The sequence below is a fragment of the Ursus arctos genome, unplaced genomic scaffold (genome assembly GCF_023065955.2).
Source record: "Ursus arctos isolate Adak ecotype North America unplaced genomic scaffold, UrsArc2.0 scaffold_8, whole genome shotgun sequence".
In the NCBI taxonomy this organism is placed as follows: domain Eukaryota; kingdom Metazoa; phylum Chordata; class Mammalia; order Carnivora; family Ursidae; genus Ursus; species Ursus arctos.
In genome coordinates this window covers 39572243-39716421 of record NW_026623100.1, presented here as the reverse complement: position 1 = coordinate 39716421, position 144179 = coordinate 39572243, and the positions used below count along the sequence as shown (strand labels likewise).

The following is a 144179-nucleotide window of genomic DNA, read 5'->3' as shown; positions in this document are numbered from 1 at the left end:
TAATTATATGCAAATATAATTATATACAAATTTAATTATATGAAAGTTTAAGTTCTCAGAAAGTAAAATTCCTGAGAAAATATCAATAGTCTGACTTTCACTCACAAGGACCCAGACCAGCTCTAGTCTCTTAGAATGCTTGCTCTTTGGATGCTTCCCCTGAGAACTTAGCTACCATACTGAGAGAAGCCCAAAGACCATGGGGTGGGGGTGGGGGTGGGTGTCATGGAGAGGTGCTCCAGTCCACAGCCCCACATCAGCTTTCAGCTGGGTGCTCAGCGGCAACCAAGAGCAACTGCCAGCCACCTAAGTGAGCCATGTCGGACGTTGGCACAGACAAGGTGTCAGAAGACCAGAGTCTCAGACAAGATCTGACAGTAGATGTGAGAAACCCAAAGCAAGAACTGTCCAGTTGAAACCAGTCCAATCACTGAACTGTGATAGATAAGAGATTGTTGTCTTAAGCCACTACCTTTCGGAGTTGTTTTTTGTGCAGAAATAAGTCACTGGAAGAGTCCCTATGACTAGGATTTGGTCCTGATTTATCCCCTTCAGTTCCTTGCTGCTGGATCTAGAGATAGTCTCTGAATCTGCTTGTTTAAGGTCTACACAATTTTCTGATCTCTAGCCCCATCTACTTCCCTGTCCCCCAGTCCTCCTTGCCCCACAGCTGAAACACTGGACTTACACTACAACTCAATCTACCTTATATTCTGAAACCAAGTCATCTTTCAGGATGTCTTAAATCCGAACTCCTTGTCCTGATGGCTCTCTATCAACAAAGCTTCTACCAATGGTTCTCAACCTGGGCTGCACATTGGGATTATTTGGGAAGTATTAAAAAATACGTGGTTACTAGTTCCCACCCTGAGAGAGGCTCATCTAATTGGTCTAGAACATGGTTTCTCTACACTGGCAGTATGATATTTGGGGCCAGATAATACTTTGTTTTGAGGGGCTGTCGCCATGTCGTAGGGTACTTGGCAGTATCCTGACCTGTATCACTGGATGTCAGGAGCACACTTATAGTAGTATTAACCACGAGAAATGTCTCCAAATATTGTTGCTAGATGTTTTCTGGGGGACAAAGTCACTCCTGGCTGAGAATCACTAATGTCAAGTTTAGCCTTGGCATCGAGAGATTACCAAATTCCCCAGCTGATTCTAACGTCCAGTCAAGGTTGAGCAGTACTGATACAAGTAGCGCTGCTTTTTCACACTTAAATATGTATATGAATCACCTGGGGATCTTGTTAAAGTGCAGATTCGGATACAGTAGGTCTAGGGTGGGCCCAAGATTCTGTACTTCCAACAAACTCCAAGGTGATTTCGATGTGGTTCTCAACCCATTGAATAACAAGAAAGTAGATATTGCAATGTGCCTGAGGGCTGTACTTACACTTAGCACCTTCACCTGAATACCCCAGGACCCTTCTCCTAACTGCTCCCAGAGAAAAATGGTTGATTGTCGAAACACAGTAGCTATACTCTCCGCAGTAAGCAAAGATGCCTGAAAACATGGTAGCAGAGAAATGACTTCAAGTGAATTATCGCTTCCTCAGGATCAGTGTGCAGACTACGTACGTATAGCATTTCACCAGGGTACAAGGTGCCAGTAGATTAGGGGAAAACTTCCCTACAGTTTGTTGCCTGTTGTTGCCAAGGAAGAAAGCCAAACAATGCCTTGAGCTGCCAGCCTTTTTCAATAATACACTCCACGTTGCCAGCAGGGAGAAAGACTCCATGTGGGACGGAGATTCCCCCCCAACCCCAACCTGCTGCCGGAGCCCACCTTCAGCACTCCTTTGCAAGTCTGAAGCTTTAATGTTATATCTCAGGGGTTAAACAAATGAGTCAAGAGAGCAGATTTTTAGTTTGAAAAGGGATTTCAGGAAGTCAATTCCAGCCCCTACAGGACAGAGGTCAAGCTACAATCGAGTCAAGACAGACTAGCCTCCTGGAATTTACACAGAACTGTGGAAAGGTTACGTCTCCCTGCACTCAGGATACAGGTACGCAGAGGCTTGTATGACTCTGTTCTGCTTTGGCTTTTGTCCAAGAGAAGTGCTCTCATTTCATTCTGGTGGTATTTATTTGCACTAAAATTACTTTAGAAGTATATACACTCTCACCTGTAAATTTAGCTAGGAACTTGACAGTGCTAGTGGCGAAGGAGTCTTCCAGGCGTATTATTTAAATCCTACTGGCTCCAAAGGCAGAAAAGGCATCTCACTGTCTGGGAATCTAGAGTGAAGTACCAACTTCTATAGACTCTCTCTCGATGCATACTATGTATACCACTATACTTGTCACCTAGAAAACCTTGGGGTGGGTGAATTGGCTGTCCAAGGAAATAATTCTAGTTAATTTTAGAGCATGCGTCGAGTGTACAAACTGTAAGATTTCTTCTCTTCTACTTTCCATCATGTTGCAAGAAACAATTCTAAACAAACTTCCAGTAGATGAACACTACTAAATTCTGAATAGATGTTGTCCTCTGGAACCCATATTTACTTTCTTATTATGAAGAAAGGGAATGACAGTGAAAGGAAGTTCAAGTTCCTGTTGACCTCCCTTTTTCTGAAAGCCTTAGACCCAATCAGGCTATTAACGTGCTCCTGCCTGTGTCTCCCCTTGACCGTATCCTAGCTCCTCTTAGGTAGAGAATAATAACCTATTGGCAGGGCGATTAAAGCCTCCGAGGACATTCAGCAATATCTGGAAACATTATTGGTTGCCCTGTAATGACAGAGGGTTGCTACAGGTGGCTCATGAATAGAGGCCCCAGAGGCTGCTGGGTGTCCGGGCTCCCACAAGACAATCCCCACAACAAAGAATTATCCGGGGGCACCTGGGTGGCTCAGTCAGTTAAGCCTCTGCCTTGGTCTCAGGTCATGATCTCAGGGTCTTAGGATTGAGTCCCCCATAGGGCTCCCCGCTCAGCAGGGAGCCTGCTTCTCCGTCTCCCTCTGCCTGCTGCTCCCTGCTTGTGCTCTCTCTCTCATTGTGTGTCAAATAAGTAAATAAATAAATCTTTAAGAAAAACAAAGAATTATCAGATCCAAAGTACCAACTTGCTACAGTTGAAAACCCTGTCTTAGATTTTTAGCAGCTCAAAAGACTCTCAAGTAAAGGTTGCTAAAGACTGCAGGCCTCACTCACCGTAACACCCAAATTCTACTCCTAGAAGACAAGGAAAGAGGACAAGAAAAGACTCTTACAGGGAATTCCTGTCCTTCTCCACAAGGATGGAGATCTTCCCACGCTGCACCTCTCTGCTCCCCCAGAGGGGAACAGTGCCTGATAGTAGCAGGTGCTTAGTAAATATTTGTCAAAGAAATAAATCAATCCCACCCCTAAGTTCAAGGATTTCCTCATAGAGGAAAGGAAGAAAAGGAGAAGTCACAGCGGGGACTTTTCCAGGGAGTGTGTACAGCACGGTGGTGTTCCTCAAGCTTTAATGTGTGCGTGAAGCACCTGCGCTCTCTTTAAAAATGCTGACTCTGATTCACTAGGTGGAGGACGCAGCCCCAGAGTCTGAATTTCCCCCAGGCTTCCAAGTGGAGCTGGTACGGTACAGGTCAGGCTTTGAGCAGCAAGCGTAGACCTTCTCAGCTCCCTGTTCTGTTGCAGAAAACAGGGAAGATAATATAATCTCTGCTATGCCCACTTGAAAAACTTACTGTGATAACTAAATTTAAAAAACATGTAGATGCCCTGACATGATCTAGAAACTTTACAAGGGACTTCAGAAATTACAAACACTGAACTCTCATTTTTCAGTGAGGAAACAGAGGCCCCAATTCACCTTCACTTGCCAAAGGTCACAGTGCTGATTGGCTGTCGGGTCTGAACCCATCCCTCGCTCCAACTCCCCATCCAGCCGTCCTTCCCCTCTCTGCGGGCTGGCCGCACACACTGCCTGGGGCCTAACACTGGCTGTTGTTTACTTGTCTCTGCTTTTCCCCTTCTGGTGCTGGCTGCCTTGGCTAAAAATGAAGCCGCACCCCTCCTCCCCGTGCACCTGCCACTCCCTCCGTATCCGATCGCCACAGCCAGAGAGGTTGGTCGGCTGGAGCCAAGTCCCTGAAATCAACGGTTCTACTCCGCTGCTCCTTTTAGTGCTTCGCAATGTCCTTATCCTGGGTTTTCCTCCCCTGATGTATGAGAGAAGCACAAACCAAATTAACTACAGGCAGAAAGAGCAGTTAGCCCAGTGCCAAACAACAGAGCAGGCACCGAGCTGGGAGGAAAACCCCACATTTTGATTCCCGGTGCGTTCTCCACACCTCTTCAGAAAGAACACGGCGGCTCACTGTTTACACCAAACCCTCATTAGTCCAACAGCCTGTTGTCTTAATACTAAAAACCTACTCATCAATAGCAATTTAGGTGAGGGAAAATTATATTTAAAGAGAAACATTCTATCATTTATATATTCGCTTTAAGAATCCTACCCTCCAATTGTCTCGAAATAATCTTGAGTCTGCTTTTCTTCTCCTGCAAAGGAGATAACGCTGTTCTGAGAACTGAAGTTGTATTCCTGTCCTGTGTCTTTTCTTGCCGCCCAGTTGAAGCATCCCTCTGAGTCTCATGGATTTCAAGTGCCATCTAGTGGTGAATCTTCAGATGTTCAGAATAATGCAACAAGGTTTCATTTAGCCAGCTTAGCCAGGTCTCCAGATGATTGTTGGATCATCTCTTTACCGGAGAGTCATCAGATCTGCCATATGTGAATTACCAGTATTCAACAATTTTAAACACATTTTTTTCAAATAATTCTGCATGTTAATTTGAGCATCACTTTTTTAAAAACTCGCTTCTCAATCCGAAAGCTTTTGAAAGATCCTTTTAATTAGTTTTTCTATTATATATTAGGAACAAATGGGAGAATTCTGCATGTATTTTTAATTTGAAGACAGGCAGCAGTTTAGTCCTTCTGAGTACCTTTCATTGGTATTTTCTATTTATTTTGACAACTCTATCCACTTCTTCCATTATAGAGAACTGCAACAACTAGGGATTTCATTCTACAGAGAGACCAAAAAAAGTCTTTCCTTGCTTCCTCTTCTTGGGAGTAGAGGGAGCCTGGAAAGACTGAGTGTCTCTTCTCTTCCTCCACCCACATGAGCCCTCAGCACCTGCTCCGTCCCAGCTTTGGAGACTCCTGACCCACCACCCGCACTTAGGTGAATCTGGCTTAGTGCTCTATGATTTGGTCCCTTTTCTGTACAAACTAGGGGAAGCAGACATTAAGGAATGTGTCTACAGACTTACTACTAGATCATAACAGAGTTAAAGTTATGATTTAGATTTTCAGCTCCTGGTCTAAGGCTTCCTCTTCAAGATCAAAAGGAGTTATGGCAGAAATGCACTTACAAAAGTAGACCCCAGGTCCTCAGAGTAAATATGTACAGATAAAACACAGCCAGAGAGATATGAAAACAGAGGTCCCTCCAGTAGTACAAATGGAAAGTTCAAAAGGAGTTTTTATTAAAAAATCATTATATATCTTTGAACAGCAACTACTATTAAATGCTAGCTCACTACAATTTATTTCACTTCGTTTCTGATAACATTTGTTTTTCTGAATAAAAATGTTAACTGTAGAAGATGCAGACAAAAGCATAAAGTAAAATATAAACTATCCCTCATATATCCTGTAGACATAGCCCTATTAAATTCCCTTGGGTTGTTGTCCTATAGATGTCTAGGTATAGAGATTGGGATTATATATGTACAAGGTTTTGTCCAGTGGGAAGTTTTTTTTTTCATTTAATCATATATTATGAGCATTTTCCCATGTCATTAAATATATTCACAACACCAAAATATTCTCTTATGCATGCATGATATTTAACTTAACCAGTACTTATTGAAAGACATTACATTGTTTCTAAATTCTTGCTCTTACAGTTAAATAATTCTCAAACTATCCTGCCGACAAATAAGACAAATGGAAATATTTATCACAAATTGACTTCTAGAGACTGAATTGCGGATCAAAGGATGTGACTGTGTTTACGTTTTGTGATACACAACAACTGTTCCCTAGAAATGTGACCATCAATTAACACTCTGACCAGGACCTAATAAGTATACACCGGTGACATTTTCTTGGAGAAGTAAAGCCCCTGTCTCACCAGGGTGTCTCCTTGAGCATCCAATACGCCAATTAAACATCTTAACCTTTTACTATCTCTGTGCATGTGTGCAGGCCTTCTGATCTTGAACCTTTAATCACCTCCACAATTAGCTCAGGGCCTCTCACAAAGTGTATCTTATACGTAAGACCATCGCAAGCGCATCCCTGGTCTCTCAAGGAGATGAGAGAAGTTTTAGTTGTTCTGTCTTTTATTTTTCTGTATAAATGTGTGTAAAATTCTGTCCAGACTTTGTAGTCACTTTTTTTTTTCATGTAGAGCTCCTCGACATGCACGGAGTTCTGATAATTACCAGTATTAAACTAACCTTCTCTTTCCCTTGTCTAGATTGTCTTTGGTTCGTGAGACTGTTTTATTTTCCTAACAACCCTGTGAGAAGACCTATGTCCCACAAGTCAGAGTTTCTGTGGACATGACTGCCTGGTAACAATAGTAAAGGCAGAAATAGATAATGTAATTCTGGGACATTCCATATGAATTCACTTAATAGAATATTTTAAATAACTAGAATATTTTACAATTCACAAATTTTAAAAACTGTTATCAGGTTTCCTTGACTTTTTTATACATTATTATTTTCTGGGTAACTGGTAGCATTCCTCAATTCTTTTTAATAAAAAACTTAGAAATATTTTTAAATATGTACCAAAGCCATTACTCAAATTAATAAATTCTACTCTAAATTTTAAAAAACTCTCATTTTTTTATGATTCTATTTATTTATTTGACAGAGAGAGAGAGAGAGCAAGCACAAGCAGGCAGAGGGGCAGACAGAGGGAGAAGCAGGCTCCCCGTTGCGCAGAGAATCCGACATGGGGCTTGATCCCAGGACCCTGAGATCATGACTTGAGCCAAAGGCAGAGGCTTAACTGACTGAGCCACCCCCCCCCCCAAAAAAAAAGAAAAAGAAAAAAAAACACTTCTCATTGAAAGTTTGCTTTCTCATTCCTGCTTAAGCTCCCTTCCATAATCAGGGGAAGCTCATCAGTTTTGCCTGATTATTAAACTAGGGCAGTAGTCAGGACTTTGGCTGAACACTCCCAATTTCTCTCTTCTCCAAAACTGTCAGGGAGGGTTTTCAACTCCGAACACAAACAAAATGACAGAATGTATTGTTCTGGTTGAGACTGACTAAATCAACATTGTAATTAGGCTTGCCACTATAAGATTGACAATATTTGACTATTTGGTTTAGGAAAAAATGGCAATTTCATATGGCACAAGCTAAAAGAACAATAAATTACCAAATCATGGGTAATAGATCACTAGGAGCAAACATTCAGAGGTGTCACTAGAATGGATTCTAGAGTTTGCTACCAGTCCCTCGTTGAAGATGCGTTGCTGACCACTGAGCCAGGATTGGCTGCAGGAATGGTATCTGTAAGACTATGGACCCAGCATTCTTTAACTGGCATCATCTTCTGGTCTGGTTCTGCACAGATCCCAGTTTATGGCCCATGCTGACCTGGACTATTCCATGTCTTGCCGGTCATTTCCTAACATAACATGTCGTTAAGTAGAGATGAAGACAAAGTAAGGATCCCATCCATCAATCATGTAAGAAAGGAAAACCACCAGAGCTGGACACACATCCTCAGGCAGACCAAGAGACAGCCACACTGACCCCATCTATGCTCCACCTCCCATCCTCATTTCCTGTGTCTATTAGCAAATGACTAGGTTAGGATCCAAACAAATCATCAGAGTAAGGGAGCAGACAAATTCAGCTTTTCCTCTTGATCCCATTGAATGAGAGAGGAAGATGCCTCCTTTCCAAGCTAACAGAGGAGGCACCAGAGACTCACTCATTGAGATGCAGAGGCCTGCAAGAAAAGGAGATACATCTCTCCACGAAGCTGGCTTTTGAAACAGACTCACTGATAGGTCCCCCTGTGCTCGAATATGAGCTGGAAGAGATGAGAATCAGTGAGAGGTAGCACAGGAGGAAAGCCTGCAGTCTCATCCACTGTCATGGCAAAGATGTGTCAGTTCCATTGGGTCAGGTGGCCATAAAGGCAAGGTAGCCGGACCTGCGCTGCCTTATTATTATTCAGTTTGAATCCAGGAACAAGAGACTGGATGGGGTGGGGGGAGACAGATGGAAGGCAGGAACAGGGAAATGGGATAGAAAAGCAGAAGCCAAAGTCTCAGCTCATATAGAGGCAACTGTGAAGTCTGGAGCCCTTCCTTCTAGGGCCTCAGAAGAACCTATCCATAAGTTCCAAGAGAGAATAGCACCTCCATCCTTACGCAGGGAGGGGGTCGCCCCTCCATCATTGTTGGCTGGAGAAGCTGCAGTATGCAAGAAAGGACTACAGTGGCAAGCCAGTAAGTACAAGGGCCTCTGCCCTTTTACCCTGTTCCCTCCCACTGCCCCAACCCAGAGTAGCTGCAAGAAGAGCAAGAGCCTCGGTACCACCTTCCCACTGTAAATCCATCTGGCCACGGACCAGGCAACAACTGAGAATTAGACAGATGAGATTGGAGTTGGGCTGAATTGAGTTTTAATATCCACAAGTGTCCAAAACGTAGTTAAGAGGCAAGAAGGGGAGATGCAACAGAGCGTGATTAAAAGTAATGAGCAGAGACACCTATTTTCATGCTCGTATGTCACCAAGTCCATATTATTCAAGAGCCAGTTACGCTAGTATCTGGACTGATGAATTAATTGAAATTTCTGAGTCTCTGTGGCTTCATTTGCTAAAAGTTCAGCTTTTACAGGAAAATTGAGTTCAAAGACAAGGAATAGCCAGTATCACTCAAAAAGGAGATGAACTTTCACTTAGAAAGAAACTCCATCAAATTAAGCTAAATATAATGTGTAGTTTTATGTCAACTCACTCCTGCCACATACAATGCCAAAGAGGCAGAAATAATCCAATCCAGTAGTATTATCAATGGCACATGAAAAAAAAAATGAAAACTGAATTTGGTTTATTTAATTGGTGGAATGTAAAGAAAGGAATAAAGCTAGTTGGTTCTTGTATTCAAAAAATATGTTAAATGAATTTTTCACTTTTCAGTTGTCTCAAAGATTCTAATTTATAATCCGCAGATCATAGTGATACATTTATTCTAACAGGGCTGCCTCTTGGAATTTGATTCCGTAAAATTTGAGAAATTGAAGCCAGATATAATGAGGCGTCTTCACACAGTGCTTTTCCAAGGTTATAAAAGATGTTAACTACTTTACTTTTCACCATAGCTTAGCCCACCAAAAGGTAAAAATCAAATGGACATTATTTACTCATTATTAGAGACATGTCTTTTGTTAGAATCATTAAACCCAAATATTATTCTCTCTAGGTCGTTAATTTGGAAATTTTCTTATGAATGATAATAATCTACTTAGCTTCCTGTGAGACCTTGTAACTATATTAGTTATTTTACTTTCTTTGCCTTGGGCATTTAGGATCTTAGCGTTTAATATCTCCAGAAATTTACGAACCTTGTCTAAAGAGATGGCCAGGAGTGGTTTAACTTCTATGTTAAATAGCAACTAGCTTATGGTTAATTCCTCATCTGTCCAGAACTTCTTGAACTTGAAATTGTCGTATTTCTACCACTTTTCTTAAGACAAATCTCTGTTCTTCAGACAATTGAGACAAGTCTGTTTCTTCAAAGCACTTTTAAAGTTCAAATATAGCACTTTTATAACCATCTGCTTCTAGAAAACTTCAATGGATATTTCAAACATTAGCAAGTTTTCTGTCTCTTGTAGCCAGAAGCAATGTCTGCATGTCCTTTCAGTAGGAAACAGGTAAGGCTTCTATTTACTCAGCAACATGTAAGTAATGGATAGGCGATTCAGGCATGGAATTACAAACGATACTGTTCATGGCATGAAATTTATAATTCTTTTCTTCACTTCCTCAAGGTTATCATTGTATTTCGTAATTTGCTAAAACTCTATTTCACTTTCAAGAAGCAGGAAACATTTATGTTGCTGCCCTCCGGGTACGACCAGCTCTCCAAGTCCACACCCAGCATTTTGAGCTCTTGATCACATTCTGCCGAAAAGTGGCGTAGACTGTGCACTGATTTTGCCATTTATTATGAGAGCCTCCAATTAATGAGATGGTGTTTTTCTATAAATGATCTATAATTACAGTCTTTCACTAATCTAATTCAAATCGGTTTATCCTATAGAAAGTACAAAATTGCTGCATTATACTCTCCATGACAAACAAAGCAAGGTCCCATATCTTTTCCAGCTAAGCCACAGCCCAGGTTGTAAGACTAGACTAACATCAATGTACTTCAATGGCCTGAGGTTGTAGGGCAAGAAACTTAGGGCTCTATTCGGGGCAAATTTAAAAGCCAAGTAGAGAGTCTATTTGAGAGATCGATCCAAAAACAACAACAACAACACTTGGCAGAGAACTAGAATCCAGCAACATGGCAACAGAGACACCCAACAAGAATAAGAAAGTACCCAGGGGGTTGTTGAAGGGGGAGCCTAGATAAACCTCCAGGCACTGTGCCGTATGTACAGGCACTTTTCCACAGCACTTACGGCCTTAATGCAAAATTCAGAAGCCTCACCAAAATATGTTGGCATTCTTTTTTAAAGATAAGGCTCAAAAGTTCGAGGTAAATCTCAGCCTAGATTCTCTGGAGATGGCTCTAACCCCGAAATCTTTGGAGTTCACTTTTCTCACGTGGCGAGTTTCTCTGCTGTTATGCATTGAACTATGCCCCCCAAAATTCATATATTAAAATGCTATCCCCCAATGTGACTGCATTTGGAGACAGGGCTTTTAAAAAGGTAATTAAACTTAGGGGACACCTAGGTGGCTCAGTCGGCTAAGCATCTGCCTTCCTTCCGCTCAGGTCATGATCCCAGGGTCCTGGGATCGAGCCCCGCGACTGGGTTCCTTGCTCAGCTGGGAGCCTGCTTCTCCCTCTGCCTGCCATTCCCCCCGCTGTGCTCTCTCTCTCTCTCTCTGACAAATAAATAAATAAATTCTTTAAAAATAAATAAATAAAATAAAGTTAGGTTAAGCCATAAAGGTAAGGCCCCAATTCAGTGTGGCTGGTATCCTCAGAAGAGGATGTGATGCCAGGGATGCAGGCACACGGACAAAAGGCCATGTAAGGACACAGTGAGAAGGTGGCCACGGCAAGCCAAGGAGAGAGGACTCAGGGGAAACCAAATCGACCAACACCTTGATCTTGAATTTCCATTCTTCAGAATTGCAAGAAAATAAATGTCTGTTAAGCCACCCTGTCTTCAATATTTCTGAAACATCTGGAATTACCATATAGTCTGTCCATTTCCATGTATTCTAAGACAGACATGACTGTATTTTTTATTTCGCATGGTGACATCTTTTTTTTTCATTTATTATTGAAGTATGGTTGATGTACAATGTTATATTAGTATCAGGTGTATGTGTACAATGTAGTGATTCAACATTTCTGTATATTATCAGTCCATTTCAAGGGACTAACATTCTTAGAGATTCTTTTTTAAACAGTAAGAAATTATACAAGCAAAGAGTACCGTGATTATTCAGTTGTTTCCACATCCTGCATAACCACTTATACTGATACAGGATTTAGTCTCTCTGGCTGTTAACATCATTTTTAGTGGTCTGCAAACTAAGGAATGGGTCATCTTCACCTCCAGAGCTCACACCTAACTCCTCAAGCTTCTACTCTTGAGGGTAGATGGGTGATAGCTATTGTCTTTGTATGGTTTTTTATTTATTTGGTTTTGTTCTATATTAGTTTCAGGTGTACAACATACTGATTTGACAGTTCTATACATTACTCAGTGCTTACCATAATAAGTGTAGTCACCATCTGTCATCAAGTAACAGTATTAAATATTATTGGCTATATTCCCTGTACTGTCCTTTTTATCTCCATGACTTATTTATTTTATAACTGGAAGTTTGTACCCCTTAATCCCCTTCATCTATTTCACCCATCCCCTGTACCCTCCTGTCTGGCAACCACCAGTTTTTTCTCTGTGTTTAAGAATCCGGTTTTTTGTTGATATGTTTGCTTTGTTCTTTGTCCACATATAAGTGAAATCATATGGTATTTGTCCTTCTCTGTCTGACTTATCTCACTTACGTCCATCCATGTTGTCACAAATGGCAAGATTTCATTCCTTTCATTCCTAAGTATTATTCCATTGTGCACACACACACACACACACACACACACACATATATATATATATACCACTATATATATATATATACCACTTCTTCATCTATTCGTCTGTTGATGAACACTTGGGTTGTTTCCATATGTTGGCTATTGTAAATAATGCTGCAGTGAACATGGGGGTGCCTATCTATTTTCAACTTAGTGCTGTCATTTTCTTTGGGAAAATAGCCAGTAGTGGAATTATGGGATCATATGGTATTTCTACTGTTAATTTTTTGAAGAAACTCCATACTGTTTTCCACAGTTGCACAAATTTTCATTCCCACAAACAGAGCACAAGTGTTGCCTTATTCCTCATCCTTGCCATCATTTGTTTATTTTTGGTTTTTTTGATACTGGCCATTCTGACTGGTATGAGGTGATATCTCATTGTGGCTTTGATTTGAATTTCCCTGGTGATTTTCATGTATCTGTAGGCCATCTGTACATCTCCTTTAGAAAGATGACCTATTCAGGTCATCTGCCCATTTTTTAATCAGATCATCTGGGGTTTTTTTGGTGGTGGCTTGTGTACGTTCTTTATGCACTGGGGGTATTAACCTTTTATTGGACATATCATCTGCAAAAATCTTCTCCCATCACCAGGTTGTATTTTTGCTTTGTTGATGGTTTCTTCTGCTGTGCAAAAGCTTTTTATTTCAGCATAGACTCAATAGTTTATTTTTGGTTTTGTTTCCCTTACCTCATGAGACATATTCATAAATATGTTGCTAAGGCCAGTGTCCAAGAGATTACTGCCTATGTTTTCTTTCAGGAATTTTATAGTTTCAGGTCACGCATTTAGGTCTTTAATCCATTTTGAATTTATTTTTATGTATGGTAAAGAAAGTGGTCCAGTTTCATTCTTTTGCATGTAGCTGTCCAGTTTTTCCAACACCATTTATTGAAAAAAACTGTCTTTTCCCCATTGTGTATTTTTGCCTCCTTTGCCATAGATTAATTGACCATATAAGTGTGGGTTTAATTCTTGGTGCTCTATCCTATTTCATTGCTTTATATGTCTCTTTTTGTGCCAGTATCATACTGTTTTGATTACTGTAGCTTTGTAGTATTTCCTTAATCTGGGATTGTGATACCTCCAGCTTTGTTCTTTTTTCTGAAGATTGCTTTGGCTGTTCAAGGTCTTTTATGTTTCCACACAACTTTTAGGATTAGTTGTTCTAGTTCAGTGACAAATGCTATTGGTATTTTGATAAAGATTGTATTAAATATGTAGATTGCTTTGAGTAGTATGAACATTTTAACAACATTAATTCTTCCTATCTGTGAGCATGGTGCATCTTTCCATTTGTTTGTGTCTTCCTCAATTTCTTTCATCAATGTCTTACAGGTTTCAGAGTATAAATCTTTCATCTGCTTGGTTAAATTTATTCCTAGGTATTTTCTTCTTTTTGGTGCAATTGTAAATGGGATTGTTTTCTTAATTTTTCTTTCTGCTACTTCATTATTAGTATATAGAAACACAACAGATTTCTGTATATTAATTTTGTATCCTGCAACTTTAATGAATTCATTTATCAGTTCTAATCGTTTTTTGGTGGAGCCTTTAGCATTTTCTAGATATAGTATCATAGCATCTGGGAATAGTGAAAGTTTTACTTCTTCCTTACTGATTTGGATGGCTTTTATTTCTTTTTCTTATCTGATTGGTGCAGCCAGAACTTCCAGTACTGTGCTGAATGACAGTGGTAAAAGTGGACATCTTTGTTTTTTTCTGGAACTTAGAGGAAACTCTTTCCCTTTTTTACCATCGCGTACAATGCTAGCTACGGGTTTTTCATATGGCCTTCATTATGTTGAGGTATGCTCCCTTTAAACCCACTTTGTTGAGAGTTTTTGTCATGAATAGATACTGTATTTTGGCAAATGGTTTTTTCTGCATATCGTCAGATGATTATATTTTTTATCCTTTCTCTTTTTAATGTGATATATCACATTGATTGATTTGCAAATGAATCACTCTGCATCCCTGGAATAAATCCCACTTGATTGTCATGAATAATCCTTTTAACATTATTGTTGAATTCCGTTTGCTAACATTTTTTTGAGGATTTTTGCTCAATCTAAGTTCATCAGACATATTGGTCTGTAGTTTTCTTTTTTGGGGGTGGGAGGTAGGCGGAATGTCATTTTCCAGTTTTGGTATCAGGGTAACACTGGCCTTGTAGAATGAATTTGGAAAGTTTTCCTTCCTCTTCTATTTTTTGGAATAATTTAAGAAGAATAGATATTAACTCTTCTTTAAGTGCTTGGTCAAATTTACCTACAAAGCCCTCTGGTCTTAGACTTTTGTTTGTTGGAAGTTTTTTGTTACTATTTTTGGTCTGTTTAAATTTTCTATTTCTTCCTGATTCAGTTTTTGAAGAATGGATGTTTCTAGGAATTTATCCATTTTTCTAGGTTGTCCAATTTGTTAACATAAAAGTTTTTACAATAGTCTCTTATAATTCTTTGTATTTCTGTGGTATTGGTTCTTATTTCTCCTCCTTCGTTTCTGATTTTATTTATTTGAGCCCTGTCTTTTTTTCTTGATGAATCTGACTAAAGGTTTATCAATTTTGTTTAACTTACTTTTTAAAGAACCAGCTCTTGGTTTCACTGATCTTTTCTTTTCCTTTTCCTTTGTTTTGTTGTTGTTGTTTGTTTGTTTGTTTGTTCTTTCATTTATTTCTGCTCTAATCTCTGTTATTTCCTTCCTTTTACTAGCTTTGGGCTTTGTCTTCTTTTACTAGCTCCTTTAGGTGTAAGCTTAGGTTGTTTGAGATTTTTCTCATTTCTTGAGATAGGTCTATATTGCTATAAACTTCCCTCTTAGAACAAATTTTGCTGCATCCTAAATATTTTGGACTGTTGTGTTTTCATTTTCATTTGTCTCCATGTATTTTTGATATTGACTTTGATTTCCTGGCTGGCCCATTCACTATTTAGTAGCATGTTATATAGTCTCCATGTATTTGTGTTCTTACCAGATTTTTTTTTTCTTGTGATTGATTTCTAGTTTCATGGTATTATGGTCAGAAAAGATGCCTGGTATGATGTCAATCTTTTTGAATTTGTTGAGACTTGTTTTGTGGCCTAATACGTGATCTATTCTGGAGAATGTTCCATATGCTCTTGACAAGAATGTGTATTCTATAGTTTTAGAATAGAATGTTCTGAATATAGATGTTAGATCCATCTGGTCCAATGTGTCATTCAAAGCCACTGTTTCCTTGTTGATTTTCTGTTTGAATGATCTATCCATTGATGTAAGTGGGGTGTTAAAGTCCCCTTCTATTATTGTATTACTGTCAATTTCTCCCTTTATGTCTGTTAATATTTGCTTTATGTATTTAGGGGCTTCTGTGTTGGGTGCATAGATATTTTAAATGGTTACATCCTCTTGTTGGATTGATCCCTTTATCATTATATAATGCCCTTCTTTATCTCTTACATTCTTTGTTTTAAAGTATATTTTGGGGACACCTGGGTGGCTCAATCAGTTAAATGTCTGACTCTTGGTTTCAGTTCAGGTCAGGATTGCAGGGTCCTGGGATCAAGCCCCATGTCAGGCTCTGTGCTCAACAAACGTTCTGTTTGTCCCTCTCCCTCCCCTGGTACTCTCTCTCTCTCTCAATCATTCAAATAAATAAATAAATAAAACCTTAAAAAATAATAAAGCATATTTTGTCAATATAAGTACTGTTACTCTAGCTTTTTATCACTTCCCTTTGCATGGAATGTCTTTTTCCATCCCTTCACTTTTAGTCTGACGTGAGTCTCTCGTAGGCAATATATAGCTTGGTCTTGTTCTTTTATCCATTCAGTCACCCTATGTCTTTTGATCAGAGCGTTTAGTTTAGTCTATTTGCATTTAAAGTAATGATTGATATGTAAGTACTTATTACCATTTTCTTAATTGTTTTCTGGTTGTTTCTGTAGTTCTTTATTCCTTCTTTTCTTGCTCTCTTCTCTTGCGGTTTGATGACTTCTTTAGTGTTATGCTTTAATTCCTTTCTCTTTTTTATGCATCGTCTATAGGTTTTTAATCTGTGGTTACCATTGGATTCATATATAACACCCTATGTGGAAAACAGTCTGTATTAAGTTGCTTAAGTTTGAACACATTCTAAAAACATGAAATTTTTACTCCCTCCTCCATGTTTAATGTATATGATGTCATATTTTACATCTTTTTATTTTGTGTATCCCTTGACTATTTTTGTAGATATAATTGATTTTACTACTTCTGTGTTTTAACCTCCATACTGACTTTACAAGTGATTATTCTAGTACCTGTGCAATTTTTTCCTTTCATAGTTTTCTTACCTCTAACTATGGCCTTTTCTTTCCACTTAAGGAATTCTGTTTAACATTACTTATATGGCTGGTTTAGAAATGTTGAACTCCTTTAACTGTTGTTTGTCTAGGAAATTCTTTACCTTTCCTTTTATCTGTCCTTCTATTCTAAATGATAACCTTGCTGGGTAGAGTATTCTTGGTCATGGTTTGTTTTTTTTTTTTCTTTTAGCACTTTGAATATATCATATTACTTAATTCTAGCCTGCAAAATTTCTGCTGAAAAATAAGCTCATAGCTGTATGGGATTTCCCTTGTATGTCACTGTTTTGGTTTTTTTCACTGCTTTTAAAATTCTCTATCATTATTTTTTGCCATTTTAAATATTATGTGTCTTGGCTTCATTTTGCTAGTGGCTCTCTTTAATTCCTGAAGATAGAAAAAAGTCTGTTTTCTTCCATAGATTAGAAAAGTTTTAAGCTGTTATTTCTTTAGTAATTTTTCTGCCCCCTTCTCTATCTTCTCCTTCTGGGATCCTTATAGTATGGAATGTTTCTATGCTTGATGATGTCTCAGAGTTCCCTTAACCTATTATTATTTTGTATGTATGTATGTATGTATGTATGTATTAGCTATTTAGCTTGGGTACTTTCCAATACCCTGTCTTCCAGATCACTGATCCATTCCTCTGCATCCTCTAATCTGTTGTTGATTCCTTTTACTGTATTTTCATTTTGGTTATTGAATTCTTCAGCTCTGACTGATTCGTCTTTATATTTTCTATCTCTTTGTTGAAATTCTCACTGGGTTCATCCAGTTTTTGCTCAAGTCCAATGATTATCTTTATGACCATTATTTTGAACACTTTATCAGGCATATTGCTACCCTCCATTTCATTTAGCTCTTTCATTGTGATTTTTGCCTCTTCTTTCATTTGGGACATATTTCTTTATCTCCTCATTTTGTCTAACTCTATGTGTTTGTTTCTGTATTAGGTAGGTTGGCTATATCTCCTGGTCTTGAAAGTAGTGGCCATGTGTAGAAGAGGTTTGTGGGGCCCTGTGGTGCAATCCCCCTCCCTGGTCACTAGAACCTCACACTACAAGGGTGTCCCCAGTATGGTCTGTGTGCACCCTCTGTTGTGACTGAGCCATGATTGCTTTCAGCCCAGCTGGCTGCGATGACCAGCTTTGTCTGCTGTGAGCACACGGGGGAGGGTTTGTTCCCTGTGCTATTGAGAGGCCTGGCTATAGCTGCTGTAGGCTATTGGGCAGAACTGGCAGTCAGCCTAGCTAATTAGCCTCTCCACCACAACCGCAGGTGTATTGAAAGGCAGCCAGTTAAGAGGCCCAGCTACAAGAACTGCAAGCACACTGGTGTGTGACAGTTATCTGCCCCACTTTCCAGGGCAGGAGTCACTTTGGAGGGATGCCACCAAGGAGGGAAGGTTGGCTAGAATAGTCTGCAGGGGAATGCCAGCGTGGGCACATTATGCTCACAAAGTAGATAGAAAGTGTTGGCATTGGCCCCTGTAAGCATGGGCTATCTAGGATGGAGTAAGAGAAGAAAAATGGAGCCTACCAGCACTTTTGTTCCCGGAGAAATATTCTGCAGATCCAGACCCCTCCAGCAAATACGCTAAGATTAGTCAGTAAATCTCATTCATGTGTACTCCAGGTGCTTTTCAAATTGCTTCTTCTATGCCATGTCTCAGGATGAGTTATTCAGTATGCTGTCTCTATAAGGGCGGGGACTCCATTTCTTATTACCTTCTGGCTGTCCTGGAGTTACTCCCACTAATTTTTAAATTTCCCAGTTAAACTCCACTGGTTTTCAAAGCCAGATGTCATGGGACTCATCATTCTACTGTGAGTCCCCAGTTCTAGGGGTGCCCAGTGTGAGATCTGATCCTCTTGCTTCTCCATGCTTGTAATGTCTCTCCCATTTGTGGTTAGCCATACTGGGGGTTTGGTTCCCAGCCACATCTCTGTCCCTTCTACCATTTTCAATGTAGCCTTCTCTCTATGACTAGCTGTGGAAGGTCTGTTCTGCTGGCCTTCAGATTGTTTTCAGAGTTAGTCATATAAATGTAGTAGTTACCTCAGTGTGTCCATGGGACACAGGGAGCTCAGGATCCTCTTACTCCACCATCTTCCCTAGATGAGCACCATTTTGTACCTTTTTTAGCTTTACCACAACTTTCACCTTTTCTTCTATTCTATCCTTTATTACTTCATGCTACTGATATTTATTGAGTGCCTATTAATGTTCCAGGCACTATGTTAGATACAGGATATACATACTTCTCCTGCCCACACAGAAAGTATAACCTAGTAAGGGAGATAGAAGAGGAGAATTAACATAAACAAATATAGAAGTAAAATTTGCCATATGTGCTGTAAAGAAAATGCATTAGATGCACTGATAGAAAATAATGAGGGATTGAGGGGAGAGTGGACATGCCTACTTAGTGTTTAGGGAAAGCCTCTGGTCTAATTTAAGGTCATACTAGCAGCTGCTATAACAGGTAAACTACAAAATATCTGTGGTTTAACACAATAGATTTTTATTTCTCACTCATATATAATCCGATCAGTTGTTAAATAGGCAGCCTTCCATGTAGTGTTTCAGAGACCCAGGTTCCCTTCAGCCCCTGTCTCTGTCATTTCCTAGGACCTCAGAATCCTTTTTTTTTAATCCAATGGATGGAAACAGAGACGATAGAGAAGCCAAGGGCACTTCTTAAGTCCTTTAGCACAGAAATGGCCACATCGCTTCTGCACACATTCTATCAGTGAAAAGTGGTCATATGTCCCCATCCAGATGCAAGGGGAAATGGAAAATGTAGTCTGTAACTGATCAGCCACTTTCCTGAGACAACTACACACAATGGAGGAGAACACAGACGTTGGCATCTCTGCCCTCACTTCCCTCTGAGGAAAAGATACTAAAGAAGAAATCTGAGGCATCTGGGTGGTTCAGTCAGTGAAGTGTCTGCCTTTGGCTCAGGTCATGATCTCAGGGTCCTGGGATCGAGCCCCACATTGGCTCCCTGCTTCACAGGGAGTCTGCTTCTCCTTCTCCCTCTGCCGGCCACTCCCCCTGCTTGTGCATGCTCTCTCTCTCTGTCAAATAAATAAATAAAATCCTTTTAAAAAATGAAGAAAAAAGGAAGAGATCTAAAGGATATAAGAAGTCAGACTTGTGGAAAGCTGTGGGAGGGTGTGTTGAGCCAGAAGGAACTGAATATGGGAAAGCCAACCTCCAGACAGAAAGAGCCTTTTGTGTTCCAAGGTCAGAAAGAAGAGACTGAAGTGAAGTGGGCAAGGAAAACAGAGGAATTCACTGATGTTAAGGCAGAAAAGGAGACAGATCTGTGGGCTAGTGTAGGCCACACTAAGGAGTTTGGGGTTTTTTATCATCAAGATGTCAAAATATTTTTATAATATTTGGTTAATAATCTTACCCAAGTTATTTTTCAAAATTATTTATCTACAAGTCATGAGAAGATTGGCAAGAGGTGAGAGGTGAGGTTGAGAGATTAGAAATGACTCCTTTATTGTCTAAGCCAAAGGTTGTTGTGGATGGAGCAAGCGTAGTGACCATGAAGTCAGAAAGAATAGAATCTGGCAACCCCAAGAAGCAGTAGTTCATTTGCTTGACCAAACGTGCTTGTCTCACTCATCTGATATGAGGCATACGGTATATGGGTAGCTGCCAGACCTTGCATTTTGGCAATAGTCAGACGTGCATAGTGGTCCTGGGACTCAGGTGGCTAGAAAGAGAGGCCCCCAAGAAGAGACACATAAATGATGGAAGAGAAACAGCATCCTAGCACTCACATTTAGGAAGAAATTCTAGATCATAGGGAGTTTAGCACATAAATATTGACAAACTAGGATGACAAAATAGATTTGACTCCCTCGTGACCATGGACATGAACACAAGCAAGTAATAATAATCTGTGTTTCCAGATCAGCCGTGTTTATTTGGTATTTATTGGGCTTAGGCAGTAGAATGCTTTCCCTTCATCTAGACTCTCAGTCTGCTGCTGTGGGTGAGAATTTAAAATGTTAAGGGATGTGTAGCCTTTATTTGATCTAAGACTTTGGTTTTGAAAAGTGAAAATGTTAGGGTTCCTTTCACACATCAAAATACCACGTTAGACAAATCTGTGTATCAAAGGATCTGAGAAAACAAGGTGAGCATGATTCCAAATTTGAGGCATCAGTGGAAGAGGCTCACTTCACAGAATCTGGTGTGTTGTCCTCCCAACTTACCTAGAGAATCATCTACAAGCTTAGCTGCCTCTGATGAACTTTCTGAGGAAAGACACCAACCCCTAGCCTATTTCAGAAACCCACAGATAAGGGGTTTGTTAGTGCTCCAATATATTTCTGGTGTGTGTTTTTGTTTTTTTAAAGATTTTATTTATTTATTTGATGGACAGAGAGATAGCCAGCGAGAGAGGGAACACAAGCAGGGGGAGTGGGAGAGGAAGAAGCAGGCTCCCAACGGAGGAGCCCGATGTGGGGCTCTATCCCAGGACCCTGGGATCACGCCCTGAGCTGAAGGCAGACGCTTAACGACTGAGACACCCAGGCGCCCCCTGGTGTGTTTTAAATAACCCAGGATTCTACAGGCTGTGTGCACAGTGTTTTGCAAGAACACAGAAGATTCGTTTCTGCCTTAAAGGGCTAAGATACAGGTGATTTGTCAAAAGAGCTGCTTACTTGACACGGGGTTAGTATAAATGGTATGAGTGAAAATAAGACGATTGGAGGGTTTTACCCAAAGCAGGCAGCCCATTGTCTGACATAGAAGGCAAGAGGTGAGAGGATTCCATTCATAGAATTAGGTATAATGACAGGAAGAGGAGCCCAACACGAAATTACACTAATAAGGAAAGAAAAATCATCATAATTTCTGAAAACCCAGCTCACGGCAAAGTGAGGCTTGATAAGCCCTTTTGTGGAAATTCTGGATAATTCTACTAGACTTCCTCACTTAAATAGTATTAATGATATGAATACTTAAAGGACTACTTTGGCAATTTTCATTAAAACTTTCGAAGAGGATCAAAGCCACCAGTGGGTGGACACAGGCAGACTCTGATGAAAAGGAATGTTTAATCAGTTTTTATCCAGCTTCTTGGCTACATGGAACTCAGTCATTTTGCAAGAACCTTTGTTGAGCTGTTTTGGGAACAGACTGACTTGCCAAGTACAATTAACAACTGCGAAGGGTTGTAAAACATAGGCATTCCTCTCTGCAGGTTCCAAACTCCAAGCATGAAGAAAAGATGTTTTTAAAAATAAGAGGAAAGGACAACCCCTTTGCCTTCAATTGCAAAGACGGTGTTGTGTACTAGTACTTTTCCCAGGAACCAGATGATCTAGATTGTCTTGCCAGCACCGCCACGTCCCAGCGGGATGACTCCGGTGGGGTGTTTAGCCCCTCCGAGCCACACCTTTCATTTCTGCAAAACGAAGGTGTTGGAATCAATGACCTCTAAATTGCCTCTCTTCTGTTCTAACGTGGAGCTGTTCAGACACAGTAATGGATTGGAAGCTTCACGTTGAGTGGGCAAAGACAACAGAAAGCACCAGTTAGGAAGGTCACTGGAGACACTGACAGATTTGCAGGCTTTGCCTGTGTCTCTCTGGATGGGGAAGCCACATGCCAAGTGCTGAGCTTCCACCCACAGATCTAAGCTTGTTCTACACTCAGAGCTCCAATCAACATTAATGGGACCTGTACGCACACATCAATGCTGGAAGCAGGGGCTGTGCTGCAGAAACCCCCAGAATGGAACCAAAAGGAAAACTATGGCTGTAATTTAAAGCTTGCCTTTTGAGCAGACGGAATTTGATTTTCAAAGGAATAAAATGTCTTGATGTTTATGGCCTCCCGGAGAACACTTAGCTTTACCTTATGGGGGGAAATAGAATTAGAATCATTGTTTTTAGTGAATTAACTCTTTTAAAATGATGGTCTCAAAGAACAAAAGAGTCTCCCTAGGTCTCCCCGTATTTCTGTTTTCACCATGTGGCTTGTCTCATCACATGATAATCATCTGGGTGCAGTGCAACAGAAGAGAATGCAGAGCCATTTTAAATCATCACTTTTGTTTGTTTTCGGTAGGTAGCATTTACAGAATTAGCAGCACCCTGGCACAGAGCTTTGCCAATCTGTCAAGAAATCATTTCGGTTGCCTTTACAGTTTTTGATAAAAATTCATTTGATTATCAACTGGATATCATCAGCACGCAAGATGCTCGGTGTATAGAACACGATAGGAGAAGCTGAGGCAGAACACTACAGCATTTCAGAGCATTGTGGGGTGAGGTACAATTTTTAAATGGATAGTGGGGTAGAGAGAAGACATATCATACAGAATAAAGTTATGCTAAAAAACGTTCCTAATTTACCTGAACATCCAAAATAGGCCATTTTCAATCTAGTGCTTTTTAAATGCCCTGAATTTTTTCCTTTGACCACAGCAGCAACGGCAAATAACATGACTTAGTAAGCGCTTCTGTTTGGGGATACTGTTTTAAATATTCCATTTAGTCATTCAACAAATGGTTACCGAGCACTGACTCCTTGCCCTGCACAGTATAAGGTGCTAGGCAGTGAGTGGTAAACTCCTACCCCACCTGGAAGGGGTGGCAGAAACTGAATAAACACACTCATCCATACATGATTATACACTCATCCATATATGATTACAGACTGTGAACAGTGTGATTTTTTTTTTTTTTTTTTTTTTTTTTTTAGATTTTATCTATTTATTTGACAGAGAGTGAGAAAGAGAGCACAAGCACGGGGAGCAGCAGGTTAGAGGGAGAGGGAGCAGCAGGCTCCCCACGGAGCAGGGAGCCCAACACTGGGCTCAACCCCAGGACCCTGGGATCATGACCTGAGCCGAAGGCAGACACTTCACCGACTGAGCCACCCAGACGCCCCCAGTGTGAGGTTTTTTGTTTTTTTTTAATTAAGATGCTCAAGGAGAATGTAACTGAGAGAAAGAGAAGGGAAATCCTCACTGTGAAAATGTCATTTGAGTCCACACCTGAACGGCATCCGTCTGACAACTAGTGGGAGGACAAGCACTGCAGAGAGAAGATCTCGGGCAGAAGCTTTTGGGAGTAAATACCATCGCTATCCCCATTTAACAAAGGGGTCAAGGAAACTTAGGGAAATTAACTAACTTTGCCTGAGGCAATGCAGCTAGTAAGCCACAAGCAAGGAGTCAAAGGCTCCAGTAATAGCAGAACTCTAATAACAAAGGCGCCTGTGGAAATTAACAACAATTCATTCCCTATTATTACACGGGTGAATTCATCACATCTCAGGCTTCAGATCAAATGTGTCTTCGCTAAAAGTATCGGAAACAAAACTTCTTCCTTCGTGTACAGCATCCTACAATGCCTGGGCAAATCATTATTGTCATTATTATTATTTGGCTCCCTCAGAAGCTCCAGGCGTTGGAGCGCTGCCAATGACAGGAGATACGAGGTTCACTGAACCAGAAGAATCGTACCATAAATCCCGATGCCATTTTGAGAACAGTAAAAAGCAAACAACCCATAACATTATAGAGCAAGAAGATGAAAAAATATCACCTTCCCCCTGAATATCAGAATAAAGTGCATTAGATAAATAGAAGGCTGACCATCCGATGCAAAGGGCACAGAGAGCTACTGATAGAAAACAGGTGAACAAAATTAATCCCACTCTCTTGACTGGATAACCCAGGTTACCCAGTAGTTATCTCTGGAGCTGTCAGAGGCATCTGCCCAGGTTCCACTCCCGATCAGCATCCGTTTCTACTATTTTTTCCTAAGTAGCATCTCAAAAGTAAATAAGTCATTAACTCAAGAGTCTCTCCAAAATCATACAGCCAAGTTTAGAGCAGAGAACGGAACTCAGAGGTGCTGATAAGACTGGATCTGTGCCAGGTCCCCTTCAGGGTGATTTTCAAAAAAGGTAAACTCCTGACTCTCATACAGATATAAAACAAACATACATTAAAGATTTTATTTAACTCATTACTCAAAGCAAAGTGGAAAAACTGGTTCAAATGAGAAGCCAAAGAAGAGACATATCTATAGATCAGAAATATTAAAATTAATGTGCAAATGGAGGCAAAACTGTTCCCTTCCACAGTAGAGAACAGTCAGCTGAACTTCTACTGGATAGGACAGAAATCGCATGTGTATATGTTACCAGGTAGACTAGGGAGACCTCCAGCCCCAGAGACCTCCTTTCAGCCTGTCCCCTGAAGCTTGCCAGAGGGTTTTCATCTTGTCACAAGGAAAGAATACAAGGCCAGGCCATACAGTGGTTGAGAGGTGCAAGTGGAGAGTTTATTGAATGAGAGAGAGCTCACTCTTTAGATGTGAGAAGGGCGAGCTATACACCCTAGGGTTTGGGTCTCTATCTTTTATTGGCAGCTGTTAACTATGGGGGAAAATACTTATTATTCGGGGAGGGGATGTTTTTGGGAGCAGGGTTTTGCACCTTTTCTCTAATACTTGGTCAGGGTCTCCGGCCTTCTTTGTCTTAGACCCGTCTGGTTTGTTCTGGCTTTCTTGTGGCTTTGTTTTTGGATTGCTGCCAGGACAGGAATCTGGACTTTCCCAATGGCTGACCCTGACTCCCTCTTTGCTGGCCTCCAAGCATCCTGTTCAAGCCTAGCTAGCTGCTTACTCTAACATATAGGCAGAAAATATTTTGCATTGCCTTCTGTTATCTATATAGAATGGCAAAAGAGCACAAAGACAATGGAAGTCTAGAATTAGGTAACCCTCGGGGGTAACCCTGGGATGTACTCTAGAAAGCGCATGGTTTTCCATTGAAGCACAAGTCTTCCACACAGAGATAAAATAACCGCCATGGCAGAACTGGTCCTTGCTGTTGGATCCCTGCATAATGTAAGGATAAAGAAAACTTTAGAAAAAGAGACTTAATTCTCCCTGTTAGGTGGGGGGGAGGAGTCTCTCTCCTTTTTCTTAGAGCATTGACTTTAGAAAACTTACAATTGTTAAGTACTTTCTTCTCTCTTTGAGATCTATGTAAATCTTCTTGAAAACTAGATAGGCCTTTTGCAGCTTTATATCCCAGGAATGTCTTTCTTAAGGACCAAGGGACCACATTTTTGAAATGCAAACACAAGGGAGACAGCACTCCCATTTCTGTGAGAGACTAGGAACCCAACTTTGGTGGGTGCCTTGCTCCAAGTTGCAAAACTACCTCTTGTCATAAAGATACTCGTTTTTCCTCCAGATAAAGCCAGCTTAGCGAACATAGGTGATCACCCCAATTACAAAATAAAGTTGAGATGAACTGTGTGTGACCAAAGCTACTATCAAGTCCTCTCACTTGAGGACTAGCTACTTTTTACCTTGAGACCATGTATGGAATAGGTCGTGTCTGCTTGGCTATATTAGAGGGTGAGTTTCCTTTCTGTCTTCGCAGTCTCTTAGCAGAATGCATGATGTACAACACATTCTGGCTTAACACTTACTCAATAATAAATCCATTTTCTTTCTCTACTACTTTTGTGAAGAGGTTTTCTTGGTCGGAAAAAGATTTTGTTTTTAATTCTATTTCCCCAGCAGTAATCGACCTGTCCAGGTATACCATGAATCCCAGAGGCATTCAGCCAGATAAGAATCCTATGAACTAAACCGCTTGCTTCTGCTGGTCATTACCTCCTTGCCTCTAGACACAGTGCGGACCTTTTGCATTCAACAAAAGAGCACTGAACAAATTGCACCCATGCCAAGCATCCAGTAGGCCATCAGTAATGCGTGTGGGTTGATGTATGCAATCAGGGGGGCTGCAGACACAAGGAGGCCCAAGAAAAGGGGAAATGTTGGGAACAAACATGGCATCCCTTGATTGTTGTTACTGTCATCTCCAGCATGGAAAGTTGGCTCCCCAGATATCACCAACACAACCTGTTGACAGACAAAGCTGAGTTTATTGCTTACCACAATTAAGGGAGAGAACCATCTAGCAGTGCTTTGGCAGCATCTGACAGGTGGGAAGGTAAGGTCAGAATGTATTAAAAATTGAAAGTTTGAGTTAAGGCAGGTTTTTCAAGGGAGATTGAAGGGAAAACTTGGGGGTCTGATGAGGATTGTGTAAGGATTCCAGTACAATAGTCCAGGATTGGTGGAAACAGTAAGGATTTTGAGGAGAGGGATTTAAAAACTCTTAAGGCTTAAACTGTCTGTTGATGTTTTCCATTGAAGAGTTGCTGGGTCTTTGGGGAAGATCCTATAATGAACAATCAAACCATTTGCCCAAATAGTAAAGTTCTGCTAATGAAGACAGAGGGATAGCATAAAGCAACATTAATGTAGACAGTAAGGCATGGCCTTAATTCTCAGTCTGATTGTGGGGGTAGATGCTTTCGATTATTAGGAGTTCAGGCCAAAACTCAGATGTGCAGGGAATATTCTTCTAATTTTTCTCTAACTCGGCTTATTTTCTATTTTAGATCCTGTTAAGTTCTTAATATCCATATTTATTAATATTATCCTGAATACACACACGAGGTTTCTGGAGCAGAGCAGATTATCCATGAACAAAGAAAAATATAGGAAGATTTATTTTCCCACAGGCCCTGATTATACTGGAAAATTCATCTCAGCCCATTAGGGTCCATCATGCCTCTCTTCTCAGGGCGTAGCTAGGTTTCAGGGGCTCTCAAAGTACAAGGCAAGGGGAGGGAGCCCTTTCTGGTTCTCTGAGCCATCTGTTCTCCAAGGAACCTTCCTATTTGGCTCTGGTCATCAGTCCATCGTTTCCCCCTGAGTTATCCCTTCTCCCTCTCGCCTGGTATGTTCATGTGGCAGCAACTCTGTCTGTCACCTCTGCTTTGGGCAAAGGGACAAACGCAGCTTTGGATGGTCATCTCTGAGGCTGTCCAACAGTCCCTCTGGATCTGGACTCAACTCCCCCTCTATGTCTTCTGTCTCCCCACAGGTCTACCCAGGGAAGATGGTACAAGGCCCCTGTGTATGAGGAGATAGCCCACGTACGTCTCTGCCCTCATCTCTTTCCCTCCGTCCAGCTCCTGCAACCCAGGACATCTTAAAAGACGGGGAAAGCCCTTGCTGCTCTCAAACATCCCATCTACTTCTGTCTACTCTTCCGTACTAGGATTTCTCAACCACCCCCCATTAACATGATAATTCTTTCCAGCAGGGGGCTTGTCCTGTGGATTGTAGGCTGTTCAGCAGTATCCTACACATACCCACTAGGTACCCCCTGGCTCTGACAACCAGAAACGCAAAATGTTTCTTGCAGGGAGAAAAACAGCCCCTTGTCAAAAATCACTACCTTAAAATCTTGAATTTTCATGAAACAAACACCAGGAGCAAAGTCCCTGAGTGTTTCCCTCCTGTTTGCCTCATGTCTCCCCTGAGATCCTGAACTCAGGACAGCCTCCCTGTGTGATGGAGCAAGGCAAAACGGAAGGAAATTTGGTGGAGGGAGAACACGGGTTAATATTTCATGATAGTATCCCTTCACCAGAACACTCCATCTCAGCGCTCCTCAGAGTCATCTGGTGGCTCATTAAAAATGCAGAATCTTCGGCCGCACCCCATACTTGCTAAATGAGAGTCTTGGTTGTATTTCAGCAAGCTCTCTGGTGATTCTTACGCCATGTAGAAATAAAGGAAGACCACCCAAACGAGCGCAAGCAGAGGCTACTATTCAGAGCTGGCTATCGCAAAGGAATGTGCCGCCCGTTGGCAAAGACTCGAAGGCAGGCAGAGGTATGGGAAAGCTGTGTAGTGGGAGAAAGGGAAGGCTTCAGGTGCGCCCTGATTGGAAGTTCTTGCTGTAAGGAAGCTGAAGGAGGCTAACTAGAAGTGGAACATCCTATGAGGTTGGTTTGGGAACATATTTCACCTTCTCTGGTTGGTACTGAGTTGAGAGTGAGGATAAAAATTAGCAAAGCTGACAGTTATCAACCAAGACCTGACTGTTCTGTGCAAATGGCTGTAAAGGTTGTAGTTTGGCTTCCCAGGCTGGCTGCTGCAGAGGCTGTGGGTCAGGTTCTATTGTCATATATAGTCTGGCAATTGTCTGTTTGTATATAGTCCATCTCTCAGCCACTAAAGCTTGAGAACCATCGCCCTTTCCAAAACATCTGGCTGACCAAGTGCTAAAGATTTGAAGGAGGTGCCCTTCTGCAGGTAAACTGTAGCTGACAGTTTAGCAGAGGAGAATAACATGAAAACTACCTGTCACACCAACCACACTGGGGCAGAGGGCCACGAGGGTGGCCAGAACACACTGTCCTGAGAGCAGGGAGAAGGGAGTAATTGCCCCTGACAGGGAGCTGAGGGAAGGCTCCCAGAAGGTGCAGTATGTGTGGTGAACCTTGAAGGAGCAGAGGGATTTCAAAACAAAAAAGTGAAAGAAGAGGAACTTGCTACTTCTGAAAACAATAAAATACTTTTAGTCAAGGGAGAGAATCTATAGGGTTCAGCGCTAAAATGTGGTCTCTTTAGATTACAGGGAAGGGATTGTTCCTACAATTCTCCTAGCAGTCCACGTATTAGTTTTTGCTGTATCTGTCTCTTTGTACTAGAAAAGACATAAAGGCCAGGGCCAGTTACAGACTGACGTGTGTCCAGAAGCAAATGGCCTTGCCTCCTGGCCGGGAGCATCTCTGTCCCTGCCAGCCCTTAAAGACTAAAGACACTCAAATAGCAGCCCTGGTGTGGCAGGAGGAAGCTTGGGAAAGCGCCAATCCTGGAAGGGGAAAGAAGGTGGGCGGTCATGTAAGTAACTTGTGCAGAGTGGAGAGGGAACAAAGAGGAGGGGTCAGGATGAAGAACTGAGCCAGCCCAGGGACAAAAAGAAGATGCAAAATGTGCAAGGTTGAATGAGGAAGGAAGGGCCAGAGAGGACGAGCCTTTCTAGAGAGGCCATTGTGAGCCCAGGAAGAAGAAGGGGGCAAAGTGTCCAGAGGGATAAGGAAGGGGCAATGAACTACTTTGTACCACTGGGATTACAGTGGAAGAGCAGAGTGATCATGTCTCCAGTGTTATATTCCCTCATGTGTGGGAGAGTCTATTAACTGCCCCCCCCCCACTGTGGGGAGCCCAATGGTTGGAGCTGCCCAGTGAGTCCCAGAGCAGGGGAGAAGGGGGAGGAGCACAGGACCATCAGCACAGGGATGTGCCCAGGGCTTGCTTTCTTCCCAAGGAACAAGGAGCCTGTCTGTGCTCACCTGCCTTCCAGATCCAATAGTTCCTCTACCTTTCCCCCTTTCATTCCTGGTGCTCAACTCTTATCTTTATGTTACGAGGAAGGCAAGCAGGGATACAGCTAATCTTCTAAGCTCTCCTGTCCTCCAAGAGATATGTTAAAGACACATCCTCCTAGATTTTAGTCAAGTCCAAATATGAATATTCCCTCAAATCTACAACATTTTCCCCTAATTCCTTTCTCAACAGAAAAATTATGTTTCCAATTAATTTTCCCAGTGAGTCTATCCTGAGGGAAAGAACCAGTGCACATTGGTCAGGCAGGCACAACTGTCTCTGAGAGAACCAGCCCTCAGCTCAAGGGTAAATTAAGTGCAGTTAGTCCTTCTGTGAGGGAAAACTAAGGAAGGAAATTAATACTTGATGGCAGCTGTTATGTGCCAGGCATTGAGATAAGTACCTTTATATAAATTCATACTTAGTTTGAATAACAACACTGGGAAGCTGGCACTATGATCCATGATTGACAGTTAAAATACTGAGGCTAAGGGGTTAGCAAACAAGTCACTCCTTCAGAAAGCAGAGAAACTGAGGCCCGAACTCTGCTATGCGGAATCTCAGTTTTCTGTTCCCTTTGCCTTCATGACAACCTATCTCCACCCACCTAGGAGCTTAGCTTCACGATGTCTCCTCGATTCCCATGGAACCTTACTTTTTGGAAAGAATTTGTTGCCAATCATTTAACACTGAGTCTATTTTCTAGAGAACATCGGTACTATGGATTGTGGGTTCCATAGGCAGATAAATGTGGAAAGCACTGGACTAAACACATGTAAACATTTATGTTTACGCAGGACTTTCTCAGAGCCTTGATTGTGGTTATGTACACTGTGAAATAAGAGGCGGATATGGTGATAGGGTGGAGTGGGGTATTGAGAAGGTGCATTATGATTCTCCAAAAGGGGGTATTGTGAGGCAAGATAATGCAGTGGGGGACGCTCCCAGTGTCTGGGCCAGGCTGATTAGGTTCCAGTCCCAGATCTGGGCAAGTTACCGGGCTTCCTATGCTTTATAAAATGGAGATAATAATAGAATTTACCTCTTTCATGGGTTTGTTATAAAGGTTAAGTGAAATAATACATACTAACTACCTTTAGATTAAAACCTGGGTGGCAGCCATGAAAGGTGGCAGCCTCTCAGACGTCCTGCTGGGGGTGGCGCGGAGGGGGGCAAAGTTGGCTGCCCCAGCTGCCAGCCCTCTGGATCCACCACTGCATTTGTGTGGATGCCACATTGTCCCTCTGGCAGTGCACTGTGTGGGTCCCAGAGCTAGCCCGTTCCGGTGGGGCAGGGGACTCCTCCAGCAGGTGACGAGCGCGAGAGCTCCCGGGCTCGCTGAAACTTTCCTAACACTGCGTCGTAGCCTGAGATTCCTCCTGCCTTATTCTCTTTCTTGTTCCCTCTGCTTTCCTGCCTGCAACTGCTTCTTCCCTTTCATTCTTCAGGTGCTTTCCTAATAAACCTCCTGCGTGTCTAATCCCATTTTGGCATCCATTTCCTGGAAGACCTGAACCGACATGGGCTGGTACAGTCGGGCATAGCCCCCAAAGTGAGTTTGCCCGTGGAGTCCCTTACTCGGGAAGCTACTCATGGGACACATCCCGTGCAATGCGTTTGGGGAAATTAGTGACTATATCTATCTGTCCAGTTTGCCTGGAGGGAGAGACATTTCAGGCATTTGTTACCAGGGAGGGGAGAGAAGGGACACAAGAGCAGAAAGGTCCTCAAATTAACCTGAAATCAAATTGCATACCAACTAACGACCCAACTTAGCACATATTACTGGCTCTAGTTGGCATAGCAAATAGACTCTGCTGGGATTTGCAGACACAAAATAGTCCGTGAAACTCTAAATTCCCTTCCCGCCATAGGACACCGTGAATGTGAATTTAGCTCTGTGACAACCCAGTTTGCCCTGGAGAGGGCCAGGGGAGCAAGGACTGGAGAACAGCAGTGCCCTCCTTCATTTCACAAAGAAGTACGGGGTGGTCGGTTCACACTGGTTCCGTTCCTAGGTGCCAAGAGTAAAGTGACACAACACTCAGATATGGAAACAACTTCAACAAATGTGATAAAGGCTGTAAGGGAGTGCTAAATGCTGCAGGAACATAGAGGAGAAAGAACTTGACTTTGCCTAACACTGGAAGATTCTTTCAGGGTGACAAAGAGTAAAGGTCATTCCAGGTGGAGGGAACACCGTGAGAAAGAAAGAACATGCCTTGCTTGGAAAGCTGGCTCTAGTCTTAGTGTCTAGAATTAGAGTCTGGGGTGGGAGGAGACTGTAAAGACAGGCAGAGGCCAGAGCCCGGGAGGAATCCCCAGCACACTGAGGACTGTGAGCAACCCTAGGGTCCCTAGCGGGACAGAGTGAAACAATCGATGAGGCGCCTGAAGATGGCGTCGGTGAGGATGTGCAGACACCGCCACTTGGGGAATTTGTTGGAAAAAAATGTAAAAACCTGTTGTCAGTATTTTTTTTCTTTTCTTTTCTTTTTTTTTTTTTTAAGTAAGCTCCATGCCAAGTGCGGAGCCCAGTGCGGGGTTTGAACTCACGACCCTGAGATCAAGACCTGAGCTGAGAGCAAGAGTTGGGTGCTTAGCTGACTGAGCCACCCAGGTGCCCCTGTGGCTGGTATTTCTTAAATTTGTGCATATGCATGGTCTGGAACACAACAGCAATGCATTCACCTGTGTATCAAAATAAAAATAAAAGTTTCTCATGTGAAAAAAAACAAAACAAAACAAAATAAAAACAAAAACGAAGCAAGATTGTGCCCTTGCCCATGCAGAATAGACAAAGAGCCATGCAGTCCGGCTTGGAATCAAGCCCCAAACACTCAATATGAGGGGCTGGAAACCTCCCTTGAGTGAGTTGGACCCAAGCGGGTACCTGCAAGGCCCTATTAGTTCACGATGTGGGTGTAATAAAGCAGGAATGGAGCATGTGAGAATTTGCACAGGAACACACATGCATTATTGCTTTGTGCCCAGAAGAAAGTAAGCCCATTCTGTTGAAAATCATCAATATAGAATTGATCTGAAGCACTAACAAGTAATAGAAATGCCCACGTTTTCTATCATAACAATAAAATAAATACTAATGGAATATGATTTGGGAAGAATTGCGATTTCAGAGAGCCCCGTGAGTTTTTCTAACAAGTGGCAGGGTAAACTGTAGTTAACCAAAAGAACAGAAAATTTCTAAATTTGAAAAAATACAGTTCCAGCATCCTTATATCATGTGACTCTTCTTTGTGCCCTCATTCTACTCTGTGCTCAAAATTTTTTTAATCCCCATTTTAAAAACCCATGCATATTTTATGAACTGAGCCTAAATGTACCATCATCACAAATTCCTAGGACTCTTTCTGCTCAAGAACTGATCATTAGCGAATTCATTTTGCATTCTAGTGGTTGTCAAAGGCAGTTCTGAAGGTGTTACATTGAGTTGTGACATTAATTGATGAACACTTAAACTCATCATAACTCTGCTGGGATTCAGAACAGCAGAAATTAGAAAGATGAATTTCAGGAGATGGATCCATTGAAAAGAAATGTGACTTCAGAGTCATTACTGTTGAACACTCAGAGTTCCGTGACATCCACACAGAATGCAATAAGGGCTCTGGTGCAGTTGAGCACGGGGCTCCGGTGGGAAAAGGGGGTTATTCTGCATGTGTCAAGCAAAGCTGGACCCAATCACAGTTCTCTGTCCTGGGCGTACATGAGAACTAGGTTTGCCTTCTTCTGTTAACTAGCGAAAGACAAGCATCTCCACAAGGTGGGGAGAAAACTCTTTAGGTGGAAATCATAAAGAGTTCTTATTTCTATTACTACCAAAGGATTTGATGAAATAGAAAATGTCAGTCTTGGGCTAGCAGTCAGGAGTCAGGGCCATGGAATCCCATCTACTCTGACAAGCAAGTATTAAATAAAGTCATAGAGCTGAGAGGGAAAGAGAGCAGTTTTCCTTGGTGACAATGGGTACCTCCCTAGCAATGCCATTTGAATGGCTCTGTTGGGAGCTCAGTGTGTTGCTCGATATTACAAAGCTTTCTGGAAACAGGAAGCAATGATGAAATGATTATTACACAGGTTAAAATCAGAAAATATTCAAATTCCTTAACTGCTGTTCCAGTGGGCGTCTAAACCCTCTGGGGTCACGTTCTTGGAATTCAAAATCCTATCAATACAAATGACTTCCTTTCTATTCGCTTTACTCTTCAAAGCTCCACAAGAGAGTTTGCTTCGTTTTGTTTACTTTGACTCCAACCTACAGGCTTTCAACTAGCCATGAGAAAAACTATGTGCCAAGAGGTATGGAGGAACATAGAGGGCTTTATGAAGACCCTATCTCAGTGAGGGCAAGAAAGTAATTAACTAAGCTTTTAGGAAATATTGAATTCATTAAAATAATTAATAGCTGCATCTCCTTTGGCCCTGGCATAATGCTAGCCTCCATATACTTCTACTTCTCATGCATGAGGAAAGGGATACAATTATCTCTAATTTACAAACGAATAACTTCAATCTTTAAAAAGGCCATTGAATTTTCACTCATATGGCTGGTAAATTTTGTACCCACATTTCAATCCCAGGCACCTTAACCTCAGAGCCCAACATACCATTTTATCTCCCAACTCCTGGCTGAGCTGACTTATTCATCGTGAATGTAGAGTGAGACATTCCAGCTGAAGGCAGAAAAGAACAATTCTCACTGGGACCAGGGTTCTGTGCAGCCAGCCAACTGACTGAAGCCCTGTATTTGATTACACATAGATTACAGTGGTGTTACTAGTGATCATAGAATTATCAAAGAGCCTTCTTGTGAACACTGCATTCAATCTTGCCCCTCCAGGGGTGCCTGGGTGGCTCATTCGGGGTTATGCATCTGCCTTCCGCTCAGGTCATGATCTCAGGGTCCTGGGATCGAGTCCCACATCGGGGTCCCTGCTCAGCAGGGAGTCTGCTTCTCCCTATGCCCCTCCTCCTTGCTTGTGCTCTCTCTCTCTCTCTTTCTCTCTCAATCTCAAATAAATAAATAAAATCTTTAAAAAAAAAATCTTGCCCCTCCAAGCTATTTATAGATTTGGAAGCCAAGTAATAAATAAGTCATCCCAGTGATTATATTTTCTTGAATCTAGCATGCACCTCATGTTCTTATGAGTTTTGTAACCTCTTTTGTGTTCTTTAAACACTTTTTCTTGTAGTGAATATAATATGAGCTAACACAAAGGATCGTATCCTCAAATAAGATTCACAAGAACCAGAGATCTTATTCAGTTTTCAGATCTTATTCATATACTTGATAATAACTTGATAATAATTTGATAATAACGTCACAAATTCAAGTAATCAGAAGGCATAGACAGAGCGTGGAAAAGTCCAAAACTCACATGGCCAAGGTTCTTTCTTGTTCTGGTCCAGATTAAACATACAGGGCTTCACGTAAAGGGTACAGGTAGCATTTACACTTATAGTATAGTCAGAAAACATCTCTATTTTATACTTTGAGAAGTATACATGGCTTTTGTGATATCTTCCAGTAACTCATGCTCCAGAAACCCATAGATTCCAGGTTTATTTAGTATAAGCAATTCTAGACAGACTACGTACCTCTTGCTAAAAGTGTGTCACAGATTCCCTACTGTTAAATACTTCTAATCTGTTGCTAGTAGGTCTGCCATTAGCACATTCACAAAGGGACTTAAACAAGCCATCTTTCTCTGTTTCCCCAATCTTCCCTCCATTAAGTGAAAGAATGAATTCAGGGCTCCTGCTAATCCTTTCCTTCCCAAATAATACTCATTGGCGACATCTTTGAAAATATAGAAAACTGCCAGGTAAAATTAGAAATCACCTGTAATTACTAATTGACAAATATTTACTATTAAAAATATTTTGTTGTGTTTCGCCCTAATCATTTCTCTATACAGATTGTATTTCTATGCAAATTGATTACTGAGAATCATATACTCTGTAACTGATACACTGTAAACCACTCATTATTCTAGAGAATACATTGAGACTGTATTCCTTTATTTCAACATAATCTTCCAAAATACTATTTTTAGTGATTACATATTATTATAGCATTTGGATTCAACATTCATATTTAATAAATAACCATTATTTTGTATTTAGATTGCTATATGCGAGTGGAGTTTTCCTCCCATTAAATTTGTAATTTAGTACTATACTCCCAATGATGTATTCAAACACCAGAACTAAGCTATTTCCCAAAGCTAGATTTTAATAACATATTTTTAAACTTTGTTAATTACATAGGAACCTACACCAGTCTGGATCTCAGTGGCTACAATTGGTAGAACCCTCTTATTGCTCCAAACTGGTCATATTACATGACCAAAAAGTACACTGTTGTGTTAAATTCTTGATATTTGGGGACTGTTTATTACTTCAGCATAACCTAGTCTATTCCTACTGATACACTTGCAAATATTTTTCCAATTTTTTTCCCTCTAACTTAAATTTAGTTAATTTTTTTTACTTTATAGAAATTGTTATAATGGCAAATATCTCTGGTTTTGAAAATTGTATGTTCTTCCTTTGTGTCTAGTCACTGAAAGCTCTTTGCTAGTGATGAGATAAATATTCACCTGTGTTTCCTTCTACTTCTTTCATGGTTTTGTTTTTCACATTTAATTATTCTTTTCTAAATAGCATTCACTATATATTTTTCTAATTATGGGATTAATACATACTTGAAGCAAAAAAATCTTAAAAAATATAACAATCAACAAATGAAATAAAGACAAAAATCTTATATTATGTCACCACCCAAAGTTAACCAGTGCTAAATATTAATTTACATATGTTGTCAGGAAATCTTTTAGAGACATATATCTAGGTGAATAAATGAAATGATACTTTCTGTAAGATTTGAAGCCCATTTTTCAATGACATAAAATATCATAAATATTTTCTTAGATAAATACTTTTTTAAATTCCTGATTAATATTTTGCCATGAGCAGATACCAAATGCAAATTTTCTAATTCATTATTTTGGGTTCTTGAAATTGTTTCCAGTTTTTCACTTTGATAAATAATAGTGTGACTGCTATCCTTATAAATGTAGCAGATAGCAATAAGAAGGGCAACTGGGGACCCACTTGATCCTGGTGTTAGCAAAGAATGATTGCTCCTTTGAGCAATCCCCGGATCTTATGGTCTCCTGTCCGTGCATCCCTCCTGTCTTTATATTCCCCCTCATGCCCCTCTCCCTGCCTGTGGCATCTTTTCCCTACTCTGCATGTAGAAAAAGTAGGATTTCTGCCTACCTGATTGATTTCTCTTTGGTCTTGTTTTTATTTTATTCCAGAAATATTATTATGACTTGTGTTCATCATTTCAGAAGGCCTCATTTGTGTAAATTTTCAGTCTCCCAATCTTGTTCCAGTAACATATCTCATGTCTAATTAGTTCTATATATTTCAATAGCAGCTGATAGTCTGGCTCCGACTAATTACAGCTATTAATGCAAGATGATGATATAGTGGTAATAAAAAGACCACATCTCTTTTCATATTTTGGAATTTACTATAAGCTCCTCTGTAGCTCAAAGAAGATCATGTTTTCATTGCTCAGCTCGGGACTAAAAGAAATGTCAGAAATCACATTTCAGTACACAATTAATATTTCTTTGCCCAGCTGGCTGTGTGGGCTTTGAGATTGCAATCTAATCTGTTTTGCAAGCTTTCCTACCTAATTCTTGGCTTTATCCCCACATTAGATATTGAACACTGTTTTAGCTGCTAATTTCCTTGGACAGGCCATCAGTACTACAAAACAGAGGCAACATTTGCGGTCATTTCTCAAGTCACAGAGATAACTGATATAGTTTGCCATAAAGCAGCTAGGGAAATATATCAACTAATATCCCACTGTTCATAGATCTCTTCAAGGTCCAGGGACAGATAAAGGTGAATAATAAAGAGATTGACAACTGCCTTATAAGAACATTGGGAATTCTCTTATGTTTGTTTTTAATTTAACACAAAGTCAGACAAGATAATATAATTAAAATCTCTAAAGTCAGAAACTCCATGAATACAGAGGCCAGGGAATTGTTCTAGAAATTCCAACATTCAGTAACATCCATATCAAAAAAAGGTGAATGAAGAGGAATAGAGGTCACCAGTAAACCCAGATTAAACTTGTCAAAGTACAGTCCGAGATGGACTTAACATGCACTTATCCTATAGATGATATGCAAATGTGGCTTTTTTTAAGTTACAAAAGATTAAAATAGTCTGTTGTTATGGTTTCTTATGAGAATTAAAGACTGAGAAATGAGATCCGAATTTAGAAAACTAAACAGGGAAAATGACTAAAATGACAAAAAAGCAAGACCTAGCTCCCACCGCCACACACAGCTCTGGGAGAAAAAAACCTAAAACCGTAGTCTCTCATGTTTCATTCCCCCTTCTGATTACCCCCCCCTTTCTTTATCCCTTTCTTCCCCTACTGATCATCCTAGTTCTTATGTTCCATAGATGAGAGAAATCATATGATAGTTGTCTTTCTCTGCTTGACTTATTTCACTTAGCATTATCTCCTCCAGTGCCGTCCATGTTGCAGCAAATGTTGAGAATTCGTTCTTTCTGATAGCTGAGTAATATTCCATTGTATATAGGGCCTCAGAGGGGAGGGGGGTGGGGGAATGGGATAGACCGGTGATGGGTAGTAAGGAGGGCACGTATTGCATGGTGCACTGGGTGTTATACGCAACTAATGAATCATCAAGCCTTACATCGGAAACCGGGGATGTACTGTATGGTGACTAACATAATATAATAAAAAATCATTTAAAAAAATTTAAAAAATAAATAAATAAATAAAAATAAAAAACCTAAAACTGTAAAAGTTCTCATGAACAAACTGCTTGAAAACCCCATTCTATGCCCCAGAAACAATTGAAAGTGACTGCAACCTACTGTCCTCACCTAATCCCAAATTGTTAAATTCCATCCTCAAATCACCCAAGCTCTAAACCTAATTCCAGTCCTAAACTGATAAAAACCATTCTGTAAATTCTCTTTCAAACCCGCGTTGAGCCTTTGTTCTTAGCAGTTCTCTCCCTTGTCTGGAAGAACATGAATTATAGCCTGTATGGCTGACATGTGTTTCTCCAATGACCTCGGAGAGGTCTACAACATGTGTGAGCTTTTTTTTGTTTTTGTTTTTCTTTTCTTTTCTTTTCTTTTCTTTTTCTTTTTCTTTTTTTTTTTTTTTTTTTGGTTTTGTCTTCCTCTGTTTGCTTGTTGGGGTTTTAATTTATTCTTTTTATTATGGTGAGAACACAACATGAAATCTACCCTCTTAACAAATTTCATTTTATTTTATTTTATTTTTTAAAAGATTTTATTTATTTATTTGACAGAGAGAGGCAGCCAGCGAGAGAAGGAACACAAGCAGGGGGAGTGGGAGAGGAAGCAGGCTCCCAGCGGGGGAACCTGATGTGGGACTCGATCCCAGGACTCTGGGATCACGCCCTGGGCCAAAGGCAGACGCTTAACGACTGAGCCACCCAGCGCCCCATCTTAACAAATTTTAAGTACTTAATACCATTCTGTTAACCCTAGGCACAATGTTGTACAGATCTAGAACTTCTTTAACTTTCAAAACTCAAACCCTGTACCAACTGAGCAACAACTCCCCAATTTCCCCTGAATCCAGCCCCTGGTCACCACCATTCCATTCTCCGTTTCTATGAGTTTGACTACTTTAGATATCTCCTATAAATGAAAACGTGCAGTATTTGTCCTTCTGTGACTGGCTTATTTCACTTAGCGGAATGTCTTCAAGGTTCTTTGTTGTTACCACATACGGCAGCAGGATTTCCTTCTTTCTTAAGGCGAAATAAGAGAAAACTAAGTCTCATTAATAAAGGTTGTACCATAATTTATATAAAATATGCAATACCATGGATGAATCTCAAAAACATTATGCTGAGAGAAAGAAACCGAACACCAAAGATTACATGCTGTATGATTCCCTTCCCATGAAATCCTAGAAATAACAAAAGTACAGGGACAGAAAACAGATTAATGGTTGCCTCAGGCTGGGGACCTGGGGAGAGGATTGAGCGCACAGAGGCACAAGGGAACGTTCAGAATGATGGAAATGTTCTAAATATTGATTGTGCTGGTGGTTTCATAGATGTGAAAAGTGCCAAAGTGCCAAAACTCACTAAACTGTACACTTAAAAATGAGTGAATCCACCACATGTAAATTATGAGTCAGTAAATCAAGGGAAATGTACATCTGTACATAAAATGAAATGTCTCCAAAAAAAAAAGGTTCCGTTTAAATTCAACCAGTAGATTCTGCCCACTTTTCCACTGATGTTAAAAAAGTTTTCTTAATTGTTTTTGTTTTTTGGTTTTTTGTTTTGTTTTGTTTTGTTTTGTTTGTCTTCCACCACATGTGCAAAAGGACAACTACCCAAGCTATATTACACAAAATCTGTGTCTGATTTCATGAAAGTGAGTGAGACTCATTCTCCTCTCGCTGGCTCAGGTTCACAGGAGTCTACAGAATTTTATTTGTGAACCAATGAGCACTGACTACAGTAGCTTTAGTTTGCATATGCTTTACCCTATGAAGAAAACGTAAACAAAGTTCAGCAAAACAAGCAGTGTGATTCAGGGCAGATCTTCACAAATCTTTCTCTGTGGCAATGCTTGGGGTGGTTCTTTCTTTTCTATCTCCCAGAGGAATAATTACACAAGTTCTGCTTTCTGCTCACCTGCCTCCTCATGTCAGATTTGGCATCTCTATTGCAAGATAATTGGCTGCCTGGAATATTCAATTAGCTTTTAATTAAATATTGCTCATTAATATAACTGCAAGACAATAAAACATATGTCATTTGATTAGCCAAAAATTCAAATATAAATTACATTCATTTTTATGCCAATATGCACTTTACCTAATGAGACATTTGTCACCCTGCTATAAAAAGATTGTGTGTGATCTTATTTTCTGTTAGAGATTTTTTTAATGCCTGCAAGCAAAGTTTATAAATTATACACAACTCCTATTCTTTTCCTTATCTCCACCTTAACTATGTAGAACAGAAAGTTACATACAGTTACACACAATGAAATTTCATAACAGCAGGTGTTTGCATAGTAGCTTAGCCCCCAATTTTTGGCTCTGCCACTTTATATATCAAAATGTATCATCTGTTAAGGGACAGATGTCTTTTAATATAACAATGAATTTTTATGATTGTAAAAGTAATATATTTTTATATAAGAAACTTCTGAAAATACAGAAGAGAAACTTATTAATACATTGAGTATTTGCTATGTTTCTTATTCTGCTTTTAAAATTTTAAATTATAGGGGCTCCTGAGTGGCTCAGTCAGTTAAGTGTCTGACTCTCGGTTTTGACTCAGGTCATGATCTCAGGGTCTTGAGATGGAGCCCTGCCTCGGGCTCCATGCTCAGTGGGGAGTCTGCTTCTCTCTCTCTTCCCCTCCCCCTGCTCATGCGCCCACCCTTTTTCTCTCTCTAAGATAAATAAATAAATCTTTTTTTAAAATGTAAACTACAGCATGTATTGTTACATTTAATTATGCTTTTTCCATTTAGTATTATGCTGTGAACATGCACCATGCCACTAACTATCCTGCACATAAAAGCTATATAATGTTCTAGCATATAAATGAACTATAACTTTTGGATATTAGGGTTTTTTCCCTAATTTTTTTACTGTTACAGATAAAAGTTAAGGCAAACATATTTATGCATAAATCGATCACATCTCTGATTATTTTCTTCAGATTGATTTCCAGAAATAGAATTACTGGATTAGAAGTATTAAAAGAATACTGTATTTTCAGCTCCTCATGTCTTTTTTTTTATTATTATTTTATTTATGTATTTGAGAGAGAGAGTACAAGCAGGGGGCCAGGCAGGGGGAGAGGGAGAAGCAGACATCCCACAGAGCAGGGAGCCCACCATGGTCTCGATCCCAGGACCTCGAGATTATGACCTGAGCCGAAGGCAGGCACTTAACCGACTGAGCCACCCAGGTGCCCCCAGCTCCCGTGTCTTTACAGGGCATGGACAGGCCAGGTACAAACACTTCTAGACCCCATGTAGACACTGAACTTGGCCTTCCCATAGGAAGGAAGAGTGACTAATATGGTTGCAGAATTGGAGAGAGTGAGCCTCTGGTTTGGTTTGGTTACTGTGTAGGATACCCTGTCTCTTGACATCTTGGCTCACTTAGCTCTTGAAGTAAGATCACCAGACGGGGACCCACCACCACCACCCCAGTAAGGGGTGACTGCTCTTTTAAGCTTCATGACCTGTAAGTGAGATGGGTGGGGTGTGCAGTAGGAACTCAGAATTAGCAGATCTCAGGGTCTAGGATGGGAGGTGCCACCAGTTCTCCAATCCACTTTGCTCAACAGGCCTATAGTCTAGAACACTTTCTACTCCTTAACTCAATTTGGGAGTCTGAGTTTGGTAAACGATCTGCACTTCATGAAAGCAGGCTAAAGAAAACTCATATCCACTCTGCCTCAGACTGTAGATTGTAAGAGCCATGGGAAGCCAAAGACATAGATAAAATAAAATTCCAAATAACATGATGATATCTAGTGCTAAGAAAGACGTTTAACAAACTTAATATAATAAGCTCGAATTTATCCCAAGTGAAATTAATTTTATAGAACAGTCTAAATGACTTTTAAATAAACATTTTAGGCCCTCCAATTACATTAGTAAAAGAAATACAGCCATTAAAAAGAAAAGGAAACTATAGAATAAAAGCAAGCAGAATTTTTTAAAATACAGATGGATATAAAAAAAGATTGCTAGAAATATAAAAATATGAAAATATCAAATTTTTTAAGTCAATGAATGAGACCAACTATAGCAAAGATATAGCTGAAGAGAGAATTGTTAATCAGAAAATAGTCTGGGGATTCACCAAAAGCACAACAGTGAAGACAGGAAAAATTACACATACACACATACATATATGTGCATATGCACATATATGTACACACGCACATATGTGCATATGTAGAAAGCAGTAAGAGACTTCAAGGGAAAAAAATTGAGAGATGTCAACATATGTCTCATAGGAATCCCACAGACTAGAGGGAAGAATAGAAAAGCAATTTTTGACAAAGTAGTAGCTGAAATTTTTCCAGAATCGAAAACATATGTCCTCAAGTTAAACACAGACTCCAACTACTGAGTAAGATAAATAAAAACAAACCCAAACTTAACCAGAGAGAGGAATTATAGAACATAAAAAAAGAAAGAAAATCTTAAAAGCTACTAGAGAGAAAAGATACATTATTTAAAAGACACACTACGATTGATAGCAGATTTGTTTTCCAGAAAAACATTTTGGAAAATAATGAGAGATAACTGTGTGTCTTGCATTTATGTATGTAAGTATGTGTGTATGTATGTTCTTCACAATCTGTCCAACATCTAAATGCTGGGATATTCCAGGGTTCAATCTTTGGATCTTTTCCTCTTATCTCCTCTCACACCCTCATGAGCTCATCTGGCCTCATAGCTCTATGCCATCTGTATGTCAAAGAATTCTGTTTCAGTTATCTATTGTTGCATAAGAAACTTCCCTAAAACTTAATAGCTTAAAATAACTATTTATTATTATCTCTCACTTCTGGCGGTTGAGAGGCTCAGCTGGACAGTCTGAGGCAGGAGGCACAGAAAGCATATTTTTTTACAGGTTTGATACCTAGGCTAGGATGATTCTAGAGTTAAGGGCCAGTTAGGCATCTCTATCTCTATGAAGGGTTCTAACTTCCTCACAGCATCGTAGTCTTAGAGTAATAGGTCTTCTTACATGGTGTCTATTGCCTAGAGTAAATATTTAAGAGACCCAGGCAGAAACTGCAAGGGTTCCCATCACTCAGTCTTGAACGTCTTAGAACATCCCTGCTGCCACATTCCATTGGTTAAGCTAAGGTTTAGAGTCTATTTTTACACCTGCTAGAGTGGTTGTTTTCCATCAATGTGAGATCATGGTATTTCTTTGACCAAAACCCCCCAATGGCTTCCCACAACATTCAGAATAAAAAGCAAAGCCCTTATACTAAATGACATTGCCTTATCCAATCTGATTTTTTTGTTCTTCTTAGACTTCATCTCCAAGTATTCTTCTTCCACCACCTCTCAGCTCCATCTCACTCCAGGCACGATAGACAACTTGATGTTATTTGAACACAGCAGACGTCCTGTGCCTTCCTGCCTCAGGGCCTGGCGCTTATTTGCTCTATTCAGGCCACTCTCCCGGCAGATGTCTGTAGACCTCGCTCCCTCACCTCCTCTGAGCTTGCCAGGTATTATCTGCCCTCATAGCTCAGGGAGTCTTCCCTTGCAAATCTGCCTACTACCCAACTCTCCTTATCCCCTCTTACACTTTATATTTTCACCACAGCAGTTACGATCATTAGGAATACTACTTATCTATTTATTTAATCAATTATTGCTATCTCTGCCCACTAGAGTATAAATTCCCCAAGGCCAGGATTTTTATCTATTTTGTTTCCTGTTGGATCACACAACTAAAACAGGGCCTGGCATACTGTAGGTGCTCAATGTATAGTACTGTGCTGGTAAATGTTCAGTGACCAGCTCTCAAAAACAACAACAATGACAAAACAAAAAACACCTCTGATTTATGGCATTTGCCCATGTCCATGGCGTATATACCATCCAATTTCAAGTTCTGTGTCACTAAACATGGAATTGAGAAGCAAGAGGAACAATTGGTTCTCATGAGCCAATATGAGTTGGCTCCAGCACACCACTGTTTTTTGTTAAAGGAATGGAAAAGAAAAAAAGGAAGGAAGGGAGGAAAATATTTCTGTACTATAATCCAAAATGGAAGGAAATAAAGACTTTTTCAGATAAACAAAGATTATGGCAGTTTACCATGAACAAACCCTCATTGAAGGAACTACTAAAAAATACTTTATTAGAAGAAGGGCAAGACCAGAGAGGTTGCAGGGAACACAAAAAAATAATGGTACTACAGCAATTGATAAAATGTATTGATAAATGTAATTAACTATCAACTGTAAACATTTTTTCTTCTTTTTTTTAAGATTTTTTTTTTTTTTTTTGAGAGAAGGGGAGAGACAGAGAACGCATGAGCAGGGGAAAGGGGCAGAGGGAGGAGCAGACCCCCTGCTGAGCAGGGAGCCCGATGTGGGGCTGATCCCAGGACCCTGAGGTCGCGACCTGAGCCAAAGGCAGACACTTAACTAACTGAGCCACCCAGGTGCCCCAACTGCAAACATTTTTTAAAATAAGAACTAATTCTGTATGTTTAAAAACGTGCCCACTAAAACTCTAGACAAAAAAGGAGGGTTCAATGATAAAGAGACTACGGGTGTGGTCCTTCTCCTGTTTTGGAGCTGACTAGAGATACTGAACAACACTATGGTAAATATGTAAGGAAAACTACCAAAAGTCTAAAAATTACAATGTATAGCTTCCAAACCTCTTTGGGGAAAAAAATAGGGAGAAAATATGGAAAGCTTCACCTTCTGTTATATCGGAGGAAATAAAGCAAGGGAAAAGGTTAATAAAGAGAAAACACAAAGTAAAAATAGTAGAAATAGTCCACAATACATATAAAGAGATTAAATACCTCTATTAACCCACAAGTATTTTTTATTCTAATTTTATATCTAAGACATGTACCTAAATGAAAACAATACAGAAAGGTTGAAAATGAATGGATAGAAAGCTGTACCAGACTTGCAGGTAAAAAATGGCAGATGAAACACATGAATTTATTTATAATCCCGTCTGAAATCCCACTAGAAATGGCTGTAAGTGTTTTCAAGGCCTACACTTACAAAAACAAAGACAATGGTAAAAGAGACATTAGCCATATCATTTTGGAAGCTGTAAAGCAAATGGATTCTTGGTAATTGACTTAGCTGGTAGTGAAAATCAAGAAAGCAACCTGATTTACACTGCAGACTCAAATGCTTACGATCTGGTAGCACCAGAGATCTCTGGAATGGGAAAAATAATGAAAATTATCCTGCAAATAGAAAGACTGGCCGAAAGTGTTTAAGCAGCAGTTCTCCAGATCCTGTCATAGGGCTGCTTGAGGGTTATAGGAGTCATACATGTAAAGCACATAGCGTAGTGTCTAGACAGAACAAGTGTGCTGTTATTACTCCATCGTGAGAAACAAATAGATAAATTTACAAAACATGGAGGAGGAGCAATATTAGCAAGCTACAGAGGTAGAGGGAAGTACTAAAAGACTCATCTGAAAGAATTTAAAGGTGGGGCACCTGGGTGGCTCAGTCGGTTCAGCAATTGACTATTGGTTTCAGCTCAGGTCCTGATCTCAGGGTCCCTATCTCAGGATCCTGAGATCCAGCCTCTAGGGGAGCCCCTGCATCAGGCTCAACACTCAGCAGAGAGTCTGCTTAAGATTCTTTCCCCCTCCTTTTTCCTCCCCTTCTGCCCCCCCCCAACTCGTACACGGGCACACGCTCTCTCTCTCTCTCTCCTAAATAAATAAAATCTTTTAAAAAAGCAAATAAATAGGGGCACCGGGTGGCTCAGTCATTATGCGTCTGCCTTCGGCTCAGGTCATGATCCCAGCGTTCTGGGATCGAGCCCCGGATTGGGCTCCCTGCTTGGGGGGAAGACTGCTTCTCCCTCTCCCACTCCCCCTGCTTGTGTTCCCTCTCGCTGCCTCTCTCTCTGTCAAATAAATAAATAGAATCTTTTAAAAATAATAAATAAATAAATAAATAAATAAATAAATGGTATTTCATCTGGGGGAGAGAAATAAGGTGTCCTAGGTTTTTTTACAATAAGCCTCACAGATTATTTGACTGTATAATTGTGTTTAAAAAAAAAAACAGTAAAAGAAAATGAGAAATAAAAAGACAGGGAAGCTGGCAGGCACAATCGCAAACATTAACCAGAAGAAAGCTGGTGTAACAATATTCATACCAGATAAAATAGAATTCAATTATTTCAGAGGGATAAAGAGGAACATTACACAATTACGTAAGTATAATACTTTTGAACTTGTGTGTACTAGTAGCAAAGCTTTACACTAGATAAAGCAAAAATTGACAGGATTATAAGAAGAAATGTTTTTAAAAACATAAATAATCATACTACCACAGTCAGAAGTTAGTGTATGAAGCAAAGGAATAAATAGTATATGGATTATTTGAGCAATTAAATATATAAACTAAAAAGTCTCAACAAATAAAATAAAATTTAAAAATCCAGATTATGCAGACCTCATTCTATGTCCACAATGAAACTGAATTACGTATCAGTAGTAAAAAGAACCTTTTTTAAAAGATACCCATATGTATGTTTAAAAACTTAGAAAAAATGGTCTCTTAACTCATAGGTTAAAACAAAATAATAATAGAAATTACTGAATAAAGAGAAGGATAATGATGAAAGTTCTGGCGGCAAAACTAGTAGATAGTAGGACGCCTTGCTGGCTCAGTTGGTAGGGCATGCAACAGTTGATCTTGGGGTTGTGAGTTCTTGGGGTTAGGTATAGAGATTACTTAAAAAAATAAAATCTTAAAAAAAAAAACTAGTGGATACAGCTAAAGCAATGCTTAGTGTTACACTTATGTCTTTAAATGCATGTATAAAAAACCAAAAAGATAAAAATTAAATGAGATAACTGTTCATCTCAAAAGTAAAAAACTGAAAGAAAATAAAACCTAAAAAAAGTAGACTCAAAATTAATTCATTAATTAGAAAAAAACAATAGAGACAATAACACAAAAGGCAGTTTCTTTGAAACTCTGAATAAGATTTACAAATCTCTGGCAATAATGATCAAGAAAAAAGATTAATGGGTGTTATACACAACCAATGAATCATGGACCACTACAACAAAAACTAATGATGTACTGTATGGTGACTAACATAACATAATAAAAAACCTTTTTAAAAAATATTAAGAAGTATTAAGAACAAAAGATATATTAAGCAAAGGGTTTTCTATGCCTCATTAAATAAATTGGACATAGAATTGAAATTTTTCCATAATAGAGTAGTATTAAAAAAAAATCTGCCACCCCAAAAACTATAAACTTGAATAAAATGGACAATTTCCTAGAGAAATATATTAGCAAAATTGACTCAAGATGAAATAAAAACCAAAGTGAACCAATAACTATTAAATAAATGGTCAGGGTTGAATGGGTGATAGGTATTAAGGAGGGCACTTGTGATGAGCACTGGGTGTTACATGTAAGTGAGGAACCACTAAATTCTACTCCTGAAACTAAAATTACACTATATGTTAACTAAATGGAATTTAAATAAAAATTTGAAACTAACTAAATCAATCAATCAAAAGTTCTCCTCCCTCTCCCAATCACTGACAACAATCCTAGTTTTATAGGGGAGACTGCTAAACCTTAAAGGAGCTTCTAATCTGGTGTTTTCCCATAGAAATATTATGCAAACCCCCATGTAATTTTATATTTTCTAGTAGCCACACTAAAAAGGTTATATTCATTTTAATAATATTTTTATTTACAATAATGAAAATATTTCATTTTGATAAATAATAATGGAAAGTTTGTTTTTCAAGTATTAGTGAAATAATTTACATACCTCTTTCCATACTAAGTCTTTGAAATCCACTAAGTATTTTATATTCAATTAATAGTAGCCCCATTGCAAGTGCTCACTAACCACATGTAGCCATTGATTACCATATTATACAGCATAGCTATAACCTCTATTTTAGACATACTGTTTCATATAATAGAAGAGGAAGAGCTGTCCAATTTATTCAATGAGGCATAGAAAAACCCTAATACCCAAACCAGACAAGAACAGCATAAGAAAAAATTTATAGACCAATCTCACTTAAAGCGTAATAAATAAATTCTTTTAAAAAATGATATAAAATTCATATGAAAAAATTACGGTCAAGAATATTCAAGATGATTTGGAAACAACGACAGAGTACAATTTGCCCCACCAGATATTAAAACTTATTTTAAAGCCATGGTAAAGGATTGTGTGATATTGGTGTGGGATCAGACAAATAGGCCAAAGGAACAATGCGGAGAGCAAGGTATGTGACCACAAGGAACACTGCAAAGCAGAATGTCCTGTTCAGTCTATGGCACTAGGACAATTTACCCACAATTTTAAAAAAAGAAAAAGAAAAGAAAATTGAATGAGATCCCTACTTTCCATCCTATACAAAAGTATGTGTTAAGTGATTTAAAGACCTAAATATAAGAAATGAAACTATATAACTTCAAAAGCAAATATGACTTTGTAGTAGGGTTTCTTCTTTTTTTTTTTTTTTTAAGATTTTATTTATTTATTTGACAGAGATAGAGACAGCCAGCGAAAGAGGGAACACAAGCAGGGGGAGTGGGAGAGGAAGAAGCAGGCTCATAGTGGAGGAGCCTGATGTGGGGCTCCATCCCGTAACGCAGGGATCACACCCTGAGCTGAAGGCAGACGCTTAACCACTGTGCCACCCAGGCGCCCCTGTAGTAGGGTTTCTTAAACAAGATTTCTTAAACAAGATCCCCAAAAGCACAACTTATTTGGGTAAATATTGATAAATTTTACTACCCTAAGTTTTAAAACTTCTGTAAAACAGAAAACATCACAGAAATAAAGTTTAAAAGTCATGTCCAGGCTGGAAGAAGATATTTATAATGATAAAACTAACAAAGGAATAGATGTGGAATGCATAAGGCATACTTAAAAATCAATAAGCAAAAGATGGAAAATCCAACAGGAAAATGGACAAAGAAAACGAAAAGAAAAATGTTCACACCAAAAAAAAAAAAAAAAAAAAAGGCCATTAAACATATGAAGAGGGGCCCCTGCGTGGCTTAAGCATCTGATTCCTGATTTCAGTTCAGGTCATGATCTCAGGGTTGTGAGATCAAGCCCCAACTTGGGCTCCATGCTCAGCATGGAGCCTGCTTAAGATTCTCTCTGTTCCTCTGTCCCACCCCGCCCCACCCGCCACTTGGGTGTTCTCTCTCTCCCTCTAATATATATATATGTGTATATATATATATATATATATATGTAAGAAATGTTCAACTTCAGAAGTGATCAGATCAATGCAAATTAAAACAATAATAAAAAAGCATGCACACTCATGAGATTGGTAAAATTTTAGTTTGATTCTCCAGGGATCAGTAAGAATACAGAGCAACAGGAACTCTTACATACTGCAGATGTGAGTATGAATTTGAACGAGCAATATGGAAAGCAATTTAATAATATCTACTAGATATTATTAAATATCTCTGCAGTAAAGCAGAGAATGTGCAGGCTCCATCAGCAATTGCACTTCTAAGTAAATACCCTTGAGAAACTCTTCTTATTTATTGTGTAAAACAATTTAATTTTCTCTCTTTGTCTTACCTTTACCCCCTCCAGATTAGGTCCAGAGAAGACTCCAATTCCTCAACTCCAAAACACATCAAGCTATCTTATGATGTTCTCTTTTTTAAATTTTTTTTTAGTATAGTTGACATACAATGTTACATTAGTTTCAGGGGTAAGACATAGTGATTCAACTTCTCTTTATGCTATGCTATGCTCACCACAAGTATAGCTACCATCTGTAACCATGCAACACTATTACAATATCATTGACTATATTCCTTATGCTGTGCCTTTCATCCCTGTGACGTATTCTATTCTTTAACTGGAAGGCTGTATCTTCCACTCGCCTTCACCCATTTTGCCCATCCCTCCACCTGCCTCCCTTCTGGCAACCATCAGTTTAGCTTGTTCTCTGTATTTACATGTCTAATTCTGCTTTTTGTTCGTTTATTCATTTGTTTTGGTTTCTTTCTTTTTTTTTTTTTTTGATTCCACATATGAGTGAAATCGTATTCTTAGTCTGACTTATTTCACCTAGCATTATACCCTGCAGATCCATCCATGTTGTCCCAAATGGCACATCTCATCCTTTTTAAGGCTGCATAATATTCCAACGTGTGTGTGTCTGTATGTATCACTACTTCTTTACCCATTTGTCTATTGATGGACACTTGGGTTGCTTCCATATCTTGGCTATTTAAAATAATGCTGCAATAAACATAGAGGTACATATATCTTTTCAAATTTGTGTTGTCTTTAATTTCTTTTATCAGTATTTTATGTTTGCAGAGTATAGTTTGCACCTTCTTGGTTAAATTTATTCCTAGGTATTTTATTATTTTTGGTACAATTATAAACAGAATCACTGTCTTGGTTTCTCTTTCTGCTGTTTTGTTATTAGTGTATACAAATACTATCAATTTCTGGATATTAATTTTGTATCCTGCAACTTTTACTGAATTCATTTACCACTTCTAGTAGTTGTTTGATAGAGTCTTCAGGGTTTTCTATATATAGTGCCATGTCATCTGCAAATAGTGACAGTTTAACTTCTTTACCGATATGGATGCCTCTTATTTCTTTCTTTTTTTTTTTTTTTTTGTCTGATTATTGAGGCTAAGACCTCCAGTACTATTTTGAAGGGACATCTTTGTCTTGTTCCTGATCTTAAAGGAAAAGCTCTCATTTTTCGCCATTGAGTATAGTGTTAGCAGTGAGTTTTTCATATATGGACTTTATTATGTTGAGGTGTGTTTATTATGGTGTTTTCTTATAACAAATACAAAAAATCAGCTTCCCTGAGATTATGCCACTGGCCAATAATACAAAAGTTGCTATGGTCAATTTTGTTTAAAATACCAGTTTTCCTTCCCATCACAGATATAAATTCCACTGTAGTAAGAAAGCATTGCCAAAAGGAGAAATAAAAATGTAAGTTATCTTTCAGTCCAGCTGCATTTAGAATAAAGCCCCAAATCCTTAGCAGGCCAGTAAGATTTTGTATGCTTTCTCACTGGCCTGCCTTTCCAGCATCATGTTGCCCCACTACCCAGTTCTTCCCAGTTCCAACATAATCAGCACCACCTCACTCCTTGAATTCACTATGCCTTTCCCATCAAAGGGCTCTTGTTGGTCCTTCTTGCTGAAAGCTGCCTTCTTTATCACCTTTGTCTTGCTAATACTCAATTTACAAGTAGTACTTCTTGGTGAAACAATAAATACTCAATAAATATTTTTGATCTGACATAGACTGGCTAAACACTCAAATGATTCGTCCTGTTTGACTCTTTATCTTTAGGAACTGAGTCTGATACAATGCCCTTCAAAATCAGGCCACAAACTAGGAGCTGTGTCCAATCCCAGGGGGATTTGCAGCCTGGGAAGGCAGATAGCAGGATGATATTAAGATGCCCGTGGGAACAAGTTGCATGCAGGATCAGTAAGGTATGCCATCTTGGAGAAAATGTCCTTCACTCCCAAGCCATGACATGAATGGAAATATGAAAAGGAGTGTCCTGTAAAGCAAAACCATCTCAAGAGGACACAGCAGCTCTTTTAGGTACAGGGGTCTTTTCATGGTCCTGCCAAAAATATCAGAAATGGTGTTTTTGTGCCTTCATCTGTAAAGTGTAAAGCCAACGAAACCCCGTGTGGATTCATCTTTTGTGATTCAGCTAGCCAGATGGTATCATGGCATAGTGAAAGTGCCTGGGTAAAGTATCCAGAAGGGCCACACGGTCTCCCACATTTGAGACTGGCTCTCCTACCTATTTGGCCCTGGCCAGCTGGCAGCTGTGAGACACTGGTTCTCAGAGCAGCACTGTTGTGTGGAGTTATCTGCCTGCTGCTCTTGCCAAGCTGCAAAATCTCAGGCGACAGGGTTGCTGAGGGTGTAAGTGTCTGCTTGAACCTGTAGCACTCTTGATTCCAGGAAAGAACGTGTCTGGCCAGGAGTTCAGGCTGACGGGGAAAAGATAAGATGCTCACATACTACATCTCTGGAGCACTGTGGAAGCCCCGGTCTCTCTCAGCTGCCCCACGCTTAGGGGGTCTGCATGTCTTGTTCTGGCATGCTGTGCCCTCTTGGGGCAGGCTTCACACAGCCTGGATGTCAGCTGCAGCTGTCTCCTCATGAGATAACTGGCCTCAAATGTGCCCAGCTTCTTGGGCCTTGGGTCAAAAAGCTGGGTCCATCATTATTTAAATGCAAGGGCAAGAACCAATGACCCAGAATTCCATGATGCATTAGTTCCTGTAACCAGGACCTAGGATGTGGTACAAAGTTTGGGAGTGTTAAGTTCTGCATCAGAATGAATGTCCACCCCTAGACCTGGCCCCCCTTGGAGGAATTAGTCTGCCCACTGGGATTTGTAGTAATTAGGAGAATGGATGGGCCGGGGGTCCCAGGATAGTAGCCAGGGAGTTGTGGACATGGTACCAAATATGCTTCACTATCTGCAGTGAATATATCTCTTCAGAAATCCTCAGGGCCTCAGAAACCTTACCTAACACCTCACCGAGTAAGACTTGAAGCTGGCCCATGAGATAGTGCCAGTCAGCCAAGCCCTGCCACGGTCTATGGATGGCATCATTAAACATCTATGCCAGGCCAGCCACCAAACCTGCATGGCTTGGCTGAGCCTGGAGGTCCAGTTGTTCTCAAGCAGCAGATAAGAGCCAGTGGAGAGGCCCCGCCCATTTCTCCTTTTCTGCAGGGCGAGGACCTGCCATGCTCAACTCCCATGTAAACTTGCAGTTTGACGTTTGCAGATGCGGTAGGGTTAAACAGATCTAGAAAGGGTGCTACGACATCAATGGGCAAAATGGGAAATGTATCCGTTGAGAACTGCCAAATCCAAAATAGATAGTGCTCACATGTGGGGAAAAAAATTAAGAAAAAACACGCCACTGGGTGACCTGTTGCTACTGAGTATTTTTCAGAAATATGCAGGAGGGGGCGCCTGGGTGGCTCAGTCGTTAAGCGTCTGCCTTCAGCTCAGGGCGGGATCCCGGAGTCCTGGGACCAAGCCCCACATCGGGCTCCTTCACTGGGAGCCTGCTTCTTCCTCTCCCACTCCCCCTGCTTGTGTTCCCTCTCTCGCTGGCTCTCTCTCTCTCTGTCAAATAAATAAATAAAATCTTAAAAAAAAAAAAAAAGAAATATGCAGGAGGCTAATACACTCCACCCACCAAGAGCAGCCCGCTAACAGTCGTCCACAGATCAAGATGGCTAAAATTCTGAAGCCAAATACTACATGACAAAGTACTATGTGCAAAGAGCAAATGATTAACTTGATCATGTAAAATTTAAGCCCAAGAAGTTTTGGTGTTTTTTTTTTAACCGTGGGAATTGTAGCCTATGTATTATGCACAAAGAGGGAGGTAGCTGTCCTTACAGGAAATTTTTCCAAATAGCCTGTGCTTGCTTCTCTTTACAGATTTCTGGGCATTATTTTCAAGGAAACATGATTTCCCAGTACTTTTAATTTTCTGAAAATCTCTAACAATTATCCTGAATACACAGGTTACATTAGCGTGTGGCAAGCAGGTATATTTCACATAAGTGGTACTTTAACAGAGACAGCTTATACTGAGAGCATAAGTATAAATTTATACAACAGGAGCAGGCAAAATTTTTGTCCCTTTAGTTGGGCAGATTCCTTGAGTGGGTTAAACAGTTCCTGCAAAGTAGGTGTATCTCTGAAGAAAACAAGCTGACTATTGTAGGAAGAATGGCCCTAATATTAGTTCTTATTTTTGAAAGGCTAGGGGTTTTGCTGATACAGTTGTAATGATTTTAGCAAAAGCATTTTGCTACCGCGAGGTCAAGGTTTAATTTTTACAAGACTAAATAAAGGTTGGGATTAATGATGTGAGGGAAATTTAAGTTATGGAAGGTCCTATAAAAAATAATCTACCTTGGGGCACCTGGGTGGCACAGCGGTTAGGCGTCTGCCTTCGGCTCAGGGCGTGATCCCGGCGTTGCGGGGTCAAGCCCCACATCAGGCTCTTCCTCTATGGGCCTACTTCTTCCTCTCCCACTCCCCCTGCTTGTGTTCCCTCTCTCGCTGGCTGTCTCTATCTCTGTCGAATAAATAAATAAAATCTTTAAAAAAAAATAATAATCTACCTGTTGAAGTGTTTGAAGGAATGGTTATTAAATTTGTCAGCAGACAGTTAAATTCATAGCCTCGCTATGATCTGAGAAAAACGCATCAGGAAGTTTTGAGTTTTTTCTTAAGTGGCAAACACCATACAGAGTCTAAAATGGTAGAATAAAGATAAGGGCAATTGTACGGAGAAGTCTTTTAGTTAGTTAATAGAGGGTATCAAAATATAATAATAAATAAGATAGAGTAAAGGAAAAGCAAATGGGTGATAAAAGATTAGAAAATAAGTCTTTTCTTGGGCAGAACCTGCTTTTTCTGTAATTAGCAATATGTTCTGTCATCTTGGGTAAAAAACGTCTATAGTCAGAGGCTTCTGGAAAATTCCTAAAAAATATAAATTTAAGGTCTCTGAATGGAATGGACAACAAGTAGTCAGAGGAAAGTAATACATGTCTTGTAAGTTGAGATCAAAACCTTGGAGTTTTACCAGGATGTCAGTCGTTAACATTACCAGGTAAGGTCTATTCCACTGAGGCTTGAGGGCAGTTTTTTCTCTAATGCCTCCTATACAAAACTAAATATCCAGGTTTCAGATCATGTAGAGTCTACCTCGGTGGATGTTTTAGAAATGCAGCTCGTATTGCATGGTGCAATGGGTGTTATACGCAACTAATAAATCATCGAACTTTACATCAGAAACCAGGGATGTACTATATGGTGACTAACATAATATAATTTTAAAAAAAACATTAAAAAAAAAAAGAAATGCAGCTCATTGCTAATTAGCCTGGAAGCACCAAATGAGCCTCCAGGACTGTTCAGTCTTATCAGCTTATAATAGGCTAGAATTTAGGATTGGAAGCAATGGCCAAATTCTTGAAGCAATTGTTTTTAACTCACAGGGAGATAACTCATGGTTCCAAGAAGGAGAATCATTATTGCTATCATGGCTAATGTCAAGAAATCGGCCTTGAAAATGTGAGGTTTTTTCAATAGTTATGGTTTTAGAATTCCCTATGTTCTCTTCATTTTTCCTGAGGTTTGTCGATGATAAGGATAGTGGAGATTCTGAGTAAAAGATAAAGCTGGAATGGAATGTAACTCGGGAGGATTTCTACCCACTGTGAAAACTAAGAGGCTAAGAGAGTGAGTTGACCGAGAGAGATAAGGAAGCAGACGTGCTGACAAAAGATAGGGGAAGAGAGTCCAATTTCCACTTTCAGGTCTGTCTAAGACCCATTTATATTACTACTCACAAACCACCGTGTATTTTCATAATAATTCTTCCTCCTCCTTTTCCTCCTCCTCTTCTTTCTTCTTCTTTGCCTAAGTAGTATTGGTGTATGTTATTTGCTCCTCTTGACAAGAGTTGGGATAATTTGACTATCAATTAGAATAATAACTGCAATGATCCAAAACACATACTGTATGTTTAAATTGTGAGCACATACAAAACTTGGAAAATACTAATTGGTCATTAGAGAAGAATGTTATGAAGCATCTTATTTGTTTGAAAATGTTTAAATAAAGACAAAGGAATAAGCATTTAGACTCCCTTTTCCTATATGAATGATATTACTAAATACCCAATATTAGATGAGAAATTTCTCTTTTAAAAAGCATTCCAGCTAATAAATTTTTAAATGAATGATAGAATATCACCATTTTCAAGTCCTAATGAATTTTCAGACCTAGATAGTAAGCCTTAATGGCAGCTAATATCACACACACACACACACACACACACACACATACACACACACACAGACAACCAGACATTATATGCCTCTCGATGGCAGAAAATCACCCTATCTATGAGGTATCCTTGCTATGAAAGTTGAACTGAATCTGAGCAAACCCCTACATACAGGGAACACGGGGGACAAAGAAGCATGTTAAACACTACAACAAGTACATTGCAATCAACAAAAACCAACCAGACTCTGGAAAACAAATCTGCGGTTTTTTTCAATAAAAGAATTATAAGAATGCAAGAGCAACAGTGACAGAAAGAGAGAGTGATTATCACAGATTAAAAGCTTAAAATATATCAACTAATCACCATTTTGACCCTCCTTTAGGTCCTGATTCAAATTGTAAAAAATAAATAAATAAATAAATAAATAAATAAATAAATAAATTAAATAAATAAAGTTAGAGTAGATTGGACAGTTGAATAGTAATTGATATTTTATGATGTTAAAAATTATTGTTGGGGTGCCTGGGTGGCTCAGTCAGTTAGGCATCTACCTTTGGTTTCAGCTCAGGTCATGATCTCAGGGTCCTGGGGTCAAGCCCCTCATTGGGCTCCATGCTCAACAGGGACTCTGCTTTTTCCTCTCCCCCCACCCTCACACTCCTCCCCCTATTCACTCTCTCTTTCTCTCTCAAATAAATAAAAAATCTTTTAAAAAATCGTTGTAAATTATTTTTAAGTGTGATAATTATATTGTGATTATATTTTTTTAAATAGTATAGTCCTTACATTTTAGAGATGCCTGAACTACTTATGCATGAAACACCGTGACTGTGATTTATTTCAAAAATAATGTATGAGGAGAGAAGTAAATAGTAGAGATGAAACAAATTGTCCATGGGTTGAAAATGATCAAAGCTGAGTGATGAGAGTTTGTTAAACTGTCCTGTGTATTTACTATATATGTTTGGAAGTTTTCCATAATTTTTAATTAAACTGGATCAATTGGATATTCACGTAAAAACATTTTTTTTAGATTTTATTTATTTATTTGAGAGAGAGAGAGTGAATGGGGGGCAGAGTAGAGGGAGATGGAGAGAGAGACTCTCAACCATACTCCACACTGAGTGTGGAGCCCAATGCAGGGCTCAATCTCAGGCCCCCAAGATCATGACCTTAGTCAAAATCAAGAGTCCAACTCTTAACTGACTGAGCCACTGAGGCACTCCTCATATAAAAACATTTTTTAAAACATTTAAACTTTTAAAGAGGAATTAACACGACTTCTTGAACTCTTCTAAAAAAAATGGAAGAGGAGGGAACACTCCCAAATTCATTTAAAGAGTTTTTTTATAGTGCCCTTTTCTGATATTAAGGTCAGATAAGTACACTACAAGAAAACTACAGACCAATATCTCTGATGAATATAGATGCAAAAATTTTAAACAAAATATTAGCAATTCAAATTCAACAATACATTACAAAGACTACACACCATGATCAAATGGGGTCTATCCCTGTGATGCAAGGATGATTGAACACACAGAAATCAATTAATGAGATACACCACAGAATGAAAGAGAAAAATCATATAATCCTCTCAATAGATGCTGAGAAGCATTTGGCAAAACACAATACCTTCTCATGATAAAAACCCTCAACAAATTGGGTACAGAAGGAAAATGCCTCAACATAATAAAGCCTATACATGACAAACTTGCAGCTAACATTGTACTCAACAGTGAAAGGTTGAAAGCTTTTCCACTAAAATCAGGAACAAGACAAGAATGCCTAATCTCACCATTCCTATTTGTCATTCTACCGAAAGTCCTAGCTAGAGGAATCAGGCAAGATAAAGAAATAAAAAGGAAATAAAGAAATTGAAAAGGAAGAATTAAATTGATGTTATCTGCATATAATATGATCTTATATGTAGGAAAGACTACAAACACACACATAAACTGTTAGAACCAATAAAAGAATTCAACAAAATTGCAGAATACAAAATCAAAACACAAAAATTAATTGCATTTCTATGTCCTAACATGAACAATCCAAAATGGAAATTAATAGAATAATCCCATTTATAACAGCATCAAAAAGGAAAAAAAAATTAGAAATAAATTTAATCAAGGAGGTGAAAGACTAATACGCTGAAAATTGCAAAACACTAATGAAATTAAAGAAGACAAAATGGAAAGACATCTGGTATTCACAGACTGGAAGACTTGGTATTGTTACAATAATTGTATTACAATAATTGTATGGTAAAATGATCTACAAATTCAATACAATCCCTATTAAAATTCCAATGGCATTTTTTACAGAAACAGAAAAAACAACCCTAAAATTTGTATGGAACCACAAATCATGTCAAATGGCCAAGCAACCTTAAGAAAGAAGAACAATGTTGAAGGCTTCATATTTTCTGATTTTAAGGCATATCACAGGGCCACATTAATTAAAAGCAGTATGGTACTGCCATAAGGACAGACATACAGAACAGTGATACAGAATAGAGAGCCCATAAATAAACCCACACATATAGTCAGTCAGTTGATCTTTGACAAAGGTGCCAAGAATAGACAATGGAAATAGGATAACCTCTGCAATAGACGGTATTGGGAAACCTGGGTATCCACATGTAAAAGAATGAAACTGGAAATTTATCCTACACCACACACACACAAATCAACTCAAAATATATTAATGCAATGAGTTCTACCCTTAAATTGTAAAACTCATAAAAGAAAATATTCGGGATCTTCATGACATTGGTCTCAGCAATGAGGTTTTTTTTGATATAATACCAAAAGCACAAACAACAAAATAAAAAATAAACAAGTGGAACTACATCAAATTAAAAAGTTTCTGCACAGCAAAGGAAACACTCAACAGAAAGAAAAGATCACCTATGGAAAGGGAGAAAAATATTTGCAAACCATGTATCTGACAGAGGATTAATACCCAAAATATACAACATAGTCCTACAGCTCAATGGCAAACAAATAATCCAATTTTAAAATGGGCAAAGGTCTTGGGGCGGCTGGGTGGCTCAGTCAGTTAAGTGTCCAACTCTTGATTTTGGCTCAGGTCGTGATCTCAGGGTCGTGAGATCGAGCCCTGTGTGGGGCTCCATGCTCAGCGGGGAGTCTGCTTTAGAGTCTCTCTCTTCCTCTCCCTCCACCCCTCTCCCCTGGCATGCGCTCTCTCTCTCTCAAATACATAAATAAATCTTTTTCGAAAAATAAATTAATTAAGTAATGTAATTTAATGGGTAAAGGTTTTGAATAGACTTCTCCAAAGGTGTCAACAGGTATGTGAAAGATGTTCAATGTCACTAATCATCAGGGAAATCCAAATCAAAATACAATGAGATATCACTACACACCTGTTAGGACAATTAGTATTTAAAAACAAAAAACAGGGGAGCCTGGTGGCTCACTTGGTTAAGTGTCTGCCTTCAGCTCAGGTCATGATCCCAGGGTCTTGGGATTGAGCCCTGCATTGGGCTCCCTGCTCAGTAGGGAGTCTGCTTCTCTCTCTACCCCTGGCTTGTGCTCTCTCTCTCAAATAAATAAGTAAAATCTTAAAAAAAAAAAAAGTGTTGGCAAAATTGTGGAGAAATTAGAACTCTTACATACTGCTGGTGGGAATGTGGACAGGGAGAGTCAGTATGGAAAATAGTATGAAGGTTCCTCAAAAAATTGAAAATAAAATTACCATGTGATCTAGTAATCCCACTTCTGGGGATTCATCCAAAAGAATTGAAATCAGGATCTCAAAGAAATATCATGTGCTCCCATGTTCATTATAGCCCTATTCACAATAGTTAAGACTTGGAAACCACCTAAATGTCCATCCTCCAATGAATGGATAAAAATGTGGTATACACATACAATGAAATACTGTTCAGCATTAAAAAAGATGAAAAACCTGCCATGTGGAACAATATGGATGGATTCTGAGGACATTATGCTAAGTCACAGAAAGACAAATCCTATATAATTATATAATTCCACTTATAAAAGGTATCTAAGTAGCCAAACTCATAGAAGCAGAAAGAAGGATGGTTGCCAGAGTCTTAGAGGAGGAAGAATGGGTAGCTGATGTTCAACAGGTATAAAGTTTCAGTTAAACAAAATGAGAAAGTTCTAGAGATTTGCTGTACAGCTTTGTGCTTAGAAATAACAATACTATACAATACACTTAAAATTTTGCTATAAGGGGGGTGCCTGGCTGGTTCAGTCAGTAGGTCATGTGACACTTGATCTCAGAGTTATGAGTTTGAGCCCACATTGGTGTAGAAATTATTAAAAATAAAAAAATCTTGGGGCGCCTGGGTGGCACAGTGGTTAAGCGCCTGCCTTCGGCTCAGGGCGTGATCCCGGCGTTATGGGATCGAGCCCCACATCAGGCTCTTCAGCTATGAGCCTGCTTCTTCCTCTCCCGCTCCCCCTGCTTGTGTTCCCTCTCTCGCTGGCTGTCTCTCTCTCGGTCAAATAAATAAATAAAATCTTTAAAAAATAAAAAAAATAAAAAATAAATAAATAAATAAATAAATCTTTAAAAATTTTTTAAAGGGTAGAACTCATCTTAAGTGTTCTTATCACAATTTATTATTGAAATAGAATTGACATACAATGTGATATTGGTTTCAGGTATATAATACATTGATGCAACAATTCTATACATTACTCGGCACTCACCACAATAAATATAGATACTATCTGTCACCATACAATGTTACTAAAATATTATTGACTATATTCTCTATGCTGTACTTTTCATGTCCATGACTTATGTGTTTTATAACTGGAAGTTTATACCCAGTCTTTTTTTAATCCCCTTCATCTATATCACCCATTCCCTTGCTCACCTCCACCAATTTGTTCTCTGTATTTGAGTCTGTTCATTTTTTGTTTGTTCATTTGGTTGCTTTTTATGTTATAAATATAAGTGAAATCATATGGTATTTGTCTTTCTCTGTATGACTTCTTTTACTTAGTATAATACCATTTAGCTCCAGCCATGTTATTGCAAATGGCAAGATTTCATTCATTTCTATGGCTGAGTAATATTCTATATATGCACCACATCTTCTTTATCCATTTATCCATCGATGGGCACTTTGGTTGTTTCCATATCTTCACCATTGTAAATAATACTGCAGTGAATATGCAGGTGCACATATCTTTTTTTTTTTTTTTTTAGTTATTCCTTATGTTTTCTCTGGGTAAATATCCACCAGTGAACTTACTGGATAATATGGCATAACCATTTTTAATTTTTTTAAGAAACTCCATATCATTTTCCACAATGGTTGCACCAATTTACATTCCCACCAACAGCGCATGAAGGTTCCTTTTTCTCCACATCCTTGCCAACGCCTTATTTCTTGCCTTTTCGATACTAGTCATTCTGACTGGCGTGAGGTAATATCTCATTGTGACTTTGATTTACATTTCCCAGATAATGAGTGATGTTGAGCCTCTTTTCATGTGTCTGTTGACTGTCTGTATGTCTTCTTTGGAAAAATGTCTATTCAGGTCCTCTGCCCATTTTTTAATTGGATTCTTTCAGATTTTTTAGTGTTACGTTGTACAAGTTCTTTATATATTTTGGGTATTAACACCTTATCAAATGTATCATTGGCAAAAATCTTCTCCAGTCCCTAGGTTGCCTTTTTGTTTTGCTGATGGTTTCCTTCACTGTGTAAAAGCTTTTTATTTCAATGTAATCCCAATAGTTTATTTTTGCTTTTGTTTCCCTTGCCTGAGGAGACACATCCATAAATATGTTGCTAAGGCCGATGTCCAAGAGATTACTGCCTATGTTTTCTTTTAGGAGTTTTATGACATATAGGTCTTTAATCCATTTTGAGTTTATTTTTATGTATGGTGTAAGAAAGTGGTCCGGTTTCATTTTTTTGCACGTAGCTGTCCAGTTTTCCCAACATGATTTATTGAAAAGCCTGTCTTTTCCCCATTGCATATTCTTGCCTCTTTTGCCCTTTAAAAAAAAAAAAAAGAGGCATTTCCAGTAAGCCAACCTGTAGAGCTAATTGGGCTAATAGTACCTGACCTTTGGGAGCAGGACCCCATGTATGTCGTGACCCTCTGGTCCCAGCACAAAGTTCCCATCATAGTAAGTACTCAAAAAATAGATACCAAAAAAATGAAAGTACAGTTAGGTACATATTTTATGGATGCATTTCCTCAATAACTAAAAAAAAAGGAAAAAGGAACTCACTCAAAGGAAAGACATACTTTACTTATAAACATGACTGCAAAATTTTGTCGTCTGAGAAATTTTGACATAGGTTGGCTTAAAAGTGAATATATCCATTACTTGTAACAAGAGTGAAAGAAAAAATAGCTCTATAATAAGAGGGAGGCAATTTCCAAAAGATATTTGACACAATTCTTCTGCAAGCAACCCATGTCTCACTAGAGGGAGCTCAGAACCCACTGATCAAGGGCAAGAGAAGCTGAACAAAATGTCGTTTCACTTCTGGGGAAAGAGTCTGAGTAAACATGACATTGATTTCCAGAAGTTGGTGATTTTTTATATGCCAATTATTAACTTCAATTTCTACTTATATAATAGGTAAATAATGCAAAGCCTCCGAATAATCTGTCAATCAATTTAATAAGCTATTATTATAAGTACGGTGTGGGGCAAGAAAGAGATATGGCATTATTCTTGCCTTCTTAGGGGAAAAATTCCTAGTATTCATGAAAAAAGCAAATAATATAAGGCAGTAATGAGTATAGGTACCCAGAAAGTCTGTTTGGAGAAATATAATTCTTGCTGTCTGGCTGCTCTTTTCCTATCTCCATAGGTAAACATATAGAGCATCTTCCCCTTTAAAGTTGTGCCTTCTTGGGTACCTTTGGGGAAGGGGTCTTTCTCACAGCCACACCAGAGGCCCTTTCTTTACCCGAGACTAGGGTTCCAATATGTCCTATTCAAGTATGTCCCAAATATTGGATGGGACATACTTACACTAAAAAGCAATTCCTTGTTTATCTGAAATTCGAACTTTACTAGGCATCCTATAATTTTTCTAAATCTAGCAACGTTACCCTAAGAGCCTTTACTCTGCTTCCCCTGGGGTCAGAGGAGGAAACTCAGGATTCCTCCCCCTTTGTTAAATGAGTCCTATTTTATCTTCTCCCTTTCAGGCAATACCCAGAAAAAAATGACTTATCTCACTTCTCTCCCTTGGAACATATATTTGGTTTATGTTTTAAATAGCCGAGTTTTTCTTTCTATCTGATAACTTGTGTCCAACAAGTTGAAATGATTTGTTTTCAGGCTTCGTTATCATGATTGAAGAGAGGTGTTTCAGAATTGCCTCATCCACACATTTAGTTCATTGAATTCATATTAATTCAATGTATACTATGCATTAGACACTATATTAGCTAGGCACAGGGATATCAGGAGGAAGAGAGGGGTCCTCCCTGGCGAGGCAGGGTAATTTAAAATGAGGAGGCCAACAAGTACCTCATATCAGCTGATGCCTCGGAACCCAGCTGAAAAAGTGAAGTCTACCTACTCTTTTTACATTTTGGTTAGACATGGTTTGTGAGTTGTTGACTTCTGAAGGGAAAGGGCAGCCTCCTGGAACATCAGCATCATACTTAGATTCTGATTAGTTTCCCTCTGTGAGGATTATTTAGCTTCCAAATTTTGAGGTACATAATGGCAGTTGCATGCTGTTCCAATGCGATATGAAATTCATCAATGATTATTAAATCATTTTTTTAATCGCTTAAGGGTAATTAATTTTTCTTCGTATCTGCCCTAGAACCTTGCTACTTAAAGTGTGGTCCTCAGACAAGCAGCTTTGGCTTCTCCTGGGAGCTTGCTAAAAATGAGGACTCGGGTTTCACTACAGACTTGATTAATCAGCATCTGTATTTTCACACCATCCCTAGATTATTTGAAGAACACTGGATTTGAGGAGCACTGGCCTAGGGCCTAGCGTGGTGCTTGGACCAGTAGCTGCATAAAATGCTGGTTGAATTGTATAATGTCGGACCATGTTCTTTATGTAGTGCATAAAGAAACACTGAATTTCCTTCTAATCATAAGCATGATCATCTTCCTCATTCTCTTCACCATTTTAAAGTCATAGGCTAGGGGCACCTGAGTGGGAGAGTCTGCCTTCAGCTCTGGTGGTGATCTCAGAGTCCTGGGATCAAGAGCCCTGAGTAGCAGGCTCCCTGCTCAGCGGGGAGTCTGCATCTCCCTCTTCCTCTGCCCCTCCCCCCGCTCGTGCACTCTCTCGCGCTGTTTCTCAAATAAATAAATAAAATCTTTAAAAATAAATAAAGTTATAGTCTACTTACTGGTTTTACATTAACTGCTTTGTAGTATAATGTAGAAAGATGTCCTCCTCTGCTTAGGGAGAATAGAGCAGCACTCACCGCAGGACTTGGGAATCCCACATGGACAGCTGGTATGGCAAAAAGCAGTGGGCCAAAGGAAATAGTCACTGACACCACACACCCCACCTTCAGTCTTTGGAGTTCTTTCTAGCAATAAGGAATGCTTGGTCCATGTGCTGGGAAGCTCTTCTTTTAGATAACACAAATATCTCCATTTCCAATTATTTGCCACCGCCCTAATAAAAAGTCTTTCAGACAGTGCCCTAATTTTACCTAGATTTTTTTTAAAAAGCTCTCTCTAGAAGTCATTAATAAATTATGAATTACTGATAATACTTTATTATAGCATTTCCCAAGTGTGTTCTGGAAAGTACAAGTTCATCAAGATGAGCCATGGAAAGGAACCAAATCGGTCAGGGAAATTCTGCCCATTCCTTATCCCTTTGGTGGGCTATAGTCAGCAGTACAATGGTAAGTGTTTAAAAATTGGCTCTCTGAAAGAAAAGTCCTGATTTTTGAGGTCTGTAAGTTTCTGTGGTATGAATACTCCCACCATGGCTGATTTGAAGCTACCAACATGACATCACAACACAGAGTTGGTAATAGATGTGTACGAGCACAACAATACACAGTATTTCCACCATACAGAAAGAGTGGACATAAATAACCCCAACAGCAGAGATTACAGAAAAAGGTTGTTGGAATTGGGAAGTGGTGAGTTTTGAGTACTTATTACCTTTATTTTTTATATACTTTATTTGATTGCTTTTCTATAATTCCATTTTTCGTGATGAGTGTGTTTAACAACTGGCTCACACACCCCCTGAATATTTTGCAAGCACCTGCCCAGCACACACAGGAGCTGACCTCGGCTCACCGCTGAAAGAGCTGCCTCACAGCTTAGTCATTCACGGCTATGGTTCATGCCACACAGAGAAGAAAACGTGGTTCATCCCAAAAGTTAATATCCTAGAGAAAGATTGTACTTGGCCTGCCATGGTGAGGTGTGTATTCTGATCCTGCCAGCCTTGTCCCAGGCATTGGACATAGCTACAGAAACCTGATTTGAGGTGGAGGATGCATTTCTAGAGGAGAATTGGCTCTTGGTGGGGTATACCCCTCCAAATGCATGGCAGTGTCTATTTTAGCTATGATTCTATCCTCCAACCAATTTTTAAAATACAATCCTTATGAGACTTCCCAGGCAAGAAGTGTTTTTTCTGTTTTTTGAGCAACTGGGGTTTCCATAGTTAGTAGAAAGAAGCTAGAGGTGGTATAGTCATCTGTGATGGTGAACTGTACACTTTTTTGCTTGTATAATACTTCAGAAGTTTTAAAAATCCATTATCTCAGCACATTTTCAGGTATACATTTATGAGTTCTCATCATAGATTTTGTCAGTTGCCAAGGATGTAATTTCTGGTGTGTTATACATATTAGCACTTTTTAAGTATTTATTTATTTATTTATCTGAGACAGAGAGAGAGAGAGCGAGCGAGCACTCAGTGGGGGGAGGGGAAGAGAGAGAGAGAGAGAGAGAGAGAAAAAGAATCTGAAGCAGACTCCCTGCCAGGTGCAGAGCCTGACTCTATCTCATGACCCTGAGATCATGACCTGAGCCAAAATCAAGAGTCAGATGCTCAACTGACTGAGGAACCCAGGTGCGCCAGCACCTTTAAAATAGATGTGCTCTTGTTGGTGGGAATGCAAACTGATGCAGCCACTCTAGAAAAGAGTATGGAGGTTCCTCAGAAAGTTGAAAATAGAGCTACCCTATGATCCAGCAATTGCATTACTGGGTATTTACCACAAAGATACAAATGCAGTGATCCAAAGGGGCACCTGCACCCCAATGTTCATAGCAGCAGTGTCCACAACAGCCAAACTATGGAAAGAGCCCAGATGTCCATCGACTGATGAATGGATAAAGATGATGTGATATATATATATATATATATATATATATATATATATATATATATATAAATATTACTCAGCCATCAGAAAGGATGAATATTTACCATTTGCATCGATGTGGATGGAACTGGAGGGTATTATGCTGAGTGAAATAAGTCCGAGAAAGACAATTATCATATGGTTCATTCATATGTAGAATATAGGAAACAACACAGAGGATCATAGGGGATGGGAGGAAAAACTGAATGGGAACGCATCAAAGAAGGAGAAAAACCATGAGAGACTCTGAACTATAGGAAATAAACTAAGGGTTCCTGGAGGGGAAGTGGGTAGGGGGATGGGGTAACTGAGTGATGGGCATTAAGGAGGGCACATGATGTGATGAGTATTGGGTGTTATAAGTAAATGATAAGTTGTTGAACACTGTATCTGAGACTAACGATATACTTATATGTTGGCTAATTGAATTTAAATTTAAAAAAAGAGATGTGTTCTGTCATTCATTTAAATGTATCTAATGTAATCTAAATACCAAAACCTATCTAATACTCGTCACCCATTTAAAAAATAAACTCTTTACATCATTGACTTTTCTCTTCGAATTCATATTTTTATCACCTACAACATTTCATCTAATGAAATATAGTTTATGCTTGAAAGTCTTTTATTGATCAATGTATACCTCCCTATAAAATTATGTATGGTGTGTATATACATTATGTATGTGTGTGTATATATTTTGTGTGTGTATATATATATATATATGTGTGTGTGTGTGTGTGTGTGTGTATAATTTCTTATGATTACAAAGCTCTAAATTTTTTTATCCTGGGTTGACTTATCTTCATCATTTTAATAATGAGAAAGTGAAAATCAACTCAGCTGCAAGTCAAGACCATACTGCAACTGCAAGAACTACTTCTGAGTGACTGTCTCTTTCTTACTAATGACACTCCAACCCCAGAGTCTCCTTTTGTTCTTCCCACTTCTTGAACAAAGTTACATAGGTACCCAACTGCCAAACTGTCCCAACTTCTTTGCCTTATGCAATCCAAATCTGGTCCTGCTTCCCTTAGCTCTCCTTAAAAATCTCCCAGCACAAAGCAAAATAAGTCAGTCAGAGAAAGACAAATACCATATGATTTCACTCATAAGTGGAATTTAAGAAACAAAACAAACAAACATAAAGGATATAAAAGGGGAGACAAACCAAGAAACAGACTCTTAACTATAGAGAACAAATTGATGGTTACCAGAGGGGAGATGGGTAGGGGGATAGGTGAAATAGGTGATGGGGACTAAGGAGGGCACTTGTGATGAGCACCGACTGTTTTATGAAAGTGTTGAATCACCAAATTCTACACCTGAAACTAATATTACACTGTATGTTAACTAACTGGAATTTAAATAAAAACCTGAAAAGAAAAAACATCTAGCACAAGCCCAAATCCTATAATAAGCTCCACTCAACTCCCTCTTACAAAGAAACACCATAGTTTCTTTGGTCTGTGTGTTCCTTTGCTGAGACAAGATAAATGAACTTTATTTGACTTAGTGTGCTCCTGCTAGCCTTTGGGGGGTGGGCTTCAACACACTTGATCAATACAACATAAATACATCAAAATAAATCAACTTTTTTGACAAAGGAACATTTTTGTTGGAAATGCATCTCATAATGACAAAGACAGTCTTCCCACACTCATTAGTTCACACAACCACAGACAGCTATTACTTCTTGCTAAAATGGCATAGTGTTCATTGTTAATTGCATTATTATACTTTTATTTTACACTATATAGACACTGAGAAAACTTTCCGCATATGAAAGGGTATTTCTACCCCTACCCTTAGTTCAAGTCTTAGAACTCTGTCTAAACTCCAAGCAAAAATCAGTGATTCATACTCAAAAATTATTTTGAGCGGTCAACTGAAAGCTGGAGTTGGTCCTCTGTTTTTATTGAAAACAAGACATTGGAAACGGTCTGATTTCCAGCAGAACTGTTGAATTTAGAGGTATTTATTCTCATCCTGACAATAAAATTTTAGATGCTGCGGGAGTTTTTACACGTGGCTGTATGTACTGTAGAACATTCAGGATGGACAGAATTATGTCCTTTGTAAGAAGAGGGAGAGGCTACATCGACAGAGCGCTGCATGAACGTAGCGGTTCTCACGCAGCTACATACAGAGGGAGGCGAGAATCTGGAAATTAATCTCTTAAAACAATCCTTTCTATGAACCTCTTGGAAAGTCTTCCAGAACTTTAAAGCATGAACTGAAATTTTGTGGAGCATGGGGCCAAACCCAGCAAGAGATTTTAAATGAACTGAATGGTTATTTGCTTTAGATGAATGTGGTCGGAGACATCCAAGTAAGAACGGGCTTTACCAAGGAGACCAACAACTCAGTACATGGTGAAGGCTTCGTCACTCTCAACAGTGCTTAATGGATCCAGTCCAAGTTTCCCTCGGTTTTTGCCGTCCTTCTTATTGCTTCACGTCTTTCTAAACCCCCTTTTCCCAGATGCCCTTTTTTCTGATGGGCCAAAGCATTTAACCAGGCTCTGTTGAAACCTTGCTGCCTGGGAGCAATCATTTGATTTTTGCTTACTTGTGCATCTATGATTTATGTGTAGATTTTACTGTTTAGCTTTCAGAAGCAATTTCCCCAAACACACACACTCTTCTGATTTTTGGGTTGTTTTAATTCTTGGTTGAAGAGAATTTTACTCTCTTCAGAAAGTAGAAGACAGCGGATTGGGTTCCAGTCTAGGATGTAGGTATAGTGCTTGATTCCTAGATAGGGTCTACATAAGGAGAACCTGTGAGTGATGCTCTCCGTGACACTCAGTTCCAGGAGTCTGCTGGATTTTCTCCACAAACGAATCGCCACAGCACAACCTGGCCTCAGAAAGAGAACGCTTTGCATCTCCGGGACCCAGCCCCGAAACACAATTCCATAGATCAGATCTAAAGGGACAGAGCACGCATGCGCAGGGCGGAGGGGCGCAGCGGACGGCGCTCGGAGCCGGCGCGCGCAGACGGCGGAAAGACCGTATAGGCGGGAGCGCGCGCCGGAGTGGACGCCATAGACTGGCTGGCGTGCACGGGAGAAGGTGCGCGTGGCGCCCGGGCCTCGGCCATGGCTCACAGGCCGAAGAGGACTTTCCGGCAGCGCCGAGCCCAGTCTAGTGACAGCGACGGCGCCGAGGAGCCATTTGCTGAACCCGGGGCGCCGGAGGAGCAGACGGCTCCGGGCCTTACGGAGGAAGGGCCGCCCTCCGGAGGGGGACGCGTGGAGGTGACGGCCCGGCGTGGTCCGGGCCCGGGCCCTCGGGGCCGGGGCCGGGTGTGGGCAAGTTCCCGGCGCCCCGCGGGAGCGGCTCCGCGCGCTGAGGGCGGCTCCAGCGCCCCAGGTGAGGCAGGGCGGGGGGGAGCCGGAGGTGACGCGAGGTGGGGAGGGGGGCGCTTGGGGTTCTCCAGAGGTTCCTGTGACCCGCTGCTGACCGCGAGCAGTCGCGGCGACAATGAGCAAAACAGCCCGCCTTCGCGCCCTCGCCTTGCTGTCTGCAAGTCCATGTTGGGGGTGGGGGGCGGAGGGGAAGACCAGAAAGAATCCTGTGTGGTTTGTGGCTCGTCTGTGTTTGCACCATCAGGTGAACTCTCACCATTTGTAGCTTTAGTGCATTACCTGCTGTTTGTGAAGAACGTAATTCGTCACAGGAGTTCAAAAAAAATTCCTAGTACTTTTAGGTAGGGGAAAGTTTTATGTACTTTTGGAAACATCCCCAATTATTTTTCTAGAAAACACTTAACCTGAATAGTACATTAGAAGAACAGAGGTGACAAACACTTGGGACGTTTTCTTTTGCTTGTTTTGTTTTTCATCAGTTATTTGCAAGAACGGAGATTAGAATAACGCTGTATGTCACTAAGTAGTATCATGGTTGACGACCCTGTAGACTGTACCAATAATGGCGTTAAGTACAATGTAATAGTTTTGAAGTACCCTTTCGTTTTTAAATATAGAATTTAAGCAGCATGAAGTTGTTTACATAAAATGTGTTCTAGTTTCAATTGGAGCTTAATAAAAATGCAGTTTTCAGTTAGTATTGAGGGGAAAAAAAAATTCCCCCCACTATTTTTAGTACAAGTGATTTTGGTGATTTCTTAATTATGACCTTCTGTTTGTCTAAAGCTGTGATGACTTTTTATAGTTTTCTACTCTATGGAAGTCACCTGGTCAAGCTTTAATAGGGAGTACTGAGGCCAGGAGTTGACTTTTTTTTTTTTTTTTTAAGATTTTATTAGGGAACACGGGGCGGGGGAGGGGGAGAGCGGGTAGGCAGAGGGAGAAGCAGCTCCCCCCCCCCCCAGCAGGGAGCCCCATGAGGACTGCCTCAGGACCCCGAGATCATGACTTTAGCTTAAGGCAGCCTGTTAACCGGCTGAGCCACCCAGGCGACCCCAGGAGTTGCCTTTTTGCTTGCATTCTAAAACAGTGGTTCTCAAAACTTTTTCGTCTTAGTATTCCCTTTGTAAGGGTATCCCAGAGGGTTTTTGTTTCTGTGGATTGTATCTATTGATATTTACCATGTTAGAAATTAAGATAAATTTGTATTCACTTTTTTCTAAATTAAACCATTACATGTAAGGATAAATAACGTTTTTATAGGAGGAAAAAAAAAACTTTTCCAGAAAATAGAGTGACATTGTTTTCAATTTGCAAATCTTTACTGTCTGACTTCATAGAAGACAGCTGGCTTCTCAAAGCTGCTTCCACTTTCAGTCTGTTGTGATACGTTGTTTCATTTGAAATAGGAAAAGAAAACCACAGGTGTGTGGTGTAATAGGAATAGGTAATAGCCTTTTTAGATCATTGAGGGTGTTCTGCTTTGATATTACAAAAAGATCAACAAATAGTAGCTTCTTAAATGTAGTTTGCAACGTGGCAGCTGAAACCCTGTCAGTTTTTTTATACTCCGTTACATTAAAATCCATTGGCCTGTTTTGCACTTTCAAAGAATCTTTTACCCATGCACGATTGGTAACATCACACATTGACTATTGGAAAGTATTGGTTCTTCACTGAGTTTGCAAATGTTGGTACATTTTATTATATAATATCCCCCCCCAAAAAATCTGTTAACGTTACTGTGTTACTTCTGATAATCATCAGTTGTTAAGTGATGGAAGGATATTAAGTTCACAGTACCGGATGTAAGTTTTCCAAAATTCCAGTTTTCACTTGAAATCTCTAATTCTTGAAGTGATAGGTACACCTTTGCTCATTTTTGAGAAAATTTGTCAGGTATACATGTAGGAATAACTAGTTTGTCATTTCAAGTAAAGCAGTGTTGGTCCTTGAAGACAGTGGCTAGTTCAACTTGAAACTCATCATACAAATGCTTTTCAGTGAGGTACCATTATGTTTCAGTATGTCCCAGAGGTGCTTTATACACACTCACATTTTGTTCCACAGAATATTTAAAAGATGTGTACTCAAAGGTCAAGATTTAATAAAATTAATAACTTTTTATTGCTTCATTAAGGATGGTAAGTACAACTGCTTTTGGGGGGGTTGTTTTTCCTGTTTTTCTTCATCACTGCATGGTGATTATGTAAATATCAACAGACTAAAAAGGGCAAATAACATGATAATTTGTGATGAAAGTAGTTTTGAACTCACATACCCTCGGAAAGGGCCCTAGGGATTTCCAGGGGTTGATGGACCACGCTCTTGAGAACCACTGCTCTGGTGTTAATCCAGTTTAAGAACAGGCAGGATGTCATAACTAGTAGCAAAGAAAGATGTAATGTGTAGTTATACTACTTTGTGTTCCAAGTTTTGATCTTACTCCAGATTCTTTTTAATTCTATATAGGTCTGTTAAGGGACATTTTTAAGATAAAGAGTACTGTTTATGTAGTCTTAAGTTTTAAAGTTGTTCATAGAAAATACAAAATAATTATAAACTAACCAGGCCTTTCTTGTCAATAATACCATTAATTCTTTCACGTTTTGTTCATTCAATTCTCACAACACCCTTATGGGTGTTCTCTCTTAATGTTATCTTTGTGTAATAGATTATTGACAGACTGTCCTTCCCAAAATCACGTAGTGGAAACAAAAAGATTGAATGATTTAATGGAGACCACAGTGTTCATTATAGTACTACTTGCCACCAGCCACTAAAATATGACATAAAGAGAGTCTAAATTTCAGAGTTGAATAAAATTAGATTGAAAGCCCTGTTTCTTCACTTAATAACTTTGTGGCACTGGATATGTTATTTAGCCTCTCCAATCCCTAATGTCCTCGTCAATAATAGCGTTTACTTTATAGAATTGTGAAATTCTATAATTGTGTGAAGTAGACCTTGTAAAACAGATTTAAGTGTGCCTACCATATAGTAAGTATAAATCAGGTTTTTTTTCTTTTTGAACTTAACTACCACTGTTTTTCTTTTTTGTTTTAAATTTTCCTTCACTTTTTGATGCTTTTTTTCTGTTCCCTTTTTTCATTGCGTCTTTTAAGAGAATATTTTATTAGACAAGTAAATCGTATAAATAGGGTAAATCTATACATTTATTAGATCATCCATTGGTTTCAGAAAGAAGGGAAATGGAGAAAGATCTGTATATATACTTTAAATACATGGAGAAAAATTAAAACACTGTACATGTATAATGCTATGTGTTGTGTAGAATTTCAGTTATTAATTCCACTATCGTGACTCTTCCTTTTTGCATTCAAAAAATGTCCTGTTAGAATCCAGAGTGGCTGATCTTTCAACAGATGAAGAGGGTGAAACATCTCATTCCTCAGAAAGTAAGGATGATCAGAGTTCATCATCCAACAGCTCTACCTCTCTGGAAGAAGAATTTTCATCAATAGGTTGGTAAATTTTGTAATTTCGATTAACTTTATTTCTAATATCGGTATTTTCTGTACCAGTGATTCTTACTATTGGTAACACAGCTATAGTGAAGTATGGAGCAAGTAAGTCATTACCAGTGATTGTCAAAGTGTCAAAATTGACTGCTCCTTTCCCTTACATGACATGTGCAAGGTCAGACAGCTTGTAAGAGGCAGAGCGATGATTCAGATCCAGGTAGTCTGCTCCAGAACCTGTGTTCTTAACCACTGTGCTATACTGGGTGACTCATGCCAATATCTGAAGGGTGGTAAGAATTTGTTACTGAGGATGTTTCAGGTATAGAATATAGCAAATGTTAAACTAGAGAAGTTAACCTAGCATATGTAGAGAACTAAAAATAGTTGTTGGAATGAAAATATTTGGTTGGAGTTTAAGAAGGAGGAACAACAAAAACAGACAAATTGGAGTCAGATAATATAGAGTTTGGGAGACCTACTGAAAATTTTATGCAAATAAATGGCATGACCATTTTTGTGTTTTGGAAAGATCAGTCCAGTTCAGGGTTTGGCAAATTACCACTGGTGAGCCAAATATGACCCATCACATGCTTTTGCAAATAAATCCTTATTAAAATACAGCCACCCTCATTCAATTATATATTGTCTGTGGCTGCTTTTGCATTACAGTGACAGAGTTTAGAAGTTGTGACAGATACTTTATGGCCCACAAAGCTGAAAGTATTTCTCTGCCCTGTTACTCAAGCTCAAGGGTTTGTAACTTGTTTTGTGCTTTGGACTCGTCAGTCTCATGAAGTCTGAGACCCCTTCTGAGAAAATAAAATTATGTAGCTTTATAAAAGAAACAAATTAACTTGAAATGTAATTGTTTAAATACATTTTTAAAGACTCATAGTAGGCCACCTCAGTGGCTCAGTGGTCAGGCGTCTGTCTTCAGCTCAGGCCATGATCCCCGGGTTCCGGTATCAAGTACTGCATCGGGCTCCCTGCTCAGCGGGGAGTCTGCTTCTCCCTCTACCTTTCCCTCTTCCCATGATATCTCTCTCTTTCAAATAAAATCTTAAAAAAAAAATAGATTCGTGATGTAGTGAAGTGCTTTATTAACTTAATAAATAACAAGAACCAGTAGCTCTTGTAATTTTTTTGTTATACAAGTTCACAAGGTACAGAAATACTTAGTGATGAAACCACTATTAAGAATTGAAGCCTAGTAGATAAGTAATGCCTTGTCCAGACTCTAGATATGGTGCTGTCCAATAGAACTTTCTGTGATGATATAAAAGTTTTATATCTTCATTGTCCAGTATATTAGCCACTAGCCACATGTGGCTGTAGAGCTCTTGAAATGTGGCTAGTGCACCTAAGGAGCTGGATTTTGAATTTGGCTAAATGTAAATGATCACATATGACTAGTGTTCACCATATTGTACGGTGCTGCTTTAGGAAATGGTGGATTAGATGGTATAAGCCAGTAGTTGTAAAGTGTTAGCAGCATTGCACACCTAAGGAGAGAAGACAGTGTTTGGCAATGTGTGCGATAGTTTTTAATTATTGTTGTCACTGAGGTGTTGCTGGCACGTAGGACCCTGGAGGCAAGAAATGATAAATGTCTCAGAGTACAGGACAGTTCAACACAGTGAAGAATTGTCCCTCCCCAGAGCTCATTTCAGAAACACTGAAAGTTGAAAATTTGTCCTGTTTTTCTTTCTTCTGGAGAAGAAAAGATGAAGGAATGTGAGAAGTTTGGGGATTGGTTTGTGGATCAAGGAGTGCATTTATTTTTTGTTCAAACAGTAGAACTCTTAGAATGATCCAGTAGTGGGTGTTGGCCTTGAGGTGTTGCAGATACTGCATGTTACACTTGGGGCATGATATTAACCTGTACTCCTTAGATAAGATGATGTATATGAAAATTATTTAACTTATAAATCTGCGTGTTTTTATTATAAAGCAATATGCTAACTTTATTAATTCATTCCATGCTTGGCCAGTATCTGCTATGAGCTAAATGTTGGGTATAGACAGGGCAGGATAATAACTCTTCTCTTGAACTTTTTCTTCTTTATTGTAGCTTGAGAGAGGATTAGCTTTATGTAGCACTAGTATTTTATTCGTGAGTCCATTGCCTCTGATTTATTAAACCCCATCAAGTCATTTGCAGATGAATCACTTACACTTCCAGTATTTCTGCTTTTACTTGAGTATTTAAACCTAAGTGTATTTCTTAGCCCTGATTTTACATTAAAATTTCCTAGAGGGCTGTAAAAACATAGTGCTGCTCAGCTCCACCTCAGATCGACTGAATCTGAATCTCCAGAATGGGGGCTTAGGTACCAGTAGATATCAAGCTTCCTAGGTAACTCTAATGTGCAACAAGCGTCAAGAAACGCTAGTGTAACCTGTTGTGAAGGTTTTGAGTCCTAACTCTGCTTTGGGTTATATTTAGCTGTCCCTCCCAGCTTTAAAGACATCTCTTTTTATCTTTGTTTATATCACATCAAGATCGTTAAGCCAGGCAAGATAAACTACAAAGCCCTTAGCAGATCCCTACAGTGCTTCATAATCAACATTTTTTTTTTCGGAGTAATTATTCAACCAGTTAAGAATCCAGTGCACGAGGATGTGCTTTTCCCCACACATTTAACATTATCCACAAGGAAAACATGCAACTGTTAGATTCTTTGGGAGGTTGAAGAAACATCTGACCTACATCATTTCCCTGATACTAATCTATAAATTAGTACTAGTCTATAAAAAGTAAGTCACTTGATTTGATATTCCTTGTTTTGTTTTTTAAGATTTTATTTATTTGAGAGCGGACACTGGTGTGGGGAGAGGGAGAGGGAAAAGGAGAGAATCTCAAGCAGACCCTGCGCTGAGCACAGAGCCCAGTGCAGGCTTGATCCCATGACCCTGAGATCACGACCTGAGCCAAAACCAAGAGTTGGACGTTTAGCTGATTGAGCCACTCAGGCACCCCTGATATTCGTTGTTCTTAATGAACATATGTTGGTTTTTAGTGATCACTTATTATTATTTCATAATTCAAGCACTTGTTTTCCTTAGCACCAGTGTCAAGCATATTGGTACATAATTTCTATATTTTTTTCTGTCTCAAAAGTTGGAACATTTACACATCTCCAGGCATAGGACATCTTTTTATTTCTCAAAGAATTTGGAACAGTTTATGGTAAAGTTCAGTACATTTTACTTGAGCCTTGGTAGCTTAACATCCGTATTATTAACGTTTTGAAGTGCTTGAAATAGTGAAAATTTCCTTTACCATTTTGTTTACCTTAGTATTTTGCTTGAGAAACTATTTTTTCCAGAAAGTAAAGATAAATTTCAGCTTAGATCATGCATGAAGAAACTTGTTTTGAAAAAAGAGTATATACATTAATATGGTTTATACTCTATAAAGAAAAACTAAAGGCTGTATTAAAAGATGTCACATAAATATTTTTCACCTGGTAAATGAACCTGATTATTTTCTTTACACTTTTTAACCATTTATTCATGTGGAAATTACCACAGGACCTTGGAGGGTGACTTAGCTGTCTGCTTTTAGTCTCTTTCTCACTCCCTATATGCCTGGATGCCCTAAGGAGAGGGGCATCCTCTCCCTCTTTGTGAGTCAGAGTGGCCTATCCCCCATCATTCTAACCTCTGCACATCTCACTGACTAAGCAAATCCACGCTCAGCTCTCTCAAAATCCCAACCCTTACAATCTCAGAGCTTCTAGAAATGAGAAATAGTCCTCAACAAAAAGCCAGCAACAACATCTGATGAGTAAGAGAGCTGAAAGATAAACTGATGTGATATCAGTATATTTTCTGATACTTCTAGATTAGATTCATTTTCTAATTTACATTTAATCTCTGTAAAAATAATTTTCTTTCATTACTGATGTAGGTTTTGAGCCTGTGCAGTTACATTCATATCAGAATATGAAAAAAATTAGAAAGACACTGCCTTTTTGTTTATAATATGAGGAATATGTATTTCTGTTGGTGTTTGATTTTCATTGTCTTCCTCTTTATTTCTTTTAGTAAATATCCCTGATGCAGCTTTTATTCAGGCAGCCCGCAGAAAACGTGAATTGGCCAGGGCCCGAGATGACTATATCTCTTTGGATGTAAAACATACCTCTGCCATCACTGGGATGAAGAAAAACAGTGATGAAGATCCTGAGAGTGAGCCTGACAACCATGAAGAGAGAATACCATTTACCCCAAAGCCTCAAACCCTTAAACAAAGAATGGCTGAAGAAACAAGTACATAATTTATTTACAATATATTAACATTAAGGGATTTTTCACTTGAATATAATATTATGTTAAAATCTCCATAGAAACATAATGTAGTGTCTCATACTTTAAAAGTGTTAGAAGTTGGTTTTTATTTGATACCAATTGAGTCCGTGACATCATAGTCTCTGAAAGACATGTCAAAATATTATTATCAAATAATGTGTAATAAAGTTTACTGTTATCTGACCTCCACTTGATCTTTTTTGACAGGTTAAAAAAAATTGTACATTTTTTTTTGATTACAGCTTATTTTTGATATTGAAAACTTTGTCACCTTTATAAAGATTTTTTTAATATGGAAGCACCTATAGGGATTTTAGCTGTCATTTATTAAATACCCCTGGTCTAATTAAATATTTCCTCTGCTGATAATCTTTAGGTCTCAAATGACTATTTTCACATTTCATATTTATAAATAATATATTTTACCAAAACTTTAGTTACGTCAAATAATAATTTTTCAGAATGAGACTTTTGGTTTCCTTATAACCCAGAAATTATTTTTCAGTATTTAGATTCTAAGGTAGAATTTATCATCTCTGATAAGGAACACCAAATGTTTCATTTTTTCCAAGTTTTTTTCCCCCATATGTGAAACTGTAGTGTTTTCAGTGGGACAGTTTGGTGATGAGTACAGATTCCCAGATGCAAGACTCAGCTTCAGCACATTCCTCAGACAAGTTATTTAATCTCCCTGATAGGAGTTTCCTCATTAAAAAAAAAGAATGATAATAGTGCTTTCTTCCCAGAATTACTGTGAAGAATAAGTTAACACATATAAAGCTACTAAGCCAGCAAGTTATAAGTCTCCCAAAAATGTTAGCTGATGCTATTAGAATGGAAAAATACAGACTATTCATGGTTTTTTTTTCCCTAGCATCCAGAAATGAAACAAGTGAAGAAAGTCAGGAAGATGAAAATCAAGATATTTGGGAACAGCAACAAATGAGGAAAGCAGTTAAAATCACAGAGGTAATAATTTTTTATACCATTTGTATTAATTTTCTGTGGCTGCTGTAACAAAATATCACAAACTTGATGGCTTAAAACAAGAAACATTTATTCTCTCCCAGTTGTGGAGGCTAGAAGTCCAAAAGCGAGGTGTTAGCAGGGCTGTGCTCCCTTTGAAAGCCCTAGGGGAAAATCTTTTCTTTGCCTTCCAAATTCTGGTCACCCCAGGTGTTCCTTGTTTGTGACTGCATAACCCCTGTATCTCCTTCTTTATATGGCCTTCTTCTCTATGCCTCTACTCTTATTTTATGAAAATACTTCTCATTGGACTTAGGGCCCACCTGGCTAATCCAAGACTTCTCATCTGTGATATTTCACTTAATTAAAACCACAAAGACCCTTTTTCCAAATAAGGTCATATTCACAGGTTCTGGGGGTTAGGACATAGACATATCTTTTGTGAGGCCACTGTTCAACTTACTATACCTTATATATTATGTTCTTTTCCTACTAGATTATAAACACCTTCTACATTTTAAGGCCACTTGAGGGGACCATATTTTGTCTTTAATTTTATAACTGACATACGGTAGGTGCATAAATGTAAAATTTAAATAGATTTAAAACAAATCTAATTAAAAAAATACTGTTATTGAGGTCAGAAGTCCTGGATTTGGGTTCTGGCTGTACCACTAAAATACATGCTTCATGAGGTCAAGAATTATTAACTATTCAGTGTTTTATTCCTCCGTGCCTAATATTATGAGTGCTCAATAAATACTTGTGCAACTTTGAGCAAATTATTTAATCCTTTTTTTTTTTTGAGATTTATTTATTTATGCCTGAGCAGGGGCCGGGGGGTCGTTGGAAAAAGAGAGGGAGAGAATCTTAAGCAGACTCCACGCTGAGCATGGAGCATGACACAGGGCTTGATCTCCCAACCCTGAGATAACTACCTGAGACAAAACCAAGAGTCAGACATTCACCTGACTGTGCCACCCGGGCACCCCAAATTATTTGATTTTCTAAATCTGTTCTTTCATCAGTAAAATGGGAAGATGATGTTACCTACATGAGTAGGTGGCTATAGGCTCAAAATCGTAATTTAAATCAAAGCACTTATAAATTACATAATACTCAAATATAAAGGTTTTATTTTTAATCTGTTTAACAAGAATGCTTTGAAAGATTATTTGCTCTTTTAAGTAAGAAAGTATTGTTAAGATCTCCATGTTATTAAAACTAAAAAGCTAAGTAAAGGTAAGCCTTTGGTTGTAACAACATTTAGAAATCTCTCACCAGAGCAATGGTTTAGAGGGCTATTTTTATGATATAAAAATAATAGACGTAGGTCCCACCTCCTCTTTTTAGTAAAATCAGTATAGCTAAACAGCATGGAAAAAATACTTTGAGAAAAAAACATCATAGTCCTTACTCTGACAGCTCAAGTTTGCATAATTCCTTTTTAAGTATTTGTTTAATCGCAGTCATAGTATATATTAGAAGTTCCCAGACTTCGCATTCATGGAACCCTCAGTGTCAGTAACTTTATCCTGGTTCCCCCAGGCCACAAGAAGTACCAAACAACTCCATTTATGGAGTAGTTAGGGTCAAAGAATTTAATAATATTTATGTCTTAATAACCTAGTAGCTTTTGGAAAAAAGAAGAAAATTATTTCATTTTTAAATAACAACACTTACTACTAGGATGCACCTCTTGGGCACTGCATGGCATCTCAAACCTTGGAATCAGATTGTTCACTGTCATTCTCACCTTTCCAAATTGATTTTCAATCACTTCCTTTTTATTATATCCACCAAAAACCCACCTTCACTAATAAGACTTTATTAGAGGACTGTAGCACAATCTAATGTTGCAACTGTGAACTAGTAAAAAAAAAAAAAAAAAAAGCCAGTAGTCCAACAAATGATGAATATCTATTCCCTTAAAATATTTAAAATATTTATATTTAAAATATTTCACAGCACCCCTGCCTTGGCATGTAGTTTGGGAACTACAGTATGCATACAATTTCAAATTCTGGGTTTTTTTGCCTGACATGTTATAAATATTTTCCCCTACTTCTATACATAGTTATCATAGCTAATTTTTTAAATTGCCTAATATTTATTAGAGTCAATGAATCATAATTTCTTAGCCAGTCTTCCTTTTGGCAAACATTTTAGGTTATTAACAATCTGAATATTTTTTGTTATTAATAAGAAATAGAAGAGGCACTTGGCTGGCTCAGTGGAGCATCTGACTCTTGATATCAGGGTTTTGAGTTTGAGCCCCACATTGGGTGTAGAGATTACTTAAATAAAACTTTAAAAGAAATAATAAGAATTGGTAAATATTTGCTTGCCTTTTTTTCCTTTTCTTTCTTTTGTTCAGATGTATGTTATCTTAGGATAATGGCAAAGAGTGGTATTACGAATAAAGGACACAAACATTTTTATGGCATTTACTACATTTTTCCCTATTGCTTTCTAAAGAAAATTTAGATCAGTCTGTAATGCCACTGATACCAGGGGAATGTTTCATTAGAGTCTTGCCAGCTTAGGTGCAAGATTAGTTGCACCTAAAAAATGGAATCTCAAGCTATTTGATTTGCATTTTTTATTAACTGCGAGTATATTTACTGGTTCCTTTATTAAAGATCTACCACATGCTACTGTGTTAGATTCCTGTGACTACTGTAACAAATAACCACAAATTTTTTGGCTTAAAACAACAAATTTATTTTCTCACATTTCTGGAGGTCGAAATCCAAAATCCAGGTGTTAGTAGGGCTACACTCCTTCCAAAAGCTCTAGAGGATGTTCCTTGACTATTCTAGCTTGTGGTAGCTATTGACATGTAGCTACCTCTCTCTCTGCTCCATCTTCACATCACCTCCTTCTTTGCACCCCAGAACTCCCTCTCCCTCTCTTATGAGGATACGTGTATTGCATTTAGGACTCATCTGGATAATCCAGGATAAGCTCCTTCTCTCTGAATCTTCAATCACATCTTTTGCCATGAAAGGTAAAATTCACAGGTTTGGGAGATTAGGACATGGACTTCCCTTTTTGGGGTTACCATTTAGCCCCTATACCACTTAATGATAGACACTAGAATGTACAATATTTATAGGGGGGAGACAGCTAAACAAAATAATTGTAGTGAAATCTTACAGATTCTTTGACAGAACCTGGACAGGGTCCTGGGATGGCACATAGGAGCAAGTGAGTGGTCAGTTTCATAGGTGAATAGGGAGATTTGGAAAAGCCTCTATAGAAGTTGATCATATTTAAATGTTTTTTTTTTTTTTTTAAGATTTTATTTATTGGACAGAGAGAGAGACAACGCAGGCAGGGGGAGTGGGAGAGGAAGAAGCAGGCTCCCAGCGGAGGAGCCTGACGTGGGGCTCGATCCCAGGACTCCAGGATCACACCCTGAGCCGAAGGCAGACGCTTAACGACTGAGCCACCCAGCTGCCCCTTAGATGGGTTTTTGAAAGATATTTATAATGTAAGGGATTTGAGACTATATCAGGATGTAAAGACATAAGATATGAAATAGTCTGACTCGTTTGAGGATTTGTGGGAGTGATTGGAGCCGGATGAGAGGATTGGTTAAGAATTAACATGAAAAATGATGATGCCTTGTGGAAAATATAAGGATAGTTAAGCCAGTGATTTGGCTAATTATCTGGTTCACTTCTTTGCGTATCCTTGTCTAAACACATTCTTCAGAGCTCTTTTGACATTTCAAGTATGATGGTGATAAGCTATGATTAGCCAGAGGACAATAATATGAAATGTTATGAGATGTACTAACTAGAACATGGTCCTCGACTAGTAATAGAATAAAATTGAATAACAACAGTAGCTTAAACAGAGCTGAAAGCTTTACCCAGAAACCCTCCAGAAGACTTCCATTTACTTTTCTTTGACAAGAGGAATTAGGTGGATACTTCTATCATGGAAAACATAAATTTCTGAGAGTACATTAGATCATAAAACTAGCTTTAAAAACACTGAGAAGCAAGCTTTTGTGAAAAGTAAGATTTTGTGATTTGCCTCTTGCGTATGCAAAAGTTATGTATTTTATTTTTTAAATTTTTTAAATTTTTTTATTTTTGAGAGAGTGTGATGGGAGGTGGGGGGCCTGGGGGTGGGAGAGAGAATCTTAAGCAGACACTGCCCTGAGCCCAATGCAGGGCTCAATCTCACAACCTGTGCCAAAATCAAGAGTCGGACGCTTAACTGACTGAGCCACCCAGGCGCCCCTAAAGTTCTAATATCTTAAAACTGAGAATTATAAAAACATTTTATTGTAACTATAAAAAACGTCAAAGGCATGGAATTTTGAGCTGGTGAGACACTGGAATACCCAGTCTGCTTTCATGCTATCAATATTTATAAGATTAATGAGTCTTTTAAAACAATGCAACTTTTCATATTTTTAGGGACGAGACCTAGATCTTTCCTACAGCAGTGAACCTCAAACAGTAAAGAAGTTTGATACTTTGATTTCATTACCACCAGTAAATTTAGAAATTATAAAGAAGCAATTAAATACTAGGTAAGTAATAATGATTTTAAAATACGTTTGTCCTAGACATGTAATAGTGAAAAAAAGCTCTGTTCTTCTTAGTTAAGTACAAATATTAATATTAAACAGATTTGTAGGAAAAAATAGTATCATCTGTGTTACCACGTTAGCACAACTGATTTTCTTTTCTGTATGTGTCTTTTTAGTCTCTATAATAGATACATGCTACATGGTTAAAATCAATAAATATCAAATTCTGCTTTTTTTCTTAATATTTTTATAAGCCTTTATCTGCATTGTTAAACAGCCTTTAATTTTTAAAAATAATAAGTTGAGAGTAATGTCAGGAAGATGCCATAGTAGGAAGCCCCAGACCTCATTTCCCCTTCAAGATACCAACTTAATATACAGTCTAAAAAGCCTTTTTGAGAATTCTAGAAACCAGTTAGCTCAAAGCCAATAATAGCCACGTTGAAATGGATAAGAATCCATTTCATTTATTTTTTTTAAATTTAAATTCAATTAATTAACATATAATGTATTGTTAGTCTCAGAGGTAGAGGTCAGTGATTCATCGGTCTAATGTAATACCTAGTGTTCATTACATCACGTGCCCTCCTTAATGTCCATTACCAAAGCCATTTCATTTCAACTGCATCAGCCGCTCTTGCAAACCTGCTTTGCTTGTGAGAGAAATAGCCCAACTCACAGCTTCTCCATTGAGAGGGAAGAAAGAAGAGTGGAACAAACCTCCAACGTTTTGGCTTTTGGAGGGACTGCCTGAGGGACTGTTTCTGCCTCATCTGTCTCAGAGTTGTAATGGGGGACTGTCATACCTTGGATGACTGGGGGCCCCAAAGAGCAAAAGAAAGCTCAGTTGTTGCGAGCTAGAAAGCCTGCCATATTGCAGACAAACACCAGAGGGAGCAAGAGACTGAATGCCTTAAAAAAAGAAACCCACAACCTCTCGAATAAGGAAATTTCATATAGAAGCCCAGAGAAGATACATCCTCCATAAAAGATTTGAGGAGACCTCCCCCCACCCCCCAGGTCTCTAGCCAGGCTGATTGGTGATGTCCTTCCCTGTATGAAACTATTTCCCTTAAGTGCATTGTCAAATGCATAAGACAACAACAAAAAATAACAGGAGACACACACACGGAAACCTGGCCCAACCAAAGGAGCAAAATAAATCTCCAGAACCAACCTTAAAGAAACATATCTATGAATTACTTGACAATTCAGAATAATGTGATAGAAGCTGAAAGTGCTATAAGAGAACACACACAACTAAACAAAATCAGGGAAATGATACATTAACAAAGTGAAAATATCAACAAAGAGAAACTATAAAAAAGAACCAGAGATTCTGGAGCTAAGCAATACAATAAGTGAACTGAAAACTTCACTAGAGGAGATCAGCAACCTATTTGATCAAGCAGAAGAAAGAAGCAGTGACCTCAAAGACTGGTCATTTGAAATTATCAAGTCAGAGGAACAAAAAAAAAATGAAGAAAAGTGAAGAAAGCCTAAGGGACTTACAGGATACATCAAGCAGAACAATGTATACATTATGGAAGTCCAAGTAGGAGAAGAAAGAGTGGGGCAGGGAGCTTATGTGAAGATACCATGGACAAAAATTTACCAATCTGAGGAAGGAAGTGGGTATCCAATTTCAAGCTCAAGAGATTACAAGAAGGTTGAACCCAGAGACGCTCATATTGAGACATAATCAAACTTTCAAAAGGCAGAAAGAGAATTTTGAAAGCAACAAGACAAAAGCACCTCATCAGATACTAGAGAGCCCCATAAGATTATCAGATTTCTCAACAGAAATATTATAGGCCAGAAGGAGTAGGATGATATACACAAAGTGTTGAAAGAAACTCCCAGCCAAGACTATTAAAACCAGTAAAATTGTCCTTCAAGAATGAAGGGGAAATAGAGACCTCAGATAAATAAAAGCTGAGAGTGTTCATTACCATTAACCTGCCTTACAAATATTACTATTTAAAGTCCTTCAAGTTGAAAGGAAAGGAAAGGAAGCCAGCTGGTAATATGAAGTATATAAAAATAAAATATAAAGCTGTCTGGCAAACATAAATATGTAGACAAATAGATATTCATGTACTGTAAGGGTGATGTGAAAATCACTTTTCGTTCAGGTATAGAACTTAAAAGATAAACACAAAAAACTGTAACGCTGTTACTGAATACACAATTTTAAAATGTAATTTGTGACATCAGTAAAAAGAGGTGGAGGAAATATGAAGGAATAAGTATAGTTTTTTGTATGTGATTGAAGTTGTTATCAGCTTAAAATAGATTAGAACTATAAGTTGTTTTTTGTAACCCCCATCGTGTGTGTACACACACACACACACACACACACACACACACAACCTATAGAACCACAAAAGATTAGAAAAGACTGAGGGCAAGTCCCTGTAAAGAATCAACAAAACACTAAAGTAGCAAGAGAAGAAAAGGCAGAAAATAACTACAAGACAGAAAACAATTTACAAAATGGCAATAGCAAATCCTTCTGTATCAGTATTACTTTAAATATAAAATGATTGTACAATCAAAAGACATAGAGTGGCTGAATGGATAAAAAAAAATTAAGATCCAGCTACATGCTGTCTGCAAGGGACTCATTTAGATTTAAGGATACATATAGATTGAAAGTAAAAGGATTGAAAAATATATTCCATGCAAATAGTAAACTAAAGAGCAGTAGTGGCATAGTTAAGAACTATTACAAGAGACAGAGAATGACATTATGGTATATAAAGAGATCAGTTTATGAGAAATAATAACAGTAAACAATTATAATTATGTATGCCTCTAACATTACAGCACCTATATAAACAAATATCGACAGCTGAAGAGAGAAATAGCAATACAATAACAATACGAGACTTCAGTATTCCACTTTCTGTAATGCATAGAACATTCCAAACAGAAAATCAATAAGGAAACAGTGATCTTGAACAAAATGGACCTAACCAGACATATAGAACATTCCACCCAACAGTAGCAGAATGTACATTCTTTACAAGCACACATGGAGTACACTCTTCAAGAAAGATCAAATGTGAGGTAACAGAAAAGTCTTAACATATGTAAGATTGAAGTCACACCAAGTATCTTTTCCAAACACGATGGAACGATGATGTTCATGAAAAACATTGCTTTTTTTTTAATGGGAATTTTTTTCTAATACACAGTAATATATTCCAAATTTTCTTCCCCTGTATCTTTTGTAGGTTCATTCTGTAATCATATTGCAGCCAAGATAGATTGGTCATAGTTGCTCATTTAAATGGTTTGATATAGAAAAGGCATTTTATAGCATTTGTATAGTGAAATAAATACAAAAATTTTTAGATGTCCTGTTTCAGATATTAGGCTATCTATATTATAGGGACTTAGCAAACCACCAGCCCACTGCCTATTTTTATCAACAAAGTTTTATTGGCACATAGCCATACTTACGCATGTATGTATTGTCTTTGGCTGCTTTAGTGCTACATAACAGAATTGAGTAGTAACAGTAGCAACCATCTAACTCCAAACTGTAAAATATTGACCATCTTGACCTTTACAGGGCAAGTTTGCCAAGCTGTGTTCTAGGTCATTGTTGGCAGTAGTGATATTAAATGATGAAGATTGCCTTGATTCAAGACTATTTTTGTAATAACCTCTTTATTATTTACTGTCCTTCTGATAGTCCTTCCTTAATTGGAAGAAAAGAGCTAGAATTGCATCAAAAATTGCATGTAATTTAGGACTTGGGAGGTTTTGTTTTTTGGCTTTTTTGAAATTGTGTTGGAGACAGTTGTCTTGCATGAATTATAGAATAGGAAGAAGGTAGCAGACCACTGATGGAGATTAGCATTTCACTTTATCTGGATAGGTTTTATTTTTAACTTTAGTGTATTTTTTTTTAAGATTTATTTGAGAGAGAGAGAACGCACGAGAGCAGAGGGAAAGGGAGAGAGAAAATCACAAGCAGACTCTGCTGAGCATGGAACCCGATGCAAGGTTTGATCCCATGGCATTGGGATCATGATGTGAGCCAAAATTAAGAGTCCCAACCAACTGAGCTGCCCCTATTTTATGTTTTTATTAACTGGGTTCTTTATTTTAAAAAGAAAATATGTTTTCATGGTCAAAGACAAAATCAAACAGTACAAAAAGATACACACACACAAAAAAGTCACCTTCCCCAGAGAAAATTACTCTTCCCACTTTCCTATGTTTCTTTCCAGAAGTAGTCTGTATACCTGTACAAGTACATATATACTTATGTATTGTGCCATTTTTTTAATGCAGAAATGAAGCACACTGTATACCCTGGTCTTACTTTGCTTTTTTCATGTACTATATATTTATGAGCTTATTGCTATAGCCAGTAATATTCCACTCAGTTAAAGCATTTTATTCATAATGTTTTCTGTCCATTATTATCGACTTATTTCTTAACTGTCTCCATTCTTTACAAAAAGCAAGGAAAAACTTTGAAAGACAAATGCATTAATCAATGTTCCAGGGAAACTTGGATAGATGACATTTGGTCTAAGCAAGTACTTACTAATGACTTTTCATTGTACAGCAGGTTAGCTGGAGGAGTTGAGAATTTTTGAAAAATTCAGTTCAAGACCACACACTACAAATTTGTTATTTCATTTGTAGTTAATTCTCTAATTAAAATGTACTCACAGTGTCAAATATTAGTGGAAAACACATTCCAGATATTTTTAAAGAAATAGTGTTTCTTACTCCTCCACTGGCAGGTATATGGAGAGATAACTGAATTTTAAAAAATAAGCAAACATTGGGGCGCCTGGGTGGCTCAGTCGTTAAGTGTCTGCCTTCAGCTCAGGTCATGATCCCAGAGTCCTGGGATCGAGCCCCTCATCGGGCTCCCTGCTTGGCAGGAAGCCTGCTTCTCCCTCTCCCACTCCCCCTGCTTGTGTTCCCCCTCTTGCTGTCTCTCTCTGTCAAATAAATAAAATCTTAAAAAAAACAAACATTGAATTATATTTGACACTTTTTTTTCATGTTACATCAGTTAATATATGCGATAATCATAAGGGTTGGAAAAAAGGCTGTCTGATCAACGGAGAATTGTATGGGGGACTACAGCAAAAACAGAAAATGAAATATGCCTCAAAGAACATCAAATTCTAATGACAGATAAAACCATTGAGTCACAAAACAGATTATACCGAATCATAACATGCTCAAATGGTTTTAATACCAGCTTATTGAAATATTCCGAGAAAGACCACAAACAGATCTAACAGCAACTCCCGATGGACTCCTGAGTTTCAAATATATGACCTTGGATTGTTCTAGAAACTCACCAATTCTGATCAATCCACAGTTGTTAACTTTCGCTTTAAAATTACCCTCTGATTAGCTCAAGCACCTAAAAAAGCTATGTCTTTTCCTACCTTTTCCTTTGAGACCTCTTTCATTGTGCCACTCTCCTTTGCATAACGAGTCTCATAAACCCAGGTTTATATGATTGTCAGTTTCCTTGGCGGTCTCTGTAAGGTAGCTTTGAAAAAATTTCATTATACTGCTGTTTACTGTAGTAGAAATAAAAGTTAGAAAAACAAAAGTTTTCATTTTTCTTTATTTTGTTCACTTAGATTAACATTGCTACAGGATACTCACCGCTCACACCTGAGGGAATATGAAAAATATATACAAGATGTCAAGAGCTCAAAGAGTACCATCCAGAACCTAGAGAATTCATCAAATCAAGCCCTAAATTTTAAATTCTATAAAAGCATGAAAATTTATGTGGAAAATTTAATTGACTGTCTTAATGAAAAGGTAATGTGGTTATAAATACAACATTTCCTTTTTTATAAAGAAATCCCCTTACCGTGAGATTTTTAAAAGTAAATCCTACAATGAAATACTTTCCTCTAGGGTTTTCCTATACATTTTTGACATACTGCAACATTAAGTATCTCCTTAATGTTGGACAGTGAGGTGTTTTGCAATTATTTTAGTATTACAAAGTTTTGTATATAAATTTTTATGTTAAAATTCCATCTAAGAAAAATTCCTAGAAGGGGAATTATTAAGTCAGTGTCTAAATATCTTTAAGGCTTATGAAACATTGTTTAATTATTTGCTAGAAGGATTGTATCAGTTTTATTTTTAGCTTATTTCATTTAAAAAATGGTTTTTGTTTTTACATATTTGGTTTTTTCCCATTTTTTTCCTTTTTTTAAATTTAAATTCAGCTAATTAACATACAGTGTATTATTAGTTTCAGAGGTACAGTTCAGTGATTCTTCAGTCTTATATCCAGTGCTCATTACATCATCACGTGCCTTCCTTAATGTCCATCACCCAGTTACGCCATCCCCCACTCCACCTCCAGCAGCCCTCAGTTTTTTTCCTATGGTTAAGAGTCTCTTGTGGTTTGTCTTCCTCTCTGATTTTGTCTTACATACTTATTTTGATCTGAAACAACCCTTTGTTTTATTAACACATGTAGTCTTTTTCTTGCGAAAAAAGACTTTTTTCCTTTCTTTTTTTCCTTATATGGTGAAAATTTCTTACTGCTTAAAATTTTTAAATGTTTTATCCTACTTGATGTAGATAAACTTATGGTTTGTCTTTTGATTTCGCTTGCAGTGGTTATTTGACATCCTGATGTTTTGAAATTTTTGTGTTAATCAAATCCGTGATTCATTCTTTCCCTTTATAATTTCTGTTTTTGTTTTATACATACTAAGTCCTTACATTAGGGTCTTGAGTTGACTTCTTTTTAAGTAGGTGAATCCTTTTAAAAAATATGCTCTTTCTTCATTGCTTTTTATTTACATTTAAAATGTTACCTAACAATTGGAGTTTTTCTCTCCTGTTGTTTCAAGTTGGCTACACTTTACTGTCCCTTGGTAGTTACTTTCTGAAATATTTATTGCAGTACAACTTTCTTCATTGATCCTTGAAGAATGACACTGTTAAAATCTCTTGGCCTCCACATTGATGTACCCGTGGCAGCTATTATGGAACATCATTGGAGTGGGGGGAATTGTTGCCCAAGAAATATAAGAATGCTGATTTTAAATAATCATTCATTTCTGCTTCACAGCTTTTTTACCTGTCTGGTTAGGTCTCTTCCATTCTCCATTTTTTCAAATTTATCAGTTTCATCAAGTGCTCTCTTACAGTGTCCCCCCTCAGCTTGTGAAAAACAGCTGCATCCCTTATTTTCTCCTCCTCATATCTCAAATAAAGAATCCTTTTTCTTATCTATGCATTCTTATCTATGGCCCTGACTCCAGCCCGTTTGCTTTCATTACTTATGATATTTATAGCTGTTTTAGTACAGTAAGTTGATTTTCTGGTTTTATCAATATTAAAAGCATTGGCAGCTTTTAACTTATATCTACATTTATTTCTCACATTTTTATCTCACAATATTTTTTTAATTAAAATGTGGTAGTATTGAAAATGTTCCTTTATATAAGACTTGAGCATAAACATATGCTTATGTATTACTTTTTGTAATTCATTATTGATGACCTACAAAATGTTACTTATATGTGTATTTCAGATTATCAGCATCCAAGAAATAGAATCATCCATGCATGCACTCCTTTTAAAACAAGCCATGACCTTTATGAAACGCAGGCAAGATGAATTAAAACATGAATCAACGTATTTACAGCAGTTATCACGTTAGTGTTTTTCATGTTCAATATAATTTATTATTCATTAAACTGGCAATCAGCTGGAGAATAAAATATTTTTATTCCTATATAAAAAATGCTTTTTGCGTATCTTCCCACTAACCTTTCACCTATCCCTTTTCAAAAACCTCAAAATATTTAGAGCTAGGGCTTCAAAATGTCCTGAATTAAGTCTAAGACAAAAATTGTAACTTCTAATCATTTAGTATTTGAGACAGGATATATGGTCAGGTGATGACTGTTTTGAGATGAGTTGACATAAACCTATACGCTGTGTCAGAAATCTAACTTAATAAAGATTTCATGGCCCTTCTACAGATTAGTTATGGAGGTTAAAGATGTTTTGGTGGTCAGTGGAAAATCATCTGTGAGATCTCAAATAAGATTTGGATGCTGCCTTTAGTTCTCGCACTAGTTTTGTATTTTCAGAATTGCCTTCCTTTTATTAAAGTGCTGTCCAGGGAATAGTGAAAGAAAGGAGATCATAACCAATAGCTGATTAAAGCAAAGTGAGTCTCAAACACATGACCTGTAGTTGCTTATAAATTATGGTACATACTAAAGTAGAAAATAATATGAATAACGTAACGCAAATAATTCTGGCAATTCAGGGACAGAAAAAAAACTGGTGAAAACTACCGAAAAAGACCATGAGAAAAAGAAACTTGGTAGAATTTCGTTAGTATTGTCAAGTGCTGAACTATATTCACCAGCCAAGGTGTCAGGCTAGCAAGCTCAATGCTTATTAATATTGTGATAGGGAGTTAATATTGAAATTGCATTGCATGATGAAATATGCAATTTAAGCATATTAAGTATATATATATATACCTATATGTATATACACCCAAGATTCAACTTTGGTTTAATAGTGTCTCACTTTATTTCTTTTAAGAATTTGCAGTATGAAATCAATTTTACTCATTAACAGGCAGAGCTGAGACATCAACAAATGAAAGCTTGGCTGTAGATGAAAAAACTCAATGGATTTTAGAAGAGATTGAGTCTCGAAGGTAGCTATATAAACTGAAGACTTAAAGCATCATTGAGCAAGTATTTTTCACTACTTAAATATAGTTAACCCATATGGTATAATTAACCATAACTAAACATTAATTCGTGAGAATGACGTAAAACCAAAATTAAACAGTCCTCATCCCCAGGGTTTAAAGACACATTGGTGTATTGGGTCAGTCAAAAGGAACGGGTAAGATGGCACTAACTCGTCCAGGAATTGCGTGTAACTACAGCCAGGCATTATTATGTTGTTATCCCCTCTTTAAAGTCTGGGTAGCCCCTGGGAATGTCCTGTAAGAAAAAAAGGGAGGACCACCAATTCAGATTAATCAAACTGAAAGGCCAAAAACATTAGCATAAAATTCTGTGGTGTATATTCTGGGCATTGATGAGTTCTACTTTTTGTTTTAAAGCATTTCTTTTCAGCAGGAACTGTTTGTTTTTAATTTGTTTTGGGTTTATTGCAAAACATAGGTCACGAAGAAGACAAGCAAGGGCACTTTCTGGAAATTGTGATCATCAGGAAGGGACATCTAGTGATGATGAACTATCTTCAGCAGACATGAATGACTTCCAAAAAACCCAAGGTCAGTTACCAAGTTTCTAATATGTGTTAATTTGAAATATTGAAATGGTAGTAGGAAATGCTTCACTATGCTTGCCCTTAAATACATAAGCTATATAAAATAGTTGGGAAAATTCAGGAAAAAATGAACACATTTCCCCCCCCCCCTTTTTAGACTTTTCTTGGGGCACCTGGCTGGTTGTCAGTAGAGCATGTGACTCGATCTTGGGGTTGTGAGTTTGAGCCCCCACTTTGGGATTAGAGTTTACTCAAAAAAAAAAAAAAAAAGACTTTTTCTACCTCTGAAAAAATGGGATAAAATGGAGGAACATTCTGAGTATTCTGCATCTTTATAGTTTTTTCCCTCAGCCTTCCTCATCTTTTTTAAAGGAACCATGGACATTTTTTGTTTCGTTTCTCTACTATATACTTTCTGTAATGATGATATAGAAAGTAAATTTAGGGGCGCCTGGCTGGCTCAGTTGCTAGAGCATGCAACTCTTGATCTCAGGATTATGAGTTCGAGCCCCACATTGTGGGTAGAGGTTACTTAGAAATTTTAGTGATATGAGAAGGCAAAATATTGTATATTTGAAAGAATGTGGGCCTTACAGTCAAATAGATGGGTTTGAAGAAGGGCTGTATTCTGTGGGATCTTAGGCAGATCCATTGACCTTCCTGAATCTCATGTTGCTTGTTTGCTTGTTTTTTGTCTGTAATAAATAGGATAGTAACACCTGCTTTGTAGAGAAGATAGTTATGATGCTGACATAGCAGCGATTCAATAAGTGGTGGAGTTTGTTAGTGTCAATATTGCTATTAAAGTGATTTTTTTAAATAAAAACTAATTTATATGTCAATATCCAAGGAAAGTTTTCAGTTTCGTTGATTATATATCATTGTACATGACTGTTTATAGGAAACAAAGTTCACAAACTTAAAATGTATTATATACACAGACTCATTTTGTTTACAGGTGACATTTCACAAGATCGTAAGAAGATTTTTGAAGATGTACATGATGATTTTTGTAATATCCAGCATATTTTGTTGAAATTTCAACAATGGCGAGAAAAGTATCCTGATTCTTATTACGAAGCTTTCATTAGTTTGTGCATACCGAAGCTTTTAAATCCCCTAATCCGAGTTCAGTTGATTGATTGGAATCCTCTTAAGGTATTTAAGCTTAACATATAACAGAAATAATTCTGTCACGTTCATTATTTAAATGCCCTTGTTATCAGATTAGCTTTAAAATACATAGAGTTGGAATTGATAATTAGTGCTTTGGGGTAATAATTTACATTCATCTTTTTTATTTTTGGTTCCCCCTTTATTTTTAAGGCTGAATAGGACTGAACATCTGTCAAGGAAACACTTTTTGTTTTTTAGCTTCTTCTGTGATGAGTTTAATATTATTTTTAAATGATTTAAAAATGTTAAGATGGTATTAGCTTTTAAGAATTTTAGTCTGTTTGGGGAAATTTAACATAGGTACCAAGAGTTCTGAAGTTGGAGATGATATATTGGTAATAATTTGGTTTGGAAAGCTGCATTGAGGAGGGGGAGTTGAAATGAGGATTGGAAGGGTATAGAAGATTTAAACAGGAGACAAACTTTTTTGTAAGGGTGCATAAGGAGAAATCGTTGTTCAGGAGCTAGAGACTGTATAGAGATTCAGATCCTAAATTAAGAGATAGGAACTTATTTTGGTAAATAATTGGAGGAGTAGCATTATGAAAGTAATGTTTTAGGAAGTCCTAGCAGCAGGCTAACTTGAAGAGAAGGGAGATAAGAGGTGGATATAATACTGAAAGGCTATTGCTGTACCCCAAGTCCAAGGCAGTGAATTTCTCACATAGAATGGTAGTGACAAAGGAGAGAGAAAGAAAGGGTTGGTTACACAGAGAGAGAGAGAGAGAGAGAGAGGCACACCAAGAAACAGACTCATAACCATGGAGAACAAATTGATGGAGAGACAGACACCAAGAAACAGACTCATAACCATGGAGAACAAACTGATGGTTACCAGAGGGGAGGGGGACAAGGGAATGGGTGAAATAGGCAATGAGGAATAAGCAGTGTACTTGTCCTGATGAGCACAGGGTGATGTATAGAGGTGTTTAGTCACTGTATTGTACACCTGAAACAAATACAACTGTATGTTAACTATATTGGAACTAAAATAAAGAATTAGTAAAATACTGAGAATAACTCTGACACATCATAACATTGAAAGATGGTCCCAGTGTTTTGATTCTGGGTTATTAGAACAGTGGTAGTTCCATTAATAGGAACGGGGACTTTCCAGCGGGAAGAAGATTTTGAAGGAAGTTTTACTGATAGTGCAACATCCATGTATATATGTCTAGTAAGGAAACAAATGAGAAAATGAAATTGAAGGAATAGAGAACCAAAGATGAAGATTTAACAAAGTGAAGGAGACAGAGCCATGTCCTTTTATCTGTCTCTGTCCTGGTCATGCATGCCTGTTGCTGTGTTAGGTTTAGGGCCAGGCAGTCTTCATAGTACAGGAACTAAGCTTATCCCTGAGAAAATAAGTAGTTGGTTGGACAGCAGCCTAGTTGTTAACCACTCAAGCTGATCTGTGCATTCATTCAACAAATAATAATTGGCCGTCTGCCATTTGCCTATTAAGCTAAACCACCTGTAAAATACACATTTGTGCCGATGAGAATTGAGGGAACCAGAAATGAATTTTGCATGAGGTAAATGAATTTTTATAAACAAATTCCATGGTTATTTTAAGTGCTATTCTTAAAAATGTATATTTTGTTCCCAAAAGTAAAGTGTAGCAGGTTCTGAACACAGTGGGCGTTTTTGAAGTATTTGTCATACGAATGATGGATAGAATATAGTTTCTTGTCATACTGTTTAGACATCATGTCTTAGTCATGTGATCCTGCCTAGTCTCGGTGGCCTAGTGCTAAATACAGGGGGTTAAAATATGAACTTATTCTTTTTTGATTCTCAGAAAAGTTCAGGTGATTACTGAAAAATATAACTTTTAAAATGTTTGAGAATGTATTGATAATTTTAATAACTTTATTTATAAGTTTGATGCCATAGGTTTAAAACAGATGCCGTGGTTCACATCTATAGAAGAATTTATGGCTAGTGGTATGGAGGATTCAAAGAAGGAAGATAGTTCTGATAAGAAAATCTTGTCCACTGTCATCAACAAAACAATTATTCCTCGACTTACAGGTATTGCTTTGTAATCTTGGTAAAATTAAATTATTCTCTGGCAGAGTCTAAGATCATTAATTTCTTTTTACATTGACAGATTTTTTTTCAGAAGTTTTTGAACCCAGGGAAATGTAAAATGCAGCAAAAATCAATAGATGTCATAATTGAAGGTGATTAAAAAGTGCTCCTTTGCACAAGTGATTGACTACCAGACTGCTAGTATTCTTCAGCCTTTAGCATTTGTGACATTAGTGTTGGTTTTGTAATACCTAATTCATTTATTAGTGCCATGCTTTCATTCCTACTACAGTTGGATTTCTTTCTTTCCCTGGACTTCTCCCTGTTTCTTTTCATTTCTTTGTTTAAAAAACCTTACTACATCTTCCCCTCATCCGCACTTAGCCTTGATGCTTATCTGTGCTTCAGTCTGAAGACTTGTTTCATCTGAAATTGTACTTGATAAGGATCTGTTTCACCACGTCCCTGAGAACGGATTCTCATAGCAAAGGCTGCAGAACTCTTAAAAGGTGAAGCAACCACTTTTGTATTGCTTCTTAGCCAATTTGGCTAAACTTTAAAGATTTTTCTCAGTGTATCTTGCAGTACAGTCATGGTTGTAGTAGCAAGTTACTACTTTCACCTCGCTCTGTAAATGATAGCACAGAATATGTGTGCCTCATTTAAGTACTCTTCTAAAAACTCCAAATACATCATTTAAAATTAAACAGCCCCTCAAACAAGTAGAAGTATGAGAAATTAATATTATGTATTTATTCTCAAGCTCTGTCCTGGACCCCCATGTACTCTTCATGAGCCCTGTGTGTCAGTTCATACTCTCCTTTAGTGCCATCTATTTCTGTGTTGTTCAGTGTGGTAACCAGTAACTAAATGTGATAATAAAATTTTCAACCAAGTAAAATTAAAATTCAGTTGCTCAGTCACACTAATGACATTTTAAATACTTAATAGTCATATATATGTAGCTCATGGCTTTCAGATAGTACGGATATAATGTGTTTTTTCCATCATTCAGAAAGGTACTTCGGATAGTCGTGCTCTACATAATTTTAAATCCAAAAGAACTGGAGGAAGTCTAGATCTCTCTTATCAAAGTACCTTCTGAGTACATCCACTTGGATGTTCAACAGGCACTTCACAGTCCACATGTGAAATCATACTTAACCATCTTTGCTGCAGATCTGCTCCTCTTATATACCTTATCTAGAAAGTAACATCTCCATCTACCCTTGTAGTCAAACCAGGATTTTGGAGTCATTCACTCCTCATCTTTCTTACTTCCTTATGTAAGCAATTGCCACATCTGGTTTGGGTTTGTTTTTTGTTTTTTGTTTTTTCCCATTTTCTAACCTATTTTCTCTACTACAACCAAAGTAATTTGTCTAAAATGTAAGTCTGATCCTATCACACCTCACTTAAAACACTTTTATCATTCTTCACTGCCCTTGGAATGAAACTTAAACTCTTTAACATGACTTTCTTGGCCTTTCAGAATCACATCTCTGCTTAGTAATTCTCCAGCCCCATCTCTTGCTAAGCTCTGTTCCTTCTTTTTCTCATCCCTACTTCTACTGCATTTCAGCTATATTTTTCCTGGGGCTTTATCTTCTATGTTCCGTCCGTTTGACAAACCTCCCAGCCCCACCTCTTCCACCTGGCTAATTCCTCTTCATCTTTCAGGACTCATTATAGACATCACTTGTAGGAACTGGTTTACACATACCTGTCTGGGTTCCTATAGCACTCTGAACTCATACTTACAGTAACACCAGCACGCTGAATTATAATTGCTTATATAAATGTATTTGCTATTAGACAAAATTGTTCAAAGGCAGCTACCTACCTAATCTTATTCATTGCTGTGTCTCTTGTATTGAACACTAGGCATATAGTAGGCTCTCAGTTGACCAAATATTTCTAAGGTTATTAGAAACCTAACCTTTAGGGGTTCCTGGGTGGCTCATTCAGTTAAGCATCTGCCTTTGGCTCAGGTCATGATCCTGGATCAATCCCTGCATTGGGCTCTGTGCTCAGTGGGTAGCCTGCTTCTCCCTCTCCCTCTGCCACTCCCCCTGCTGTGTTCTCTTGTGCTCTCTCTCAAATAAATAAAATCTTTAAAAAAGAAGAAGAAGAAGAAGAAACTTAACCTTCTAGATGCTTGAGAAATCGCTGTTTTGTTCTTGTCTTTTTTTTAACCTATTTCATTTTTTCTGTTATTTAACTTGTATTTTACAAGGGCCTACCCTGTGTCAAGCGCTGTTGTTGACACAGCATATACAGTAGTGAACAAAATAATAATCCCTTCCTTCTTGGAGCTTACATACTGTGAAAAGATAATAAATAAAATTTAGAAAATGTTAGTTATGAGGGCTGAGATGAAAAAGTAAGAGGGATACAAATTATCAAAGAGGAGTGCAATTTAAAATATATTGGCCAGAGAAGGTCTTCCTGAGAAGGTCACAACTGAGTAGATTCTGAAAGGAAGAAGTGGGCCATCAGAGTATCTGGGGAAACAGAATCCAAGGCAGTGGAAACAGCAAATGCAAAGGACCTGAGGCAGGAGCCAGCCTGATTTGCTTGAAAAACAGCATATAGGCCATTATAGCTTTAGTGGAGTGAGGATGGGCAGAGAACAGGAAGAGGTTAACAAGATGACAAAAGCTGGGGCACCTGAGTGGCTTAGTCGGTTAAGCATCCGACTCTTGGTTTTGGCTCAGGACATAATCTCAGGATCGTGGGATCGAGCCCTGCATCAGGCTCCACACTCCGTGGAGTCTGCTTGAGATTCTCTCTCTCTCTCCAAAATAAAAATCTTTCCCAAAAAATGACAGGGGCTACATTATATGGATCCTTATAATCATTTGTAAGGACTTCATTTTTTATTGTAAGTGAAAGAGTGAGAAGTAATTGGTCTGCCTAACATTTTAACAGAATCACTGTGGTTACTGTTTTGAGAATAAACTATAGGCAGATCACTTAGGAAGCCTTTGCAATAATCAAAGCAACAGATAATACTGGCTCGGGCTAGGGTGTTATAAGTGGAGGTGCTGAAAAGTGGTTGAATTCTGCATACATTTCAAAGATAGCACTAACAATTTTCTAATGGTTTGGTTATGTGGAACAAGAGAGGAATCAAGAATGACTGCATGGGTTTGGGCCTGAGCATTTGGGAGGACAGAGTTGCCATTTCCTGAAGTGGAAGAGACTGAGAGGAGCGTGTTTAGGGTAAGGCAGTGTTATCGGGAGCTTAGTTCAACAAATGTTGAGTTTGCAATGCCTGTCATCCAAGTGGAGATGTCAACTAGGTTGTTGAATATATGAGTCTAAAGGAGAGGGCCAAGTAGCAGGCATAAATTTGGAGTTTATCAGCACATAGATGACATTTAGAGCCACAAAACTGACCTTAAATACTAGGGGTATAAATGTAGATGGGAAAGAGAAGGTAAGTGACCTGAGTCCTAAGGTACTCTAGCATTTATGAATCAAAGAGATGACAGCAAAGGAGACCACAGAGATAGGTGGGAAACCAGGAATGCTACCCTGGATGCCAAGAAAAGAAATGTTTGTAAGGGGAATGATCAACTGTTCCAATTGTTGCTGATAAGTCAGATGGGGACTAGAATCAGCCCTTAGGTTTTGCAATGTGGTGGTCATCTGCAGTGGTATATAGTTTAGGTAGAATGGTTGGAGATAAGGCCTAATTGAAGTGAATTCAAGAGTTAATAGGAAAGAAATGAGAGATAGTTTTGACAGTTTTTTAAATTTTGTTGTAAAGTGAAGGAAAGAAGGCAGTAATAGAGGGGAAGGAAGAGTCAAGGGAGGGATTATTTTCAGTATAAGAGAATGATTGTTTGTAGGATGATGGGAAAGATCCAGTAGAGGTGATGGCAGTACCGAAGTTAAGAGGGAAGAATTCTGGGAACAGGATCTTCCAGAAGCCAAAGGGGTTGAGACCTTTTGCACAAAGAAAATGTTGGCCTTAGTGAGGAGCTTGGGTGCTTCATCCGTAAGACTGGAAGACAAGAGTATGTGGGCATAGATGTAGGTAGGTGTGTAGATTCTGCAGTAGTTGCTTATAGAACTTTTCTTCTGTTTTCAGTTGAGGAACTATGAGCATGAGGGTGAGAGCAAGGGAAGAGAAAAGGAAAGGTAAATAGTTGTCTAGAAGAGTCAAGTCCATTAACTGAGAGAGCAAGGATAAATTTAAAGTGTATTTTTTTCTAGCCATGTTTTAGCTACATGGTTGGAGCCACAGACTCGGTGACAAGTGGATTTAACTAGGGCTGTGGTTGAGTTAGACAAGTTCAGCAGCACAGAAAGAACAAGGAAGTTGAGGATGTATGCAAATACATAATGGTAGTGATTGGCATGGATTTTAAATTGCATAGGATGGAAGTCTTTGTTAGAGGCCTCAGTTGTTTATACGTAAAAAGCAAAGCAGTCTGGTAAATAAATTGTACACTACAGAAACTTTTGTTTCAGACTTTGTAGAATTCATTTGGGATCCCTTGTCGACCTCACAGACAACAAGTTTAATAACACACTGCAGAATGATTCTTGAAGAACTTTCCACTTGTGCAAATGAAGTTAGTAAAGGCAAACAGGTAATAATTTCTAGAGTTAATAAACTTCTTGATTTATTTATAGGTTAATGTAAGTTTGTTCTAAATCTTTGTTTATAGAAGATGCAAAAGAAGTAATTACCAAAAAACAGTTTGGGCAAGAATAGATTTACTTCTGATTTATATAAACTAGGATTGACCATTTCTTCTTTATAATAATAAGATGAAAGAATATACCTTTATATTTATGAACACTCTAACAGGGATGACAGTCATTATTAATTATAGGATACACATACATGTAATAGACCCAGATTATTTTTATTTTTATTTATTCCTCTCTGTTCAGTGGTCTGATTTTTGTTCTCATGGTCCAGCCAGCCATTTTTCAGGTTTGTGAATATACATTGGCCCTGCAGAGATGAACAGGCATAAATGCATTAGTGAAAATTTGTTCTGTCTAAGAGGGAAAAAAATTATTTACTTTTCTTTTAGCAAAAATCTCGTAGTATTGTGGCTTTGCTTTAACAATCATTTTAAAATGAGGTTAACTTTCATTATATTAACTAGTTATTTGTAATCTGCCGAAGTTAAGAACAGTAATCTCTTTAAGGAGTCAAAGTTCAATGGATATGGGGCACCTGGCTGGCTCAGTCAGTAGAGCATGTGAGTCTTGATCTTGGGAGTCATGAATTCGAGCTCCACATTGGGGTGTAGATTATACTTAAAAATTTTTTTTAATCCTTAAAAGGTTCAATAGGATAGATTTTCATCTCACCATGATTTAGAATTGAGTTTTATTCAACATAAGACATAAGGAGAGACCTTTTAGAGGCTTTGGTAGGAGTTTGTTAAATCTTAGTTTTATTGTGGTACTCTTTTTTATCATTCTGGTTTTTTTTTTTTTTTTTTTTTAAAGATTTTATTTATTTATTTGACAGAGATAGAGACAGCCAGCGAGAGAGGAACACAAGCAGGGGGAGTGGGAGAGGAAGAAGCAGGCTCATAGCAGAGGAGCCTGATGTGGGGCTCGATCCCAGAATGCCAGGATCACGCCCTGAGCCGAAGGCAGGCGCTTAACCGCTGTGCCACCCAGGCGCCCCCTATCATTCTGTTTGTTGATGAGAGTGTCATATATTCATACAGTTAAATCAGTAAACCAATTATATGTTGACCTTTAAGGAAATTGAGAGATTGACAGTCTGGAGAGCATCCGGAGTAGAATAAGCAAGGTGGTTGAGAAGCATTCATATTCTGAACACCATTAAATTTTAGCACTGGGAATTATTATGAAGGAGGGAAGCTGTAAGAAGTTAGAGGGAGAAGAGGGCAACCAGATAATTCCATCTTCAAGAAGCATGTACTCATAAAGGAAATAAAATGTACATATTGTTATTTAAGGGGCTCCTGGGTGGCTCAGTCAGTTAAGCTCCAACTCTTGATTTCCACTTAAGTCTTTGATCTCAGAGTCATGAGTTCAAGCCCCACATTGAGCTCCACACTGGTCATGAAGCCTACATTAAAGTGTTATGTAAAATAGGAAGTGAGAAGGGGTGAAAGAAAAGGAACACTTATTTAATTCCTGCTGTGTACTTGGCACTCTGTTAGGTCTTGGTCCTGTGTCATCTTAGTTCTAGCAGCTCTGTTAAAAAATGGGTGATATCTTCATTTTACAGATGAAGAGACTGAGTCTCAGAAATTTGTTCATAGTAATACCTTGAATTAGAACTAGGATTTGAACCTTAATCTTATCTTTTTTTAAAGATTTTATTTATTTATTTGACAGAGATGGAGACAGCCAGCGAGAGAGGGAACACAAGCAGGGGGAGTGGGAGAGGAAGAATTAGGCTTCCAATGGAGGAGCCTGATGTGGGGCTCGATCCCAGAACGCCGGGATCACACCCTGAGCCAAAGGCAGACGCTTAACGACTGAGCCACCCAGGTGCCCCAGAACCTTAATCTTATTTTAAAGCCTAAGCTCATGTCACTGACCACATTACCTCCCCACCCCACCCCCACCCAAGTAGCCCAAATAAAATACTGTGAAATGTTCAAGGTGGCATTTGAGCTGGAACCTAATGGAAAGTAATGGATTTGAACATATAGCAACTATGATGGGAAGGAGGGCATTCTTCACCTCCTTCCAACAGAATAAAGACATATAACCTGAAAATCATTGCAGAAATTAGAGATATTAATTTAGAAGAAGATATATATAGAGATTCTATATTTGAAGAAGGAATGGGTTTAATCTGTGTTGTTACAGAGCATAGAACCAGGAGTAGTAGATAAGAGCCACAAGGAAGTAGATATGGAATCTTATATTTGCTCTCTATATGGGACTATGTAATTGTAACCGAAATATAAATAGTGCTTTATTATTTATTAAACCCTTTCACTCATTTGATCCTCACAACCTTGTAAAATGTGTTGACACTAATTGCATTTTACAGATGAAGAAGCTGGGGTCTAGAGGGCCACGTACCTTGTAAAAGTTCACTTGGGTACTAAGTGGTAGACCGGGCACTTCATAATTTGTAATAACTAAAATCTTTCAAAAGTGTTACAGATTCACTCGTGAAGTTTTTATACCAGTTATTTTTATTCTGGAAGCCCTCCCACAGTGAATGCGGAAAACGGGTCCTTTGTGTAATTAGTAGGAGACTGGACTACATCAGGATTTTTCAGCTTCAACAGTCTTGGCATTTGGAGCAGATAATTACTTGTTGTGGGAAGTTGTCCTGCGTATTGTAGTATGCTTAGCAGCTTCCCTGGCCTCTGACCACTAGATGCCAGCAGTGCTCCCTAGTCTTGACAACCAAAAATATCTCCAGACATTATAAAATATTCCCCAGGCATGGCACAGTCACTCCTACGTAAGAATCACTGAACTACGTAGTTAGTGTTCCTGGCTACTAAGACAGTTTGCCTTGCCAGTGAGATCACTGTATTTTTTTCAGTGATGTGTAAGAAATTGAAGAGAATGGAGAAGGTTCTAGAAGAATGGACTCAGCATAGTTCTTGTTTTTGAAGTGAGAATCAGATGATTCTATAAGCTAATGCCTGGTTGAGAATAGTTTTGATTCTTGTTAAGATTCTAAAATAGATTATTACAGAGGTAGATTATGAATACTTAAAGTAGCAATTACTATAATCTGTCACTGATAAGGTTCCTAAATACAGGTGATTGCTTATTGAAGCAGGTGCTCCCATATTATCTCAGTTACTTTCACTGATGAATAAGGTACTGTGCGGGTAGAGTAGGTAGTGTATTTAAAGATGTTATGATTGTTCCTGTGGATTAAATGGGGGAAAGATAAGCTTAGCAGTGGTACAGTTAGGTACAAGAAACTGGTAGAGTATAGCTACAGAATACTGGACCAAGAGGGATGTGGCTACCTTTGGGGGGAGTCTTTTAGTATTAGATATCTTCTCAATATTTGCCCTGTTCAATATTGAACTGGATGAAGATGTAAAATGCATGCTAATAAAATTTGCCAATGGCACGAAGCTAGGAATTCTGCATAGACTTATGGATAGTAGAATAGTATCCAAAAGGATTTTAAATACTGAGAAAATGGGCTGACTCTAAAAATATATGGTATAAAAGGAAATATATTTTGTCCTACCCCTGTATTCAAACATTCAACTGCGTAAATAAAAGATAGGAAAGAAACGGCCTTGAAGCAGCATCAGTAAACCAGAGGGATATAATCAACAGTAGATCCAATATGAGTCAATAGTGTCACTTGAGTAACAGAAAAACCAAGGGGAGCTCTTTCTACTGGGTGTGTGCTATTTTGAGTAAAAATGTTTATATGTGCTCTGCTCACAAGTAAGACTTCCCTGGGTATGTTGCATTTAATTCTGGGTGTAACTATATTAAATGGAAAGTGTCTAAGATGGTATGGGAAAGAGAAAATGTAGAAAAGTGAAATATCAGTCTTAGAATCTGGAGAATTGTCATGTGAAAGGGAGATTAGATTTGTTCTGTATGATCTTAAGAAGTAAATTAGGACCAAGGAGTGGAAGGTATAGGAAAAAAGTTTGTTTCTCATTGTTAACTGAAATCTAATAGTTAATAGCTGCCCAAAGTTATGGGCGGCCTCAGGAGATCGTGATTCCCTATCACTATATGTTTTTAGGCATAAGTTGGCTGACCAGTTAGTGAAAGTGTGAAAATGTTATCAGGTATTTAGATTTCTAGTTTTCAGACTTCTTTTATTAACAGAACTTTTTTTCACATAAAATCTTACACACCCCTATCCACAAACACAGAAGCAAAGCTGCTTGCTGTAGTGAGCACCTGCCCTCACTCTCCCTTGAGGGCCTCAGCATCTGCCCAAGCCACCCAGGATTATCTCCGTGGATATAGAGAGCTGTGTAAAAACTACTAGCTAAAGCTTCTAAGAGTCTTTTCAAAGCTATTTTAAAGAATTATAAGAGTGTGTGTGTATGTGGTTGTTAAAACTTTACTGTTTGGAGAACTTTTTTTTTCCCCATGAAATAATGTATTTGAATACTTGAAAAAAGTTAATGAGCTCAGAGTTTTAAAATTTATGAACTTATTTTAAACAAATTTTTGGAAGTAATGTCAAACTTACAGAAAACTCTGAGTAAAAATAGCATACTCATAGGCCCTTATATCCAGATTCACCTGTCATTAATATTTTGCCCCATTTTGCTTTATTATCTGCTGTCCCATTGTATATATACACAATTTGTTTCTCCTGAACACTTTGAGAGTAAATTGCATATCTGCTAAGAATAGTCTGTTACGTAACCATGGGACACATCATTTTCAGTAAACTTCATGATACTTAATCTACAATCCATATTCCACTTCCATCATTTGACTCAATAATGTCCTTTATAGCATTTTTTTTAGAGAACTGTTTTTAAGAAACAAAAATTTAAACAATATGGAAATTTTGTCAAGGCTAGCATTCAAAATGATGTAATCTAAATGGAAAAAAATTAAACATAACTGTCGTGTCTAGTACAAACACTAACTCAGTAACCTGCATAAATTCAGATACTACTTTGTGGAGATAATGCCTAGAAAAATGATCTTTATTCTTTTAAAATGATGCAAAATATTTTTGAAATGGGGTAAAAAAAATTGAATTTTTGTTTTTAACATTAATTTAATAGTGATATGTGGCCACTGGAGGAATATGTCCTAGATAAAAAGTGGAAAAAGAAACAGGACTTCAGTTAGATATACTTTTTGTGAAAAAAATATATTTGAATTCTACATTTGTGAGTAATTTGGCCAGTATGGGGTTTTTGAGAGCTTAATTTGTGCTACACGCATTGTCACCGACTTGAAAAATACTCTAGTGTGTTTTGTGGCATTTTTATTTTTCAAATATGGATTCCCTTTTAAGAATAAGAATAATATTAGAGAAACGTTGGTAATACATGAAAAAAAATTTAAATTCCTCTTATCTTTTCATCCTCATACTAGGACTTGATACCATTGTAAGATATTTTTATCCAGCCGTTTACTTCAAAGTTATAATCCTAATAGACATGTACATTTGTATCCTACTTCTTTCCCTTAACATTATCTCATTCAGTATTTAATTTTGTGTGTTACTACAGTCTTTACAAACTTTAGCTAAGTAGTAGTTTCTTGCAATGGATGGATATAACATGATATCTTAAAAACGCTCTGTGATTAAATATTTTGATTGTTCCCAATTTTTTATTCACAATGAAATGAATGTGCCAAAGTGAATTTACTGCATCAAAGGACATTGATAAACCAACAAAGGACCCATAGCTAGAATATATAAAAGGCTTCTGCAAATCAATAAGAAAGAGAATGTGATTTATTAAAAAATACATAAACAAGCAGCTTTTAATTAGGTACTTAGCAAAATGGCATGTCCAAATGGCAAAATAAGAATATGAGTGAACACTCGGAGCCCCTGGGTGGCTCAGTCGGTTAAGCATCCAACTCTTGATTTTGGCTCAGCTCGTGATCTCAGGCTCTTGCGTTGGGCCCCATGCTCAGCGGGGAGTCTGCTCCTCTCCCTCTTCCTTTCCCCCACTCACATGCATGCTCTCTCTCTCAAATCCTAAAAAGAATATGAGGGGATTTTCATCATCACATTACTCAACAGGAAAATAAAAACTAAAGTATGACTGTACACCCCACGAATTACAAACATTAAAAAACAAAAGGATACCACATGTTAGTAAAGGTATAGGGAGGCAGGATTTCTCATACATGGCTGGTGGAAATGTAAATGGGACATCACTGCTTCAGAAAACAATTTGGCATTATGTACAAAGTTGAATGTATAGACATAAACTGAGTTCCAGCAGTTCCATTCTTGTGTGTATATCCATCAGGAATATACGCCTTTGTATATTAGAAGACGTATAAGAACTTACATACAATACTGTGTGTAATGTAGCCCCTCACTGGAAACCACGTGAATGTCCCATCATTAGTATTCATGTGACAGAGTATGTTGTACAGCAGTGGGAATGCACAAGCTAGCCGTATGCACCAACATGGGTGAATAAAGTTCTTTTGTACCTAATTGATAGTTATTTTAACACCTGATTCTGTGTGTACAAATTTGTACTATACTCTTAAAATTACTTCTCTTGGTAAAGACTTCTACATATGGCTATAACTGATGCTTTTATATTTTTATATAATAGGATTTACTTAAATCCATTGTTGTGAGAATGAAGAAAGCAATAGAAGATGATGTTTTTATTCCTCTGTATCCGAAGAGGTAAGAGCTGTTAATTTCTAGATTGCATGAAGTAGCTAATCCTGCAGCACAGATTTAAGAAGGTAACACAGAAGAAACTATATAAAGTGTTCTCTCAAACATGCACACAGTGTGTTAAGGTGCAGATTGGGATTTCAACAAAATATTTCTCGTTTTGTATGCCATGTGGGATACCTGGCACACTTGGACATCGGTTTTTTTATGTTAAGAACATGGCAGGTGGCATCACAGAGTGGTTAAACCCAGATTCTGGAGCCCAGATTTACCACTGACTCTGGGCCTTTGTGTGCATCAGTGTCTTTGTATGTGAAGTGAGGTATTAATGCCTACTTCATAGGACATCGTGAAGATGAAGAGCGTGCTCAGAACAGTGCCTGGCACAGAAAGCTAGAAACTGTCTGTGAGTGGTGGATTTACTTTAGGAAACAAGTAGGGGTTTTTTTGTTTTTGTTTTCCTTGCCGGAGGAGACATTTTTCTAGATGGAAAATGTTGCTACAGCTGTTGCCAAAAGAAATTACTGCTTGTGCTCTCTTCTAGGGTTCTTAAGGGTTCAGGTCTCACATTTAGGTCTTTAATCCATTTTGAGTTTATTTTTATGTGTGGTATAAGAAAGTGGTCCAGTTTTCCAGCACCATTTGTTGAAGAGACTGTCTTTTCCCCTTTGAATATTCTTGCCTTTTTTTATTGTAGGATCAGTTGACCTAATAAGTATGGGTTTATTTCTGGTTCTTTATTCTGTTCCATTGATAGATGCGTCTATTTTTGTGCCAGTTTCATACTATTCTGACTACAGCTTTGTAGTATGTCTTGAAATCTGGAGTTGTGATACCTCCAGCCTTGTTCTTGCTTCTCATGATTGGTTTGACTATTTGGAGTTTTCTGTTGTTGCATACAGATTTTAATATTATTTGTCCTAGTTCTGTGAAAAATGCTGTTGGTATTTTGATAGGGATTGCATTAAATCTTTGGATTGCTTTGGGTAGTGTGGACATTTTAACAGTATTGGATCTGCTAATCCACGAGAATGGAATTAACTTTCCATGTGTTTTGTGTTGTCCGTCTTCAGTTTTTCATCCAGGTTTTGTAGTTTGTAGAGTGTAGGTCTTTCACCTCCTTGGTTAAGTTTATTTCTAGATATTTTATCCTTCTTTTTAGTACAGTTATAAATGGGATTTTTTTTAATTTCTCTTTTTGTTACTTCATTATTAGTGTATAGAAATGCAACAGATTTCTGTGTATTGATTTTGTATCTTGTGACTACTGAATTCACTTATCAGTTTTGGTAGTTTTGGTGGAATCTTCAGGGTTCTATATACAGTATCATGAAGCAAGTAATATTTGATGCATATTTAAACATTTGCTAAGAAGGCATCAGTTTATAGTTCTGGATCATGAACTAAAGCTATCCAGTGAGTCTTCACAGGGTGGAAGAGCTTTTGTGAAGAGAACAGAAAGGAACTTCTAAGCTTTCTAGCTAATTGAAATTGTGAAGCGATATCTGAATGTAAAAATATGCCCTGTTAAGTTTTGTTGTATAATATTTAAATAAGAAATTATTCATATGGTTCAAAGGTATGAGTATGTATTTTTTAATTTATATTTAAAATGGGGTCTTACTCCCTCCCACTCCTGCCCTCCATCCAGTTTTTGCCCTTCCTCCTCCATACACGTACCTGCATGCCATAATAATCACTGTTAATTTTTTTACCTTTCCATAATTTCCTCATGCAATTAGAATACTTCTGTACGCCATAATCTTATTCCCCCACCCCCGTTCTATAGCAGAGGAAGTACATTTGTAACCATTATCTTGTACGGTACTTTGACTTAGTACATCTTTGAGATGTCATCACAAGAGTAGTTTCCTCATTTTTTAAGCTGCATAATATGCCTTCATATAATGTACTGTAACTGGTGGGCATATGAGTGGTAAACCATTACCAACAGTGCTGTGAATAATTTTATAGACCTACCATCCAGTACAGGTGCAGCCATACCTCCAGAAGGCATTCTCAGAAATGGGGTGCTTGGATCAAAGTGTACATGTAACTTCGATATCATCAGAGCACTCCATTTACATTCTGTCAATGTGTTATGGTTTAATTCGGTTAAAAAAAAAATGAATTTTTTGAACTCTGGTTCTGAAAGATTAACAGTTTACATTTTGTCCTCTCTTGGTTTCAAATTAGCACTGTAGAAAACAAAACATCACCACATTCAAAGTTCCAAGAAAGGCAGTTCTGGTCAGGTGTAAAGGTAAGCAGAAGACTACAAAAATAAATTTATTTTAAATCTGATATACTGTAGAGCAGAGATTACCAAACTTCTATAAAGGACCAGATAGTGAATATTTTCTGCTTTGAATGTCTACAGAACTGTTCAGCTCTCTGCCTTTGTAGCTATAAATAATATGTAAACAAATGAGCATGGTTGTGTTTCGGTAAAACTTTACTTATGGACATTGAAATTTCAGTGTCCTGACTTTCACATGTTACAAAATATAAAAACCATCTTAGCTTACCGGCTCTGCAAAACCAGGCAGCAAGCTAGATTTAACGCACAAGCTATAGTTGGCCAAGCGCTAGTCTGAAAGATAAAGGATGAAGTCATTGCTAAGTCAGTGGTAATAGGGAAGAATGGTAAAAAGTTGGGTTCAGAAGATACTTAGGATGGAGCATTGAAAGGACTTGATGACTGAATTATAATTGCATATGAAGAGTAGGGTGTTAGCCAAGTTTCTGACTTTGGCAACTTGGTAACTTACAGTGACATTCTTTGAGGGCATTGGAGAGGATACAGGAAGAACAGGTTTGAAGGAATGATAAAGGTCTGTTTCAGATGGCGAATTGAAGATTTCTATGGGGAAAAATACTAGATCTAAAAGTCTGAATTGCAGGGGACAGATCTGAGTTGGAGATTTGGGAGTCAGCCACATGTAGGCAGTATTTGGAACCATGGTCACGAATGACCACCTCTGAGGAGATGAAGGCTAAGAATACAACCTTGGGAAACATAAGAGGCAGGCAGAGAAAGTGAAGTCTTCAAAGAAGCATTAGAATTTATTGTGAAACTTAGACTGGTCACAAGAGGGTGGCATCATGGAAAAAGAGTGAAGACAATGCCACCCAAAAGAATTAGGAGAAAGACTGAAAATGTTTACTGGATTTGACAATTAGGTCTTGGGTGACCTTGGCAGACTTAGTTTTTAATAGGGTGAATCCATATTTGTTATGTGGTTGAGTCAGGGAAAAACACTTTCCAGGAAGTGATACACAGTGTAGAAAAGCATTGCATGTTAGAGTAATAAATACAGAACTGGAAAGAAAATGGAAAAGACTATAAAATTCACAAAGATACGGATTTAGAGGAAGGAAGGGCAACCAATATTCGTTTTATTAGAATGTCCTATTTTTTAATCTTATATATCAGAGCAATGACAGTTTCTCAGGCTCACACATTAGTAACAGTGGCACTGGCTTTAACGGCAGTCCTTCCTGAATCCTTGGGTCCTGTGGGCTTGCACCCGGATGGTTCCAGACTCTGGGAGTGTGAATTGAGGAGGAAGATTATTGATCTGAAAAGGCTCCATCTGAAAAAGATGGATTTTGGGTGATAGTCCTACAAAATAAGATGAGCAAATAAAATTAGGTATTCAGAAATGAACAAATTTTCTATTGATACTTCTAATGAGTTCTAAAGAGTTTGACCAACGTTTTATGTTTGTTGGAGGCTTATGCAGTTTTCCTTTAGAGAAACAGCTACGTACTCATTTGATTTTTTTTTTAGCTCTTCCGCAATATTCTTCTTTGGAATGGACTCCTCCCAGATGACACCTTGCAAGAACTAGGACTGGGGAAGCTGCTAAATCGTTACCTTATTATAGCTCTTCTTAATGCCATACCTGGGCCAGAGGTTGTTAAAAAGTGCAAACAGGTCAGTGTAATTTTATCATTTTTTAAAATTACATTAAAGTCTGTTTTGTGGGGCCCTGGCTGTCTTGGTAGAGCATGTGACTTTTGATCTCAGGGTCAGGACATTGGGTATAGATTACTTTAAACTTTTTTTCTAAGTCTATTTTGTAAGAGAATAATTAAAATGGTGGTAATCAATTTAATAGACTAGACACCCAAAAGCAACCAACTCCTCAGTATTTAAGAATTAGTATACTGGTTTGAATTATCACCAGCAGGGAAAAGAAATATTTAATAAATGGTGCTGGGCCAGCTGGTTAACTCTTTACAAAAAGAATGTTAAAGTCTCAACTTCCACTAAATACCAGTATAAATTTCATATAAAGTATAAAAATGAAACAAATATTAAGAGGAAAATGTATCTTATAGTAAGGGAGTCCTTTTGAACTTTGCAAGAGAAGAAATAATGAAAAAAAGCGACTTGATGAAAGTTTTCATTCACTGAAGTTTTACAAACATTTAAAAGATATCAAGATTATTTGGTCATTGTTAAAACTAGAAGATAGATAGGTTCATTGGTTACCATACTTATTCCTTCTGTTGGTGTGAAATTTTCTATAATGAAAAGTTGAAAGGGAGTTGAAAAAGTGAGAAATGAAAGTTATAAGCCGTATAAAGATTAATATCCACATTCCTAAAAAGCTCTTTAAACAATTCAGATATTACAGTTAAAATTGGACAAAAGACATGCAACAGGAAATTCACCAAAAAAATATGTAAAAATTATTTCTAAACATGTGGAAAAGATTAACAGTACTAGTAATCAGAAATGCAAAATAATATAGTAAGGATATTATTGTACCTGTTATGCTGGCCAGTTTTTTTGTTTTGCAGGGGGGTTTTTTTTTTTGCTGTTATTTCCTAATTCTTGTCATGAGCAGGAGGAAACAATAGCGCTTATTTCAGGGGCACCTAGAATGGGTGGTGCCGGGGTTCTGAAAAACAGTCTTTGCTGGTGGAATGAGGGATAGAACTCCAGAGTTTGGGCATGATGGCTACAAACCTTTAAAGTTCATACCCCTTGACTTAGCAATTTTACTTCAAGGAATTTGTCCTAAGATAAAAATCAGTGATGCACATGTAGATTTGTTAGAAAAGAAAATTCAGTGAGTAAATTTGAGATCTAAGTAGCTTTATTAAGAATCTGTGAATCGGGCAGCATTCCATCTAGCAAGTAGAGAGATCCTCTCAGGAGTTGTACAAAAAGGAAGGCTTTCATAAGAAAGAAGGTGAGACAAGAAAGCTATTAGCAAAAGAAAAGGACTATTTCAGGCCGGCACAAGGTCTTATTGAGGAGAGGAGAATGGCATGGTTTTTATCATGCAGACGACCTCACTATAGTGCCCTTCCAGAAACTTGGAGATTGTTAAAAAGTGACATTCCTTGGAGGAGTTGAAACTGCAAGTTAAAGCCTTGGGTTTGCTGTTGTAAGGAGCAAAGGACCCTATTTGGGGCTTGTTTCTTTGTCAGAGTTTAAGTACAAATAATATTATTGTAGCATTTATAATAGAGTTGGAAACAACCTAAATATCCAAAAACATTGTCTATTCATCAGATAAAAGAATATGGAAAAATGTTTATAAATTTAAAAACAACGTAAGACATTAGATAGCAATTCCTAACCCGTCATGATTTTTTGGGCTATGGTTTTTATATCATGTAGTTTTAAACTACATCATCTCCCCAAAATTGAATTCATTGCCCATCCTCTATATTTCAGGTTCAGTTTAGTCCCCTTTGACCAGGAGTCTACTATCAGAAGTAGAAAAGTAGGAGGACATTCTCTCCACAGCTTGTGGCTGGAAAGCCATGCCAGGGAGCACCTGGGTGGCTCAGGTGGTTGAGTGGCCTACTCTTGGTTTGGCTCAGGTCATGATCTCAGGGTCCTGAGATGGAGCCCCGCGTTGGGCTCCCTGCTGAGCGAGGAGCCTGCTTGGGGTTCTTTCCCTCTACACTGCCCCACCCTCCACTCACACACATGCGTGTGCTCTTTCTCTCTCTCTCTCAAATGAATAAATTTAAGATTTTATTTATTTGAGAGAAACAGTGAGAACATGAAGGGGTGAGGGTCAGAGGGAGAAGAAGACTCCCTGATAGAAGGGAGCCCCATGCGGGACTTCATCCTGGAACTCCGGGATCATGACCTGGGCCGAAGGCAGTCGCTTAACCAAATGAGCCACCCAAGTTCCCAATGAATAAATAAATCTTAGAAAAGAAAAAACCATGCCAAGACAGTGTGGCTTTCAATTCTGGGATCATTTATGGGAAAGCTAGGTAGTTCTATGAAAATTTTATTGAGATATGTGATACAAAGCAAGAGAAAAGCATGTGCAAATAATTTTAAATTTCAGTCCGGTAAGGGCTGGGTTTTTAAACCTTAAAGAAGAGCTAGGTGATTAAAGAAGCTTTTTCCTCAACTGTGTTTTCAAGAGAGTACATTCCAGAACTTTAACATCCTTTATAATGTGTGGTATATTTTTCCCAACTTTGTACTTTGAGAGGTACTGATCTTAACTGTAGGATAACCTATTTGTCCAAGAATTTCTTTGAGGAGTATGATATCAGGATTTTCCTTCCTCCCATTCTCTCATTTTTTTGTTTTTACCAAAACTGTCCCCAAAATCATATTACCTTTAGCATAATGGTGTTGGTGTTTCCCCCCCCAAAGAAAAATTGAATGCAGCAGCCTCTGTATGCTGCCATGAACATCTAAAGCAGCATAGTAAAAGATCAAAATCATAATTTTTTTTATTCTGTGTATCTTATATTCATCTACTTGATTCCTTAACTGTAATTTATGTAGATCATATGCTAGGTCACCCAGTTTCTTAGTGTGAAATACTAAATGTATATATTTAAGTTGACTGTGTTTTGTGTCTAGGCATTTCTAGTGCTTAGTGTAAATTGCATTTGTACAGATTTAATGGCTCAGTAATACTGAGTATAGAAAGTATGACAAATACCCCTGAGAGTACTCAAAGAATAGTCTATTTTAAGCTCTTGGCATTAAAATACGATTTTTTAAGAAGTATAAACTTTGACAAAAATTCTCAAAATTTATTCTACCATAACTGTAAAGGAGCAAAAGGCCTTAAGTAACTATCGTTATTAAAAACTTGACCTTGTGTTTTAATTAACAGATAGCAGCATATTTACCAGAAAAATGGTTCCAAAACTCTGCCATGAGAACATCTATTCCCCAGCTAGAAAACTTCATCCAGTTTTTGTTGCAGTTTGCACATAAATTATCTGGAAGTGAATTCAGGTAATTTTGCATACTTGTATCTCCATAAGCATAGTTCAAGGATTGTTTTACACTCAGAGGGAAAGTACAAATCTTTCTAAAAATTGCTGTTTTTAAAAGTCTATGGAGACTTCCACTATAAAATTAGTAGATATTTTTATGTGCTGTCTTTGGAATCACTATTTTATACTCACACCTCATGCCTAATAGTTCATATTCTTAAATGTAAATCTCTTCCAAAATAAGCATTTCCAGAAAACTATCACACAGAGTTTAGGAAACTATAAATCAAAAGCCTCTTATTAAGCGTGTTTTTTCATTTTCCTGGCCATTTTAAAATCTCAACAATTGTTAAGTACAGGTCTGCAGCCTGCTGTTTACCCAGCAATAGCTAGAATATGTTTTGGATGTTTCATTAACACCACTAAATGTACAGTGGTGTTCTGGTAAACCACTTCTCGAAAAATTTAAAAATTTTTTTAAATCACAGATTTGTAGCATTTCTGTGGGTAAATATTCCCATAGAGGCTCCCACCATAATAGTCCTTACAGGCTGATAGCCCCACACCATAACTCAGTTTTTTGATGATAGATTTAACTGCTTTTTACAATCATTCACATTAAAATTTGCCAGCATACATCCTCTAATAACCTATATTTGAATGCTGTATGGAAAAGGTAACATCTGAATATTTTATGCTGTTCTAGATATTGGCTTAAAATTTTTGTTTAACAACTGCTGATTCACTATGCTCTCAAACATTTTTTTTGTTTTTCAGGGATGAAGTCAAAGAAATAATTCCTATTCTGGTGAAAATAAAAGCTTTGAATCAAGCAGAATCCTTCATAGAAGAGTATCACCTAGACCATCTGAAATCAGTAATTAGAGAAGTTTGAACAAACTACAGGAAAGTACTAATATGAGATTTTAATATAATCACACTTGCCTCCTTTGCTTGGGGGCTGGGTGGAGCAGGACTCCATCCCTCCCTTCCCATCCTCTTATTTTACCTTCTGGTATCATGAAAACCACCACCACCACCACCAACCCTCCCCCCCCCCCCCCCCCCCCCCGTGGTGGTTGCAGAAATTAAGCACACGGGAGCACTAAGTGTTTAACATACTTGCTTTGATTCTTTTCACTTTTCCAATTGAAGAGAAACTGGAGAAACCTTGCTGTTTGGGCTTTGGTGAGTCTTCTGAACTGCACCATAAAAACATCTGTTATCTTCATTTTAACTATCTGTTTACAAATAAGTTAAAATGGAAATCTTAATTGGAATGAATTACTTGCTAAGTGTTAACTGCGTAAAGGCACCTTAAGGCTTTTGATAACTACTGATTGTCAAATTGTACCTTCAGAAGTCTGTACCAGGGACGCCTGGGTGGCTCAGTCGGTTAAGCATCTGCCTTCAGCTCAGGTCATGATCCCAGAGTCCTGGGACTGAGTCCTGCATCTGGCTCCTTGCTTGGCTGGGAGCCTGCTTCTTCCTCTCCTGGCCGCTCCCCCTCCTCGTGCTCTGACAGACAAAAGCTTAAAAAAAAAATCTGTACCAACGTATTTTGCCAACACAAGTGTAACAGGCCAGTGAACTCCCCCCACCCCCCCACCACCACACCATAGGTACTATTTTTAACTCAAGATTTTTTACAGCTAAATTTGCATTTTAATTATTCATTTTGGCTATTAGAGAGTAAATACTTGGTTTTTAAAATAACCCATTCATCTTACGGATTTGTCAGGCAAAACATCAATATCTTTATAAAGTTCTATGTTATAACGTCCTCATTGCCATTTTTATTTTAATTTTGTATATGATGTTTTAGTGTGCTAAGGCCGTACTTGTTAGGGAAGTACCTATTTTGTTAGGAAACAGGTATTTAAATACTCAGAACAGGTGATAACTTCCTGATAAAATATTTGTGTAATCAAAAAAAATTGAAAAAGTTACTAGTAAATGCTCATTGAGAAATCTTTTCTTAAATCTATTTAAGTAACTCAAGAGCACCCCTGAATATGTATTTTGTTAATTATTGCCCCAAGGATAATCGGGAAAAATTTGATTATATAGGATTTGAACATGTGGCTTCTGCCATTATCACCTCTAGTTTTAAAGCTGTGTATATTTTAACAGATTATTTCTACTGCAGTGAAGACTTGTGATTCACTAGTAGGAACAGTTTAAATTTTCTTTTAATAGGATCTTCTAGAAAATTCAAACCATTACTGAGAGATAATTTAGCATTCCTGCACAATTACTGTCCCAGAGGTAACTGCTCTTTTCATTTTAATATTATCCTTTCAGACCTTTACTTACACAAACATGTGTGTGTGTTAACATAAGTGACAGATCTTTGTTGCATATGAAATTTTTAATTTTATTAATAAAATGTGTATTTGGAAATTTCCTTAAGGCTTCTGCATTTTTAATTAAAGATGTGTTGCCTACGTTTTTAATTTGGGGAGAGATTTTTTGTAGAATGGAAAATATTTATTAGAACTGCTTTCAAAACTACAAATTGATTTAAACTCCCAATAGTTTATACTGGACTACATTTTATGTGGAGTTTGAACCTCAAGATTTTTATCCATCATATACTCTAATTGAGGATATTCAAAAACGTGTGAAACTTGCTTTTAATTTAATCCCCAATGCAGATTTTTTCTTTTTCCCCTGTGACTGTGGGATGGATGGAATGAAGGGGAGGAACAACTAGCAAGAGCAAAATTTTGCGTTAGAAATTCATCTATCTCAGTTCTCTCCCTGGATTTTTTAGTATTTTGTTCACATAAAGAAGTTTTTATAGAATCAGAAAGAAGACTTAAAACTTATTCATGATGGTTGTTAGGAACCCAAAAATGGCCATGAATAAACACCTCAAAATAATTGATTTTTGCATTTCTTAGGCCTGTGACAGTGTTTCTGTAGATATACCAAATATACCATATGTGACACAAAACCTGAAAAATACAATTACAACCAATATCCCTCATGAACATAGGAATAAAAGTCCTTCAAACATTAGCAAACACTAGCAGTGTATAATAAGGATGATAATACATCTTGACGAAATAGGTTTTCTTCTAGAAGGGCAAGGTTTAACATTAGAATGTCCAATCAGTATGATTCACCTATGAACAGAGTAAAAGGAATACTATCATCTCAATGATTATAGGAAATGAATTGGACAAAATTCGACATCCTCTCACAATACAAACCCTGGGAGTATAAATTCCTCAGTCTGATAAAGAGCATCTGCAAAAGAACATCTACACTTAACATCATATTTCAGGGTGAAATATTAAGCAAACCAAGGATGTCTGCTCTCACCATTTCTGTTCAACATTGTTCTATAGGTCATAACCATACAAGCAGTCAAGAGAAAAAGCATAAAGATTGATACACGAGAGATTGTAACAGTCATTCACAAATGATATGACTGTTTACATAGAAAACCTTATGCTCTCTGCAAAAAAAGAAAACAAGAACTAAAATGAATTTAGCAAGATCTTAGAAAAATCAAAGACCAGGGCATGCTGGTAATCTGACTGGAAACAAGTTTTAGAAACTAGCATTGCAGGAGCAGCAAAAATATCAAATACCTAGGAACAAATTTATAGAATGATATGCAAGACCTCTGCACTAAAGAGCAAAACATTGCTGAGACGATGTTTGTAGAACAAAGGGGAGACCTAGCATGTTCACGAATTGGAAAATGATTTTTGTTTAAGGTGTCTATTCTCCCTAAATGGCTTTATAGTTAGCTATCCATAGCAAGATTTCCTTAGACTTTAAAAAAAAAAAAAAAACCTGGTTGGTTAGTATTTTTCAGATTACGCAGAAGTGTAAAGACCTTAAAATAGCCAAACCAATCCTGAACAAGTTGCGTCTTGCTTATCTGATGTCAACACTTACTATAAAGGGGGCGCCCGGCTGGCTCAGTCAGAAGAGCAAACCATCCTGATCTCCAGGCTGTAAGCTCAAGCCCCACAGCCGGTGTAGAGATGACTAAATAAACTTTAGAAAAACAAAAAGTCTAATCAAGACTGGTATTAGAATGAGAATAGATTAATATAGCAGAATCAAGAGTCCCGAAACAGACCTCCACGTAATTTTTTATCAAGATGCCAGGTTAATTCAGTGGGAAAAGGAAAGTATAACTGTTGGTGGAACTGAATATCTGTATGAAATGGAAAGCCTTGACCCTTATTTTCTACTCAGATGTGCCTATATACGTGTGCAACACACACACACAATCATGGATTTAAATGTAAAACCCCGAAGAAAAGCATGTAGGAAAAAAAAGATTTAGCTTTGATCTTGGAGTAGTAAAGATTTCTTGGGTTGGACACAGAAAGCACTAGCCAAGAAAGGAAAAAAAAATTCAAAATTTGTGCAACATCTTGGGTCCTCTGGGAAGTACCAATTAAAACCACAACGATACACCAGTTCACACCCACTAGAGTAACTGAAAAAGACTAACATCCACAAGTGCCAAGAATGTGCAGCCACTGAGCCACTCCCACGCTGCGGCTGGAAGCGTAAAATGGAACCGCTCTGGAGAACTGTTCGTCAGCTTCTTAGTAAAGTTCAACATTCATCTACCATCCAATTCAGCAAATCCATTCCTCAGCACTTATGCAAGAAAGGAAAAATATGTTGGGGCACCTGGGTGGCTCAGTTGTTTAAGCATCCCAGTCATGATTTCGGCTCAGGTCATGATCTCTGGGTCGTAAGATTGAGCCCCATACTGGGCTCCATGCTGGGTGCCCCTCTCCCTCTGCCCGCCCCCAGCCTTGCATGTTCGTGCGTGCTCTCTTGCTCTAAAAATCTTAAAAAGAAAAATAAGTTCACAAATACATAAGAGTATACCTACATATAACAGTGTTGACATGAGCCTTAGTAATAGCCAAAAATAGAATGGGTAACTGTTGTATTCATAAAATAGAAAACTACTCAGCATTAGAAATGAGCTAAGGCATATAACAACTGAATCACAAAACATCATTAAATGAAAGAATACATACCTTATGATTCAATGTATAACAAATGCAAGAACAGACGTAACGAAAATGATGGAGGAATGAAAATAGACAAGGAGTTTTCTGGTAGTGATGGATGTGCTCAAAAACTTGATTTGCATGATGGGTACATGGGTGTATTCAGTTTGTAACTCATTGAATGGAAAACCTAAGATCTGTGTATTTTACTGAATGTTAGAGTGATGCACCCATTGGGGCGCCTGGGTAGCGCAGTCGTTAAAGCGTCTGCCTTCGGCTCAGGGCGTGATCCTGGCGATCCGGGATCGAGTCCCACATCAGGCTCTTCCGCTATGAGCCTGCTTCTTCCTCTCCCACTCCCCCTGCTGTGTTCCCTCTCTCGCTGGCTGTCTCTCTGTCACATAAATAAATAAAATCTTTAAAAAAAAAAAAAAAAAAAAAGAGTGATGCACCCATGTTTTAAAATCTCAATCAGATCAGTGTCTGGAATCAGTGAACGATCTCAGACAGTTATCAGTGGGCTGAGCACCAATGAACACCACGCTACTTGCTCTTCGTGATACTTTCAAAGGTCATTAGTGGATGGTAACCCAAGAAAACATATCCAGAGAGATTCCTGTTTTTAACATATAGTCCATTAGACTAGTGTTTTTTAAGCCCTTTCTACCCAAACAAACCTAAACCTAACAAATTTCCATCAAGAATAGTGCCTTAGAACCACTGCCCTGAAGGATTTCCTGTTAGGGATTCAGCGCGATGTGCTAACCAGAAACGCCCCAGGAAGATTCTGTAAGAGAATCAAAGACTAATGTAGGTTGACAATATTCTCTTAAAGTCTCATGGAGTCAGTCCGGACAAACGTGAATTAATGTCAGTAAAGGTTTTTCAGGCTTTTTATTTAATTCCAAAAGAGGATTAAGGTTGACTATTCAATTGAGTATTTTCATGTAGATGGTATTGAGACAGAATTAAATAACCACAGACCCACAGTTCCCAACTGAGCTGAGAGCCCTGGGCACGGCTGTAACTCACCGGGCACAGCAGAGATGTTTAATTCTCAAGGGGGACAGCAGTACTCAACACCGGCCACAAACCACTGGAGCTCCCAGCTCAAGGCTGTTCATGTCAACACTGCACCACGTTACAGTACTTCAGGAGACAGAATCCACGCAGCTGGGTTACCAGACGTTGCTCTTGTTAAAGGCAAATGGAGAACAGCCTTGGAAATCCCCTGAGCAGGCAAAACCAATTTCATCCTACAAGCCAAGCTTAATTCAGCTTATTTTGCAAGACTGCTCTAACCTGGGCCTTTTTTGTTGTTGTTTACACCTCCGAAATCATAAGCAAAACATGAACTGTTTCCCAAGGTTGATATGAGGTCACCACTGACCAATTCACTATCATTTAAGAAAATTCTAGGGGCGCCTGGGTGGCTCAGTCGTTAAGTGTCTGCCTTCGGCTCAGGGCGTGATCCCAGGGTTCCGGGATCGAGTCCCACATCGGGCTCCTCCGCTGGGAGCCTGCTTCTTCCTCTCCCACTCCCCCTGCTTGTGTTCCCTCTCTCGCTGTCTCTGTCAAATAAAATCTTTAAAAAAAAAAAAAAATTCTAATATAACCAATGGCTGAAGAATAAAGTCCCTGTTTTACCTTTATAAACTGTTGATAACGATATATACCTGAGGGGCACCTGGCTGACTCAGTCGGAAGAGTGTGCCGACTCTTGATCTCGGGATCGTGAGTTTGAGCCCGATGGGTATAGACATTATGAAAATAAACTTAAAAAAAATAACAGCATACACCTGAGCCTCGTTCCATGTTTTGTCTTAAGTGCTCCCAGTTCACAAACTATTTTTACTAATTATACTTTGGTGATTCACTGGTTTTACTTCTGTTACTTCTGAACTTTCGATGTGGTGATAAAAAGCAAGTACCCCGCGAAATTCCATGTGGAACAGAAAATGAATGGTAGTGTCCAGTCTGATTCCAAGTTCAGATAAGTTGCTCAGTGGCCGAGAGATACAAACATCCCAATTAGTAATTATAACTTAAATACACATTAAAAAAACATCCTTTTTTTTTTTTTAACATTTAAGTAATCTCTACACCCAACATGGGGCTCAAACTCACAACTTCCAGATCAAGAGTCACACGCTCTTCTGGCCGAGCCAGCCAGGCACCCCTATGTATTATTTTTAAATATTTGGACATAAATGGTTAATAAATGGTGCTAAGTATTTCTTCTGGCCTGGGGGTGCCCTTTAAAAATTTCTAAAAAACTAAGTTCTCTGTTAAGAAAAGAACAGAGTTTGTTCATTGAAAAATGCAGAATATTCCAGACATATTTGGGCTTATTTTTAAGTAATCTCTACACCCAACGTGGGGCTCGAGCTTACAACCCTGAGATCAAGTCACACGCACTACAGACTGAGCCAGCCAGGTGCCCCCATTTGAACTTCTTAAAGCTAAAGAGAAATATGTAGGGAAACCACTTCCTTACTATGCTCAAATTTTCAGAAACACATCTAGGATTTTTTAATCATCAAAGACTAATACAGATCATTAAATTCCATAAACATATGCCTGGTAGGGCAGCCAGCCTTCGTGGTTTGCCAGGACTCGGGGGTGTTTCAAGATGCAGGACTCCCAGTGCTGGAATCGGAGAAGTCCCCAGCAAACCAGGACAAGTTGGTCACTCTACTGCCTTCACTGAAAACGACCCGAGCATTTTGGTTAGAGGCCTCATTTAGAGCAGAATGACCGGTCTTGAATTTCACCTCCATTATGCCGTTTCTATAAGAAGCAAAATGTGAAGTGCGGGGATTCTCAGAATTGGTTGTGCATTAGAATCCTATCAGGAGCTTCGTAAAACATCCCTTACCGTCCCATCGTATTCTGATACAATCTGGAGACTTCTTTAAAGAACGGACGTTAAGACTTCAGACTCAGGCACTCCAGAGGTTTAACATTAGCCTCACCACCTACCCCCCTGCCCCTTGGGCCTCGCTGCTTACCTCTCTGAGCGACCTCGTTTGTAAAAGGGAGAAGCACCGGTCTCACGAGCTTCTGTGAGCAAGAGACACGAAATGCCTCGCACAGTGTCTGCAACATAGCAGCCCTTCGAATCGGGCGGAGACTAAGCCTAGCCTGGAAAACCGAAAATTTAAATGTATCGTTTTTCTTTTTCTAATTGGAAAAACCTAACAGTTTGAATGCTGTGCAGTATATAAAAGACTCAGGGAGTTATTTCTTTTAACCAGTTGTCCTACCACAACGCTAAAGGGAGATTTTAAAACAGCACGAGCAAAATGATAGAGTAGGCAGAGTCAAGGTCTTGCCCTCCCACAGAAACATTAAAAAACAAGCAGGAATGGTCAAAAACAACATTTTCAGAACTCAAGAACACAAGCACGTTGATAGCAACCAAACACAGGATTAAAAAAAAAAAAAAAACACAAAACTTTACAAAGGCAGGAAGTCACCAAAATAGCAACACAGGTCATTCCAGACTTTGCACCTCTTCACGAGAAGAATTAACAAGGATGCATGGAGAAGACGCCCCTGAAAGACCCTAGACCACGGCCGTGAGGCTGAGCCCCCCCCCCCCCGCCCCCCACCACAGAGACCAAGACGGACCGCGATCAAAGAGGACGGGGAGTAGCTACAGATTCACCACGTTGCCCCCTGCGCTCGGCGAGGCAGCGCCCCAACAAGGTCTTCCTGCGTCTACGGTTCCCCAGCGGGAAAAGAGAACACAGGGGTCCAGCCGGCATCGCCCGGAACGTGTGGTCCCCTCGTGGGAGTCCTGCTCAGCCTTACCTCGCAGGAGAAGCCAGCTCGGGGTACCCGCAAGCGGCCGGAGCGGAGAGCGCGGCAGCCCCGAGGCTCGTCCTCGGAGCGGAGTCTGGGGGGCCAGGGGCCTGAATCACCACCACAAACCACCTACGTGTAGGACGCAGAACGAATTCCCCTCCTCCACCCGCGCAGAGAAGCTGATTTATAACACCACTGGGCCTAGCTCCTAGCCGCTCCTGGCCGCTCCTGACCGGAAAGCCTGACTGGAAACACCTGAGGGGACGCTGAGGGCTGGCGTTCCTGCGTCGTCCGGGCGCCTCCGTCACGGGCCCAATCACTGCCGAGAAGCTTCTGGCTCATCTTAGTTGAGAAACTAACCGGGAACACCTGGGAGGCTGCTTGGCGTTCGATCTCCTACTCTGCCCGGGCAGGGAAGCTGGTTGATAGCCCTTCCCACTACTGAGTGCAGCTCCGGAATCCCGCCTGCCCAGAAAGCTTGGCCGGAACCCCGGGAAAGCTCCATAGCCTGGCAACACTTAAGTGGAGACTCTGGCAGGGTCTGCTGGCCCCATGTGACCAGGGAATCCAGTGTACAGTCTTATCTGATTTAGGTCCCCAAATAAGTTGCTGTGAAAGGACCTGGGACCTGTTCTGCTGCCCTGTGAGGACAGGGAAATTAATTCATAATCCTACCTCCTGCTGAGTATAGCACCTAGCAACCCTGTCTCCTAACCCTGACCGAAGAACCCAGGTGACCAGAGAACCTAGGCAATCAGAGTCCATCCCACCCCCACCTCAGAGCTCCAGCAGTGGCCTCACTCCAAAACAGACCCTTATAGCAAGCCCCACCTGCTCAAGGATGTTACCAGCTAACAAGTCCAAACACCCAAACTGAGAAGACTAGTGAAGAATTTTCTCTGCCAAAGCAATCTTACAAAGGCTGGAGGAAAGACTGCTTACTCAAATGTACAGATACCAACAGAAAGAATCAAGGATTACAAAATATCAGATAAACTTGACACCACCAAAGGAGACTAGTAAAACGTAATAACCGACCTAAAGAAATTGAGGTCTATGAACTGAACTCAGAATAATCCTTTTAAAGAAATTCAGGGAACTACAAGAACACACAGACAACTAAAGGAATTAGGAAAACAATGCATAAACAAAATGAGTAGTTCAACAAAGAAAGGCCAAACAGGAATCTTAGAGCTGAAAAATACAATGATTGAACTGAAGAATTCAACGGGAGCTTCAAAAGCAGACCCGACCATGTGAAAGAATCAGTGACCTTGAAGACAGAACATTTGAAATTATCCACTCGGAAGAGCAAAAAAGCAAAAAGAATGAAAAAGAGTGAAGAAAGTCTGCAGGGCTTGTGGGATACAATCAAAAGAAACAATATCTGTATTATGGGAATTCCAGAAAAAAGAAAAAGGGATAAAAAAGTATAGTTGACCTTTTAACAATGCAGGGGTTAGGGATGCCAACCCCTATGCAGTTGAAAACCCACATAAAACTTTCAACTCCCCCAAAACGTAACTACGCAACAGCCTACTACTGACTGGAAGCCTCACTGATAACATAACTAGTCAATTAACATATATTTTGTATGTTACATGCATTTAATACAATACATATGCTGTAATCTTCCAATAAAGTAAGCTAGAGAAGATAAAACGTTATTACGAAAAGTGTAAGGAAAATACATTTACAGTACTGTACTATATAAAAAAGAAAAATCCAGACAAGTGGACTTGCACAGTTGAAAGCTGTGTTGTTCAAGATCAACTGTATATTTAAGGTAATCATGGCTGAAAATTTCCAAAACCTTGAGAGAAAAATGGACATCCAGATCCATGAAGACCAAAAGACCCCACACAGGTTGAATCTGAATAAAACTATATTGAGACATATTATAAATTATCAAAAGTCAAAGACCATATATGGCAAGTCAGCAGCTAACATTCAATGGTAAGAGGTTGAAAGCTTTCCCTCTAAGATCAGGAACAAGGCAAGTGTGCCCACTCTCACAGCTCCTGTTCAACACAGTACTGGAAGTCCTAGTCAGAGCAATCAGGCAAGAAAAAGAAATAAAGGCATCAGGATTGAGAAGGAAGAAGTAAAATTGGCTTTATTTGCAAATGACATGACTTTATATGTATAAAATCCTAAAGACTCCCCCCTGCAAAACTGTTAAATCTAACTAATGAATTCAGTGAAGTTGCAGGAAACAAAATTAATATATAAAAATCAGTAGTGTTTCTATAACATAACGATTATCTGAAAATCAATGAAGAAAACAATCCCATTTACAATAGCATCAAAAACAATGCAAGTACTTAATAAATTTAACCAGAAGATGAAAACTCTCTATGCTGAAAACTATGAGACATTGATGAAAGAAATCAAAGAAGACACAAATACATGGAACTGTATCTCATGTTCATGGATTGGAGAAATTAATATTGTTAAAATGCCTGTATTTCCCAAAACCATCTTTGAAATACATGCAATTCCCATCAAATTCCAATGGCATTTTTTACAGAAAAAAAAAATCCTAAATTTACATGGGCAATAAGACACCAAAAAACCAAAGCAATCTTAAGAAAGGAGAACAAAGTGGGAGGCATCACACTTCCTGATTTCAAGCTATATCTTAAAGCTATAGCAATCAAAACAGTATGGTCCTGGCATAAAAACAGACACACAGACCAATGGAACACAACTGAAAACCCAGAAATAAACCCATGCATATACAAGCAGCTAATACATGACAAGACAGCCAAGAATACTCAGTGGAGAAAAGATAGTCTCTCAATAAATGATGCTGGAAATTTTGCATATTCATATATAAAAGAATAAAAATAGACCTCTTTCACCATTCACAAAAATTAACTTGAAATGGATTAAAGACTTAAATGTAAGACTGGAAACCATAAAACTCCTGGAAGAAAACACAGGAAAAGAGATGTTTGACATGGGTCTTGGCAATGATCTTTTGGATGATACCTGAAGTTCAAGGAAAAACATAAAAAAATAAATAAGTGGGACTATGTCAAACTAAAAAGCTTCTGCCCAGCAAAAGAAACAATCAGCAAAATGAAAAGACAACCTACAGAATCGGAAAATAATATTTGCAAACCATATATCTGACAAGGGGTTAATATTCAAAATATGAAAGAACTCCTCCAACTCAATAGCAAAACATGTGATCCAATTAAAACTGGGCAAAAACCCTAAAAAGACATTTTTTTCCAAAGAAAAAATAAGAATGGCCAACAGGTACATGAAAATCATTATTAGCTCAAAATCACTACTCATTAGGGAAATGCAAATCAAGAGAATGAGCTACCACCTCCCGGCTGTCAGAACAGCATCATCGAAGGGACATGAGAAAACAAATGCCTGTGAGGATGTGGAGAAGAGGGAACCCTGCTGCACTGCTGGGGGGGGGGGGGGGGCTTGTAAACACGTACAGCCCCTATGAAAACAGTATGGGGTTTCCTCAAAAACTTAAAAATAAATTACCCTAAGATCCAGCATTTCCACTTCTGGCATATATGTATCTGAAGGAAACAAAAATACTGTCAAAGAATTACCTGCACCCCCACATTCCAGAAGCATTATCTACAATAGCCAAGACACAGAAACAAACCAAGTGTCCGGTGGCAGATGAATGGATAAAGAAATTGTGTTATGTTTGTATGTACACACACACACACACACAGAATATTATATTATTCAGCCACAAAAAGGATTTCCTGCCATCTGTGACAATAAGGATGGAACTTGGAGAGTATTACGCTAAGTGAAGAAGTCAGAGAAAGACAAATACTGTATCTTACTTAAAAGTGGACGTGAAACAAATATAAAGAGATCAGATTCATGGTTACCAAAGGCAGGGGATGGGGAGGGATGGGGAAATTTGATGAAGGTGATCAAATGTACAATCTTCCTGTTTTAAGATAAATGAGTACTGATGTAATAATGTACAACACAATGGCTATAAACACTAAAGTATGGTATATCTGAAACTTGTTAAGAGAGAAGATGCTAAAACTTCTCATCACAAGGAGAAAAATCCATTTTTTATTTTTTTGGGGGTATATGTATGAAAGGACTGATATTAACTAAATTTATTGTGGTAATTATTTCACAATATACGAAAATCATATCATTACGCTGTACACCTTAAGCTTACATAGTGCCGTATGTCAACTCTGTTTCAATAAAACTGGAAGAAAATAAAACGATAGGAAAGCTTTGTGGCATTTTTACTCGGCCTTTTGATGTGGCAGCAGACTTGAAAATGGCAGCTATATTCTCAGTGTTAGACTTTGGTCCCTATTTCTGGAGGGAACAGAACAAACTTACTCACAAATTATGGCTTATATCTATTGTAGCCTGCCTGTGGGTACCTGGAGGACTGAAGCAAAGCACTCACCTGTGTTGCCTAACTTGAAACGCAGTCCAGAAAAGCAGCAGGCATTGCTCAAAAATGAGTGTAAGGCAAACCAACAACCCACAAATGCCTGGGTGAGAAGATTACAGTTGCACAATGTATCACCTCAGGCCTGGGAGAAAAAGCTGGGGGGAAGAGAGTTACTTTGGGGAATTAGACTATTCAAAAGCACATACAAGGAAATCTAGAAAGCCACACATATGTCAAGGGGAAGATGCATGCTCAGAAAAGACCTGAGAAGACCCTAAGCTTTCAACTCAGGCTGTTGGACTTAGTGCAAGCCTGGGTAAGTGCTCAGGGAGTAACCCAGAAAAGAGACAATTGTCAAAGACTGGGAGAAGTATTTGTCTAGCTCCCGGCCTTCGAGGAAAACTATCTAAACACAAGTTAAGAGACAAGACTTCAATGATTACACATAATAAGGGATTAAATCTTTGCAAAAATAGTTTGGAAATATCAGTAAATGAATGGACTACAGTCCAATAATCATAATAAAAGAAACTCTGGGAAAGGAGAGGGGATATCTGATTTCCAGAATCACATTATGATTTTTAAATGTCCAGTTTTCAACAACAACAAAAAAGTCACAAGACATTCAGAGACACTGGAAAGTATGGCCACCAAAGAAACAAAATAATAGAAAACATCCCTGGAGAACCACAGATATTGGAATTAAGAGACAAAAACTTTAAAACGACTGTCTTAAATATGCTCAAAGAGCTAAAGGGAACCATGGACAAGCAACTGAAAGAAACCAGAAAAGGGATATATGAACAAAATGAGAATATCCATAAATACACAGAAATTATAAAAATGAACCAAATTCTCAGACCAGAAAGTATAATAATTGAAATTAAAAGTTCACTAGTGGAGTTCAACAGAGAATTGGAGCAGACAAAATAGAATCAGCAAACTCGAAAACAGGACAATTACAATGACCGAGTCTGAGGACCAGAAAGAAAATAGAAGAAAAGTGAACAGAGCCTGAGAAACTGGTGGGACACCACCAAACAGACCAGCATATATGCATTACGAATGTCCCAGAGGAAAGGAGTAGAAAGAATATTTAAAAAAAGAATGACCAAGTACATCCAAAATTTGATCAAAGACATGAATTTGCAAATCCCAGAATCTCAATGAACTCCAAGTGGGAGAAAGGCAGAGGCCCACACCAAGAACTAGTACAATGAAACTGCTGAAAGACAAAGGCAGGGACAGTCCTGAGAGCAGCAAAGGAGAAGCAGCTCCTCATGAATGAAAGATCCTCAATAAAATTAGCAGCCAATTCTCACCAGATACCATAGAGGCCAGAATGCAACAGGTGCCATATTTAACATGCTCAGGGAATAATACAGCCAACAAGTAATTCTGTATCTGACAGAACCGTCCTTCAAAAATGAGGGAGAAAAAAGACTTTCCCAAATAAACAAAACCCGACAGAGTTCATTGCAATCAGACCTGCCCTACAAGAAATGCTAGAGAGAGTCCTTCAGGCAGAAATAAAAGAACAGTAGACAGTAAGTTGAATCTGCGTGATGAAATAAAGATCTCCAGGAAACGTAAATACAGGGGGGAAAATATAAAAGCTAATACTGTTGTATTTTGTTTTCTAACTCCACTTTTTATCTCTTACATGATTTAAAAGACAAATGCATACAAAATAATTATAAATCTGTTACTGAGCACACAATATAGAAAGATGAAATTTGTGACATCAACAATGTAAAGGGAGAACAGAACTTTATAGGAGTAGAGACTTTATATGTTATTGAAGTCCTTGGTATCAACTCAAACTAGATTATTATAAATTAGGATGTTAAATGTAATCCCCATGGTTAACTACAAAGAAAACATTTAACAAATATATACATAAATGAGAAGAGAATCAGTTCACTCAAAAAAATCAACACAGAAGAAGGCAGTAATAGAAAAAACAAGAAACAAAAATGATATATTTAAAGAAAACAAGTAACAAAATAGCAGAAGCCCATCCTTTTACTAATTGATTTAAATGTAAATATATTAAACTCTGCAAACAAAAGGCAGAGATTGTCAAAACAGATAAAAAACAAACAAAAACACAAGATCCAGCTATATGCTTTCTACAAGAAATTCACGTTAGCACCAGAAACACAAATATGTTGAAAGTGAAGGGCTTGAGCTCACGATCTGGAAGCCACCAGGTGCCCCAAGAAAGATACTCTATGTAAACAGTCACCCGACAAGAGCACAGGTGGCTTTAGTTGTATGAGCCAAAATAGTCAGTAAGCAAAAAACTGTTAAAAGAAACAAAAGATATTACATATTGATAAAAATCCTTTCATCAAAAAGATATAATAATTTATGTACCAAACAACAGGGCCCCAAAACCTATGAAGCAGACACTGACAGAACTGAAGGGAAAACTAGACGGTTCTATAATGAATGTCAGAAACATCACTATCCCAACAGGCACATATAAAACACTCCATCCAACACCACAGTACACAATTTTCTCAAGTGCACATGGAACATTCTCCAGGCTACAGCATATCTTAGGCTACAAAACTTTCGATAAATTTAAAAAGACTGAAATCATACGAAGTATCTTCTCCGACCATAACAGAAAGATGCTAGAAATCACTAACAAAAGGAAAAGTGGAAAATTTACAAATATGTAGGAATCAAATAGCACCAGTGGGTTAAAGAAGAAATTGGCAAGAACATTTAAATACATAAAAACCAGTAATTACATCCCAGGGTATATACCTGGAGTATAAGGAGAACACGAAAATAGCAGCTCAAAGAGATATGTGGATGTCAGCATTCGCTGCAGCCTTACTCACAATATCCAAAAGGTGAAAATAACCCAAGTGTTCATCAACAGATGAATGAATAAACAAAATACAGTATATTACATGACAGAATATCATTTAGCCAAAAAGAAATGAAATTCTGATATGTTACAACATGGATGAATCTAGAAAACATATTCAGCGAAATAAGCCAAATACAAAGTACAAATACTGTATGATTCCACTTAAAAGAAGTATCTAGAATAGACAAATTAATAAAGGGTAGAGTGGGATTTACCAGGAGCTTGGAGAAGGGGGATAGGAATAGAGTTATTACTTAATGGTCACAGAGTTTCTGTCTGGGGTGAGGAGAAAGTTCTGGAGGTAGTGGTGATGGCTGCACGACACTGTGAATGTATTAATGCCACAGAAATCGTACATTTAAAAATGGTTAAAATGGCGAATTTTATGTTATATATCTTACAATAAAATTTTATCCTATACACATTTAATACACTAAGATTTGCTTTGTTTCCGGAGGAAAATTCACAAGAATCTTGAAGATGATCTCACAGACTGAAAACCACGACTCGCTGTGCTGCTACGAGCACACGTACTTATGAGCAGATCACGGTCACACAGCTTTAGATCCTGAAACAGATCGTTCATCTGCTCCTCTACCAAGGCTGAAGTGTGCTTATCGAGGTAAGAAAGGAACAGGCTTTAATGGTCATCTTTTGACAAGTTAAAGAGAAGAAAAATACCAAATATAGATTCTTGCTAAAATTTTATTTTGAGAAGCTATCTCAGTAAGTAATCCACGTAACGTGGTATATCTGCTGCTTTCCGAAAGCAGTCAGATGGCCATGGAACAACTATTCGTGAAAAAGATCGAGGATGCGCTGAATGTCGAGAACCCCAAAGGTTAGTATCTAAACATTTCTTTTGGAGAAGACATCTATTATTGAAAAAAGGGCTACACTGGTTAATTTGTCAAATGAGTTATTTAAATGACCATTAAAAATATACCACAGGGAAAGCAACAAATCCACAAGGAAGGAGAAAAGAGGACAAGATGCGAGCAGTCCGAAACACTGCCAGCGCACGGACGAGACATAAAACCACGGCACCCAGCAAGAAACAATCAAGCCAGCAGCGGGGAAAGGTGAGACTCCACCTAAGTCTCCCCTCAGAACTGTCCAGTCAGCAGATCCAGTACCTCAGGAACAGGGGGGTTAAGGACAGTGGTTAAAATAAGAATCGAATGAAAAATATTGGGAGGTGATATCCCTAATATCCCTTCCCCTATTCCTCACCATGGCTTGTCTGGCCAAAGAGGTTTTCTACACTTCAGGCACTGTGTGAGTAGCAAGCCAGAAGCGTGTTGGTGGGGAGGGGGCAGATGGACAAGTTGGCCCCATACATGCACCGTGCCAGGAATTCTATCCTTCTTCCCCCGTGAGGTCCCCACAACACTGCCGGACAGATCCTTACCATCCAGGAAGGAGACTGGAAGACCCTACTCTGGAGGATCTGACCAAACCAAGACATTCACGTGGAGGTTGGGACGCGCCCCTCCCCCCCAAAGTCCACCCAGGTAACACTGAAAACAACCCCTTCTCACAAGTCCAAGGCTCCTAATCAGCTTTTTAGTCCACTATTCAACCAGAAGTAGACAGCCGAGAATTGCCAGATGTCCTGGAAACGCCTAAAACAGGAAAAAAAAAAAACAAACCCACACACACATGCACAGAAAGAAGAAATTTGAAGAAAACAGATTCTGCAGAAAAACAATTTAAAACAACAACAATAACAACAACAACACACAAACACTATCATGACTATACTCAATGGTATACAACAGAACAAATCCACAGGCAAAAATACAGAATTAGAACAAAGCACTATATAAGAAAAGGAACATTCAGGAATCAAAAGGGGATCTTCAGATTTAGAAATATGAGAGCAAAGAAGAGTCGGAAGATTGAATTAAATATCTAAAAAACAAAGAGATGGGGTTGGGGGAGGGGGGGACAGAGATCCAGGCCTGGAGATCCAACATCAAAATAACTGCTCCCGAATGAGAAGCAGAGGGGAGGGCATCACCAATGAGCAGTAAGTTTCCCCTGAAAATGAAAGATACAAGTTAGCATACTGAAAGGATTCATCAAATGCCCATCTGCATTTACCCCGACATAGTGGATAAATACAGATCCACATCAAGGCCCATCACTGTGAAGTTTCATTACCTCGAGGAGAATAGTCTACAAGCTTTCAAGTCACAAAGAACAGAAATCAAAATAATTCTAGATTTCTCAACACAACTGGAAACAAGACAATGTAGCAATATGTTCAAAATTCTGAAGGAAACTTATTTCCCACCTAGACTTCTACAAAATATCAAATATGATAGACATGCAGGGTCTCAAAAGATTTACCTCCATACATACTTCCTCTAGAAGCTACCAAAAGATATGCTCCAGAAAAGAGTTAGTAACCAATCAAATGAAAAACAAAAAACCCAGAAAACAGATGAGCACAGGAGAGAAGTGAATGCAAATCCCCAATTCACCAAGCACCAGAGGGTAGAGCCGCACAGCAGGACTTCAGACAGTTGGAGGGTTGCCCTCATCAAGACCTGGGCTAGTATTGCCCTTTTTAACCTGAGGAACAGCAGGCTCAGGGAAGCCTAGCTCAAATTATCCGGAGGCTGGTGTTCACGATGTCATTAGGTGCCAGATTTCCGTCCCATTCTCAAACACATCGGCAAGGATACTCATCTTATCCTACAGAAGTATTGTTTTGAGCTGTCCTATGAGTTGGGAGTCTGATTCATCACGAGCTGAAAACCAGATCATATAAAGCATTCTACTCCCTCCAACCACATTTCTTCCAGACATCAATTACCTGCACTCTAGCCTACAGATGGCCTGTGCTGAGCCTTCTATTGTAACGGGACTCGCTCACGACCTTAGCCATGAACTGCCTCAAAGTCACTCTGTAAACTCTCAGGGAAAACGCAGCCAGAGTACGACCAAGACTGTGACGTTCTCCCCGAAGCCTTCATGTGACAAGGAAATTGTCCTTTTATATCTGCCAGCAGGTTTCCCAAAACTAGGTTCGTTGTTTTAGAATGTACATGTACATAATAAACTAAAAGAGATGCACAGTCAGGCTAGCGCTGGTATCCAGCGGAGGGGAGAAGGGTATAACTGCAGACACACAAGGGTCTTCTCAAACCGGAGTAAACGTTCTACTTCTTAACCTTCTTAGAGGTTACTAAATGTTTTACCTCTTACCCTGAGGTGGGTACATCAGCGTTCACTTTATTGTTACTCTTTATATCATACACTTTCTCGTGTTTATCATTTATTTCACAAACTTAAAAAATCACCCCACCACTTCCATGCTCAGGATCCAGGCTCAATGAAGAGCATTCTGGTAATGATTTAACTCTAAAGTAATAAACTGGTGTGCTTCTTTTATTTTTTTACAACAGTACTCATAAACTAATGAACGTTTAGTCGATTTAATGACTATGTCCTCATATATGAAATTAAACTGCTCTTTCAATAAATCCTCTAGGAGTCAGTATCTCCTCTGCAAATAACCAAACTGATTCTCAGAATCAGGACTTTTTCGATGCTTCAATTTCGTCCCATATTGCAGCTTCAATTTTTGAAGTATCATACTCCCTCATCATATCAAACTCAAGCCATGGCTGACTCCACTTCTGGGCTTCTTTCATTTGCTCTTCAGTTAAACACAGATCAAATCTGATGCCTTTAATATTAAATTTTGGACGTTCCCAGCGTTTCGACCAGGGTTTAGGCTTCATTTTTACTTTCAGCTATGGAAGATATAAAAAAAAAAAATAATAATAATAATTTAGGCTGATAGTCACAAGCAAAAATTCTTCCAAAAGTTTTTGTTAAGATGACTCGTTCTCATTCTATAGAGAACTTTCTGTTCTAAAAGTACAACTTATACCTGATTCACAGGAACTTCGTGGTTCGGTTCATGTGCTACTGGCTTCATATTCACATCGAAAGTACTATATTCAGGGAGAGCATCTCGTAAGTATAGCAAACTACCATCCAGCCGTTTCTCTAATTTGACCACTTGGATCTCCTGGATTCGAGGATTATAAAGTTCAAAGCAAATCTCAACACCTAAAAAGAGAAAATATATTCTTACAATCTAAATCCAGATGTCTGCATACGCCTCATACAACAGTAAAAACTACTTCTGGTGTAAGGGTTTTGCACACAGGAAATGTGACATAAATTTGTCATTTTTAAGATGACAATCTGGCTGGCTCAGTTGGTAGAACATGCGACTCTTGGTCTCCGGGTTGTAGGTGTGAGCCCCACATTAGGTGGAGAGATTACTTAAAAATAAAATCTTAAAAAAAATAAATAAATAAACGGACACTATAAATAGCCAAGAAAGCTCCAGGCAGAAAGGACAGCAAATGTAAAGGCCCTGGGGTCTTAACAAATTTGCCATATTGGGAAAAACAGGAAAAGGGTCCTTCTGGCTGGAGCCTAGTAAGTTAGTTAGTGGGCCAGGAAAGTAAATGGAGATAAGAGCACCACTGCCAGCAGGGGACGGTGGTGGCATGGACGGGAGTGGTGGCCATGGAGCTGGAGAAACAAACATATTTTGGAGATTAAGCCAAGAAAAACTGATTGGATGTGGGAAAGAGAATAAACAAACTATTTATTAGCTATTAGTAAGCTATTTTTATAGCTCCTAATTTTCAGTTTCAGTATATGGGTGGGCAGTGGTGCCATTTCTGAATGTAGAAAAAACGGAGAGGAACACACTGTGAGGGGACACAGAATTCTATCCTGAACTCGTCTTAGGCTTAAAAGACATCCAGTTGGAAATGTGGACAAGCTAGTTGTATGCACAAATCTGGAATCTGGAAAGGGTCAGTTCTCGAGATAAAGATTTGGGGGTCAACGGGGCGCCTGGGTGGCACAGCGGTTAAGCGTCTGCCTTCGGCTCAGGGCGTGATCCCGGCGTTATGGGATCGAGCCCCACATCAGGCTCCTCTGCTATGAGCCTGCTTCTTCCTCTCCCACTCCCCCTGCTTGTGTTCCCTCTCTCACTGGCTGTCTCTATCTCTGTCGAATAAATAAATAAAATCTTTAAAAAAAAAAAAAAGATTTGGGGGTTATCGACATATGGATGGTATTTAAAGCCAATGGACTGAAAAGAAGCACGAAAGAAAGTATTGATACGGAAGGTCAAGGCAGGTTGCAATAGTCAAGAGTCCTTTATTTATTTATTTATTGTTGTTGTTTTTGGTCCCCCTCCCCCCTCCCACTTTTGGGGAGCGTGAACAGGGAGTGAACAAATCTGGAGGATTCGATGTCCAGTACTTCATATGTAGCATCACACACAGCTGACCACAACCCTGGGAGGCAGAAACTACTATTATCTCAATTTTAAGAAAGAAGATCAAACCAAGGTCCATCGAACTCACACCTGTGCTCATGTTTTTCTATTACAAGCTTCTTCGAGCACATGACCTGACAGAAGGCACATATTTCTGCAACCGGTCAAGTCCTGCTGAGCCCCTCCATGCAGGGCGCCACAGGTCACAACCACAGAAGGAAGAGTCACTGTTCTCACTGCTCAATTTCTGTGAACATGATACTTACTGTCGGGGATCATGAAGCACATAACTTTGAAGTATGAAAACTTTACTGTCCTACCATTTTGATTCATAATCTTTCTAGAACTTTGCCACTTGGGCCTCTGTCTTACTAGGCATAAGAACAAATTTTGCCTTTTTAAAGATTCCTCTGATTCTTATCAAACAGTGATTACTGTGGTGACTATCACAACATAAAGCAAAATGGGGGCATTCGTTTTAGGAAAAAGTGACTCATACAGACATCATTATGTTTATCTTAACGTCCTCATGGGTTATTTACTGCAAAAATCCATGTCCCCACACTGTGTAGAGACCCCCGCCTCCTCCTGTTACGCTCCCAGAGGCTGGCAAGTCTGCCGGTCACTGGGCTGTACTAGAAGCCGCCCTCACGGGACGGCACCGCGCCGACCGTCTACCCAGCAGCCTCTGGCCGGGTCCATTCTCAGGCCACAGGCTCCAGAGCAGTTGCAGATGTCTTATCCCAGAATCAGAACACAAAATGGAATCCTGAGAAAACACTTTCCAGAAAATCAAACTAATGCAAAGAAACCTACCTTGTCCTTCGATAGTATTTCTAAGGATAAAAGTAGCTCCAAGGCCTGCTCCTGATCTCTGGATACAAATCCCCAGGAACTGGCTGGTTTTTCCGCTGGCGTACTGGTCAGCTGTGGTAACACGAAGTATGCTTCCTACACAGTCACAGGAGAAGTGAACTTTGATGTGACACGCAGAAACACACAAACAGCATGTCTAGGTAACCTCATAACTTCATAAATATTTTAATGTATTTATTAATACTTCATTTGGGCAAAACCCAGATAGGTGGGAAACAATCTTCTCTAAGTGAAGAAAAGGAGCCCCTCCCACCACTAATAATAAAAGCATCCAGCTCTTACTGACCAACGTAGAACTCTGGAATATGGAGTATTTTTCTTCTTTCTAACATATCTTTTCTCTCTATTTGAAATTTCAGAGGATTAGTTCTTCCCCTTGGAGGAATAAATTCAGGACTCAAGAATCTGTGAAAAACATAAATTAAAAAAAAAAAAAAATGAAAGGCAAACTTACAAGAGAAACTGTTGCTTTACCAAAAAAATGAAAGCCTATGATGTTGATGTGTATTATTCTTTCTTCTCTAAAGAAAAGTCAGTTATTTCCAAAATTGTTGTCAATGTTCATGAAAATAGCTAACAATTCCCAAGTACTCACCTGGCATTGTGTTAAGGGTTTATGAAAGCCGAGAGCATAAATTAATCCTTACAACTATCAGGCAGGTGTGGGTTCATAATCTCCTTTTCGCAGACAAAAATGAAACTCGGAGAAGGTAAATAACTGACTTATTGTTATATTAGCAATAAACTTATCAGGTCAAGATATAAACGTAGGCATGTCTGTCAGACTACAAAGCCTATGGCCATAAACCACAGGCCTCACATTGAGCTGTACGCGTTAGAAGAAATGACACTGGAAAAATATAAACCTAGAAATCATTAACTGCAAACTAACTTTAGAAGTTCTCTCCCTATTCTGTTCTTTAACTTCTCTAAGCTAACTTCTTTAAAAGCATAAATGACATTAATGAACACGATGAAGATCCATGTCCTTATTACCCATCCCAAGGAATAAATGATCAATATACTTGAAGCCCCAGTGCACCCTTCCCTCCCCTCAGTTAATTACTATGGGGTAATTCATTAAATTTGGTGATGCCTATTGCTTTGAGTTTCTTCCTCTTCCTTCTTGTTGACTCACCCCAGTCTCTCAGGAGTTCCCAGGTGTACTCTGAAACTGGCCCCCATACTCTTTTTTTTTTTTTAAGACTTTATTTATTTGTCAGAGAGAGAGAGAGCGAACACAAGCAGAGGGAGCTGCAGGCAAAGGGAGAAGCAGACTCCCCACTGAGCAGGGAGCCTGATGTGGGACTCTATCACAGGACCCTGAGATCATGACCCTCGGTTAACTGACTGAGCCACCCAGACGTCCCTTGGCCCCCATATTCTTAAGGGCAAGGAGATACCAAAGAAAGAAGCAGGCCGCTCCAGATGGGTAGGTGGCAATTTCAGTAACAGCAAAGGGAACTTACATACAGGCTTGTCTTGGGTGGCAGCAAGACGAATGGATCCCTGTACATGCCACCAAATCTTAAAAATTATTACAAAGAGGCCCTAAGTGGGCTCAGTCACATATACCATGTAGGCATTTTCAACATGACATCACCATCTCAAGGCTATTCTTTGGAGCAGCCTCTGGGAGCAGGAAAGGCAACCAAAACCTACATTCAAGGATGGGGCGGGGGTGACGAGGCGGCATCAGCCCACAGGTCCATCAGTGGTCATATCTTTTTTTCTTTTTGTCTTTTTTTTTTAAGATTTTACCTATTTATTTGAAAGAGACAGAGAGAGCATGAGCTGGGGGAGTGGCAGGGGGGGTGGGGGGGAAGCAGGCTCCCCGCTGAGCAGGGAGCCCAATGCAGGGCTGGATCCCAGCACCCTGAAATCATGACCTAAGCAAAAGTCAGAAGCTTAACTGACTGAGCCACCCAGGCGCGCCAGCGGTCATGTCTTTTTGATGATGATGATCCCCAACACTCAATTTCCTCCTTTGAAAAATTTTAAAGCACCAAAAAATTGAAATGGTAATACAATGAACACCCACATACACTTCACCTTGTTTCACCAACTGCCAACCTTCTGACGTATTTGCTTCATATATACATATAATTTTTTTTCCTGAACTATTTGAAAATGTCAAATAGCAACGTGTTTCATCCCTGAATACTTTAAAAAGCTTCTAAGAATAGGGACTTTCTGGGGCGCCTGGATGGCTCAGTCGTTAAGCATCTGCCTACGGCTCAAGGCGTGATCCCGGCGTTATGTGATCGAGCCCCGCATCAGGCTCCTCTGCTGGGAGCCTGCTTCTTCCTCTCCCACTCCCCCTGCTTGTGTTTTCTCTCTCGCTGGCTGCCTCTCTGTCAAATAAATAAATAAAATCTTAAAAAAAAAAAAAAGAATAGGGACTTTCTGCTCATTTACCACAAGACCTTTATGACATCTAAGAATTTCTGCATTAATTCAATAATATAACTTAATATGTAGCTTGCATTTAAACTAATTTAAACATATTTAAACTCATAGTATCTAATTGTCCTGGAAAAGGTCTTTTACAGCTATTTGTTATCCAATCCAAACTATCAACAAGCTTCACACATTACATCTGGGTATTACTCTCTTTAGTCTCTTAAACTGGTACTGTTCCCTATCTTTGTATTTTTTAACACTGACTTTTCTGAAGAGTCAAAGTCCATTGCACTATAGACCATCCCTGGATTCTGGATTTGTTTACTGTTTCCACATGCTTAGACCAAGGTCAAACATTGTGGGTAAAAATACCATACTGGTGATGATGTGATCATCTTATTCTATCACATCAGGAGGTATAAGTGGCTTGTATGGCTCCTGGGGAAGCTAGGTTTGATTGCTCTGTGAAAGTACAGATTTCCCCTGTAAATTTTATACTTTACATATGCATGTATGTCTGTGCAACATAGAAATGTTATCACACTGTATCAATTCTTCTGCAGTTTGTTTTTCATACATCTTATTTGTGAAGTTTATCCGTGTTAGCTCTAGTTCATTCGTTCTTCACCGCCGTGTAATACTCTGTTACATATATATATTTGCCTATTCACCTACTAATGGATATCTCTGTCTTCATTCCTGTAAATGTCTCCTTGTACAATTTCCTTTATTATTTTTTTCATATTAAGTTATGTACCAACCAGATGGAAAGACATACACAACCTCAACCTTACTAAATTTTGTTCAACTGTTTTCCAAACTACACGATTTACATCCCCAGTTAACTGAATAGTATGCAATTTTGCCATTTAAGAGAGACATACCTTTCCCACCTTAAAAAAAAAGTTGTATAAGGCAATCTTTTCTGAATCTCTAGCTTCCATAAGTTCAATGTTATTTCAACTTAGAACAGGATATTTGCAACGTTAAACACACACATACGCAAGCAGACATAATCCAATCAACAAGGAAGAGCCCTTTCAGAAAGCCTAAAATCACACCAAGTTTTTCCCGCTAAAACTGGCTTTTTAATAAGGTTGCTATAAAGCTCTAAACTTTCTGCACATCCTAGGTCATCTAAATTTACAGGTACCTCCAAAGTTACCACCATTCATTAAAGTGGGCCAGGCTTTTAAACACACTGCTTTGAAAAGCAAATTTAAGATGCAAATTAGCGGAAAATTTATCACTGTATCCCATTTTCAGGAAACTAAAACATGTGAGTTGGGAAAGGAAACGGTGAGTTCTGGCCAATCCATTTCTACTGAGGCAAGGAATAAAAGGCTCTTTAAACAGGCAAGTACGATGTGCTTCAGAGAAAAATTCTCAATACAGGCTAAATGCCGGAGCATAGAGCTTCAAATCGGGGGAATCCTTGGTTGAAGTTCTGATTTAGTGGAACTGCAGAGAAAGCTCAAAGCTGGCTTGGGAGAAACGAGGAAGACAAACCTGAATTGGTAGCGCTCTGCATACAAGCCTCATGAATGCTACACACAAGCCCGTGCAGTGAGCTCGGCTTTAGAGCCAAGATCTCCAAAGCAAAGTCAGGTTCGTGAGCGCACAGACCCAAAAAGCTGGAACCGCGCCCAAGCCCAGGCCTCACCTCCCCCTTTCCTGAAGCGGGGGACGGCGCTTGTCCACGATGACCGGTTTCGGCGGCGGCTTGAACGCGCCGGGCTCAGAAGGTCCGGTGCTCTGCAGCCGGCCCGGCCCCACGCAGGCCCCTGCAGTGCGGAAGACAGAGGTCAACAGAGCTCGCCCTGAGCTCCCCCGGAGTCCTGCTAGCTCCCCCAATTCGCGGTCCCACGAGAGTTGCCCCTTCTAGGCTCGCCTCCCTCCAGCCTTGCCCTGAGCTCCTTCTTGGCCCCAGTTTGCAAGCCCCGCTCTACTTACGCTGGGCAATGGAGGCTGGCGCAAGGAGTAGCGCCCTGGCGGCTCGAAAGCCTCGGTACAGCTCCATCGCTGCTCCGCGGGCCCCTGCAATGGAGGCCGCCATGCCGGCTCACTAAGGTCAAGACTACAACTCCCAATAATCAGTGCGAAGAGGTCGCGGCTACCCGAGGTTGCATGGCGGCCGCTATGGGACAAAAGGCCAAGACTTTTCTCCGCCCCCTTTTCCTGTCTACTCTCTCCAATGACCCCCAACCCGGCCTAAGTATTTAAGGGAAAGTGCATATATCTCTAGTTCCCCACAATGTGCTAAGTTTTGCCCCTCCATAGGGGTGTTCTCTCAGCCTAGAAAACTTTCCTCCTTTGAATCAATTGTCTTCACTTTCTCAGCTTCACTACTTCAAAACCCCATTACAGGTTCTTTCTTATCCGTATTAGGTACCTTCCATTAGCACCTCTGATATCATCTGCAATTCAACATTTAATTTAATTTAATTTAATTTAATTTAATTTAATTTAATTTTTAATTACTTGTGTAATTATTGGATTATTGTCTAGTTCTGACTCCCCCACGAGTGCACGGACAGAGGAGGTCATCTTTTGCTCACTGTTTTATCCCAGCAGCTACCAGCTACCTGGCCCTCACTCTTTGTTGAATGCAAGAAAGGGAAAAGAAGATAGTTCCTGGAAAGAACAGGTGGCACAGGGTCCTTGAGACTACAGAGAGCATTACCCTTTTAAGACGCTAAAACTGGAAAAAAAAGAAAAGAAAGAAAGAAAGAAAGAAAGAAAGGAAGGAAGGAAGGAAGGAAGAAAGAAAGAGAGAGAAAGAAAGAAAAAAGAAAAGAAAGAAAGAAAGAAAAGAAAAAGAAAAAAAGGGACGCCTGGGTGGCTCAGTCCTTAGGTGTCTGCCTTTGGCTCAGGGCGCGATCCCAGAGTGCTGGGATCAAGCCCCACATAAGGCTCCTCCACCGGGAGCCTGCTTCTTCCTCTCCCACTCCCCCTGCTTGTGTTCCCTCTCTCACTGGCTGTCTCTCTCTCCATCAAATAAATAAATAAAAATCTAAAAAAAAAAAAAAAAAGCTAAAATTGGGGCTGCCTGGCTGGCTCAGTCGGTAGGGCATGTGACTCTTGATTCTTGATCTCTGGTTGTAAGTTCCTGTCTCACCATGGTTGTACAGATTACTTAAAAAAAAAAAAAAAGTTAAAATTCAGTTTGGGCTGGGCAACTGTGCCTGGGGATAGATGGCAGAGATGAAACTGAAAAGGGTAAACTGTAAGTGTTGCTAAGAAATTTGGAATTTGTACCCTTGACAGTGGTAAGCCACTGGAAGGATTTCACACTCACAGTAATGTGATTATTAATTACTTGTTGGTCATTCCTGTTGAATTAATGTCCCACAGCACCTCAAACTCACCATGTCCATATTTAATACACTATGTTCAGCTCTAAACCACCTCCCCACTATTGGCTATCTCAAGTAATGTGTTCAACATTCAATCTGTTGCTTAATGCCAAAAATCTCAGTGCCATCCTTGATGTCTCCCTGTCTCTCCCTAGGTAAAATTCCTAAAACTACACTTGGCACCATAAAATATCTCAAGAATCCTTATACTTTCTCATCCTGTCATCCCTATCTCTAGTCCAGGTCACCATCCTTTCTCCTCAGGAGCACTGCAAACCACTGCACCTGTCTTCTCATTGGTCTTCCTGCCTCCAAGTCCCTCCAATTCTTCTCCAAGTAGCAACCCAAAAGGTGGTTCAGACGTGCATACCTCATCCTTGTCTTTGCCCAGTTCAAAGCCTTCCACAGTTTTCTGTTGACCCTGGGATAAAAATCAAATGCTCAAAACAAAAACAACTCCCTTGGGGAAAAAAAAAAAGCACCCGAAATAACCTCTGTAGCCTGCCCTCCACGTATCCTACTTGGCCAGCTTGAAGACGCACGAGCTGTTACATCAGCCTGAAAAAGAGGGCCAAGTTTTGAGGACAGAATTCAAGACGCCATGAGGAAAACAGTGTTTTCTATTTTAATTCCAGCTTCCTTGATTAGAACAGAATTTATCCTATAATAACAAGGAATTACACAACCAAATTTTCAGATTAGCTAAATTTTAGACTTTTTCTGCCCACCCAAAAAGAAGACTTCAAACCTCTAAGAGAAGAGGGAAAAGAGAAGAGAGACTAAGATAATTGTGACTGGTTGTGGTGAGGATTTTCCTGGGCTAACTAAGTCCAGCTAACTGGACCTGGGTCTGGGGTAGATAGACCTTCACAGGAGGCGGGCAGGACTTCGTAAACATTTCCAAGTCATTCCTGATGTCCCACCCTTCAAAGGATGAAAACATGATTTTGTAGAGTTTTATAAAACTAGAAGAATGAGCCTGAAGAATCTTATCATCTTCTCCCATATTCCTGCTTACCCCCAAATCCATCAGTTCACTCTGACATTATCTTACAGTGAAGAACGCACTGTAGTTTTAATTATTCTACCAGACAACTACACAGAGCAAAAATCAAAGAGCACAGAGCTGCCTCTACCATTTTGTGGGCTGATTACAGGAATAGAACTTCAGTTATATTACTTCTATATTTTATACCCACAGAAAGGAGAGCGTGGGCAACATCACATGGTATTCAGCCAAGGAAAGGAAGTGTTCCAGGCAAATGCCCCACTTCAGGTTATCGCTCATTATCTCATCCTCTATGCCTAGTACGGTGCCTGACACTCAATAAATATTGTCAAGTAAAATTAGGATGATCACTCTAGTTG

At 38.7% G+C, this 144179-nt stretch overlaps 2 protein-coding genes across 6 annotated transcripts; one reads left to right on the top strand and one right to left on the bottom strand.

Annotated features, from left to right (window-relative positions):
* Positions 1–70014: 70014 nt before the first annotated feature.
* On the top strand, positions 70015–117145 carry GCFC2 (GC-rich sequence DNA-binding factor 2). Of its 5 annotated transcripts, XM_026481915.4 has the most exons (17): positions 70015–70381; positions 73737–73862; positions 77913–78137; positions 79051–79145; positions 83579–83694; positions 89328–89514; positions 91256–91379; positions 92323–92404; positions 92883–92995; positions 93950–94149; positions 96051–96201; positions 100684–100805; positions 107445–107521; positions 109712–109778; positions 111309–111455; positions 114634–114758; positions 115517–117145. In XM_026481915.4, the coding sequence occupies exons 1-17, from the start codon at positions 70108–70110 to the stop codon at positions 115632–115634; spliced, it is 2349 nt and encodes a 782-aa protein (XP_026337700.2). In that variant the 5' UTR covers positions 70015–70107; the 3' UTR covers positions 115635–117145. The 5 variants fall into 5 exon arrangements, 4 of the variants coding, with proteins under 4 accessions (XP_026337700.2, XP_057165069.1, XP_044247859.2 ...); XR_003312115.4 differs by lacking the exons at positions 100684–100805; positions 111309–111455; positions 114634–114758; positions 115517–117145 and having other exon boundaries at positions 70017–70381; positions 109712–109751; XM_044391924.3 differs by lacking the exons at positions 93950–94149; positions 96051–96201; positions 100684–100805; ... (3 more) ...; positions 114634–114758; positions 115517–117145 and having other exon boundaries at positions 70018–70381; positions 92323–92440; positions 92883–92972.
* On the bottom strand, positions 110883–141545 carry MRPL19 (mitochondrial ribosomal protein L19). The gene is made up of 9 exons (XM_026481963.4): positions 141409–141545; positions 141119–141239; positions 137339–137457; positions 136993–137127; positions 134761–134942; positions 116094–134620; positions 115862–115980; positions 114650–114742; positions 110883–111140 (listed from the first exon to the last, which is right to left on the bottom strand). Exons 1-6 carry the CDS (start codon positions 141509–141511, stop codon positions 134399–134401), a joined length of 882 nt encoding a protein of 293 aa, XP_026337748.1. The 5' UTR covers positions 141512–141545; the 3' UTR covers positions 110883–111140; positions 114650–114742; positions 115862–115980; positions 116094–134398.
* Positions 141546–144179: the final 2634 nt, after the last annotated feature.

Coding starts and splice junctions, on each gene's coding strand:
- GCFC2 (XM_026481915.4), top strand. CDS start 70,108: ATGGCTCACAGGCCGAAGAGGACTTTCCGGCAGCGCCGAGCCCAGTCT. Junction 83,695..89,327: donor AAGAAGCAATTAAATACTAG/GTAAGTAATAAT, acceptor TTGTTCACTTAG/ATTAACATTGCTACAGGATA. Junction 92,405..92,882: donor GAAGAGATTGAGTCTCGAAG/GTAGCTATATAA, acceptor TGCAAAACATAG/GTCACGAAGAAGACAAGCAA.
- MRPL19 (XM_026481963.4), bottom strand. CDS start 141,511: ATGGCGGCCTCCATTGCAGGGGCCCGCGGAGCAGCGATGGAGCTGTAC. Junction 137,128..137,338: donor TATTCCAGAGTTCTACGTTG/GTCAGTAAGAGC, acceptor GTGACTGTGTAG/GAAGCATACTTCGTGTTACC. Junction 134,621..134,760: donor ACGAAGTTCCTGTGAATCAG/GTATAAGTTGTA, acceptor TATCTTCCATAG/CTGAAAGTAAAAATGAAGCC.